General features: G+C 29.5%; 16 protein-coding genes and 1 pseudogene across 20 annotated transcripts; 7 read left to right on the forward strand and 10 right to left on the reverse strand.

Moving 5' to 3' along the window:
• The first annotated feature begins 4,073 nt into the window (after window positions 1-4,073).
• On the forward strand, window positions 4,074-5,034 carry LOC113859135 (protein E6-like). Its single transcript, XM_027491951.1, has one exon. It carries the CDS (start codon window positions 4,104-4,106, stop codon window positions 5,016-5,018), a length of 915 nt encoding a protein of 304 aa, XP_027347752.1. The 5' UTR covers window positions 4,074-4,103; the 3' UTR covers window positions 5,019-5,034.
• Window positions 5,035-16,207: 11,173 nt separating this feature from the next.
• Window positions 16,208-16,985, forward strand: LOC113859878. Its single transcript, XM_027492544.1, has 2 exons — window positions 16,208-16,402; window positions 16,740-16,985. The coding sequence occupies exons 1-2, from the start codon at window positions 16,208-16,210 to the stop codon at window positions 16,983-16,985; spliced, it is 441 nt and encodes a 146-aa protein (XP_027348345.1).
• An 11,892-nt stretch (window positions 16,986-28,877) lies between these two features.
• LOC113858547 (uncharacterized protein At4g28440-like) lies at window positions 28,878-30,983 on the reverse strand. The gene is made up of 2 exons (XM_027491239.1): window positions 30,623-30,983; window positions 28,878-29,292 (listed from the first exon to the last, which is right to left on the reverse strand). Exons 1-2 carry the CDS (start codon window positions 30,876-30,878, stop codon window positions 29,102-29,104), a joined length of 447 nt encoding a protein of 148 aa, XP_027347040.1. The 5' UTR covers window positions 30,879-30,983; the 3' UTR covers window positions 28,878-29,101.
• A 13,390-nt stretch (window positions 30,984-44,373) lies between these two features.
• LOC113857734 (protein DEHYDRATION-INDUCED 19-like) lies at window positions 44,374-48,077 on the forward strand. 2 transcript variants are annotated; one of them, XM_027489898.1, is made up of 5 exons: window positions 44,374-44,814; window positions 44,922-45,061; window positions 46,533-46,610; window positions 46,725-47,011; window positions 47,502-48,077. In XM_027489898.1, exons 1-5 carry the CDS (start codon window positions 44,730-44,732, stop codon window positions 47,608-47,610), a joined length of 699 nt encoding a protein of 232 aa, XP_027345699.1. In that variant the 5' UTR covers window positions 44,374-44,729; the 3' UTR covers window positions 47,611-48,077. The 2 variants fall into 2 exon arrangements, with proteins under 2 accessions (XP_027345699.1, XP_027345700.1); XM_027489899.1 differs by lacking the exon at window positions 46,533-46,610 and having other exon boundaries at window positions 44,410-44,814; window positions 46,731-47,011; window positions 47,502-47,993.
• Window positions 48,078-51,005: 2,928 nt separating this feature from the next.
• On the reverse strand, window positions 51,006-51,640 carry LOC113859879 (18.1 kDa class I heat shock protein-like). Its single transcript, XM_027492545.1, has one exon. The coding sequence runs from the start codon at window positions 51,405-51,407 to the stop codon at window positions 51,006-51,008; it is 402 nt and encodes a 133-aa protein (XP_027348346.1). The 5' UTR covers window positions 51,408-51,640.
• A 1,134-nt stretch (window positions 51,641-52,774) lies between these two features.
• On the reverse strand, window positions 52,775-53,393 carry LOC113857860 (18.5 kDa class I heat shock protein-like). The gene has a single exon (XM_027490104.1). The coding sequence runs from the start codon at window positions 53,291-53,293 to the stop codon at window positions 52,823-52,825; it is 471 nt and encodes a 156-aa protein (XP_027345905.1). The 5' UTR covers window positions 53,294-53,393; the 3' UTR covers window positions 52,775-52,822.
• Window positions 53,394-61,361: 7,968 nt separating this feature from the next.
• On the reverse strand, window positions 61,362-61,895 carry LOC113857834 (annotated as a pseudogene).
• Window positions 61,896-64,863: 2,968 nt separating this feature from the next.
• LOC113857847 (18.5 kDa class I heat shock protein) lies at window positions 64,864-65,334 on the reverse strand. Its single transcript, XM_027490085.1, has one exon. It carries the CDS (start codon window positions 65,332-65,334, stop codon window positions 64,864-64,866), a length of 471 nt encoding a protein of 156 aa, XP_027345886.1.
• A 4,306-nt stretch (window positions 65,335-69,640) lies between these two features.
• On the forward strand, window positions 69,641-70,111 carry LOC113857801 (18.5 kDa class I heat shock protein-like). Its single transcript, XM_027490008.1, has one exon. The coding sequence runs from the start codon at window positions 69,641-69,643 to the stop codon at window positions 70,109-70,111; it is 471 nt and encodes a 156-aa protein (XP_027345809.1).
• Window positions 70,112-76,871: 6,760 nt separating this feature from the next.
• LOC113860183 (18.5 kDa class I heat shock protein-like) lies at window positions 76,872-79,264 on the forward strand. Its single transcript, XM_027492861.1, has one exon. The coding sequence runs from the start codon at window positions 77,606-77,608 to the stop codon at window positions 78,080-78,082; it is 477 nt and encodes a 158-aa protein (XP_027348662.1). The 5' UTR covers window positions 76,872-77,605; the 3' UTR covers window positions 78,083-79,264.
• On the reverse strand, window positions 79,263-81,412 carry LOC113860181 (polyubiquitin). Of its 3 annotated transcripts, none has more exons than XM_027492860.1 (2): window positions 81,349-81,412; window positions 79,263-80,423 (listed from the first exon to the last, which is right to left on the reverse strand). In XM_027492860.1, exon 2 carries the CDS (start codon window positions 80,421-80,423, stop codon window positions 79,506-79,508), a length of 918 nt encoding a protein of 305 aa, XP_027348661.1. In that variant the 5' UTR covers window positions 81,349-81,412; the 3' UTR covers window positions 79,263-79,505. The 3 variants fall into 3 exon arrangements, with proteins under 3 accessions (XP_027348661.1, XP_027348660.1, XP_027348659.1); XM_027492859.1 differs by having other exon boundaries at window positions 79,263-80,651; window positions 81,349-81,407; XM_027492858.1 differs by having other exon boundaries at window positions 79,263-81,407.
• A 4,001-nt stretch (window positions 81,413-85,413) lies between these two features.
• LOC113859107 (MACPF domain-containing protein NSL1) lies at window positions 85,414-91,166 on the reverse strand. Its single transcript, XM_027491923.1, has 7 exons — window positions 90,766-91,166; window positions 89,721-89,959; window positions 88,661-88,865; window positions 87,723-87,812; window positions 87,423-87,606; window positions 86,539-86,711; window positions 85,414-86,349 (listed from the first exon to the last, which is right to left on the reverse strand). The coding sequence occupies exons 1-7, from the start codon at window positions 91,027-91,029 to the stop codon at window positions 85,663-85,665; spliced, it is 1,842 nt and encodes a 613-aa protein (XP_027347724.1). The 5' UTR covers window positions 91,030-91,166; the 3' UTR covers window positions 85,414-85,662.
• Window positions 91,167-100,045: 8,879 nt separating this feature from the next.
• Window positions 100,046-107,564, forward strand: LOC113859880 (MACPF domain-containing protein NSL1-like). Its single transcript, XM_027492546.1, has 7 exons — window positions 100,046-100,306; window positions 100,447-100,688; window positions 103,348-103,549; window positions 104,052-104,135; window positions 104,238-104,424; window positions 105,121-105,290; window positions 106,848-107,564. Exons 1-7 carry the CDS (start codon window positions 100,046-100,048, stop codon window positions 107,562-107,564), a joined length of 1,863 nt encoding a protein of 620 aa, XP_027348347.1.
• Window positions 107,565-110,484: 2,920 nt separating this feature from the next.
• Window positions 110,485-115,642, forward strand: LOC113858481 (protein yippee-like At5g53940). The gene is made up of 5 exons (XM_027491159.1): window positions 110,485-110,666; window positions 112,954-112,997; window positions 113,363-113,471; window positions 115,048-115,103; window positions 115,182-115,642. The coding sequence occupies exons 1-5, from the start codon at window positions 110,571-110,573 to the stop codon at window positions 115,273-115,275; spliced, it is 399 nt and encodes a 132-aa protein (XP_027346960.1). The 5' UTR covers window positions 110,485-110,570; the 3' UTR covers window positions 115,276-115,642.
• Window positions 115,643-116,773: 1,131 nt separating this feature from the next.
• On the reverse strand, window positions 116,774-123,666 carry LOC113859196 (receptor-like protein 4). Its single transcript, XM_027492011.1, has 9 exons — window positions 123,580-123,666; window positions 122,056-123,108; window positions 120,258-120,405; window positions 119,355-119,426; window positions 119,014-119,085; window positions 118,565-118,636; window positions 118,409-118,486; window positions 118,096-118,274; window positions 116,774-117,158 (listed from the first exon to the last, which is right to left on the reverse strand). The coding sequence occupies exons 1-9, from the start codon at window positions 123,650-123,652 to the stop codon at window positions 117,034-117,036; spliced, it is 1,872 nt and encodes a 623-aa protein (XP_027347812.1). The 5' UTR covers window positions 123,653-123,666; the 3' UTR covers window positions 116,774-117,033.
• A 5,459-nt stretch (window positions 123,667-129,125) lies between these two features.
• On the reverse strand, window positions 129,126-130,033 carry LOC113859881. The gene has a single exon (XM_027492547.1). The coding sequence runs from the start codon at window positions 129,960-129,962 to the stop codon at window positions 129,126-129,128; it is 837 nt and encodes a 278-aa protein (XP_027348348.1). The 5' UTR covers window positions 129,963-130,033.
• A 4,378-nt stretch (window positions 130,034-134,411) lies between these two features.
• LOC113858832 (putative E3 ubiquitin-protein ligase RING1a) lies at window positions 134,412-139,450 on the reverse strand. Of its 2 annotated transcripts, none has more exons than XM_027491601.1 (10): window positions 139,238-139,450; window positions 139,057-139,099; window positions 137,775-137,833; window positions 136,325-136,406; window positions 136,000-136,120; window positions 135,880-135,921; window positions 135,265-135,762; window positions 134,911-135,018; window positions 134,650-134,835; window positions 134,412-134,577 (listed from the first exon to the last, which is right to left on the reverse strand). In XM_027491601.1, exons 1-10 carry the CDS (start codon window positions 139,317-139,319, stop codon window positions 134,554-134,556), a joined length of 1,245 nt encoding a protein of 414 aa, XP_027347402.1. In that variant the 5' UTR covers window positions 139,320-139,450; the 3' UTR covers window positions 134,412-134,553. The 2 variants fall into 2 exon arrangements, with proteins under 2 accessions (XP_027347402.1, XP_027347401.1); XM_027491600.1 differs by having other exon boundaries at window positions 135,265-135,765.
• Window positions 139,451-142,990: the final 3,540 nt, after the last annotated feature.

Here is a 142,990-nt window from a genome sequence, read left to right on the forward strand (position 1 = left end):
ATGTGATGTGAATTTCTCCACATCAAACATTACATATCTCATTTTATTGATTTCATATTTTTTTAGAAGAAAATTTTTACTTGACCCGTTAATATTTTTCCCCTTAATCTTCGAATCACTTCTTTGGGATATGAAAAAAAATTGGATAGTTGAATTTTTATCTGTCATTTGAAAGAATAGTAATTAGTATAAACTGATATGTTACATGTTTTATAAAATAAAAAATTAAAATAAATAGTTAGATAATTATAATTTATATGTAAATATCATGTATGACTCTATTTATTTGAAAAATGTTTTATTTTTTTAAAATAAAAAAATCTAGTGACTAATTCAAACTAATTTTTGCACTAGTTCTTCTCGATTTTATCAATTTTTATTAGCTTTTTGCTCCACCTATTTTTTAATTGATTGAAATTTACCTAGCCTATTTTTTCGTCTAGTCGATTTGTTTAATATGATTTTAATAACTATCTCTCTTTTTATAATATTTTACAGTTTGAATATGCTAAACTTATTTAATACCTATAAAGAGATAAATAAAAACGTATTACATAAATATAAAAATAAAATATAAGAAAAATCCATTCCTAATTTACTAATATGTGAGTGATCATATTATTTTATTTCATTCTTTTATTTATTTTTAATATCAAATAGAGCATGCATTGTTTAAATATTTGTGACCAACTTGTAATTAATCAATTTTAGTTTCTCTAATTTATAATTTATTTCATTTTTATTCTTCCAACTTTTAATTGTAAAAAATTTAGTTTTTGTAATTTTTAAATTTTTCTTTTATTAACCTACCATTTAAATTTTTTTGAGAGTGATAAGTTGATTGTTAATATATTGAATATCATGCTTATTTTTTGTTAATTATATTGATGAGTTTATGGGTCTTTGTCGAAAGAAAAAAAATTGAGAGAAATTCATTGGAAAGACTAAGAACAATAAAAAGAAATAAAAAGCATTTGCACATGAAAATCAGGTAACAAAATATCAACCCTACATTGGTGCATGTTATTATGACATGATATTTTACGCTTGGCGAGTTAAATGAACATAGACATATAATCATAATTAGTATTTATTTTATCATTTTGTTAAAGTTGAATGAAGAATTAATTAATGTAATTTTTTTAAAACAGAGATTAAAATCATACAATTAAAAATAGGAGAATCAAAATTGCACAAGAATCAAACTAGTGGGACTAAAATTGTGTAATTAGCAATTAGGAGAATCAAACAAATACAAAATTAAGGGAACCAATATCACGTAATTACATGTTGGGAGACCAAAATTAAACAAATTACAAACCAAGAGCCCAAAATTGTAATTAAGTTAATATTTATAAAAAAGGTAAAATATAAATTAATATAATAAAATTTATCAAAGTAAAGTTACTTTAATTGACAGAAGATTATTTTATTAATATTAAATAAACATAAATTACATTACATGAAATACATGTTGAAATTTTCAATTTTGAAAAATCTTCAAAATTGGTTTAGGGGGAAGGGAGGTGTGTGGAAGGGTTTATAGAAAGTATATAAAAATAGTTCATAAGCTTCATAAGTTTTTGACAATTTATTTTATATAGTTTAATTTTTTTTTTAACTTATGCAAATGAGTTTGATTAAATAAAGATAATAAAAATGTTTTAATTTAAAATAGAAAATTGAAAGATGTGTCCATGTTGGCTCCTTTAACAGCTGACAGTATTTTGATAAGATTAATTTCTCATTTATGGGTGGTATAATACTATGGTAAAGATAACATTTTTATTGACTAACATCAAGCATTGTACAATGATTACGAAATTCCAAATAATAGGAAGGGTGCATATTAGCTAAGTTTTTTCTTTTTAATTTCTTTCTTCAGCTCTTACAGGATTTAACATTGTAACCAATTTACTCTTTTCTTTTTTGGTGGAGGGCTTTAGACTAGTCAAGTAGTTGAACTTTATTCCTTTCTTTTGGATGAATAGAACTTTAAACTTTTGCTTTTATAAAATCAGCAACCATGATTATAGGTGCACCTTCTTCTCCCTCTCTTGCTTACTGCACAAAAATGAGACATGGAAGCTTCTTTACCTTCAATTTCACCTTTTCATATTGTTCATCCCTCTAGCTTTTGATAGCTATCCTAATTTCTTTTATTATCTAACTATAAACAACAAGTGTAATATCTTAACATAAGGAAAAAGTCAGAAGAAAAATATAAGATTTCTCCCATTAAAGAACAAATAAATTCATATTTGGATTTTATTTTCTTATGTTGAAATTTGCAAACAGAACATGCATGATCGTTGAGGTAACCTGCTCTGATTTTTCTTTTTCCTTTTTGGCTATTGCAACTAAATGAGTTTGAAGCTGATCCCCAACTTACATACTCTTTGTATGACATGAATGTGGTAACATCATATACTCATATTCACCCTCCCTCATTAGTTAACATGGCTGACCTAAAGGAGTTGACATCAAGGAAGCGTGGACCCTTCAAAACAGTGACTGTCCAACACTATCTGTTTCACTTTTACAATTTTTTTTCTATTTTTAAAAAATAATTCATATTTTCTTATTCACTTCTTAAATGTATTTTTTTAATCAAAGATAATCTTTTTTAAGTTTGATAATTATTTTAAAAATATTGATTTTTTCTTTTAATTTAAACTTAAATTTTAAAAAGCTATGGTATTTTCAAATTCATATCATGTTGTATCCGTATCCACGTTGTCTCTGCATAGGTCGAGCATGCATAGTGCGTGTCACACAATTGTACATTCTCTTGGAGGCATACACTTGAAAATCTTTAGTCTTCAGTTGTTGGTCCTGTTTGTTATGCTAATGAGTTTACCAAAGTTTATTTTTTCACTAGTTGAAATCTTGAAGTTTAAGGAACAGTAAGGTTGTTTAATTAAAAACAAAAAGAAACCAAAGTCAAGTAATGTGGCCGAAACGAAAAGAAAGATAGACAAGTGAAATTGAGTAGCAACCCTGCACTGATTTCATGTGCAAAGGAACTGAGAGGGCCTAAGGGACGCATGCACTTTAAGAAAAGCCCACTGAATAACCGCGTTCTTCAGTCATCAACCTCAATGTGGTAAAAGGGTAGGTGCAGTCCATGATCTAGACAAAGCATTGAGGGGAGGGCACATGGTGTGTGCACCAAATGCCATTATTTTCAATTTTTCATGTCCCACCCACTCCACAATTCACGCATAATTACTCCACCAGGCCTTCATTCTCTTCCTCTTGTTTCCATTCTACTACCCCTTGTGCCTTAATCATCGTCCAAGCTTCAACTTTTTGTGAACACCATCATCTGCCCCACCATTTAATAAGAGCCTTACTTAATCTCAATTAACAATAATCTACATCGGGATTTTCTTTAACAGGGTTGGGGTATGAATATGATTACTTTTTTTTTTCCCCAAAATGCTAACATTTTGAAGTTAATTTTGGGACATATGGCCAAGTTTATGGTGCAATTAGCACTACGGTTGCAATCATTGCGACAGTTTTTGGATCACTGGAATGAGTAATTTGTTTGTATATTTCCTAGTACCTAAAAAATAGTCTAATATGACGCTATTTGCATTCTTGCAATGGTTAGCACATTAGATGATCATGCTACTACTAAATACTAATCAATCATGTCATGGGTTTGCTTAGAAGTAACGAAACATAAGTTAATTAAATGTTAAGCTCAATTTGGATAAGGTGAACGAGAATGCTAGCAAAATTAACAAGGATTTTTTGCAGAACAAGATTTGCAAATTTATGATGATGTTGCTTTGCATAAAGAAAATAATCACAGTTCTCAGTCCTGCCATGAGTAATATATTATAATATGACTAACGAAAAAAAAAAAAAAAAACTTAAGGGGGCCCATTTCAATCAGCTAAAGTTTCCCTTATGTAGGGACCACAATCATCACAAAATCCTCCTCCTATTTGCATTAGATGAGTGGAAAAATTGAGAGGGGAAAAAAAGGAGAAAAAGGGCTTAAGGTCTTCTATATAAAGAAACTTGGACAATCACAGCTTCTCGTCAGTACACACACTCCATACCATCCTTCTCTCTTTCCTCATTCATCTATGGCTCCCATCTCAAAACTCATTCCTTTCCTGTTCTTAGCAACCCTTTTATTGTCCTTCCAAGTTAATGCCAGAGACAGCCAGTTCTTCAGCAAAGTCTCGCCTAGCAACACCAACACCAATAACCTCAGAGAGACAGAGGCTACCAACAATGAAGGACCATTAAACAAGCCAGAACAACAACAACAACCAGCCTTCATCCCAGAGACTGAAAACAGTTATGGCCTGTATGGTCATGAATCTGGTTTGAACCCTCCCACCACCACCACCAATTACCAACCATATAAAACTATGTCTGCGGAGGACACTAGCAAGTACTCCAACAACAACAACTACAACTCCAAGAAGGATGCTTATACCACCAACCAACACGAAATGAGTGAAACAAGGCTCACAGGATCTTACAGCAGCAACAACAACTACTACTACAAAAACAAGGATGCTTTTGGTGGCAAGCAAAATGAATTGAGTGACACTAAGTACACAGAAGGAGGATACAACGAAAATCAGAACAACAACGACAACAAGTATTTCTACAACAACAACAACGACAATGCTGCCAAAGACAAATACTTCTACAATAACAACAATGCCAATGACAGATACTTTTATAACAACAACAACAATGCTGCCAACGAAAAGTACTCTTACAAAAATTACGCTGTGGATAACAGTTACAATGGTGAGAGGCAGGGTTTGAGTGACACAAGGTTTGTGGAGGGTGGAAAATACTTTTATGACGTTCAATCTGAGAAGTACAACCATCCAACACTGCATGATGGCTCGTCCAGAGGAGTGAACTCTGAAAATTGGTACAACAACAGGGGTTACTTTGGCAACAACAATGTGAATTCCATGCAAGGTTACCAGAACCAGGAGGAGTTTGAAGATGACCAAGAGAACTTTGAGCCTTGAGCTTGAATCACTGTCATAGTGAAAAAGAGTTTATTTTCCTTTTGATTTTGAGTATTCACAGTGGGTGTTCCATGTTTTACTGTGCTTTACATTAAAAATAACAAAAAGAAATGTTAAAGGGTAGATAATTTATTGAAGAGTATTATAGTGGTAATCTTATTAAATCTTGCTTTTGGAATTGCACAGTTTATGTCATGATTTGGAAATATGGCATGGAGTATGAAAGCATGAAGTTGCTTTTGAAGTATTATCATTAAGTTGTATAATGTGAACCAAGCTTGTTTCTCTCTTTATTCACACTTTTATCCAAAGTAAAGAAACTCCGGTTCTTGTTTTTCTCTTTGAAACCGGCGCAATATAAGGATTAAAGTAGAGAGAAGCAGAGACAAAAATCAATCATAAGATACCATTTTGAAACAGTACGAGGGAGCACCACACAATTGAAGTTGAGTGGTAAACGTCATTTTGTTATGCCTTCCTTTTGCACCATAGTGGACAAAATGAAATTAATGATTAGCATGGACATAACATATAATAATTCACACTGCTAACTTACTCTCTATTAGCTTGCTGATATGACCATCAGCTAAATGACATAGGGCAATTCATCGAAATGTTTATTTATGATCTATAGTTTAGAGCATTAAAAATCTTCAGGTCAATGGAGCAATATCTACATATGTCTCATCACTTGTTGGTTGCCAAGATTAGAGCTTCCTCATTAGAAATTATACACTGAACAGTGTTTCTTCCTCGAAAAGTAGATAGTTACTCTTGTCCTTGTGCTCAGTCCAGTGGATGGCATCTATATCTTCTATGCTTCTTCATAAACTGTCCCATGACAAAAATTTACTGATATACTCTTTTTAACATATTTTCATACCATTATTAAAAATAAAATAAAAATTAACTATGTTAAGTGGTGTATTAGAAAAAGTGCATTGTTAGTGTTTTTCAAATTTACTAGGTTAAGATGGTTCATTTCGGCCTAACGCTTTGCTAGTCATGTTTCACCAGAACTAATTTAACAGGACAAAACTCTAATGGTTAATTTTCATTTCACAAGACTAAAACCGAAACTTACTCAAAGTGAACCAACCTCTTTGTACATAGACCAATGGACATTGGTGATGTTGGTTGTGATTGGTTAAAATATACAAGTAAATATCAATGAAAAAAAAGAGGAAGTTTTGCCCGTTTCTTTAGCCATAAATAAATGTAGGACAATTTCTGTTTGAAGGTGTACGTGTGTCATGTTGTTGTCAATTTGGCTTTCTGGATGTGCCCACAGTCCATATCAAGAGAAGGACCGATCTACCACATTATTTAAGCATTGGTTCGGTATGCAGAGGCATAATAAATAGATAAATGGTTCAAGCATGTCAATTACGCTTTCTTTCCTCCGTGATTGACGCTCTAGCATAAAAGCAAAAAACAAAAAAAGTACTTGTGTTAGTTTGCACTTTATTTGCATTAAATTAAAGGTAGTATGATTAAATATTTAAAACATGGCCGCAGAAAAAGTACTGCATTTTTTTTATTTTTTTTTAGTTTGGCTCTTGCATAGACTCGATTATTAATTGATGAGAGAACTAAATAGTGCATAACCCTTAGAGCACAGTAGGATGCATGTAAAAATGTCTAAGCTATATGTCTAAACAGTGTAGAACTTTACAAGTCAAACAATTTAATGTTAACAAATGTGCAAATAGGGTGCGTTTACTTGCTGGAATATGGCATCTCTAGGCATAGCAACAGATGACAGTGTCAATTTGTCTTTATTTGGATACTTTTTTTTTTTAGTATGTTGCTAAGAAGAAGCGATGAGACAGGAAGAGAAAGAGAAGGACAGTTGAAATTGTGAATTGTTAGGTTTGAGATTAATTGACCGGTAACCTAAAATACCTAACTCACTCGGCAGTTAAATTTGAGACGCAAGAGGGGGCACCGAATGCCTGGGAATAGCCATAGATGCCACATAGGGAGCAGTTAAACCAAAAAAAAATGATTTTATAATAAGTTTTTAAAGACTTTTTTAGCAGTTATTATTTATAATTTCTCATAAAAACACTAAAAATATCTAATTTAAGGAGTTGTTTTATAAGTATGGGGACCCTATTTGAAATGTACCATAATTTTGAGGTTGGATGGTGAAAGTGAGGGAGTGACATGTTGACTAATCATCACCCTAGCTCTCTTGGTCTTCCCTCTCTCAAAATTCAACTCATTTTAGTTTACACTCGTCTACGTTAACCAACTAGATTTGTTAATTCAACGACTTCTCGTAACAGTGAAAGAATGGCTACCTCTATTATCATTGTCCATTATATTTTTTATTAAAATACCTTTTTCCTATAGTTTTATTAATAATATGAGTATTTTTATATAAAAAATTTAAATTGATGTTACAAAAAACAATTTCTGTGAAAAAACACGTAATTCCAAAAAAAATAATGTTTGGGTGACTAATATCTTAAGGATACTAATAAAAAAAGGCATTTTAACGCTAAAAGTATATGGATATGATAATTAGAGTGGATTAATAATATTCTTTAATAGTTTTCTATTATGGATTTCTTAATTAATTCTTAAAAAAAATAGTTAACGTTTGCTAAAAATAATAAGGAGAAACTTCCATTGATATCCAAACTTTGAACTGAACTGAACCTATTCTTGTTGCTTTGAAAATTTGAGTTTTTTTTTTTTGTTTTGATTTATTATTTTGTAGTAAAAATTTGGAAATAGATTGAGAAATACTATCTCAATTCTAGGGAACATCATATGATTTTTATTTTTCTTAAAATTCAAACCTAGACACTTGTTAATTGAATTTTATTTGACAAGTATACCGAGTTATACCAAATAATAGTGTAAATACAAATATCATGGTTACGAAAATTGTACTCAACTACTAATTCAGAAGTTTATAACTATTTGAATTTAATCTTGAAGTGATAGCGATAATGTATAATGTTTGATAAAGAATAAAGTAAGAGAATAGAATATAGTAAAATAAAATAAAAATTAAATGTATAAAACAGGTAGAGTATAATCTTCTCAACTTTTATTTCAAATAATCAAATCACATTTAAACTCAGTTTTGACATCTAACTAAAAATTACGTTTTTTGAATTGGACTAATTTCAATTTTTCAATAAATAAATCTTTTTTTCTTAATTAAGAATCTTAATTTTTTAGATTATTTTTTAATTGAAACAAGTATTAAGTTTAAAATAGTACAAGATCACGTAATCATCATTTATATCTCTATAATATCAACAACTATCGTGCACTACTTTAAGATCTAATTCACTAATAATTTTTTTAATTATGAAAGTGAATTTAAAATCAATCGATGATTGATTAACTCCATAAAAGCATTAAGAAGTAAAGGAAACACTTAATTGAAAGAAAGAAATTTGAATTCAAATGCAATAATTTAATTTACTATAAATTTGAATTGTGATTCATCATTCTCTAACCACAAAATCTAGTTAAATATAATGAAAAAGAAAAACAAGAGAAAGAGAGAAAAAAAGAAGAAGAAGAAAATTCTATTAGAATTAATAATGGTTGGACTTAATTTCTTAATCTGAAGTGTTTCTCAAACCTTAAAACATAGAACTTTCAAAAGTGAAATATGAACAAAAAAAAACATGATTTATGTAACTTTAAATATTCATACTGAATTTTTTAACAACTAGTGTAGCCACAAACTATTAACTCATTCCAGTAGACTTGTGTAGGCACGTAACCAAGTTTTATGCCCACACAGGAACTGGTAAGTTAGCATTTCTTCATCAATTCTTTATGGAGTTATATACAGAGCTCTTGTGTGCACAACTAAGTAGATTATACTTTTTTACTATGACCACAAACCTCTTCACGTGCTCACACAACTTATAATTTTCTAAGTTTTAAGTAATTGTCTTTCTAGTTACTCTTGCACCCCAAAAGTAAAAAAGTAAAAAAAAAATAGATTAAATATTTTTACAACTTAAAAAAAAAACAATTAACTTAAACCACTACAAACTTTTACACACTCAAACAATTAAAATATATTAATAAAACTTCACAAAATCACTACAAAGCATAGTCTAATACAATCAAATTAACACTAATGACTCTTTAATCCTAAATAATAATAAAAAACTAAACATAAAACTTATCACTTATATTCACTTAATAACATTTCATAACATGCAAAATTGACTAATCATTTAATGGTTGGGGCTGGGTGTTTAATGCTACCCATTAACTAGCGAAAGCCACTTGGTCTGACCAGGTTGTTTTTTAAGGTGAAGGCCCATTTTTGTTGCAATAACTGTCATGTATCAAGCCCGTTATAATGGACCAAAGTTAAAATATATTACACGGCCACATGACACCGGGTTCACACATTACAACAAAAATTAAAATTAGCTTAGTTAATGATAGATGTGTTGTATTTTAATTAATAGTTATGTTAATTTTGTCCTTAAATTTGTACGTTGCTCTTGAAAAAAGTTTTAGGTTCTAGCAAAAAAAAAAAGTTTTAGGTCTTTATGATTTTATCATATTTTTAATAAATTTTTATAATTTTAAATTTTTTAATTAAATTTTTATAATGAAAGCCCATTTTTGTTGCAATTACTGTCATGTATCCCATATAAGTTAACACCGTTATAGTTTTGTTAACTATTAATAACATTATAATTTTTTATATGACAACTTCTTACTTTCTTTCCTCTCTCCTTTTTCCCTCTTAATTTTTTTATAAGTTTAGTAAATTTTGTAATATCTCATATTTATGAAACAAAAACAATTCCTCTCTTTTTAAATTTTAATTTGAATAAACATTTTTATTTAAAAATAGTAAAAGATAACCCATTTATATAAAAATCTATGTCTTCAGCAAAATCTTTTGTGCATCAACGCAATAATTGTCAAATAATTAAATAACGGATGACAAAAAGAAATTATGTGTTTAAGTTGTATATAAGTTTTTTTTTTCTAGAAATATTATTTTAGCAATACAAGTTGTAACATATTCTTTCAAATATATATTTTGTTTTTGACAAAAATTTATTTAAAATTATAAAAATCATGTAACTCTCACTCGTAATTTAATAATTTATAGTTATATTTTTATAGTTTTGAATACATTTTATCCAAAATTAATGTTAAAAAGTACGTAGAGAATGTGTTTTATATAAGCGTTACTCAGTTAGAGAAATTCCAAGGAATTATAAGGTGAAAGCATTTGACTTGAGATTGAACTTGTAATGGAAGAATATCAGCAACATCATTAGGGAGATGAACTCAGAGGTTCTGAGGGAGAATTGGAGTGTTTGCAAGTTTGATCACATATAAGAAGGATGGAGATAGGCCCATAACGGAGGTGGAGAACATGGTTTATTCAGAGACACCATTGAACTCATGTTTGAAAATCATGTTACCAAGAGAGTCGTGGAGATTGAGTTTTTTATGCAAAATTCATATGATAAATTATGCTATAAAACTTAGTGATATAAAAAAGACTCATTTTAATAAACTATATAAAAAATATTAGATAAACTTAAAATAACTTATAAAAGTTATAATTATTCTTATAATTTTCTCGTTCACACCTTAAATGAATTAGAATGAGTTTGGTTAATCCATGTTTAAAATAACAATAACCCATGTTGTTCCATTATTAGAGAAGGCACCACACGCACGCACAACATTACATGATTAATTATATATGCTAGTGTCGGAGAAATAGTTACAAGACTTTGATCCCTCATGCACTAAATATTAACAAACTATTAATTGATAGATCTAACTTAGAAAAACTCGTGCTTATGCATCAAGTATTTAATGTCTATTGAATGAGACTTAAGTTTTCTGTTCAGTTTAAGTTTATACAAACAAAAATGTTATAGAGACACACGTTGATAAACATCAAACATCTTTTACTAAACTATTTTCATTTTACATTTTACTATGATAAATATTTCATCAGTAAATATTTTCCTTTTTTGGGAGTAAAAATCTCTTTTGGTCTGAAATTAAATTTAATAATTTTATTAACTACGTTCTTAGTGACAAAATAAGGCGAAAAGAGAGGTCTTTACTCTTTATGTTTGTGACAATTAAAAAAGAAGAAACAAAAATAATAAAAATGAAAAAAAAAAAAAAAACTATTATAACGTGACGTTGAATTGAATAAAGATAGATAGATTTACAGTTGAAAGGGAAGGAACCCACATCCAAATTTCACAATGGATTGTGATTGCTTCTACTCAACCATCGATTATCATAATAATTAAGATTAGTGCCACATACCAACCATCCTTAACCCTAATCAAAACAAAGAGACAAGTCCACGTGGAAGCATTTGAGTGGTGCACAAGTGTTGGACTCAAATTGAAGGGAAGTGGTAAGAACTGTGTCACACACACACTATGTACGGATACCGACGCTCCTTTGCATCCCTACCATGCAGATGCAGTAACCAAATCAAACGCTTTCAATTTTAGTTTTAAAAGAAACTTCTGTTCTTGCTTTAAAATTTTAAGATAATACTAATTATTATTTTTTAAGTATATTTTTCTCTACCTCAAGAGAAAACAGAAACTCATTTAAATTCAAATTGATCGTAATAGGAAAAGAACATCTTATTACTTGTTAGAGCAGGAAAAGGAGGATGATAATATGGTCATACAGAAGCTGACAATGGGTTTATGTCGATATCTGTTATTCCCTTTCATCATAATAGTTATTAACTGTCGGCTATAAGAATGATAATTAATTGGGTATTTTATATATTCATGATCCATCCCCAAATTACAAGACACATAAACTTTCTGTAGCCATGTGCATCATTCATCAAATCTGCAGATAACTATAATACAATATGGTATTGACGTTCAAAAGAAGAAAATATTTGGTATTATCTAGTCCATACTCATATAAATTACTAAGAATAAAATAATAGGAACTAGAAGTATCCTTAAACTCTATAATTACTAATGATTTCAATTTTTTATATAAAAATAACTAAAATGAATATTTTATGCTAATGACCAAACATAATTAGGATAACTCATCCAAATGCTTTTAAAAAACTTTCATGATTGAGATTTATATTTTTTTCTCTCTACTAACAATAAGAATTGAACATAATAATCAGTGTTACTATTCAAGCAAATAATAATAATAATACAAATTTTAAGGGACATGGTGAAGAAAAAACGATTTCTTTATGGGTAGCCAACATAGTTTGGTAAACGGATTTCGTTCTTCAAAAATTAGGGAATACATTTTAAAAGATAAAATTTAAATATAATTATTGATTAAAAATAATTAATTAAAATTTAGTAAGTTTATAAATTATTATATACTTACATAATTTAACTATTTTAATTATATATATATATTCATTATTTAAATGAACTAAATCCAAACCAAAAATACACAAATGACGAATGCTGCCAACTGCTTTGAATTCTACATTGCTATCCCACCGATCGAACACAAAGGCTAAGTGGCAAAAAACAGTAAAAGCACTTTTCTTATACCGTTCATAAATTATCATTTTAAAATGATCAATCGGTCCATTTCAGTCTTGAAATTATTCTATATATTAAAAATGTAACTTTTGTACAGTATTATTTTATATATTAATAAGAATTATTAATTTTTATAATAATTTATTTAAAATTATATCTATTGAATAATTTAATTATTTAAAATATACAAATTTTTATATAACAATGCATTAAAATAAATTTCTAATTTAAATCTTAACATTTATGTATATAAGTCAATTAAATCTCTATTGTTAAATTAAAATAAAATTTTAGGAAGTCAAATTTAGATGCATTTTTAGCGAAGTTAGAAAAATAAAATGAGTATATACAAAGAATATAATTTTTTATTATTTAAAAACAACTTATACTTTTTATTTTTTTAAACTTTAAGAATCTATCTTATTTAATTTTTCTAAATTTTAAAAAGATATGTTATTTTTAACTTATAAAAAAATTAATCATTTTTTATACTGATTATTTTTTTCTTCTGCAAAGAGATTTTTAAATAGTCCATTTAAATTGAGCCTTAATCAATTACTCTTCGTATTTTCCCCTCCTATTATTAGATGTTGTAGCATTGTTTTCTATTAACTAATGTATATTTTTTTAATTAAAAATTATATAATATTTATACAAATTAATCAATTCATACTAATTAATTTTTATTTTAAAAAATAAAAATATTTATCGCATATGCTTCTTTTTGTCAAAATTACACTCCCTAACATATGGTTAGCTCAGTTTTTTTACTCTAAAATCTTCTTATCATTTTAGATAAATTATAAATAATTAAATAGACAAAGTTTGTGTGTTTTGATTAATTAAAAATAATTTATTATATTTTAAAGGTATAAAATAATTAATTTTTCTAAAAAATTATAAAAAGGGTATAAAGTTGCAAAAAATAGTTGATTTTGTATTAAAAACAATCAATTATAAAAAGTAAAATATGAAAATAAAAGTTGACTAAAAAAATAAGCTGAACTTTTAATTATAAGCTTAAAAAAATTATCATGAATAAATTATTTTTTATAAAAATTAATTAAAAATATAAATTGATTAATATGCATTGCTAATTAGTTGCTGAAATATCATGAATTGGTGCTAAAAATTTGGTGTGCAAAATTCATTTCCAACTGAAGCAATGCCCAACAGGCCAAGTGGGACCCGGAGTCTTAAATGTCTAACGTTTAAGAAAGAATACTATTACGCTAGTTTGGAGACACGTAAACTCTTCTTCGTTTTCTCTCCAATACAACATTTCAGTTTCCTCTGTGATCATCATTTTCCTATTCAATTCTCGGTAGACGCAGAGACACCATGGTTTCAGAGGTAATATCAATAATAATTCATTGCTCTTTTGCTATTCTTATGCACAATAAGAACTAAGACATTCAAAATATGCCTTCTTTCTCCATTTTCTTTTGTCATTCTGTATTTCTATTCCCATTCCCATTTTTTCTTAGCTTGTTTTCATTTATATCACTGTTGGGACTACAAAAGTTCAAGACTTTTTTTCTGGGTATGTTATTGCTGGTGATGAATGCATGTTAATAATATGCTTGAGCTGTGAAATGTTTTAATTTTAAATTGGAACTGAAACTGAACTTTTGTGCCTCTGGTTTTTCTCTCTATGCGTGGTTAATGTATGCAGTCTTGTTTCTTCTCTTGATTCCCTGAATTAGATAGTGAGGAACAGATTTTATGTTGTTCTTTATTGTTAATCTTGCATGTGCTTTTTAATGGAACTGAGAAATGAATTCCTGGTCCTATGTGAGTTTCTTGCTATTTTATTAGCCGAAAGTGATCTTCACCATACTGCTGTTAGTAAAATTTGCTTTTCCAGATGAACTGGCATGATGAAAAGAAAACCATGTCTATGATCAATGTGTGTACTGTAAAATTTGTACTTTCCAGATGGACTGACATGAAGAAAAGACCCCATTAGTGTCTCTAGTTAGGACCATAATGTAAGTAGTTGTAAAATTGGTGGGCATACGAATTAACATTTCATTAAAACCCATCAATGTTTGTTGTCCGAACTTAATTGTAAGAATGTGGTTTGAACTGAAAGAACAGTTCTGATTATGTCAACATGTCATCTACTAGAAGCAGAAGTTAGTACAGAAGATGGGGTAGCAAATGCTGGTCCCCTGTCAGGGAGATTACTATTTTATAATTTTGGAAACTTAAGAGTTAAAGCCATGAAAGTGGCAGATTCAATTTTGAATTTTTAGCATAACATGTCAAATTAGATGGTGTAGGAGCACAGTTTCACTTAAATGTCTTTCTCACTGAAACAATTATCTGTTAAACCATCCATGTATCATTGCCTTACTATTCTTTGCATTTGATATAGCATGTAACAAGATATGGAAATCTAGCAGAGGCACATGATGTGGGCCAAATCCAAAATTGAATGGAGCAAAATGTTTAAGAAAAATAAAATATGTACAATAAAATAAGGGGGAGTAATAGATCTGAGAAATATCTGGAGAAATGAGCCCATAAAAACCACTGAATCATGAGCATGTATTTTTACTTTAAAATTGTAGGGGACACCAGTTAAATATGAATTATATGAACAGTTTAATCACCATTGATTTGTCTCAGGTCCACTTCCTTTAATAAGTTAGTATATTTTTTCTTTTGTAGTTAGCCATAACGCTAGTAGAAGAGTTTGTACAATCAGCAAACCAGAAATAGAACCTAGTTGCAGAAATAATAAGCTCTGTAAATATGACATGAAGATTCATAGATGATGGGTGACAGTGTTTACTGTCTGACATAGATACCAAAAGGTGGTCAGAACAAATTTTCTGCGTTTTAGAATCTAAAGACACAATATCTTGTTAACCTCACCCATGTTATATGATAAAGAATTTTATGATCCTCCCGAATACCAGGTTTGTAGATAATTTTTTTAATCCTTTCTTTACATCTATTAAAGGGAAGAATTGCATCTTCATATCAGCAAGACTGAAGGAGCAAAGAATTAGCACCACAAGGAGGATAGTATGGACAATAAATAATGTTAGAATGTGTCAGGTTTGCATGACCCATACACCTGAACTTTGGCAGCAATTGTACCTTACATATTGCTCAACCTTTCTGTTTTTCTAGCGTAGTATTCGTTCTACATAACATAACTGATCCAATTCAGCACAACTTTTCCCTTTATAACTTTTATTTTGCAAGTTGAATTTGGCACTCCAGTATCCACCGACAACTTTCCAGTAGCCCTGTGAATATAATTTCTCCTTTAGGCTAAGCCACTGAACTTTTGTATGCATCCATCATGAGAAGACCTCTACTAACTAGACCCATTTTGATGCAGAAGCTTAGTCAGCCAAATCACAAGTTTAAAGTAGCTCGTAGTTTAAAAGAGCAGGCTCACCTTTACATTTAATCCACATTCTTGAACTCATTATGTATATACGACATAATAGGTGTAATGGAATATGCATTGTATGATTTCAAGTACTTTTACTAGAGGAAATACCAGTTTATTGATCATAAATTTTCGACTCCACCTGAACCCTTTTGACTAATCTGTTTATAAATGCATATACGTTTTCTAAAATTATATTTTGTAACTTTTTCATTAGGCAATAGGCACCAATTTTAAACTAAATGTTGCTATTTTTTTTTGCCATTTATTCTCAGAATGATGAGGTGCCTATTGGATGGCCATTTGGTCTTGGCATTTTGAATATTATGAGACTTAGAGTTGCGGAATCACCCCCTTCTGCTCCAGCAGAGTCATACTCACTCCACATTCCATCCACCAGTTTTTCCTCCTTCTCATCCTCCAACCTTGATACAGAGGTAATCTCCTCTCTCACTATTGATTAGATACAATGCTTTTGCTCATTCCATTAAGTGAAAAGCACTTTGAAACAAAGAGAAAGGTATATAGTTAGTAGTAACTCCACTTTGTAGCTCACTATACTTAAGGTCAAGCGTGCACAAATGAACATAATAACAAATTAATTTCTAGGCTTTAACAGAACCTCTGTTAATATGGAAAGGAATTCTGTGCAAACCACATGCCTATGAAATTGTGCACTAGTCATTGACTGTAGTTGCTATATAGTGGTTTAAACTGTTTAGCACTGAATTGATGTAGATTTTTCTAATTGCTTTCTTCTGTTGGAACAACTAGTCCACGGCATCTTTCTTTCAAGACAACAGTGTATCCCTCGGCCATTTACTTGGAATAAGATCAGGTGAGAGGGAACGCTTGTATTCGTTAAGATTAGAAGAAAAGGAGAAGAAAACATTAGCAAAAGGATCATGTTCTGACGCCTCTAAAGTACAACAAGTGGATATGTCTCGTGGCATTTGCATACCTGTACTACTTGATGCCCTATTTAAGATTAGCAAAAGTAAGAAAAGTTCAAGGAACTAGCTTAAGATGTTGTGAGTGTGACACATCAAAAAGATACAAACGATTTTTTTTTAATTTCAGCCATTTTTTAACTTTCACGAGTTTGTTGTAACTTTGTTTTATTTCGAACTAAAAAATATATAAAAAATAGAATTGATTGTATTTTTATATATTTTGATCTTTTTCACGAGACTACATTATTTGATGAACTACTTCATACGACAAGTAATGTTGCTGTCATAACCGGGTGGCTGCGACAGAAAAAAAATATTTTTAAGAAAAATCAGTAGAATTGCTACTAAAGTTTATCAAAGAAAACTTCGAAAAAACTTAAAATTTTGATATTTGAAAACAAAAATAGATTTGAGAGTCATTTAGATGTAGTGAAAGTGTTAGCACCTTACCATGTCCGTTTAAATGACGGTTACCGTAATTTAATTATATAAATTTATTATAATTTTGAAAAGTATTTATTTAACCATTAAAAAATAAATGTTGCTATTTTTATTTTTAAAGAAAGAAGATTTATTTATTAAAAATATTAAGTTATATCTTAGAAAAGAAAAAAATATATTTATAAAAATTGTTTTGACTTGACGGATATGATTCTGCTCCTACATATCTCCAGGTGCGAACTCAACACCTCAAAGTCACGTAATTCTATATAAAAAATTTTGAGATTTATGAGACTTTAAAAGAGCTTGTTTTAAAATTAATTATTTTATATATTTATTTTAAGAGAAAAGAAATAAGAATCGTTTATATATTTTAGGATACAAGATAGTGCAGTTATACATGTTACTCTAAGATAAACAATATGGGGAAGAAAAATCACACATCCATACTGTAAGTCATTATAAAAAGTGTGATAATTAAGATCGAATGTTTTAATTTATGAAAAAGTATTTTTAATATATTATTTAATTCAAAAATTTTAATATTGAAGACATTTAAGATAGCGTAAACTATACATAAATATCTCATGACTTATTTGTTGACCAAAGGCAATGTAAATTACACATATGTCACAAAACATTATATAACTAAAATTTATTAAAAATATTTTATTAAAGTTGGAAACAGAGTTTACAAATTTTTAATATGAAATTAATTTTAAAGAGAACAAATATATATATATATATATATATATATATATATATATATAAATTGATTAGTAAAGATAGATGTTTAATTAAGAGAAGTTAAAATATATTTTTAACAAGTTTGTATTGCGTGATACCAAGCTAACGTTGATATACAAATGTCTTAACGATTTAAAACGTATAAGGGTAGAGACGCTACATAATGACGTTACAAACTGCTGAATTAAATTAGTTAATAAATTAATTTTTTAATTATTTATTGATTAAGAGCAGAAATTTTTAAAAGAAGATATTTAGATTAATCAATTCATAAAATAATGTATCAACGAGATTATTATTATCGTTAATTTAATCAATAAATTAATCATTGCTGATTAAAATAAAAACATTTGAAAGGATACAATTTATAAAGGCAAAATAATTAGTAAAATATCATTCAATTTTTAAAAAAAATTATATTGCATGAAGTTAATAATAACGTAGGTACATATTAACTTTAAGATTTATAATGCATGAAGGTAGATATGTTACATGTTAAGATCATAAATCGTTGTATGAAAAATATTTTGATCTAAATTGATTGATTAGTAAAATAGTAATTAGAGTGAGAATACATCTTGATTGATTATTAAGAAAAAAAATTATTATTTAAAAAAATATAATAAATTAATATTGCCTAAAATCTCAGTAACGTAAGTACACGTAAACTTTATCAATTTATGATACTTGACGATAAAAAAAACTATACATTAATATCATACATTTATATAACTATTTTATTTATATATTTGTTTATAATTTTTTTAAATGTAATTTACTAATCAAATCATATCAACTTTATATCAAAATAAAACAATGTTAAAGATAACAATATCAATACACAAATAAATTATAACAATAATAATAATAATAATATAAAAATGGTAATAATAAGAATAAAAGAAAATATTTGTAACATTATCAACATCTTAAAATTTTCAAATAAATATTAAACATGACTAACCCAATAATTTTTTCATTATTTAAACACACACACACACACACACACATATATATATATATATATATATATATATATATATATATATATATATATATATATATATATATACACGTGATTATGAACAAAACACTAATATAGTATTATATCACATGTTCACGGTAGAATATGCACCAGGAGATATTAAAAAGAAAGCAAAATCAAATGGATAAGATACTTATCACATGCTCACAGCAAAACAAATACTAAAAGATATAAAAAAGGAAGAAAAATCAAATAAAAAAGGCGCAATTTTTTTTAAAAAAAAATACAGAAATAGACTCATCTACATTTTATTTATCCAAATAGACCTGAATACTGTAGCAGCAAAATGACAAGTGGCTTGGTATCACTTAAGTAAGGTCTCAAGTTCGAGCCCTTGTGTATGTAAAAAATCTCTAGTAGTAGACTCACTTACCACATCCAGGTGTGCGACCCAGGTCGAATACGGATTAAATCGAATGGGAAACCGAAAAATAAATAAATATTTATAATATATTATTCTAATAAATATTTATAAATATTTTGTTAATTATATATAATAAAATAAGTTTTATTATTTGCATTATGTTTATATTTTTATACTATTTGAAAATAATAATAAAATTTATTTTACATATTTAAGATAATAAATAATATTTTTTTTCTTATTATATTATTTTACAAAATTATATTAAATAATATAATAAGAAAAACAAAAATATTATCTTTTACTAATAAGAATAACATTGATGGGTCGACTCTTTATTGTTCTCTAATGTACATTAGAGAACAGAGATGTACATTAAAGAACAATAAAGGGTCGACCCAGTGTCGTCCGTTGTCCCATGTCAGTGTCTATTTTTCCCTTGAAATGTTGTCCTACCATTGTGCAGCTTTAGGATTATTATCTTTTACTATGTTGTAATAGTATAAGAATCTCGGTTCGGCCATCCCATATGCTGGAAACAAGATTATAAATTAAATTAATATAACTAACTAAGCAATTGTATAAAATATTACTGATAACATAGAGTACGTAATGAACATAAATATGACTATTTATAATAGTAACATTGGATTCTCGGTCATTCAATGCTTCACCACGTTTTACAAATGATGGGGACCTCTTCATTCACATAGACTAAGAGATAGTGACTTCTCAGTCATGCATAGCATTGGATTCTCTTCTTATTCAAGCCATCCCATATACTTCCAAACAAGCTTTCTCTAGATGCCTTCTGACATTCACTTAGACCAGGTGACTTCTCAGTCACACCTAATATTAGATTCTCTTCTCATTCAAGTCATCCCAAAGTGTATCATAAATATATTCATCCAAGGCCACATGTTTTCATTCAAACCTGCATCCATTTTTGTTCTTTGTTTCTCTCTGTCTTTGCTCCCATTACTAAAAATGTTGTTGTGGAAGCAAAACGAACAAAGGTTCGCCTTCATTGGAAGAACGGTAAGTTTTACACATTACCATTATTAATTGAATATGTAAATCAATATTCTACATACAATGTGACTAATTTACTAATAATTGCAGGAAACTGCTTTCTGTCATTTAATGTCAGAACCCAGTCCTCTAATTGTTCATATACTTGAACAACATAGTTTTGCTAGGGTAGCAAAACTAAGACATCTTAAGGTGGATCACGCATTGATAACAGTTTTGGTCAAGAGGTAGGGACCTGAAACTCACACATTCTATTCTCCAATAGGGAAGTGCACCATAACCCTGGAGGATGTTGCACTTCAACTTGGACTAAGAATTGATGATTTACCAGTCATTGCTCCAATAATGTTTGACTGAGAGGAAATGTGTGACACATATCTCGATATCATGTCAGTCAAGGGAGAGTCACTTATTGGCTCTATGCTGAAACTGAAGTGGCTGAGAGACAACATGTTGCAATTACCAGAAGAACCATCTGAAGAAGTTCAAGCCCATTGTAGAGCTTATATACTAGGTTTAATTTGAGGTATTTTGATGCTTGACAAAACAGGCAACAAAGTACATCTTATGTATTTAGGTTTATTAACTAATCTTAGAAGAATAAGACGATATAGTTGGGGTTCTGCTTGTTTAACTATGCTGTACAGGGAAATATGCAGAGTCACAGAAGTTGGTAGCAAAACAATGGGTGGTTGCTCATCACTGTTAATGTTTTGAGCATAGTATCGCATGTTATATATTGTGCCAATTTCTAGTAATTCACCTACATAATAATATTGTGGAATACAGATCAATGTTTGATCACATTCAAGCTAATAAGATAACTCTTCATATTTATTTTCTTATCTTTTACACATCATCTTAAGTAACAAAGTTAAATTTATTTATAGTTTTTATGGGCGTCATATCAAGACTTGCAAACATCAATACCCATAGAAGCATATAGAGATGTCCAACTGTAGACTTCATGTACTGTCATCCTTTGTTTTGCAATTGTTGAATGACACCAAACAGATAGAGTCAAATTATAGTTTCGTCTCTTCCAAGAAGTTTCTTCTCCACTGAATAATTTGAATGACCTCCACAAAATTGACATGAGAGGAAGACGGGATGAAAATTGGGTTACAAGACATGCTCAATGTGAGCTGCTAATAACGGGTCATCCAATGCAAGGCTCATTATGTCACACAGAAGAATACATGAAATGGTACATTGTCAATTTCATCTATTTCTTATATATGTCACTACTACTACAAGATCAAAGGAGGAGCGACCAACAACTAAGGACTACCAACACATTTAAAATCAATATGACTTTCATATCGTTGTCCCATGAAATTACATCAATTCTTCCGAACATTACGCCAGAAGCAAACATAATTAATACAAAACATTCATTTACAACAACATCGGAGAATCTTTTTACAAACTTATTTGGAGTTGATTTGATTTTACAACTCTATCTTTAGCACAAACTTACATGCAGTTTTTTTACTAACTAGATTTTGTTAATGAACCTGGTAATTCATCAAATGCATTCCAACAACTAGATCTTCATGATAATACAAATCCTCCACAAGTTCATCATGAAATCCTATAGCAACAACCACAACGAAAAAACCAACCACATCATAGACGTTGCCATCGTTGTGGAACTAACCACCATTATGAAGATAGTTAATTATTATTGTTATAAATTTATTATCATCTTTATTAATACACTTTGTCTTCATCAATGTTACCTTAGTAATATAAAAACGTTAATTTTAAAATATTTGTCTCAAGTATAAATAATTAACTTATAATTTAATATTTTATTTACTTTTTAAAAATAAATTTTTTATTCTAAAAGAATTTATTAAAAATTATAATGGTAAAGTTTTAGGGTTTAGAGTATTAAAAATTATAATATTAAATAATGTAATTTTTAAAAAAACTAATTTAATTAAAATAAAATTTTTATTCAAAATATCATTTTATCATACTAATATTTAAAAATATTAACTCAAAATAACATATTTAAATAAATAAATAAACAGAATAATATTTAATATTTTTATTTAATTTTTAAAAATATAATTATTATTCTTTAAGTATAAAAAATTTAAGCATTAACATTATTATCTAAAATAATTTACTTATTATTTAAATATTTTAATTAGTTTTTAAAAATATAATTATTATTATTTTCTAAAAATATTATTTATTATCTTAAATATGTAAAATAAATATTATTATTATTTTTATTCATTTTGAAGTAATATAAAAATATAAACATAACTAAAATAATAAAACTTATTTTATTACATATAATTAACAAAATATTTATTAGAATAATATATTATAAATATTTATTTTAAAAAATATAAATTATATAAATATAATTTAAATAATAATATTTATTTTATTATATAAAATATAAAATTAAATTTGAAAATGAAAAAAAAAGGCCAAGTCAAAATTCAGTTTTCTGGGAACCGAATTCTGAGTTGCAAAATTTCGCTACAATATTTATGTCTATTTGGGTAAATAAAATGTGGATGAGTCTATTTGTGTATTTTTTTTTTAATAATTTTTCTGTAAAAATTTCAAAAAGCGAAAACTAATATATTAAAATATATGAATACTGTAAGATGAACCTGAGATCCAAACAGCAAGAGTTATTGAAGAAAGATTCATACCTCTGAAGGTGAGGGACACTGTTTATAATATAAAAGCCTAGAAGAATTGATTTTAAAAAAAGTCTCCCAAGAAGGTCCTCTCTCACAAAGTACCATATGCCGCTTTTCTCCTTCGACTATCTTTTCTTTTTCTCGCTTCTCTCGCTGCTCTAGAGCAAGAAAAAAAATACTTCCTTTCCTCTCTATTCGATAGTTTCCTAATATTTGTCTCTCGTTCCTTTTTTTTTCTTTTTTTTTTTACCAATTTGTTCTAGTGTTCCTCTCTATTTTCTGGTTCCTCCTCTCTCTTAAATGCTCTCTCTCTTCTTTTTTTGGTTTCCTCCTTCTTCTTTTTTTTGGTTTCCCACATTTTGGTATATCCTCCTCTTTTATACCCGAGCCTTCCCCTCTTTCTCATTCTTCTTTTTTCTTTATGTTATTTTCTTCCTAAGATGCATCCCTTTCTTTTCTTACTCAGACACTTCATTTTATTTTTTTCAATTTCACACTTAATTGGATGCTTCTTGCAGGCGGAATGGAGCAGTTTGCTTGCTCCTAATTTCACAGACTCACTTCCCTCTTTGTTCGTTTTGTATTATCTAATTAAAAATAAGAAAGAAAAAAATGTATATTCACATTTGCCAACTTTAATTTCAAGTTAGGTGTAAAAATTTGAACTCCAATTCCAAACGTGGGTATGGTATATACATTTATTTGTATTATTAATGACAAATTATTTCCATATACAATAAAAAACAACAATAATAAATAATCAACTTACAAGAAATATTATAAATATAATTATAAAATTATCATTAAATAGGAGTTAATTGCATTTGATTAGTAGTTAATTTACTTCTTAAATATAAATCATTGTCAGAGTTCATTTACAATTATTTTTTATGTCATCAATAATAAATACTACCTCTATTCCTATTTATAAGAAACAAACAACTAATTCATCAAACCAATAAAAATAGTTACATACAATAAATATTAATGTTATTTCAAAAATTGTCTATCATATTAAATGACTAAGTTAGTGGCTAATGGGAAATAAGTGGATACTTATTAATATAATTTTATAATAAATTAAGGATATTAAAATAATATAATAATTAATACATTTAAAAATAAGTATTTGTTTGTTATAATTAGGATAAAAAAATTTAAAATTATTTTCTTATAAATAAAATGGAGGTAGGAGTATACTTTGTTATGATTCTAACACCTAATATCTAAAATAGAAAATAATATTACATCCCTTACGAACAGTTAATGATAAAACTTCGATATAATTCTAGTGTTGTTGGTTTTGTTTATCAATTAATTTTAAATTCTATTTGAATAATATATAATAACATTAAATATAAATATTTAATTAAAATAAAAATCTAATTTCAATTGATAAACAACACTAATAAATAATTTTTAAGTTTTATTTTTAATTTTTTTCTTTTTTAATATATTTTAAAAAATCATATTGCATTTTATAATTTGTTTAAATTAATGAATTGTTGACAACAACAAATTTTGTCTTATTAATTTATCACTTTACAGTACTACATATATAAATATTCTTAAATAAAGGTTCCATCCAATTATAAATTGAATCCCTCGACATGAAAATCAGAATATGTGTACATCTACTTAAAAAGATTTTGGCTAGATATCATTTTCCATAGACAAAAGAAAAGAAAAGTGGGAGCTAGATAATTAATATTAGAATAATTAAATACTTGGTGAGAGTTGAGTTAGAGCTTAAAGAATTTTTTATTTATTTACTTTTTCTAATAAAAATATATACCTTAATAAGATTTCTTTGTTAGAGAACGTAGACGTAAAGTTGCTCTTACATAAATAAAATAAGGCTAAAGAGTCAATGCAAGAAAATTTTAAGAGATCACATTGTTTCAAAATAGCCTATTCTATATTTATTTAAGGTTTACTTCACCACACTTCATCTATTAATTTATTCCTTTTTAGTTTTTTTTATTACGTGTACTCATTTCATAACATATTTTATTAAATAATTTTATGATCAACTGGACACTTACTAGAACACATATATTATAATTAACAAAATAATTATTCTTTCATTTTTTATGTTACTTTAAAAAGCAGGAATTAAAGAAATAAATTTATTTTATTTTATTAAAATATTTATTTTATTATTATATTCTTCATTTTTATAAATTAATTAGTTTTTCTTTGAGTTAAAATTTAGTAAAAAATTATTAATATTTTATCAAATTTTAAAAATAATAAATAAATAAAAATAATTTAAAGAAAGAGTAATAAATAAAAAAGAATCAAGGGAATAATATCAGAAAGCAAGACTCATAAGCAGCAAAAGAAATTTTGGGAGCTGACCATTACACTAAATTAATACAACTTGCCATGATTTGGCAATGCCTATTAGCCTATATATGCTTGAGGGTTTTTCAAATTTTTTCAGTAATATAATAACACATGTCTATTCATAACTCATGTAAAAAATAAATTAGGTAATATCTTGATGCTCAAGCATTTGAAGGGACAGTGGACCAACACTTGGCATCACGAGTAATGACATTTAATATGTCCATTTATATTTGAGAATTTTATATTACATGGTCAGAGTTACAAGAAAATTTCTAGGGAGACATCTTTATTTTGAAAAATTGAACCATTCCATTAAAAACTCATTGATTAAAATATTAAACTATAACTTAAAAATTCTTCTATTTATTATTAAAAAATATTAAAATTAATTTTAAATATATAATTTAACTGAAAAATTACTTTAAAATTTAATAAATAACTTTATTATATGAATTTCAACAAACGAATTAAAATAATTAAACATGTTACTAATGTTCGTCACTTTCTATATATTAGACTTTATTTAGTGCAATATCAAAGAGTTCTTTATTTATAATTAAAAAACATATTATAAAATTTACTATAATAAACTTTTGCATTATAATAAAGTCAATAGTATCTAAAAATTTATTATAATTAATTTCTGCATTAAATTAAAATCTACTATAATTTAGAACACAGTCAATTGTAATAGTTTTTCTGTTTTAGGATGAAGTGAATTATAATTGACGTGATGTATGTGAGGGGTACATCAATATAAAAGTGGATGATATCAACTTCTTTGTCAATGAATTGAATGGATTTGGTTTAACTCGACGTCCATTAAATTCAAAATAAGACATATACAAAATATGTTATTTATATAACAAATAATAAAATGCTCTTCACATGTATTCCGAGACAACAAACGTGGCTGCAGGTTATTCATCCATGTAAGAAAGGAACCAGTACCTTTAAAACGCAGAGAAAACACCTTGCAACAATTGCACTCGTAGGCAGGTACAATCCTGTGTCTTGATACCATCCAACGTCATGGATTGAGCTAATCTCCTCTCACAATCAACCTTGCCAATTGCCACCTTCTTCTTTCTCTTCCTTCTTGCGTCGCTACTGATGGAGTGGGTCGATTGTTGTGTCTGATGCGGTGGCGTTTTTGAGATGGGCGAGAAAAGGAAATGAAAAAGACAGTGAAGGAGTTAGATGGGTATGTAGGAGTGAATGGAAGAGTGCATAGTGGGTGGATATCATGTCCCTTCTGGCACACGTCTTTTGACTAACCTCATTCAAAGCTTCAACGAGATCCCTTACTGTACTCTCATCCTTTAGAGTTTTGGCCCTGAGAGACTCCTCGCTACCCACATGGATGTTGAGGTGATTTGGTGCTGGTAGAAGAATGTGTCCTTGACTATCATTCGCTCTTCAAATAACACTTGCCACTCTATTGCATGGATTTCAGATTCAGACTTTTGATGCCAAACAAGTTGACATGGCTGAGCAGATTGGAATAACCAACATCAAAGCCTCTTCGCTCCATATCATTCTGACACCATGTTTATCTACCATCTATTTGAAGCAACTCCTAACTCACAGCCCAAAATAAACAAGTCCAAACCCGCAACTCCTTACTACGACCAGAAAGATATATCCGGAACTCCTTTTGTAAAATAACGGGAAAACAAGTTAAATTTTTTTAAAATAATTATTATATTTAAAATTGTATAATTAAGTTCATAAATTTTAACAATATTTTTAATTTATTTTTCTTCATTAAATATGAAGACCTGACTAAAAAATTAAATAACTAAAGGATTATATTACTAGTTTAATTATGAAAAATGTTAAGGAATAGTTTTTAAGAATATGAAAGTAATATAATTTTATTGAAAATAAGAGTTTATTATATTAAAATAAAAAATTTTCCGTGACATGTAGTAATTATTTTAGAAATAATTATTATATTTAATTCTAAAAAATAAATTTTCTTGAGTCGCACAAACAAACAACAAAAGCACTAAAACAATAATAAGATTTGATATTATTATAATATAAATATAAAATTTTCTTAATTGTGTCCAAAACACTTCATAAAAATTTATATATAATATTTTTTTATTAAGAAACACAATCTAAAATTTTTTCGTTTAGATCACAAGCATGTTTCATAAAAGGCAATTATTTTCAACTTGAATAAAATTATTATGAACAACAAAATTTCCCTTCTAAACATTTAATACAACTGCATTTATCAAGACTAGAACTTAAAACCATATACTAAATTAGAATAAGATTTAGTCAATCCACATTCTCAATAGTAATTACAATCTAATATATTGATAAGACTAAATATAATAATTAAAAAACATTCATTAAGAAAAAGTTGATAAATTTATGGATATAAAGGTCATAAAAACAGTGATCGCGACTTCGTATGATAAGCAATTTAAAGTTTAAACAGAGAATTTAAAAAAAAAAAATTAAAAATAAAAGTTAATGAAAGTGGAGTGGAAGAGTTAAAGGCCTTGATGGCGTTTCGTTTGGATAGTGTAAGGCAAGAAGGGTCTACGCTCCATAACTGATGACCCTACAACACCTTTCAAGAAACAAATGATGAATTGGCGTATCATTCAAGCCAGCCTAGCCAAGTCTTTCCCTACTGCGAAAGGTGTGGTCCAATCACCAAACTTTCATTGCCAATTTGATATTGACTAACTCAATTAATATTTTATCTCCCTATAACCAGAGGAGAAAATTAGTACAGTAGAGAAAAGTGCCAAATTATACAAATATCTGTGATCATAGTTGTTATACACAAAAGTTTAGTCACTTTCCGTCGTCATCTTGTCTTTCAATTAATGAACCTCTTTGGCTTGTCAAAGATTATCGATACTAATAATTCAACACAAAAATATAGCTTATCAATATTATAATCAAGGTTTAGGGTTTACTAAGAGGATAGTTGGAACTTGGAAGAAATTATTTCAGCTTATTAAAACATTACTTTCTTAATTTTTTTAAACATATTTTAATTATTATGGCTTTGATAAACATGCAATGTATAACCACAAGATAGCTGGTTCATCTTATGGCTTGCTGTTTGCTTTACTCTCTGCATCCGCACGGGTAACATTATAATAGTTATTTTTCATTTATTAATCTAACAACACCTACACAGTCAGAAGCTTGATGCTGTGACTTTGGAAATCTAATTTGCAACTTAACACATTATAACATTAACTTCAGAAGGTGAAGGATATACACATTGCAAGTTGCTATTAACAAAATATCATACTCTTTTCAAGTCCACCGGATACACTTGCTGACATAGATAATAGCAAATCTTGATTGTTGACACAACATCGTTCAAGTGACATCAACTTAACTCTAAAAGATGTCAAACATGTTAAAGGAAAATACTGGCTAACAGAAGTAAGAATGTATACCAACCCCTCCATCAACAGTTAACTTTTACCTTAACATTATCCATTGTACCGCAAACAAATCACAAAGCCATATATGCACTCTTCTTTGAATCATTCCTCAACCACGTTAACCAATTCATATTCAACCAGGGATAGGTTGTTATCCTCTTTAACTACAAATTTTGCAGGTTCAGTTACCTCGATGCGGCCCCATTTGTCAACAGCTAGCCTCATTGATCCCTTAAACATGTCAATCTTTGCATTACGAAGAATCACCGTATTCTCAGGCTTCATCAAGTCAACTGCACACAGAGGGGAGAAAAGGTCATCCCTTACACAATAGAACATAAACCAATGTTGTCTCTCCACACTCCACCCCTACACATATACCATGTATCAATACATGTGTCATCAATCAATAAACACACACAAGGAAACTTTGTTAAATGAAATCACCTTTTAACTTCTTGCATAATTTGACGGGTGGCATTCCGTAACATAAAAATGTTTGCAAACAAAAAATAAGTAATTATCACATGACCATTTTATCTATATTGCGCATCAGATTTTTGCCGTTTTGATCGCCTTTCCTTTCTTCACATGATTATCTAACAAAGCCTAATCTACTCTATTTACCTTTTATTTCCATTCCTCCTATCTTCTTTCCTCTTATTTCTTTCCTCCCTATTTCATTCCTCATCCAAGGTTAACAGTTGACATAACTTTCTAGAAGTTGCCAACTACTACTAGGGAATAAATTGCAGACTCTGAGATAAACAAAACACTTATCTTAAACAGTCAATAACCAGTTTATGAGTATGTCAATATTTTCAAGGAAATTTTTTTTGAAAAAGTTTAATCAAAACAAAATTGTTTGTCTACAGTGTACATACAGGATGATAACAAATACATCAACACCCAAGAGTTTCAAAGAAGCAACGGTTAATATGTGAATACAAAGCTGGTGATATGCAAATGATATGAACAAATATGACTGAAAAACTCAATGAAATGCAATATCATGGTCACTCCAAATGAAAGTAAAACGAGCATGAAATAACTGACTTGGACTTAAAATTTTCAAGGCATCGAGACTAACTCACTGGTATGGATTTTAAAAGAAAATGAAGGAAGCCCAAATTCATTCGAAACACATTCAAAGCAGTAAAACCTTCCATCACAAAAGACACAAAATGGAGATTCATGTAATTCACAGCCTTGACAAAGAAAACCTTGAGAAGGCATACAAAATCCATCCTTTATCAGCCTGAGCCAACAACAACCACATATCTAAAGAACCCACTATGCCTATTCAATCTCATAACTTTTAATTCTATCAAATATCACGAGAGGAAATTCCTAAAGCAGAACACATCAAAGCATAAAAGGGATAATGATTACAATCAATCACGATTCCGATTTCAAGCAACCCAACCATTTGCGAGAAAGGCATTCCGATCTCCATTTTCATTTCTCAAGCACGCATTATCAGATCCATCGAAGAAAACCCCAAGTGAATAAGAGACAAAAATAGAAAGACAATCTTTAAAGCAATAAAAGCGTGCCCAAATGGAAAGTTTGAATTTTGAGGAAACAAAAAAAAAAAAAGGGCTATGGGGAGAGTAAAAGGACCTTGATCGTTGCGAGCGGTGAAAATGATGGTGCCGGTGTCATCACCGATGAGACACTCGGCGATGAGAGTGGGTCGAAGGTTTTGGGAAGAAGAGGGTCGTGCCTTGTGTAAAACGGTGCTGGAGGATAACACCTTTGCGATCAAAGTGTGACCGTTGGTTCCCGGTTTCAGTTGATCCACTTTGGTGAAAACGGGCTTTCTCTTAGCCGGTTTGTCGGTGGCACTTGCTTCTTGTTGCTTATTCGCGGAAGCCATTGCTTCTGAGTCTGATGCTTCACAATTGGCTTTCCTTTTCCTCTCTCTCTGACGAATGGATTTTGCAGAGATTGGAATAATAAAAAGCCTTCAAATGGCATTTCATCGTCACTTTTTCTGTTGGAAATGATGCGACACGTCGTTTCAGATCGAATCGCCAAATGTCACGTGACATCCCACCAAGCCTTTACACGCTTCCCTTGCTTCGTTCTCGGCCCACACAGCCCACAAAAATAAATATATAACTTTTTCAATGTTTATAAGGAGGTACACAAATCATAAATAATTTATTTCAAACTATATATAATTTTATAAATTTAATAAAAAAGAATAATTTTTTATTTTATATATTTTAAATTTTTGTTTAATCAATATAATATGAAAAGTCTATCTTATAAACATGTTTTATTTTTTTAGTATAAAATTTATCAGGTAAAATATTAAAATTATAAATAAATATAATGCGATAACATAATATATATAATTTATTTAATTTGTTCAAATATAACATTCATTGCAATTTTATAAATAATATAATATGTATTAAAATATATTACATTACTTATCACCTCTAAATTCGTTGACATGTTATAATTAGATTTATATCACATTGTTTAAATATGACATGTTACAATCAGATTTAAAAAATTAATAAAAATGAATTTAATAATATTTATAAAATTTAAAATATATTTTATCCAGACTATTTTCGATTTGCTGATCATTATAAGTTTTTTGAAGACTTTACAAAACTAAAATTTACAAACTAAATTTAAACGATTTCATTTATCCTTTGAAATTACTAGTTTTGATTTGATTTGATTTTTTATGGCACAACCTATTTCCATAAGTGAGGAAGTAAAAGTTATTTTTTGTTAAAAAATTGGACAATTTTTTTAAAAAACACTTACAAGAATTCCAAGATAAATGAGAATATCTTTCAAAACATACATAAAATTTGTTGTTAATTAAATATAAATTATCATAATCTTGATAATTTTAAATTTGCAGAGAATATCGTGGGAGTCTCAAATTATTAGTTCAAGATTTTAAATAAAAGGTATTTTCTTACTTTATTGAATGTTAATTTAACTCATAAAGCATTAACACTTAGTAGAAAACTCTCTTTGTTGAGAAAATGTTGTTTCACATACTTTTCATTAGTGAGATATTGTTAATTCTTTTGCTCTCAAGACTCATGTTACTTGTATCAAGTTTATACACTTTTTTGGGTCATTCTTTACAGACATTTCTAACTATTCTTGTGGGGACTAAGGGATTGGGCTTCTACATAAATTAACACCCATTGTTGGACTGAGTTGGGGTACAATGGGTTGTTTCTAAGTTTCTCTCTCTGAAAGATTTATTTGCAATGAATATCCACTAGTCCTTGACTAGAAAGAAGTATGCTCTGCACTTGCCATTTTAATGGATCCTGTGCATCAGAAAATTTATAGGTAAAAGATCCTGTTGCTACGGTCCTCTTTATTATGATTCAGGAAGGATGATCAGCATGAGTATAAGAAAAATGCATATGGGTTTGCTCAAAGTATTAGAAAGTGCTGATAGTTTCTTTCTGGGTTATGATATAAGAGGCTCCCGGCCAGTGATGGTATCAGAGCCTTCAAATTATTTGATGCTCATATCCTCAAGGTTTATCGGCTGGACAACTGACAGGCACTTACCGGAGAAACTGTTTTTACAGTTGCCCCTGTCTGTAACAAAGCCACAAACTCCTGTATTTATTCAGAGCCTAAAGTCTCTGTTGAAAGAAGGGATAAGTGTGATAGTCATTGCAAATAAAGTCAGTAAGAGTTACCACAACACCATGTTACAAGTAGTGGAGAGATTTCAGAAGAAGTGTCTGTGGTTGTATTCATGGTGTTGTGGTAACTCTTACTGACTTTATTTGCAATGACTATCACACTTATCCCTTCTTTCAACAGAGACTTTAGGCTCTGAATAAATACAGGAGTTCGTGGCTTTGTTACAGACAGGGGCAACTGTAAAAACAGTTTCTCCGGTAAGTGCCTGTCAGCTGTCCAGCCGATAAACCCTGAGGATATGAGCATCAAATAATTTGAAGGCTCTGATACCATCACTGGCCGGGAGCCTCTTATATCATAACCCAGAAAGAAACTATCAGCACTTTCTAATACTTTGAGCAAACCCATATGCATTTTTTTTATACTCATGCTGATCATCCTTCTTGAATCATAATAAAGAGGACCGTAGCAACAGGATCTTTTACCTAGAAATTTTCTGATGCACAGGATCCATTAAAATGGCAAGTGCAGAGCATACTTCTTTCTAGTCAGGGACTAGTGGATATTCATTGCAAATAAAGCTTTCAGAGAGAGAAACTTAGAAACAACTCATGATAGGAATGAAACACAAATTTTATTTCGGGTTGATCTCCTCTGCCTTCAAATAGCAAGAGCTCCTCCTTATATAGAGGATGGACAACAAACATAATAATTATACACGACAAGGTTGGATAAGATTCCCAAACCTTTTACAAAGTGGCTTTTTTAAAGCATATAAAAGCTTAAACTTTAAGTACATCTGATTCACACAAAAACAAAATGCCTAAAGATACTTTATTACATAAAGGTTCTTTATCAGAGATTCTTCAGTCCTTAAAGATTGGCTCGTGACTTGGTGACAAGTTGGGATCAGGACTTGAGGTGTAGCTTATGGAATCATCCGGATCTTGTGAATCCATGTATGTATCATTATGTGAAGACCCTTCATCTTTGATTATTATATGGCTTGTCGTTTCCCAATTTCCAAATGTGACACTGGAACAAGTTACTGGTGGACTTATCTGTTGAACTTTATTCCAGATAGATGGATCATCACTATCAGAAGGGCAAATTATGTCCATTGCTTTTAATTTAGAGCATGTAGATTTTACTTTAATCATTTCTTCAAGAGCTCCATTTTCCACATGAAGGTGAATATTTAAATCTGCCTGATTAAAAGGTGGTCTGTCTGGTTGAGATATTTCTTTGAGATTGAAATAAGTATTCCAAACTCTGACCTGATTTTGAGAATAAAGTAATTTCGTAACAGCATGTTCAAAATAAGGTCTGTGAATGATTACCACCGTCACATGCTTGGGGGTTTCTGCTGGAGGCAGATCAATTTCTTTCCAGATACTAAGTCTTTCCATTTCAGTCTGAACATCTTTTATCCAATTTGGAATAGGTTGGAACCAGGATAAAAATTTCCATACCAATGTTGACTGATTTCGTGGGTCACTGAGGAACTCAAACAGATTGAATGTAGGAAAAACTATAGGGTAATGGTACAAAAGGGTGGCACACCAAAGATACCATACATCTTCTTCAATTAAAGGAAAATCCATTAATAATGCAAAGATGTTTAGGTATGGTGCATCAGGTTGAAACCAGGTAGGTTTAGGTTTAACATTACGATGGTAGAGTGAAAGAGACAAATAATGGAACATGTGATTTTTTGCAAAATCTTTGATGTATTCTATAGTGATAACGTCATGTCTCATATCTGGTGGAAACAATGGAAGAGGAGTTGATCCAGAGCTGGTACTGGTTTCAGCAATATTGAGAGGGAAAATTAATGGATATGTGTTTAAGGTGGTAACAAGGGTAACTGGTTTTTTTGGTCTGGACAAAAGATCAGGAACAACATTTTTTTCTCCTTTGATGTGTTTAACAGTAAAATCATACCTGGAGAACCAATTTTTTAGTCTGAGAACTTGAGGATCAGGTGGCATCTTATTTTTGAAATCAAGCAGTGCAGGAAAAGCAGAATTATCTATATGGACTTCAAAATTATAACCTCTGAGATAGAAGTCAAATTTTTTAATACCATTTTTGACTGCAAGGGCCTCTTTGAATGTTGTATGATAATGCTTTTCAGATTCTTTAAATTGTCCACTGGCGTGTCCACAATAAGCCTTTTTTCCATTAATTTCTTCAAGTAGAACAGCACCCCAATAATGATCACTAGCATCTGTTTGCAAAATTCTTTTTCCATCACCAGGAATTTTCAATGGGGGAGGATTTTGAGCTATCTTCTTCAAATGTTGAACAGCTTCAGTTTGTTCATTGCTCCAGGATAGAGGATTTTTCCTTAGTAATTTTGACAAAGGACTTGTGTACTTGGCAGCATTAGGGATGAAATCCCTAATATAATTCAGCACTCCAAGAAATTGTTGAATCTGTTTGACTGTAAAATTTTCATCAGGAAAATTTAGGAGTTTTTCTGCAATGTGAGGCTGTGGTTGATAATTTCCCTGAGAAAAGTGCATTCCCAGAAAATCTATCTGGGTTTGGGCTAACTGAATCTTTTTTTCTGATAACATAATCCCATAATCATTTGCAAGCTCAAAAAATTTATTCAAGAGAATTTTATGGGATTCAGTATCTTTTGAGAATAATAATACATCATCTATGTAGATGAGTGTACTATCTAGAATGGGTTCAAAGATTCTGGTCATGGCTTTCTGAAAAAGGGAAGGTGCTACCTTTAAACCGAATGGAAGGACTTTCCATTGATATTGAGCATTTGGTATGCAGAAAGCAGTTTTGTATCGATCAGAAGGATCAACACCAAGTTGCCAAAATCCTGACTTTAAATCAAACTTTGAAAAGATTATGGCATCTTTGATTAGTGTATTTAGAGAAGAGGTTTTAGGAATAGGAAATTTATCATCTTTGAGAAAATGATTAAGAGGTTTGTAATCAATGACTAACCTCTTTTTTCCTCTGATCTTCTCAGATCTTTTTTCAACATAGAAAGCTTGGCATGCCCATTCAGATTTAGTTGGTTCTATCAATCCTTGACGAAGAAGTTCAGTACATTCTTGTCGAGCCATCTGGAGGTCAGTCGGACTCATTCCAGGATGTGTGGCTTTGGTGGAATTGATGTCTTCATTGAGCTTGAAAGGGAGTTTTATAAAAAACTCTGGATTGTTCCAAATGGGTCTGGGATGAGAGAACTTTTCATGTCCATCTGCACACAAAGTTTTTAATTTTTCTTTAATCTCAGAGTATTCTGTGGGGCTTTCTTCAAGGGAATAAAGCTTCAATATATCTGTATAAGGCTTGAAGGTTCTTTTGAATTTTATTCCTCTGGGAAGAATGTGGAGTTTGTCAGTGAGACAGTAAGCATCCATTCCAAGCAAAATGTCTTTGTTAGGGAGATGAGTCCCTATGGGCTTGATCCAGATAATGCAATCTGGAAACAGTTTAATCCCAATAGGCATTTTTGAGATTAGGTGAGTATTGAAGACTTTTCCATCAGCTGCAATAAAGCTGGTTGTATATTGAGTCCAGCATTCTTTTGGAAGAATATCTGGATTCATCATAGTTCTCTGTGCTCCAGTGTCCATGTAGGCTATGGCCTTGATGGGAGTAGCATATTTGTTGATGAGAACTTGGACTTCCACGCAAGGTTGTGATGGAGTTTGAAGAACACTATTTACTTCTTGAGTAAAATAAAGGGGAATGTATTCATCTTCTTTGTTTGATGATTCTGAAGATTCATCAGATGATTCTTGAATAGCAAAGACAGTATCTTGATCAGCTTCCTCTTGTTCTGAGAATTCGGATTCAATGTCTCCTTCAATGGGATCTAAAGAATTTACCAGATTTTGAGCTTTTGCATCTTTGTTGGGGCATCTTTTTGCAAAGTGTCCTTTTTTCCCACAAATGAAACATCTAGTTCCTTTGTTTTTTCCTTTTTTGGTCTTTTTTTTAAAATACTTCATCTTCTTCTTCTTCTTTTTTGAGAATTTTTTCACTATACCTTTTTTCTTGGATGGACAAACACATTTCTTTTCTTTGCATCCAATTTCAAGGTATTTCTTTTTGCAGGCCTTAGTAAATTTTGATCTCTCATTCATTACGTCAGAGATGAAAAGATGTGTCCTGCACAATTTATCAAGAGATTCCAGTGTTTTCTGGTGGATCTGGCCAAGGCTTAGACTAGTTAAGTCTTGTCCTTGAGCAACAATGAGTTTGTGGATCTCTGGTTGTAATTCTTGAGGGAGAGAGGCAACATAAGTATTTTTTAAACTGACATCATTGTATCCATTGAGAAGATAGAAAATTTCTACCATTCTTTTATGATGTCTCTCTAAGTCATTTTTCTTCAAAGAACAGCATCTCATCTCAAAATAATCTTGCCTGATTTTCTTGTCATAAAGATCCATGTCTCCTACAAATTCTTGATGTATGGCTCCAAGAACTTGGCGAGTATTTCCCAGTTGATGAAACTGGTCTTGTTTGACACTACCAAGATTATGATACCATTCTTTTAGAGTGCCAGTCATTCTGCAACAAAATTCTTCAATGACTTTATATGGATCTGCATCTAATTTCATGAACTGAGTATCTAACCAGGCTCCAAAATCAAGTAATCTCTTTCTCCAGTACTTTGGAGAAACATCATCGAGAGTAAAGTAAGGACCTCCATTGATTTTTTATCCTTTTTTCTCTCGTCTGTTAGTATCTTCTTCCTCATAAGGTGAATCATAAAAATATCCTCTTTGATTACTGGATTGTGTTGTGTTGACCATCAGCATCTCAGTGATGTTTGTAAATTCTTCATCAGAGGACTTATCTTCTGGTACTTCTGATTCACTCTGGGATTCTTCAGCTGTTGAAGATTCATAAGATTCTCCATATTCAGCTGATTCAGTATCTGAAGGATTAAGTTCATCTTCTTCAAGAATTACTCCTATAAAAGGAGTTCTTTCTTGGCTTCCTTTTGAAGATTTCTTTGGGGGAGATCTTTCTTCTTCAGAGGAATCTAAGCTCTTTGTCTTAATGGTTTCTGAAGAGAAAATACTCATTTTTCCTTTACCCTTAGAGTCATGAGTGGATGGCCTGGGCTTAGGTTTATAAGCAGAGGGTAAGGAATATGATGGTGCTGTGAAAGTTCCTTGGTAAAAAGGAGATGGGCTAAAAGGAGAATAATAACTTGAAGGAGCAGGAGGTGGAACTAGAAAGGGATTTATTTCAGATTCCCTATTCTGTTGTTTAGCAGCAATCAATTCATCCATTTCTTTGATTTGCTCTTTAAGTCTCCTGATTTCTCTATCTTTCTTGTGATATTCTCCGGTGAAGACAGTTTTTTCTTCTGTCAATTTTGAGATATCTAGCTCCAGTTTTGCAATCTGCTTTTGAGACTCTTTGTAGTATCTTCTGAGCTTGTCAGACAGATATTGGAGCTTCTCATCATTCTTATGGACAGTATCAACAATCTGGTCCATCTTCCCATTCATCTTTTTTAAAAGTTGGTTTTGAGCCAAAGAATTCTCAGTTTGCCAGTTGAGAACTTCTTCAGCTTGAGATGGAGCCTTAAGAGTTCCATCTGGTTGTATTTCTGAAGGTATTACTAAAGGCCGAGTATTGACCTTAGTGACAGGGTCTACTTTTCTTTCCAAAGAAGGGAAATTCTCCTCATATTTGGTAAACATCATACAGGGAATAGGAGTTGCATCCTCTTTAAGAGGTGAACTAAAGGAATTGCACAATCCTGGTGGAGGAGGCCATGTGATCAGATCTGGATCACAAGGAGGTTTGGACAATAGTCCTTCTTTTCTCAGGATCTCCAAAGCCTCATCATAGATAGGCAGAGGTTTTCTTTCATTTCTGATTCCTACCCATGGAGTAAATCCAGGATCTCTTCTCCTAGGCTTAGGAGGAGGTTTGCAAGGTTTCTTTTTCTTCCTTCTTTGAATTTCTTCATCATCTTCATCTGATTCTTCATCAGAAGTATCACCAGTATGCATCCAGCAATCACAATCAGGATCACACATAGAAGGATCAACATCCCACATGAAGTGTCCATCGAATTTATCAGAATAGATGGAGGATCCATCAGGTTTGAAGCTGTATACTGGGATTCTATGTTCTTTCCCAACAGGGATGACCATGAGTGATTGGAAACAGTCAGTGGAAGGTCTAGGTTCTTCTTCAGGCTTTTTAAATATTGTTCTAACTCCACCATCAATAGATCTTCTGAACGTGGCTTCAAAAGATTGAATGGGTTTGTTGTTTTGCCTGATCTTCTCATAGTTAGTCGTCCATTCGAGTGAAATTAGTTTGAGAAGTTCTTCCCTGGGGATCTGTCTAGGAACTTGGATGATAGAAGGAACATCATCCTCACTCCTATTGGCTATGACAAACAGACTATCATTTGCTGTTCCTGAAAGGGGTAGATCATGAGCATGATTTTGTAGTCTGTAGATCATTTGATGATGAAGGGTTGCTGAAATAGCTTCTTCAATCTGTTCAGCTCCAGTAAGCTGAATCTGGACTTTAAGTCGGGTTGGGAGAGTTTTATCTCTCAAAGAGACATTATAGTTTGGAAAAATAGTGAGGACCACACTTCCAGCATGGAGGGTGGTTATTAGTGTTGCAATGACGGCATGTTCATAATGGATATAGGTGGAATCAAGGAGAGTGATTCTGGCAGTAACTGGAAGATTCTTCCTACCATGGAGTGATAGGACTAATCTTATTGCACCAAAATGTAGAGCAGAGTATCCCTCAGTCTTCCAATGATCTACGAAGGTTTTAGGGATTTCCAGGTTAATATACCTTTCCTCCTTTGTAGCAGGTATCTCACATTGGTCCATTCTGGTAGATTGAACATACTCTTTGATGGGAGATTGCTTTCTAAGGATCAAAGCATTGACTTTATTGGTCCAGGATTTATGTCTCCTGAAAACATTATAAGGGCTTAAAAGTGGAGCTATGGATTCCTGAATTTGAGCACCCTCAGGAACATAGGTGTATTCTATCAGGTTTTCTATTTTATCAGAAGCAGTTCTGATACAGTCTTTAGGTAATGAAATGGGAGAGTTTACAAGTAGTGGAGAGATTTCAGAAGAAGTGTCTGTGGTTGTATTCATGGTGTTGTGGTAACTCTTACTGACTTTATTTGCAATGACTATCACACTTATCCCTTCTTTCAACAGAGACTTTAGGCTCTGAATAAATACAGGAGTTCGTGGCTTTGTTACAGATAGGAGCAACTGTAAAAACAGTTTCTCCGGTAAGTGTCTGTCAGCTGTCCAGCCGATAAACCCTGAGGATATGAGTATCAAATAATTTGAAGGCTCTGATACCATCACTGGCTGGGAGCCTCTTATATCATAACCCAGAAAGAAACTATCAGCACTTTCTAATACTTTGAGCAAACCCATATGCATTTTTCTTATACTCATGCTGATCATCCTTCCTGAATCATAATAACATGGTTTACAAACATATGTTATTTTTATCTAATATAATTTTTTTCGTTCATATTTACTACTTAAATATAAAAGAATAAATATTTATGAGACACGCTTTGTAAAGTAGTAGTAATGTTAATAATAAGAAGGAACTGACCGAAATGACATAAATTGAAAATAGCAACAAAAGATAACATCCGAGATTGCAAGGATGCTCATAAGTTTGTGTTTGAATCAAAACAATTGATTTTTTTGAACATTTAGTTACATGACTTAATTGAATATTTATATAATAAACACTCACTAAATGAAAACTTATTAAGAAAAGTAAAAAAAAAAACAAAAAAAAACTTATTTTGAGTTAGATGAATTGAATATACACACACGTTTTCTTATTATGTTCAGTTTCATGATGGCATGTTTTACACGTGAATTTGCAACATTGAATATGCGTATATGTCACCATTTTTAAGTTATTTGATTTTACGTTTAAACCGGATTGAGAATTTTATAATGAAATCAAAAACAGAAGTTTTAAAATATAAATAATTTCATTTTACATTTAGTTTTAACTTAAATATATAAATCATTTTATTTTACATTTAGTTTTAACTAAAATTAATTTTATAAGATTACATTAGTTAATCTAAAATCAAGTTTATAATTATTCATCTAGTGGAGAAGAGAAGAGGAAAAGGCATTTTCGCTGCATCAGAATGGGAAGGCTACAAGGTATATATAGTTATAATCGATAATTTTAATGCAATAATTATGAAAAAAAAAAAAAGTTTGCTTAATGAGATAGAAACCGCGGTTACACCAACACTAAATACACGTATATAGTTTGGTTAATTTAAAATTGAGATGGTATATTTATAAATTTTAACACTATAAAAATAAATTCTAATGTTTTAAAATAATAAACTTAAAAAGTAAAATTTTTAATGTATAAATGATAACATCACAATGCATTTGTATTGTATATAGTTGATATGATGCTAATTATACCTAACTAATAATATCAATAATATACCATTATCACTTATTAGTAAGAGATAAAAGATAAGTTATTTTATTAGTCGAATGGCATTTAAATTCACAAAATTGCATATGTTTTAACTTTGTATAAGTGTGTTTTTTATTTTTATTTTTTTAAGTAAGTATTAGTTTTTTTTTTGTGTATATAAATTTTGAGTTCCTCTTAAACTCTATCGAATAATATATGTTTTACTTATAAAAAATAATATACATTAATTTTATACATAAAAAGAGTAACCATGGTAGTTTAAAGTTAAATATTTTTAATAATTATTTTGTAGACCTAATAGCTGTCTAATTATTTTTAAGAATAAAAAGGGGAGAAGGTTTATGAGTTTTAGGCTTTACAATATGACAAACATCAAGTTAATATGAAAATTTATAGCAATACATTTTTTTAACATATTTTTTAATTTTTAATATAATTAATTTATTTTAAAAAATTAAAACAAATTTAAAAATTAATTAATTTATAGAATAATTACTTTAACTTTTTTATTGACACTGAATCTTACAAAAATCTCTATATATTGCTTAAGAATATAATTTTTTTTAATAATTTGAAAATTACACACTGTGATATATATATATATATATATATATATATATATATATAATATTACCATTTTAGCATTTAGTTTGTATCCATCATGTAAATTAATAATTTTATCTAAGTCTCTTTTTAAAAAATATAATTTAAAAATAAAAGTAATAATTAAATTTAATAGAAAATTAAGATAATTGATAAAAAAAAATTTAAAATTTAAAATAAGTAATAATTAGTGAATAAAAACTAAAAAATTTAAAAAATAGTCAAAGTAGTCTTAAATATTTAGGAGAGTAGACGTGAAGAAAAAATTAACTTTTAGTTATCAAGAAGTAAGAGATTGTAGAAAGTTAAAAACTTTTATTAAAAGAAAAAATATATTGAACAAGATTTAAGGAGCGTGAATTATAAACAACAAATGTATTTTCAAAGAAAATAATTTGTTGAGAGAGAATAAAAAAAAAATCCATTTTTTTAGAGTACATGAAACAGAGGAAAAAAAAAGAAAAAAATTAAAGAAAAATAAATATTCTAAGAAATATCTAACCAAGAATTCTAAATCATTACAAAAGGTCCACAAAAATAAATAAAAAATTAATTTTTTTCACTTGCTAGATCAAGTAAGAGTTATTCTTCTTATCATTTTTTTTGTTTGCTTGTGTTCTTCTTCATTTTTTTTCTTGTATTTTTTTTATTATTCTCTATTTGTTTATATAAAAATCAAACATTTTTTAACCTTAAAAACCTTCTTCTTTTGTAAATTCTAAAAACTAAACATTTTCTAACCTTAAAAATCTTTTTTTTTTTTTTTGCAAAACTACAATTTTTTTTTTACAAATCTTAAAAATTCTAACATTTTCTAACCCTAAACATTTTTCATTTTTGTAAATTCTAAAAACTTAACCTTTCCTAACTCTAAAAATATTTTCTTGTTTTTTTTTTTGCAAACCTTAAAAATCTAACCATTTCTAACCCTAAAAATTATTTCTTTTACTTTTTTACATCAAGTTATATACATTTTTTTGTTTTCCCTTTTTTTTTAAAAAAAAAATCTACATAATAATCAAACTATATTGATAAAGTGGTAAATTCATATTCAATATTATTTATATTGTAAAGATTTAGCAAGTAACTATATACTAAAATTAATTCATGTGTAATGACGAATTTACTTTTAAAATAAAAAATTTTAATATTTTAAAAATAATTTTGAATCTTACGTGATGGATCCAAAAAAAAATAAATCTTTCTACAAAAATATTTAAAATATATCCAAACTGGATTTTAAAAAAATAACTGCTTAATTAACAAGAACATGATTTATAAAGTTCAAAATATTTTTATTTTTTTATTTTAAAACTTTAAAAGATTTTTTTTATATTTTTATCTAATTTTGAATTTAAAAAACTAAAAATAATTTCAAAATTTACTTCTTTTAAAATTTAAAAGATAGTAATAAATTCAAAAATAGTAAAAAAAATGAATTTTTTAAAGTAAAATAAGTATTTTTAAAGGTAAAATAATTTTATATAATTAATTAAATAGTAATTATTTTATTTAACAAATGTCTAATACTTTTGTAAACGATTCTTAAATTCAAATATAATTTCAAAAAAAAATTTAATTAATTTTTTAATATTTCTTTTGATAAATTTTTGTAGCGACAATAAAATATGAATTTAAATATTTGTATGTGTTATTATAATTTAATATTTAAAAAATTGGAAATAAGATAATATAAAATTAAATAGTTAAATACATTGAATCAAATCTACCAAGCTGGAATACCTTTTAATATAGATATCGATAATGATCGACAAACAAACGGAGAATAATCTTACGATAAGCTATTTTTTAATGTAATTAATTAATTAATCTAAAAATGTTAATATATGACAATTAAATTCTTCAAGCCCTTATCATGTGGTCACATTTTCAGCAATTACTGGAAGACCGATTGTTATCAACAACAGCACACTTTTACATATTATTTTGAAAATTTTTCTTATTTATTAAATTTTATAAAACAATATAAATTTTCCTCTATTTAATAAATTCAATACGTAATTTATAATTTTTTAATAAAAACTTTAAATAATACAAAAAATATTTTAAAAAATTATATAATGATAAAACTATTAAAATATCTTGCCTTGCACCGATTTTTTTTAATTTTATAGTATTTATTTCAGATAATAAAAAAAGTATACATGGTATTTATATATTATAATCTGAATTAATAAAATTATAGTTGAGATAAGGATAACAGATTTTTTTTTTTATAATTGGTTAACATGTTTTGATAAAAAAAATAAAAAATAATAATGATTATTTAAAAATAAAAATAAAATATACATATATGAATAAAAAAAGGAAGAATAAAGTATATAAAAATAACGCTAAATAAAAAATATTTTTAAAAAATGAAGTTATAAAAATAACCTTAATTGAGAAAAAAATAATCGAAACAACCTTATTATTTTGAAGTATAAAGATTTGCCTGGTGGAACCTATGGCGGTTGGGCTAATTAAATATTGGATTAAAGTAAGCAGAGAATTTAATTGAAAAACCTGAGTCGCAAAAAATAAAAGAAGAGAAAAGAGGCGGCAAAATTGTTATAACCACATAATAATTAATGAATAATAATAAGAGGAAAGAAAACAATACCAAACAAACCAAACGTATGTGGTATATCCTATCCTAAGGCAAAGTCCGACATTTCCTCACATTTGTTTAAGCTCAACTTTTATACTAACCACAAAGCACAACTCTCTCCATTTCAGTCGGCAATTCTCAAACCTTTGGAAAAAGTCAAATCATTTAGGAAAAAATATATTCAAGACTTATTATTGTTATTTTAATTTTTCTCTAGACTTAGGACCTGATTTGAATCTCAAAAAATATTAGTTTTTTTCATTTGAGGAAAAAAAAAATTAGAAAGTGTTGATTGAATTTGTTGAAGGTGGGTGATTTGATTTGATTTGTTTCAGTTACATAACTCCATTTTTATCAAATCATTTCTTTGATCCTTCAATGGATTCTGACTTCTGGACCTCGCGTCTTGCCGCCGCCAAACGCCAATACACGCTTCAGCATCACCATCCCAGTTCCCATTTAGGTTGGTGTTAATCTTGGCATTTCCCATTTTTCTTTGATGAGGAAAAATTTTTCTGGGTTCAATCAAAATCTGATTTTTTTTAATTTTTAAATATCTGGTTGTGTCAGATCGGCTGGGAATCGATGATTTTGATGTGGAAGAAGAGGTGCGACCCGATTTCCCGTGTCCGTATTGTTACGAAGACTTTGACCTTGCGTCCTTGTGTTCTCATCTTGAAGACGAGCATTCGTGTGAATCAAGAGTCACTGTAGGACCCTACTCTTATCTCTGATGTCATTTATTTTCCTATTTTGTAATCTAGATCTATGTTTTGTTTGTTACAGTTTTTTTTTTTTTTTAATATATAAACATAAATCTAAAGCTAGATCCACTTTGGCTTTTTTCTTCATTTGGAGAAATTGGTCGCCTTTAATCTTGATTGCAAGGTTGTTGGAAGCTTCCTGTTAGTTTCCTCAAATGATTGAAAGCACCAAGGGTTATTGCTATTTTAGCTTATTGTACAGAGGAAACCTTTAAATAAATGAATTTACTTGATATTTCAATCTCAGAAGAATTATAAGATTGCCCGGTGCTGGTATGATAAGATTACAAGTGAGCCATATTTTTTAAGTAATTGATATTAAGGATCCAGGAAAAGTAACCTGCTTTAGGTTCTTGACACGTTCTTCCTTTTTGATTGACCTGAACATAAGGCATGAGAATTGTAGTTTATTGGTTCATACTGGCATATAAACATGTTACCTTTTGTCTTTTGCCCACCTTCCATACTTTATCTATTAGATATTTTTCAATTTGGTTGTTAATCTAGAAGTGATGGGATGAATTAGCTCGAGTATTAATTTAAACTTTGTAGAGGAGGAAAGTCTGTGTGTCAAAGAGGACTGATATGGTTTAGTTGTAAGCTTGTAATCATAATAAGTTAGACAATCAGAGGCAATTCATAGGAAGAAAAAGGCTCAAGGGCATAAAATCAAGCACACTAACCTTCTTTCTAAGTAGATTTTTAAGGGTATATAGCTCCAATGAGGATTGTTTCTCTGTCCATTTCTTTTTAGTTGCCTTATACATTGTATAGCTGTGCTCAAGTGGTATTTACGATATATCCAAGATTATTCAAGAGGTATGTTCTTTGCTACCACTTATTGAGATGGGAAATGATCCTAAATTCCTAATATCATTTGTTAAAAAGGTGGTCTATGATCTTCTGAACCATAAATCGTAAATATTAATTGTCATTATAAATTTTGCGATGATTGATATGGACTGCTGCTGAATTAGGATACAGTTCATTGTGCATGTATGTGCCATGTTTGAAGAGTGTGTATGAATAAACTATAGGGTTTTGCTAACCAATGCCTGCACTGGTTAAGGAATTAAACGTAGAAAGTTTTCATTGAAAATTACACTGGGATGCATTGGAAATCATGAGAGGTAGTGCATCAATAATATTTTCTAATAAAAACTTTTCATTTTTTATTCCTTAACTGGTGTCTTGGCTAGCATTTGCCTAAACTATATATGAAGTAAAAAGATCAAGAAGCTGAAGTGCAGTGTTTGAAGAATTTGTACCAATAAACTTCTATAAAGTGAAAAAGGAAAAAACTGAAGATCAATGATTAGTTTATGTCTTTTTAGGGGTTGTTAGTTTACATCTATGCCTCAAGGATTGAATTAAGTTTGGTTATGATAGTCTCATTCTTTGTTTTTCTGTTATGCAGATTTGTCCCATATGCTCAGTTAAAGTTGCACGCGACATGTTGAGTCACATAATGCTGCAACATGGGCACTTATTTAAGATATCCTTTATACTCTTGTTTTGATTGAATATAGTTAACCTGTTCAGATAACGGGTTGTTTTTCTAAGTGAAAAATGAAAAACTTTATTGTTGCTTCCCTTAACTGAGGATTACTTACAGAGAAGGCGAAGATTAAGGAGAGTTGCTATTCCGAACAGTCAGACATTATCTCTTTTGGGTCGAGATCTTCGTGAGGCGCATTTACAGGTGCTTCTTGGTGGTGGTGGTGGATATCGGTCAAACAGTGCCACTGTATCAAATGCAGCCACTGATCCATTCCTATCCTCTTTTATTTTGAATTTCCCTGCCTGTGAAGCAGAAGAAATTTCTAAATCTGTGGTGACAAGCGTTGAAGATTCTTCTACAAAAAACACGGCACCTGCACATATCTGGAAATCAAGGTGCTTTTTTGCTCCCTACTCAGTAATTAATAAAAAGATATTTGGAAGTTCCTTTAAATTTTTCAATCCCTTGTGGTGTCAATATTTATCAGTTGAAGCCCTTGTGGTAAATCATTATCCTCCTTATATTCATCATTTCCAGCCTGCACATTATTTATGGTACCAAAATTCTTAAAACATTGTTTCAAATATTGGCCCTGCTACAGAACATGTTTTGCATGTTTTCTATCAGAAGTGTTTTTCCCACAATCAAATCATGTGATTGTAATATCAAGGGTGGGCAGAAGCAGGATTTGTGACCTTTCGACACCAATACTATTATTTACTAGTTATCTATTTTCTCTATTCATTAGGAACAGATGATAGCTTGATATAATTGTGTAACTAAAACTAGACCGTTATTTGTGCTTAACAAGTTTGCTTAATGTGTGCTTCATCCATATTAAAGAATGCGCTATGAATCGCACCTCTGATCTGTCTCTCTTTGCAGTTTTGATCCTTCACTGAGCATTGAAGAGCGGGAGAAAAGGATAAGACAAGCTGCTGGGAGATCTGGTTTTGTGCAGGATTTGTTTCTCTCAACTTTGTTAGGCGACTAATGGAAGCTGCAAGCTGCTTTGAGAAGAATAATCAACTTGAGATTCATCCGTAAGTATCTTGAAGGAAGGAAGGATACCTCCAGTGGGATTCAGTGGTTATTTGACAATCCATATTAGCTAAATTGGGATATTGTCACGGTGGCACCTTGGGCATAGTGCTGAATCTGATGATAGTTTTCCATTTATCCCACCCTTGTAAGTTGTAAGCATCTTTACTAGAGATGTATTACTTTCTGAGTAAAAAAAAGGTTTTTTAGCTTATGCAAAGACTTGTTTTGTTATATTGGTTGGCATTATGATCCCCTTGAGTCATAATAACATACCTTACCTTTATGGTTCCTTTCAAATGATATCTGATGAAGAAATTTGAAATGTTCTTTTTAATAAGTAGGAAATTTAATTCAATTAATGTATCAATAACTACTTCTATACACACCATCTAGTTGCTTGTTTGGATTATTTCGTTTCAAGAAAATAATTATTTTTCTTATAGTTCCTTGAAACAACTGATATCTGAGGGGAAGTGAATTTTTGTTAGTTTTGGCTTTAGTGAACTTAGTTTTTTTTAGTATGAATTAACTAATGTTTTTTAGCCTTATATTGTGGAACACAATTGTGTTGTATTCTTATTTTTAATATAAAAACGAAATTATCACCATTCAAATGTTTAATAGTTATAGATATTAAATCCTACAAAATCGGAAGGACTTTGAATCCCTTATGATTGCTGCTGAGTCTCTAATTGGCCCTGATACCTTCTTCCTTCTAGAACAACCAATCTTTGAACGAATCACGACAAATAAAAGCCGAATTTAGATAAGACCAGAACTTGTAGTTTAACTTGAATAGGATTGTTTCTGAACGGTCTAAACAAAATGAGTTTGTGATTATAACATTGATTTGTCTACCAAAAATATTTAATTTATCTCCATAGCTAAAAGAGCCTTTGAGGTTGACCAAATGGCAAAATTTGCTTGGGTAACGTTGAACTGGTTAGTGTACATTCAATGGAACACACGGTTGTCGGCATTAGAAAAAGTTCCAAATATGTTTATGATTTGCTCAGTTGAATTTTCGCAGAACCGTGTTATTAAATCCCAATGACGGTCATCATATTATGACTTTTAGGTGGTAATGAATATTCAATGATTAGTGATTACTACTATTATTCATCATCTTCTGATTGTTATTAAATTTACTTTTCTTAGTATACTTTGTTATTATATCTGTGTCCAATACTCTGTATTCAAAATTTAGACACCATTGAAGTTTTTCACTCTTCTTCGCAGCAAGGGTATATAGCAGGATTAAAGTTATATTTTAAAATATAAAAATAAGAACCTTTAACTATTTTTATTGTTGTTCAATATTTTAAACTTTTAATATAAATAATTTATACTTATAATTTAATTATTAAATCTATAAAGTTACATTTTATATAAAATAAAATTTGATTGCTCTTCACACATATATACGCTTATAATATCTTAAATAAAATAAATAATAATATTAGAAATAGAAGAAAAAAATGAATTCCAATGACCTACTAACGTACAAACACAAGAATTTTCAGAAAATATTTTTTTATTCAAAAGGTTTATAACTCACACTAACGTACAATTATTTTTAAATTGTACAAAATTAATAAATCGATGTTTCGAATATTATCAATCCCTCAAAGAATTTATAAATAAAATAAATCTTTGTTATTATTCCTTATAATAAGTTAATTTGAGATGGACTAAAGATTCAAACATTTAGGTTATGAACTTTAGAATTTCACTCAAAATCATTATTTCATTTTTAAAACGCCCAAATTAACAATCAAATTTCAAAAAAATTATTGTTGGTAATGTTAAGAATTAGAATAAAGAAAAATTTCTTGAAAAATCATTTAGATTATAATAGATTAAAATATAGACATTCATTACTCAAAAAAGAAGGAAATATAGTGTTTTTTTAAAATGATAATATAAGGTAAGTATCTTCTAAAAAGTAAGAAGCATAATTTATTCTAAAAATATTTATAATTATTTTGTGTTATTTTATTATCACTTCCTTTTGTAACTTTTTGACGTATTTAAAATTTATTTATTATATAACATTTATTTTTTAAAACGAAAATAATTGGCAACAATAGTAATAAATTAATAAATATCAAACTGTTAACAATATCAACAAATTAACATATAAATAAACAACAGCAATTAAACTTTTTTAAATAATGGTGAGCTACATAAATTATAAGATATCATAAAGCTATCTTCCACTTGAATGATGAACTCACTTTATTAGTTCTTCTAACATAATTTAAGATGAGACTCAACCATAGACTTATCCTAACTTTTTTCTCTGGTAATTGTATTTGTACTCTTGTCTTATATAATTTCTTATCGAATATTCTCATCTATATAACATTAAACTTAGTAACTTACTTTCTTATTAACTCTTAACTGTCTAACACTCAATTATGTACAAACTAATCTTTAGAGGAAACACAAATGATGCAATTATTTAATACAGTAGCAATAATTTCATACCCATTTTTATTTTATTTATACTCAAATTTTCCTTTTATTTCTTTCTTCTTTTTTTCCCACATTATCATCCACCGTATCTCTATTTTTTCTTTCTCCCCCCCCCCCCTCCCCTTCTTTTTTTTTTTTAATACTTTCTATTTTTTTTCTTCCACACATCTATTTCACACCCCATGATCGGCTTTAAAAATATGGTTACTCAATCTAATAATATAAAGAAAAAAAAATCAAAATTAGTACCTTTATATGGGTATAATTAATAAAAGTGATTTCATTTTTACTAGAATATATAAGTAATTTCCAAAAATGCTGACAAGAAAGAAGTTACTCGACCATATATCTAATAATCTCGTACTAAATACCCAAACACCTCTCCTTTAAAAGATTAAATTTAAATACACGTTTATATTAATTTATTTTAAAAGATAAAAAATATTTCTGTGAAATAATTGGTAGATAAACATGCATCAAACTTCTCTTCGGGGTGGAGAATTTTATTATCCATAATTATATCACCCAACTCGAATAACTTGACCCAAAAGGAAAAGCAGAGAAAATTTTACAAGGCAAACAACGAATAAAACAAACTTGAATTAGTTGAATTCAAATCTAGCGAGATGAGAAAATATCATTCCAGTAACCAGTAACCAGCAATCTCTTATTTTTTTTAATACAAATTAACCTTAAGTGGTGCTTATAAATCAGAAATGGTGTCTCAAATACAACTAATTATTCATCACACAAACACATTTCTTATTATCCTTACTGCTAATTCTACTTTACAAAACAAACAGCAAAGAAGAAACACTAGGATGCAAACCCAACCGAGCAAGAGAAGTGTGAATATTCTTCTCAATTTTAATTCTCAATAGGCTTAGCATCAACATCCTTGGGGACAGTAACAGTGAGAACCCCATTTTCCATGGAGGCCTTAACCTGATCCATTTTGACATTCGATGGAAGCGTGAAACTCCTCTGGAACTTGCCACTGCTATACTCAACACGACGCCATGCATCGTTCTTGTCTTCTTTCTCTACCTTCCTTTCACCACTTATCTGAAGCACTCTACCATCTTCAACCTCAACCTTCACTTCCTCTTTATTTAACCCCGTGATATCAGCCTTGAACACATGAGCTTCTGGGGTCTCGTTCCAACCAATTTGGCTGTTGACAAACGCAGCATTCTCTGGCAATGAATTGGAAATGATAGCGGAGAAAGGAGTATCCTCAAAAGGGTTGTTGTTTGGGATTATGGACATTTTCTTGATGTTGATGTTGCGAGGACAAGTTGGGTTTTGAGAGTGTCGTTTGTATTATATATTTAAGAACTCTTCCGAAGGTCAAGAGAATTCTTCGCAAACATTTACGGATGAGAGTGCAGGGCTCCATTCTTGGGTTGGGTTTCATCTGTGGACATCATTTTACCTAAGAGAGATATGTGTGGAAATTGTGCCAAATTTATTTATTTATTTTTTTCATTTTACCTTTGCGACAAAATGGAAACGCTATGTTCATATTTGTAATGTAATGATGGTGAATATATAGAGCATCATTTAAAACGTAGTGTACAAAATAACACTTGATTGCTAAACCTTCGTTTGCAGGAAACACTACTATATAATACTACATAAAACCCTTTTAAAGCTGATTTGAGTCACGGCGGAAAATGAGTCAACTATAGAGATGGATGGTGACTCATCTGAAATTGGCCACGTGTAACAATCGGGCAGCACTGACCCAATTGGAATCCTCACACTCTCCATCTCTCAAGGCACAAGAGAAGATTAAACTGAATTTTATTCATGAATGACTCATCATGTACACAAAATGTATATTTATATCCTAAGGAAATAACCCTGCTAGCTAAGATACAAATACGACTTATTACATCACGTCAGAGGCAATGGCATGAAAAATTGCTGATAGAAGGACACGTGGCAAAAGGAGCTGAACTCATTGAAGTAGAGATGAGAAGAAGAACCACGGGTCAAGAGGCCTAACGCCATATTTGAAGAATTAGTGCCGTGTGAAGAGAAAAAAAATGAAGATGATAACTGAGTTGAATTTGAATTGTGTTCTCTCTATTAGTATTCTTCTCCTCTTCTCCCTATGATTCTGTAAACTTCTCTCACATCAATGTTCATTTTAGTTTTAGTTATCCTTCTTCAATTTTATAAAATCCATCTCGGAGATTGTGGAGAACTGCTATTGCTCCATTAATCTGAGTTTAGTGCAGGAGGTTGCTGTTAGTTATTACTGTTTATGCTTAAATTCTCACGATTTCATTGTTCATGGGTGGGCCAGTGTTAGGCAATGCAAGATTGAATGATTCTATGCTGCTGAAGATTCACTCATTTCACATCCTCACTTACTGGTAAGTTACTAACTTGATTATGGTCTTGTATAGCAAGATAAGACTTTAAGAAATCTTACTCATAAATTATATATACAGAAGTGGATTAAATAATGATTTTCCAAGTGTAGTTACGAAAACATTTTAAGATATTATTACATACTAGAGTTGGTTAACATGAATTTCTCAACGAGAAAAAGTGAAGTGATTACTTATTAATACAATTACAATGCACACACACTACATCTTTCTTGCACAAACGACAAATAAGATCCTTAGAACAGAACAAAGCACACGATTTTCAACAAAGGAATAGATAGTTTAACCAGAGATTTGCACGGCCTTAACATCAGGTTTCTTGACCTCTTCTTTGGGAACAGTGACAGTAAGAACCCCATTTTCCATAGCAGCTTTCACTTGATCAACTTTGGCATTCTCTGGCAATCTGAACCTTTTAAGGAACTTGCCACTGCTACGCTCCACGCGATGCCACGTGTCATTCCTATCTTCTTTCTCCACATTACTCTCACCGCTTATCTGAAGAACCCTATCATCTTCAATCTCAACCTTCACTTGCTCCTTCTTAAGGCCAGGTATATCAGCCTTGAACACGTGCGCTTCTGGGGTCTCCTTCCAATCCACTCGGGTGCTGACAAATGCAGAATTTTCCCGAGAAAATTCAGAAACAGAATTGGGAAAAGGAAAATCCTTGAAGGGGTCCCACACGTCGAGGGAGAAAGGGTCGAAGACGTTGCTCCTTCGGCCACCGAAGATACTCGGAATCAGCGACATTTTCTGCTCTCTGGAATGCTGTTTGGAACTCTGCAAAGTTGAAGTTGCAATGTGATTTCACACACAAAACTGCTTGAACTGTCTTCAGTTGGTTCTGATATTAGCAAAGGGGACACATCGGGTATTTAAAAGAAGAGGAGGGGGAATCTAGTATTTTCGAGGAAGTGCTATTAATATTCGGCAGCATTCTAGATCTTCCAAAAAAGTTCAGAATCAGAACTCTCTAGATTAGGATCATCTTGGCCCAATTATTCGTGGGCTGTATGTCATATAAATCAAGGGCTTTATTGAAACGGGTCTCATAAAGCGTTGTACTTATTTGGACGGTTTATTTTACACTTCTATTTTGTTATTTAAAAATTGAATTTTGGAAGGTAATAAATATATTTTTCAACAAAATTCAATTTTAAATATAATTCATAAATTATTTTTAAAATATATTTAAAATTTCTGTAAAATTAAATTTATGAAATGATTTGTAAATCACTTCTTGAATCTATTTTCTTATAATTAATTAAAAAAAAGTTCAAAGAAGGAGTAAATGGGGAAAAATGGCTGCAAAAATATTTTTTTTTGTTACATAAAATTTTAATTTAGGTTTAGATGTAAACTATATATAAGAAAAATTTTGTTTCGTCGGGCAGCGTTATGGTATTGTTATTTAAAAAAAAGCTAAAAAAATATATTGCTTTAAGAATAAAAATTTAAATATTTTAGAAATTTTATTTTTAAAAAATTGAAACATTTTAATAACATAAAAAATCTTATCTATATTATTATTATTATTATTAAAAGGTAAATATCTCTACAATGTTCCATCTCGTTTCCATCTTTTATTTGCACTATTTATGCGTGTGTGATAATATTGCAACACTACAATTACAAAATATTTATTAAAATATCATATAAATCAGTAAAAATTCCTGAAAAAATTTATTGTTATCAACAAAAATCATTATCTCATGATATTTATTAATAATAATTAGTGTAAAATTAAAAAGAAAAATATAATTTGAATAAAATCTTTAACAAAGATAGATAAATATAATTTATTTTTAAAATTAAATATTCAATAATTATTATGTGGTTATAACAAAATAAGAATGTACTATAAGAACAAAAAATTATAAAAATAATTATACTAACCTTCCTTGAGATTGATGGTAAATATGTTTTATTCATGTGGTTGATTCAAAACTTACCCTAACTTCGTAATAAATGTTACACCTTTTTAACATGCTAATTAGACATTAGTCATTTAAATGTCACGTCCTAATCAAGTAAAACATTTGAATTTATTAGTATATTTTAGTAGTAACCCTTATATAAGTTAATCAAATTTTCAAACCCAATCACAACATAGATCAATATCTCTATTCTTTATACCTACTCTAGCTTCAATAACCATTTTTTAGCCATATTTTGCCACCATGACTTGCAACTACACGAACTTAGCGGCCCCAACTAGATTAACCCACCACCCCCATAATCCACGGAATGATGGACACAATCAAATGAGCTACCCATTTAGCTCTATCAACTTCAATGAATAACAAATACGTTGTCACAATAAGATTCGATCCTTTTATCTGAGGTTTCACATGAGAAGGGTGCATGGTTTAATATTGGTCTTCTATTTTATTAAAATATATTATTTCATAAAATTTTATATTATAATAACATATATTTGATGGTTAAGATTGTGTGCAGTATTACGTGATATGAGAAGATTCATTTGCTACTAAATTCAATGCAAAATGTCACACAAGACCTCTATTCATCAAACTTTCAAACACAATGAGTCGAAGTCACTAACCTAATATGCCATCATAAAGCCCTAACATGTTACCTCCACACACTACCCGCTTTTGACACCATCATATTTGAAGCCTTTGTGGTGGTGGAGACTGGAGAGGGAGTCTTTGTTTCTTGCTTTGTAAAGAACAACAAACTCATAATTGAGGCTTTAGCAAAGGTACGTAGAGAGAATAATTTTTACTTTCCACACCAGCTTCAAGTTTGAAATTTTTTTTTCCAATTTTAGAAAACCAAGAGAAAGAGGAAAGATAGAATTGAAATTCAAGGATGTTAATTAATGATGCTGAGTAAAGAATAATTATTAATGAATTGTAAACGAGCTTTGATATATTCTGTTAATAATTTTCTTACTACTTTATAAAGTAAGTATTAAAAGAAAATATAAATCATATAAACATTCTCTTATTGAATAATTAGGAGGGTTTGTAAGAATAAATCGTAAGGAGATTTAGAATTATTGATTGTAAATAGAAGCAATTAATTTGTTGGGTGGTACAAAATTAAAAAACTAAAATGAAATAAACAAAATAAACTTGGCTCGATTAATGACTCCGTAAAATTACTAGATCATGGGTTAAAAGATGATAATTTTTTGCATTTAGACCTAACACAAATAGCGCACGCTTAAAAGAAGAAGCAGATTGGTTCTGTTGCTGAGAGTTTTTTTAATTGTTTCTTTATTATACTTTAATGTTTGTTTTCGTTGGTTAATCAAGTTCTATTATTGTGTTAGTGGAATCCTATTTTACGTTAGTGTAACAGTCATTTAGCCAAGTACTGTTAGTGGCATAATTTTAGGAAGCAGTTAATTTTAAATTAAAATATATAAATGAGGAAACTACTGTACAATATTATTCATTCAGTTTTCAATAAAGTACAAGCAGTTTGCTCAACAAGACTGCACAATAGTTTGCTGTTGTCTTTTGTTTTATGGTATCAGAGCTAGGTTCACAACTCTTTGGTATTCCAGTCATCTAGTGCAGAGGACTGAAGGAAAACCGAGGTACACTCATGGATGTGCAAACTAATGGTAATGGAACCAACACCTAATATGGGATGGAGAAGTTAGTTGGAACTAACTATAAATATTGACGTTTGTGTATGGAGGCATTCCTACAAGGACAAGACTTATGGGAAATAGTAGCAGGAAATGATAGCACTATTCTTGCAGACACTCCAGACAATGTAAAAGCCAGGTGGAAGTGAAAAATTAAGTGTGAGAAGGCTTTGTTTGCTCTCAGAACATCCATTAATAAAGAGCTGATAGATCACATACGAGACTTTGAGTCGTCAAATAAGGTGTTGGAGACATTTAAACAATTATTTTCTAAAAATAATGTAGCTTGTCTTCAGCTGCTGGAAAATAAACTTGCTATTACTATGCAAGGTACTCTTTCTATCTCTTAATACTTTTTTGAAAATCAAGAACTTGTGTGTTGAAATTTCAGAGTTGGATCCGGATGAAAAAATTAATGCTGCAAGAGTAAAACATTTTGCTATTCGTGGCTTGAGGAAGAAATTTCTGCCATTTGTCACTTCCATACAAGAATGGACAACCTTCTCTGGAGGAGCTAGAGAATCTTCTATCAAACTAAGAAGCGTTATCCAAACAAATGTTGGGGTCTGATAGTTTTGAATCAGAATCTATGTTGTTCTCAAAAGGAAAAGCTACAATAGAACATGGTGATGTTGATAAGAAGAAAACTTTTATATTATTCTCATAATTCTAGTAGAATAATAAAGTGTAATAGGTGTGGGAAGTTAGGTCATATTAGAAGAAATTACAAGACTAAACTCACCAAAGTTAATACAACACATGAGGAGGAGGAAGAGCTGAACTGGGAGCAATGCTTCACAATTGAAGACAAAGGTCCTGTCCTAGTCAATTTCATTGATTATCACACTATATCTCTGGAAATGAAAAAGTGTTTGCTGAGACACATTCACACAGTGATGATCGTGTTGTGATCACTGCAAACAATTCATCCCATCCAGTAGAAAAAGAAGGAGAAGTAAGCTTCAATACTGGTAGTAGTGAGGTTAAGTTAAGAAATGTCTATCATGTTCCTAGTTTAAAGAAAAATATTGTTTCTGTCTCTCAAATTACAAAATCTGGAAAGTTTGTGCTATTTGGCCCAGATGATGTTAAGGTGTTGGATCATGTAAAACTTATTGATGCGGAAGTGGTCTTAGAAGAAAAAAGAAAAAATTCTCTTTTTGTATTAATAGCTAGTGAAGCATATGTGAAGAAAACTAGCCAAAATGACAATCCTTCTATTTGACATGCAAGATTGCGCCATGTGGGATATTAACTACTGCAACAAATCTCTTCGAAACAATTGGTGGATGGCATACTATTCATGAAAAATGTTAAAGAAGAGGTTGTATGCAAAGGGTGTCAATTCGGTAAGTTACATAAACTTCCTTTTTCTGTTTCATTAAGTCTAAAAACTAAGCCCTTTGAGCTAATACATGGTGATTTAATGGGACTAACCAAGACACCTAGTTTTAGTGGCTTCTATTATGTTTAAGTTATTGTGGATGACTTTTCTCGGCATACATGGGTCTATTTTCTTAAAGACAAAGGGACAACAATGGAGAAATTTATGAAATTTAACAAGTTGGTGAGTAAGGAGTTTGAGGGTAAGATTGGCTGCTTGAGAATAGATAATGGGAAAGAGTTTACTTATGATGCCTTCTCTGAATACTGAGAAACCAGTGGCATTGAGAGATAATTCACTTGCCCTAGCACACCTCAACAGAATGCGATGACAGAGAGGAAACTAACAATTTTGATGACTGTTAGCCTTTGCTGGATTCATGATAAAGCTCTTCCTCATGAACTTTGGGCTGAGGCAGTCCAATGCGCCTGTCATGTGATCAACAAGCTTCCTTCATGGCTAGGTAAAGATAAATCACCTTTTGAATTATTGTTTGGAGAAAAGCCTTGTGTGGATTATTTTAGAGTCTTTGGTTCTACGTGTTATGTGCATATTCCGAAATTAGCAAGAACAAAGTTAGACCCTAAGGTTAAGAAATGTATATTTGTTGAGTATGATTCACAAAGGAAGGGTTGGAGATGCATGGATTTTGAAACTAAGAAATATGTAACATCTATAAATGTTGTATTTGATGAGGCTTCTTCATGGAATTCAGTCTCTAAAATAGTTCTGATTGATGAACTAGTGCAACAAGAAGTACAGGAGAATAATGATGTTAATGCTGATTTAGAGCCAAAATAGTATGTGCCTACAGATGAAGAAGTTGAGGAAAGTTTGAGAAGGTCAACCAGGACAATGACACAATATATGAGGCTGAAAGATTATCAAGTTGATATGGCTCAATATTCTATCACTCACGCATTTTTTGCAGGAAATAAAACAGAGAAAGAGTCCATGTGTTTTTGAAGAAGTTGACAATGCGGTGGAGTGGCAAGAAGCTATGAAGATAGAGATTGAGGCTTTAAACAAGAATGAAACATGGGAATTGGTGCCTAAACCAGAGAATTGTCATCCAGTAACGTGCAAATGGGTGTATAAATTGAAAAGGAAAAAGGATGGCTCAGTTGACCGATTCAAGGCAAGGCTAGTTGTAGAAACTTTCAGTCCTATGATTAAAATGATCACTGTCAGAACTTTGCTTTCATTTGCTGCTTGTAAAGGATGGAAGTTGTGGCAATTGGATGTGAAAATGCCTTTTTGTATGGGGAGTTAGATAGGAAAATCTTTATGGAGCAACCAAAAAGTTTTGTATTACAAGAGTATCCAAGTTATGTTTGTAGGCTGAAGAAAGCTTTATACGGCCTTAAACAGACCCCTAGAGCTTAGTATGGTAAGATAGCTCAATATTTTTTATTTTGTGGGTTTAATGTTTCTAATTCTGATTCTAGTCTGTTTGTGAAGTTTGGAACTGGGTTACATGTGACAATTTTGTTATATGTTGATGACATGCTTATCACTGGAAATAATGAAATAGAGATTGGGAGGATTAGAGATGAGCCATCCTTGAGGTTTGAAATGAAAGATTTGGGAGAGGTCAGCTGCTTCCTTGGCCTAGAAATAAAAAAGATTGTTGTAAGATATTTTGTCTCTCAAAAAAGGTATGCTATGAATTTGTTGTCATCATTTTGTATGGATAAAGCAAATAGAATGACCACTTCCATGGAGTTGCATTCCAAGTTAGAGAAGGATGAAGGCAATTTGGTACCAGATTCTACTCACTTTAGAAGATTGGTTGGTAGCTTAATATATTTGATAGTTACTAAGCCTGATTTAGCATTCTCTATGAGTGTAATCTCTCAATTTATGCAAATTCTTAGGTACCCTTATTTAGTTGCTGTCAAAAGGGTTCTTAGATATGTGAAGGAAACCTTGAGTTTTGGTCTGCTATATTTGAAGGAAGAAGGACCCAAGTTGTAGGGGGTTTATTGACTCAGATTGGGCAGGGAATGTATAGACATTCAACTTCTAGGTATTATTTTTGTTTTGGGTCTGCAACAGTCTCTTAGTGTAGTAGGAAGCAGAGTACAGTGACCTTATCAAGTACTGAGGCAAAGTATATGGCAGCCACACTAGCAACTCAAGAGTGTATTTGGTTGAAGGTATTAATAGGTGATATATGTAATAAGACTGTCAAAAAAGTTGAAATATTTTGTGATAATAAAAGTGCCATTAAACTCGCTTCAAATCTTGTGTTTCATAGAAGGACCAAGCACATCAATGTGCAATATCACTTTGTTAGGGAAAAGATCTTGGATAAAGAAATTGTTCTAAAGAATGTTAATACAAAAGACTAGTTGACTGATATTTTTACTAAGAGTCTTTCCAGACCTCAATTTGAACGGCTTAGGAGTTTGCTAGGCTTGGCGGAGTATGAGCGTGCACTAAAGGGAGGTAACACAAATAGCGCACTTAGAAGAAGATGCAAATCAATTCAATTCCGTGATTGAGAGTTTTTTTTAATTGTTTCTTTACTCTATTTTAATGTTTGTTTTCGCCGGTTAGTCAAGTTCTATTATTGTGTTAATGGAGTCTATTTTACGTTAGTGTAACAGTCATTTAACCAAGTACTGTTAGTGACATAATTTTAGAAAACCGTTAATTTTAAATTGAAGTGTATAGATAAAAAAATTACTGTACAATATTATTCATTCAATTTTTAATAAAGTACAAACATTTTGCTCAAGAAGACTCCATAGTAGTTTACTATCATCTTTTGTTTTAAGACCTTTGTTTAAATCTCATTAACAACAGTTTTAGCATATTATATAATATATGTGCAAATATGCTATATGCATATTATTTATATTAGCACAAAAGCTAGTGAGACAAGTAGTAAGGTGTGTGAAGCAAATACCTAGGTTTTAACCTCTTTTTCGCAAAATTAAATTTTTTTAATTTAGTATACATATTATATTGAAATATGTAAATAAAGTTTCACGTCTACTAAAATTCAGTGACATATAAATATAATAGATATCTCGATTAATATAAATTATTTTGATAGAATGTCCATAAACAAAACCAAATCATAAGAGCTTGAATTAAAATAGACAATCTAAGTCACCGATTTCAATAATTTGGACATCAATAAAAAGAAAATGACTTAATCACTAAATCAGTAAAATGATTGGTTGACAATTTATGTCGATTTTGGTTAAAATCGTGAACGGTGATTAAAAATATATTGTATTATGCAGTAGACACAACTTTTTGTTGTACCTTTTTCTTTTACAAGGAAATCACACTGCTACTGTTAAATTCGTTACTTCATTAGAAAGAAAATAAAAAACAGAAATGTGTTTTCCTGTTTGTATGTGGGACCATGAAACCCTGATATATGCTTAAATTCTCATTTTTGTTGGTGGGTGGTAAGTATCCCAAAATTTTGTGTGATTGATGCTGCTAATGAAACAAAAAATTTTCTACACCTTGAGTCGCTGGTAAATCGCTTGTGCTGATGAAATTTTTGCACAGAAAAAACATTTATAACCTCCTAGCAAGGCCTCATAAATTTTCAGTTTGTATTGGGGAATATGCTCAGATTTGTGCAAATACAATATAACGAAATTGCAAGGTTTTATTCCAATTTAGATTTTATTAACACCAATTTCTCAACAAGAACAAGAACAACTAATACTTGTTTTAGCAATTACAACATACAGCACCTTACATCTTTTCTGCGCAATCACACATGAGATCATTAGAACAAACAAAACACGATTTTAAACAAAAGAACAGAGTAACATGGTTTAACCAGAGATTTGTATGGGCTTAACATCAGGCTTCTTGACCTCTTGCTTTGGAACAGTAACAGTGAGAACCCCATTTTCCATAGAAGCCTTCACTGCATCCACTTTGGCATTTTCTGGCAATCTGAACTTTCTCAAGAATTTGCCACTGCTACGCTCCACACGGTGCCACGTGTCGTTATTGTCTTCTTTCTCAACTTTCCTCTCACCGCTTATCTGAAGAACCCTGTCATCTTCAATCTCAACCTTCACTTCCTCCTTCTTAAGGCCGGGTACATCAGCCTTGAACACGTGCGCTTCTGGGGTCTCCTTCCAATCCACTCGGGTGCTGACAAATGCAGAATTTTCCCGAGAAAATTCAGAAAGAGAATTGGAGAAAGGAAAATCCTTGAAGGGGTCTCACACGTCGAGGGAGAAAGGGTCGAAGACATTGCTCCTTCGGGCACCGAAGAAACTCGGAATCAGCGACATTTTGTGTCCTCTGAGAGTAGAAACTGTGCAAAGGTGAAGTTGTAATGGGAACTGGGAACACGAAACTGTTTTGAGTTGAATGTCTGATAAAAGGGACACGCTGGGTATTTAAAAGAAGTAGAGGAGTAATGTAGCATTTTCGTGAATATTCTATTTATCCATGCTTACAAAGTAGAGAAGGGTCTAGATATCCTACTATACAATTTCTATAGCTTGCTCCCACTAGTTATGGTTTTTCCATAAAGCCCAAATCGCTATTGCCTATAATGCTCTTTCTATAATTATTTAGCTTTTTTCTTTTTACGTTATCCTTTTTTTTTAACCACACTACTCTTTTTTTTTTAAAATTAAATTTTTAAATATTTTAATCATTTTCAAAATTAAATTCTTTACTCACTTCTATAGTTTTATTTCCATCCAAATTTTCATATTTTTTTAAAGAGCGATGCAAAAAGAAACCACCAATAATGTATTATTTTGCATAAATTAGTTTTAAAATTATTTTGCTTAATTTATCCAAATTTTTATAAATTAAGTTCAAATTAATCTAATCTATTTATGACATATAAATTTAAATTGATATTTAATTTTAATTTATAATCTAAATAAAAAGAAACATTTTTTTAGTACGATTTAATAAGATTTAACGTTGGTCACTTAGAATTTGTTTAGGAAGGACTTTTGGAGGAGGACAAAATTTATATTTTAAAATTAATATTTTTAAAAATAAAAAATATAAATTAATATGTTAATAAAAATTTAATATATTAATAATATATAATTTTTTAATTTAAAATTAAAAATATGTTCTTCCTTTTTTTTTCTCTTAATTTTTTTTAAAAATATCTTTAGTGCATGTACATGTATTAATATTGAGAACTTTTTAAATAAATAATTACTTCTATAAAAATGAATTTTTATGTCACCGATGAATATTTATTATTTAAAAAATGAAATATTTATTAAAATTATTTTTATTTGTAATTTACTATGCATATATTGTATAATTAAAATTATTTAAAAATAATGTGTAAATTATATTTTCTTTTATAATAATATTTTTACTTTTAACACACTTTTTTTTATTGATTTTATTCTAAATTTTAAAGATTGAAATTGTTATTTATTTTTTCTTATTACTATATATAAACTTTTATATTTATAATTTTTATTATTTTATATGAACTTATTTAAAAATAATGTGTAAATTATATTTTCTTTTATAATAATATTTTAACACACTTTTTTTACTGATTTCATTCTACATTTTAAAGATTGAAATTATTTATTTTTCTTATTACTATATATAAATTTTTATATTTATAATTTTTATTATTTTATATAAAATTTAATTTTTTTTATATATCTAGATATATTTTCATATTTTATATTTGTAAAAAAAATTTAATTATGAAATTATATATAATTATTTTAAAATAAAATACACGTATATTAGATATATTGCTAAACTAGTTATCATTAAATTTTTAAATTAATTATTTTGACTATAAAATGAATTAATTGTTATTTTAAAATTAAAAATAATTATTTTTTTATATAAATGATTTATTATCGGAAATTCCAAATGTATTGCTTTAGATATAAAAAAAATTAGTTAAATTTTATTCTAAAAAATATTCAACGTTAATGTATCTCTTTCAATTGGATTATAATGAATAATATAATTTAATATTAGATTAATTATTAACAAAATTTTGAAGATAAAATATGATAGAAATTATTAAAATAAATATTTCTCACCTTTGATCATATTTGAAATTAAATAATGCAAAAATATTAAAATATAAAATTCCATGTAAATACATATTTTGATATTATATTAAGATATATCACATTTATATATATGGCGGTTGATTTACGCTCGCCGACGAGTTACTGAGTACCGAGTTTCCGGCAGAGCTGCCCGGATCGGCTGGAAGTATGCCACACAGGAAATGAAGTAGAATGATATATAAAAATAAAAAATAAAAAATGGGTAATTTGTAACTAACGTATTTTGATTTATAAAATTAAAATAATTTTTCCTCAGAATATTACAATTATTTAAGATAATTGCAATAAAATGTTAATAATTAAGATAACTATAATATCAAAAATATTGATTTATTATTTGAAATTATAAATAAACTAATGAATAGTTATTAATCTCTCTCTATATATATATAATTGATTGGATATTAGTTTTATTTCTTATTTCATATATTTTTAAATAAATATATTATAATAAACATTATTATAAGATACCTGTGGAGATACAATGTCAATGAAATTAAGTTATTTTTAAAAAATAAAAACTTTACAAAAGATACATATTATAATATAAGAAGTTTGAGTGAAAATTAAATTTGAAATTTATATTATACTTTGTCTTTTTTTCTCTTCTTCCTCTGTCTTTGTATTACTTTCCTCTGTTAAATTGTTCTCGTATGTTCATTGTTAATTATACTTGTATTGAATTATTCTCGCTTATTGATTAACACAAACATCATTTAAGTTTAGCATTCGATCCGGCAAGTGGTCACATGTTATCATTGCATTATGAAAGAACAAAGTTGAACACTTGCAACAAAGAAATCGCTTATATTTGACCTGAACATTTATCATAGAACTAAAAAATTTCAGTTTATAAAATAACATTTTTCTTCCACTCATTTTTTTTATGATTTCTTTTCCTGAATTTTCTCAATTTACAATCTGCACAAATTTATCCTGTAAACCTGTTGAGACTTTTAAAATAAGACAACGTTTAAGACATTAGTTCTAGAAATGTAAACGCTTTAATTTTTATGTTAAAGCTGAAAAATCAGAACATAATATTTTTCTGCAAGCTGGAGTTTATTCACATTAACGTCACAACATGCTATTACCATTCACATTACACGGCACCTTCCCCTACAAATCACAGCAAATTATAACCTTTTTGACGAACATCACACCAAAAACCAAGCAATGTAACAAAGAAAACACACGATTCTAATCCAAGAGAAAGAGTAACATAGTTTGTTTTAGCTTAACCAGAGATTTGTACGGCTTTAACATCAGGTTTCTTGACCTCTTCCTTGGGAACAGTGACAGTGAGAACCCCATTTTCCATAGCAGCTTTCACTTGATCAACTTTGGCATTCTCTGGCAATCTGAACCTTCTAAGGAACCTGCCACTGCTACGCTCCACGCGATGCCACGTGTTGTTCTTGTCTTCTTTCTCGACGTTCCTCTCACCGCTTATCTGAAGAACCCTGTCATCTTCAATCTCGACCTTCACTTCCTCCTTCTTAAGACCAGGTATATCAGCCTTGAACACGTGAGCTTCTGGGGTCTCCTTCCAATCCACTCGGGTGCTCACAAATGCAGAATTTTCCCGAGAAAATTCAGAAACAGAATTGGGAAAAGGAAAGTCCTTGAAGGGATCCCACACGTCGAGGGAGAAAGGGTCGAAGACATTGCTCCTTCGGTCACCGAAGAAACTTGGAATCAGCGACATTTTCTCTTAATCTTTTAGATGGTAACTTGGAACTTTGCGAAATGAGATTGCTTATCAACAAATGGGAAACAATAGAATTCAGAATTCACTCTGTTGCTGATGTTCTCAAAGGGGACAGAAGAGGTATTTAAAAGACGTGGAAGGGTAATCCCGTACATTCGAGAACATCCTAGTTACTGATTGGTGTTCTAAGTTTCAGAAAGTCCCATTATGTTCTGGATATTTCTGCACGACCCAGAAGGTTCTGCAAGATGTACCTATAAATTTCTTTCGACCAAAATAAATAAATAAATTCTTTCACCAAAAATAATTTATAAAAATTTTAAGTAAAAAATAAAAACTTTATTGATTATAGGTTGTTTAATGGAAGATCAGATTTACTTAATTTTAAGATTAGAGAAACTTAATTGATTAAAAAAATCGAGTATAAAATTATTTATTCTAAATTAGTGGGACTTAAGTCTATAAAATAACATATTGATACATGAAAAAAATTAATCACGGTTATTCTTCAAATAATTTATTTGTGTCATTTGTTTTACTAAGTAATTAATCAAATTGTTGGCAAACCTCTTAAATCAAAATATTTAGATACGAGATTGAGTTACATGCTTTTATATGTGGAATAGTTTATAATTAAAAAAAAACTTACTAATGGAGCTTTCATTAAAAATATTTCTCATGCAAAAGAATATATAAAATTAAGCCTGTTGTAAATATCCAAACACTATAAAATAATATAGACCTATAACTATATAAGTAATAAATGAAGTATTAATTTGTTAATAAAATTAAACTTATCATTTGTATTAGTTATTTTTTAATATATTGTTATAATAAATGAGCTTTGATATATACTTCCTTTTTCTGAGCACTGAAAGATATACCCAGTAGATTGTTAAAGAATGTTTTTTAAAAAACGTAAAAATCACTCTAGTAAATTTTATCTCTTTCAATAAAATCTTTTCATTATATATGAACAGATTATTATTAATTAATTTTTTTGTTGCAATAAAAATATAAAATTATAACTTGCATTCATTTTTTGTCTAACTATTTTTGTTACATGTTTAAAAAATAACATTTTTTTATTATAATAAAAGCAGTTTAACTGTAATACATTTATAAAATATTAGAGAAATTGTGTAAGATTTTGAAATAATAGAGTTGGGAGTAATATCGAAAAAGCTAAATTTATTAAAGTTGAATTTGTTTAATTTAATTTTGTTTAAAAATAATAAGTGCTTACTTAATTGGCTTCTTGAGGAATCTTTTGAAAAAAAAATAGCGATTACTTCTTAAAAAATAGTTAGATGTAAAGATCAACCTATTTTTGTTGAAGTTTAAAAATTTGATAATTGATTAACAATTTAGTAAAGTAAATAATAAAAAAAATAGACTTAAGTATGGTGTATTAATAAAATGAGATATTTTGCGTAAGTTTAAAAAATAAATGATTTTTTATATAATAAACCCAAAATGAAAGAAAAGTACTAAAGTGAGTTGGCTTGAGTAAAATCAAATAAATTAATCTATTATAAAACACCTATTGAAAATATCATTGTTTTAATTGTTGACTCAAACGAAAATCTTAAAATTATTCTATATTTTAAATTCAGCTAGATTTTCTAGTACTTGATGTGATATTGTGAAATTTTAAATTTTGTTAAGGATGGAACTTTTTGGAATATAAGAAAAAAATAGATAATTTTTGGAACGATATTTGAATTTTTGAGATTGGTAGATTTATTGACTATTCTGCTTAAGTTCTATTCTTTATGATTAAAATTATTTCATGGGGCCCCTCATCAAGAATGAGAATTGGGACTGATGCAAGTTTTAGAACTTTCCTTGCATTTATATATGTCAGAAACTTGCTATTGTTTTTCCCATTTGAATGAAAGCTGAAAAGGATTCAAGTATCTAAAGATAGAACCAATTTGGACAATTGTCCTTAAATTTAGCTTGTGAAACCATATATAATTATTCTTTTAAATATGATTGAACTTTTTTAAAGAAAAATTGGAAGTGTAATGGTCCTCAAAGAAAGAATGAAGTCTTTTATTTAACAATTGCTTATGACTTGTTGCTAACTAAAGAAGAAATATGTCTGGTTCAGATATGTGTATCTATTATAATGATGTCTTTATTCTATAATTCATGTTCAAATATGGTCTTCTCATATTTCATGTTCAAATAAGGTCTTTATTTAACAATTGCTTAGGAATGTCTGAAATTCAAAATACAAGCTTTCAACTCTTTGGTCCAAAAGAAGTGTTACATTGCTTGTCTTTCCCTTTATCATGATATGGTTAAATTTAACATTAAGATTCTATTCTTCCAAGGTATAGCCATGCATCTTGTAAAGGCATTATCATAAATTACAAGAGAGAGAATTTATTATAGATTTTACTTATAATTAGGTAGCTAATTTCTCTTAAGATTGAAATGTGGGGTCTTCTCATGAAATTAGACTGTTGATCCACCTTAAAGTGGAAAAATTTATTATAGGGATAGATTCTCAATTTAACGATTCTATGGTCAAGCAATTGTTTCCTTCCTAATCGCCATTGTTATTCTTTAATTAACAACATTAGGAGATTGTGGAATTAGCATTGGACTATCGTTTTGACTGTGTGTTTAGATAAGCTAATAAAGCAACAAATCTCTTGACTAATTTGGGTCACCTTGTTGATCATCTTGGATGAATCTCCCCTTCTCATCCCCATCTCAAGGGAGGATGTATATAAGGATTATTTTCTTAAACTAATTGTGTAGCTTTTAGGCATTTGGCCATGTTTAGGTATAAAAAAAATCATTCTATGTTAATTAAAAAACACTTGTTAAAAATATTTTTCCTATTTTTTTAAATATAATTTAGAAAGGTAATGCAACTATATCTTACTACAAAAAATTTAAATAATTTTAGACGGGTCATTTAAATCAAATAGTTACTCCAATTTACATTTTATGGAAAAAAATTAACATAAATAATAATTGCACAAATTATATCAAGTTTAAAACCTTAATTTTTATTCCCACTTCTTTTAGAAGGAATTTTTTTTCTTTGAAAAATAATCTTTTGATATTTTATGATGTGTATGTATGAATTTTTAATATTTTGTTTTCTACTATACATTACCTTCGCAATGAAATAAAAAAAATAGACAAAATATCTCAATGAGTGTTATTATTTTAATTTTTGAAGTAATATTTGATTTTGGATTGAGCTAAATACAATTATGTTATTTATGCACTTGATTTATCTAATAAAATAAGCTTAGTATTGTTGTACAAATGTAAAAAAAACTAATGAATCTTATTAATTTATTATTTGAAAAGAATGAATTTCTTTTGAATGAAATAATAGAAAAACTCAATAAACAGATTAAATATTTGTTTGGTTTCATGTCCATATTTTAAGTACATGCATTTTTATAACACAACATAATGCAACACTAAAATGATTAATGTGCATTTATTAAATTTTGATAAATAGTCAAACACGCACTAATTGATTGAACCATTTAAAAATTATAACACTAAAACAATAACATAAAATACAAAATGATTAAAGATGTTAAAAAGAGTTCTCACTTTTTTCACATGTATAGCTTAAATTCATGCGACATTTCGCGCCAACATAGATTAGCACAAAATGGCTAAAGTCTCACTTTTTTGGGGGTCAAAATTCTCACTTAGTTGACATAATTCCTCAAAAGAAAATAGTCAGCCTAGTTGAGTAGTCTGTTAAATTACTTGCAATTTAAGTATTTATAATAATTTATCAAATTATACTTTTAATTATTTTTCTAACACGTGATGATTGCTTTTTATATATTAAAAAAAATTAAATTTTGAACTTCCATAATTTTTTTTATATATGATGAAGCCCAGGGTAGTTGGGTTCCTCTTATAAACACTTGTTGTTTTCAGCCCAATTGAAAAGAAATTGTTGGGCTTCGAAACCGAAGGTGAAACGGAGATGAATGTATCCAATTGACCAAAAACAACAATGAAATAAAAAACCTCATATCTAAATTCCATAAATAATAATAAAAAAAAAGGGCAATGATGATATCTAGAGAACAGTAGATATCCTTATTCATGAAGAGAACTCGAGAAGTTTCTGGAATTAGCTGTAGCAGAAGTCAAGAGGATTTTCTGGAACATACATGTTATCCCTTCACTTTCTTTAAATACCTCTTGTATCCCCTCTGATATCATCAATCGGTAATCCAGTTACTTGTTTACTATCTCGTTCCACTCTCCAAAGTTTCAAATCTCGGTTAAGAAACATCCCAAGATGTCGCTGATTCCAAGTTTCTTCGGTGGCCGAAGGAGCAATGTCTTCGACCCTTTCTCCCTCGATGTGCGGGACCCCTTCAAGGATTTTCCTTTCCCCAATTCTCTTTCTGAATTTTCTCGGGAAAATTCTGCATTTGTGAGCACCCGAGTGGATTGGAAGGAGACCCCGGAAGCGCACGTGTTCAAGGCTGATGTACCTGGCCTTAAGAAGGAGGAAGTGAAGGTTGAGATTGAAGATGACAGGGTTCTTCAGATAAGCGGTGAGAGGAACGTTGAGAAAGAAGATAAGAATGACTCGTGGCATCGCATGGAGCGTAGCTGTGGAAAGTTCTTGAGGAAGTTCAGATTGCCGGAGAATGCCAGAGTGGATCAAGTGAAGGCTTCCATGGAGAATGGGGTTCTCACTGTTACTGTTCCCAAAACAGAGGTTAAGAAACCTGATGTTAAGGCTGTAGAAATATCTGGTTAAACTAAATTATGGCTAAAGATATGCGTTTTGCTTTGTTGTAATGTATGTTTTGATATGTGTGGTCTGTCAGTAACATCTACTGTGAATGATTTCACAATGTGTGTTGTAACTGCTCAAATAAGTGATAATGGTTTACATTTGATTTTGAAACATTCATCACGTTACTAAACTTCCCCTCCTAGCAAATTATTGTAATATTATTTCATCTTCATGCTAAAGGTGAAAAAATTAATGTCTTCTCAGAATTAAGATTACAGGATTAATCTGTACTACTTAGGTGACGTCGAAAATTTTGATCACTTGAACAATAATCATATATGATTATCTAGATAGAGACCCACTGCAATGAAGCATCTGGGAGCTACTGTGTTGACTAAATAATGTGATAATAGGTGAAGAAAAATAAGAATGAAAAATTAGTAAAGGAATTTGCTCATAAATGAGAAAGAGTGTTATTAAGATTAACTTGCTGATTATTATATTGTAGAAGGGTACGAACAATTTTTAATATATTTACTTTTTTACAATTAAAAAAGAAAAATAAATGTTTTTTTCCCTCTATTTGTATGAACATACTTAATGTCAAATTACAACTAGTCGTTTTTGTTTTTTCCTTCTCATTAGGTCTAAATGGGATCTAGCTGCTGCATAATAGTTATCATAATGGAGTAACTGTTATAATAATAATAATAATAATAATAATAATAATAATAGCATTATAACTTTGTTATATTAATACAGTTTGTAATAATAATAATAGCATTGTAACTTTGTTATATTAATATAGTTTGTAAATAGGTAAGAAATATTATATTATTGCACTAATATGTTTTACAGAAATAATTATAAGGAGGAGGTTAGGACCGCTTCCTGCCCCTTAAATCCATCATGGAAGTTATTTTTATGTACGAGGGGACGAATATATGATATTATAATTAATGTCTAATGGAGGGTTACATTTGAATCTTCAATACCGTTGTTATAATCAAGTCCTAAAATTATAATCGGTGACAATAAAATGTTTTAAGTTTGATTATATTTTTAGATTTTAATTTATTAAAATTAATTAAGTCTCTCTCTCTCTCTCTTTTAATTTAGTAAATTGATCTTTCATAATTAAATTTTTAAACTTTTACAAATAAATCAATTATTTAAAATACATTAACAATATCTTTTGCCTCGTGTCTTTTTCTCACTTTACGTTTTCGACTCTTTTTAAAAAAAATAGAATTAATTTGAAAATAATTTTTCGAAACAAGTTCATAATTCAATTTTCTTTATGAAATTAATTTTGTTATATCACTTTAACTATTATACTTGTAGAATGCAATACTTAATTTTTTAAATACTTAAACAAATAATAATTAAGTATCACACCTTAAAAGTATGATTCTTAAGATGACAAGATAAAAATAACCACAAATAAAAAATTATATTTATAAACTACCTTATTTTGATTAAATTATTTTTAAATTTAATAAAATGAGATTTAAGATGAAATTCTAATGTATTGATTCAGAGAAATATTACACGCGTATACAGGAAGAAGTATTATCTTTAAGCACCTTTTAAACATAGCTACCTAAAAGTATGCCTTAATTTACAACAAATTACATCTTTATAGCTAAGCATAATATTCTCCATAATATTAAAAGATATGACATATTATTTTAGCAGGATATTTGCCAACTTAATTTGAGAAATATTTACCTAATATCTCTCTCAAGTTGGGGGTATAGATTTTAAATACCTAACTTGCAAAGAAAGTATTCAAATTACTTCTTGCCCAACACTGTGATAAAGATATCCATCGGTTGAGCATGAGGGGGCACATATTTGGTAGTGATATTGCCTGTGAGAATTTCATTTCGTATAAAATAACAATTAACTTTGATATGTTTTATGCGTTGATGAAAAATTGGATTAACAACAATGTGAAAGGGTGTTTAACTATCAAAGTAGAGTTTTATGGTATGTGAATGATCAACTCCAAGAGACATGTAACTATGGATCAATACTTAACATCAGCTGAAGAGTAAAGACAATTTGTTGTTTCTTGGTTTTCAAAAGATAGGTAAATTACTAAGAAGCACAAACCAACCTCTAAGCAAACGTCTAGTTAAAGGGCCTAGTTAGAGTCACACCATGTGTAGAGTTGGAGATCACAATCAACACAGAGCATTTAAATTACCTTTCAAATATTGGACAACACAAAGAGTTGCTAACCAGTGTTCTTAACATGGATGTTGCATGAATTGTGCAAGCATGTGCACACAATAGGAAAGCTCTAGTCTTGTAACAGATTAATAAATCAAGCGTGCCATTAGTTAATAATAGTGTTATGAGTCTAAAAAAGGTGGTCCATCAGTTAATGGAAGGTGATGATTTTGATTTAAAGGGAAAACAATAGGTTTAACTCATAATATACCAACCTCAGAAATGATGTCAAGAGCATATTTTCTTTGACAAAGAAAAATACCCGTGGAGTTGTGAGCTACTTCAATGCCAAAAAATATTTAAAAAATTCAAGATTCTTCATATGGAAGCATGTGCTTAAGTATTGGTTGAAGGTATGGATGACAACACTATCATTTCCTAAAATAATCATCTCATCAACATAGACTAGGACATTAAATAGTAGTGTACCTTTGTGTAGAGTAAACAAGGAATAATTTGAATGTGATTGCTTGAACCCATATTGTTTCAAGCACTAGCCAATTTAGCAAACCAACATCCAAGGGTTTGTTTCAAACCGTATAAGGACTTTTCAAGATGAAACACTTGTTTGAAAAGCTAGGGGGGGGTAACTTTATGTACACTTGTTCATCAAGATCACCATGCAAGACAGCATTGTGAACATTCATTCCTAGCTTTTGGTAGCAGCAACAACAAGAAAGGTACAAATAGTGATCATTTTTGCTATAGAAGCGTGTTTCATTCTAGTCGAACCATCAACTTGATGATTTCCTAAGATCATGATACTGGCTTTGAATCTCTCAATAGATTCATTTGAATTTTATTTAATTCAATAAACTCATTTGCACCATATAACTTCCTTACCTGCGGGAAGAGATTCCATAGTCCAAGTGCCATTATTTTCTAAGGCTTGTATCTCATGTTTCATGGCTTGTCTCCGTCATTCATCTTTCATGGCCTCAACAAATTTTGAGGTTCAGCTCCTACATGCTGCCAAGAAATGTCTATATTTTGCAGAAAAGTTATTACAGTTCATATGATGAGCTATAGGGCAAGGTGTACCCAAGAATAGTGATGAGCAAGATGAACTCTTCGAGGGGCTTAATTTGCATATAGTGTTTGTTACAAAATCTTTTAGACAAGTGGAAGGTATCTTGGTGCGTTGGCCCTGACCCAAAGATTCCTTATTTACAACAGCACATGGCTACTGTCATGTACTATTTCTATGTCAGAAGGAAGGACAAGTGAGGCTCAAGTGTTGATTCATTACCTTCCAAATTATCATTTGTACCCCGTGCCATACTAGTCTCATTCCAACATGAGTAACATGATTTTCATGCATGTTACTATATTGAGCATTGTTTTGTTCCTCATTGTCATCTATACCATCCCAATTTGTCATAAAACCTATTGTTCGATTAGTGTGCACATAAAATGAACTTTGCTAATCATTAGTTAGGTAAGAAAAATTTTCCTTATAGAACACAACATCTCTTGAAATTAAGGATACTCGAGATTGAAGGGTATAAAGTCAACACCCTTTCTTGCCATAAGGATATCCCTGTAAAACACATTTGCATTTGCGACTTGCAAATTTATCTCCTTTATGTACTTAGTTATGCACGTGGCATAAACATCCGAATACATGCAGATGTCTAAGTTGAGGCATCATACCATATAATATTTCATATGGTGTCTTCCCATGTAAAATAAGTCATAGAATCCAATTTATCAAATATCCAATAGTCAAAATGCATTCCTCCTAAAATTTGATAAGATTTGCTTGGAACTGCAAAGCACATGCCATATTGAGTATAAGTCTATGTTTGCATTCCATAAGTCCATTTTGTTGTGGCGTTCTTACACAAGATGTTTCATGCATAATACCATGCTTATGAAAATAATTTCTAAGCCAGATGAATTAAATACTATTGTCACTTCACATTATTTTCACTTGTTTATTAAATTAACATTCCACCATAGCTATAAAATTGCATAAATTCATTGTGACTTATTTCTTATCAATCAATAAGTATATTCATGTTGTTCTTGAATAATCATTAAGAATAGTTAAAAAATATCTTACACCACAAAATGTAGTTGTTCAATAGGGGTCCCTCACAATGAATTAAATGAAAAATTATCCAAAGTTTTATCATCACTAGCAGGAAATTTATCCTGTGTTTGCTTTGCTCTAAGACAAACATCACAAACTCGATTACATAAGCTACTATTTTTACTAACATTAACTGATGAGTCATTGACTCATATAGAAAATTAAAAGGCTTATGATTCATTTCATTGAATTAAATCTATAAGTGGGTGCAATTAATTGGAATATTCAATGGAATGTGTGATTGCTAGAAATTTGATGAATTATTCAAATATTGATGGTTGACATTTGATTTTTGAAGGGATTAAGAAGCTAAATTCATTTTAGAACCAATTAACTAAGGAATTAGGATTGAATATTTTAGAAAACCTAATCACTAGATTGAGCTAAATAAATTTGTCCATGCTCCCGTATTCACTCATAATGAATATTAAATTCACTCATAAGTACATTATATTATCTTAAATACGGAAATCAGGTTAATTACCCATATAAACAACAAATTTATGCAAGCTAGGAGCCTTAAATCTTTGCAAGAAATTTGCAACAGCATGCCTGATACAATATATGTGGAATACTCTTCGAGATTCCCACTAGCCATTGCTTCTTCTTATTGCTACTATAAGTGACTCGTGATAATCAGAAATCAAGCCAATACCATCTTTGGTAACAACATATTTTCGTAAATTTTCAAGGAAAAAATTCCACACATTTGTTGTCTCACCCTCAACAACAGCAAATACAAACGTCAGTATATTCTGATTTTCATCTTGTGCAACAGCTACTAGTAGAACTATCTTGTATTTGTCATATAAATGAGTCCCATCAACTTGCACAAGTGGCTTGCAATGTCAAAATGCTCTAATGCAAGAACCAAAACTCCAAAACACGCATCGTAGTATTTGAACATTGGAAACCATTTTATCATTGCGATAAGCCTTTGCAACATCTAATTTCACAACAGATCCTCAAACAACATCACACATTACTATGCACTATTGCGGCAAAGCATCTAATGAGGCTTCCCATTGACCAAATAATTTTATGATTGCCTTTTATTTTGTCAACCACGTTTTTCAATAACTTATCGTGTACTTAAATCAAGATTGAATTTCCTTAATTACTACTTTGATTTTAAAAGAAAGATCAGATTCTACTATTGGTCTTATACATTCTGCAATTGTGTTTATATCCAACTTTCTATGATCTTGAAAATGATTCCAATAGTACAAGTGTGTATACCATTATATTTTTGAATTTCTCAAAAATACTTGTTTTTCCTAAAACTAGCTCAAAAAAGCCACTTGCAACCTAAGTCATATCTTACACATTTGCAATAAAAGTATTTGGTTCAGACTCTAACACTTTGTAGTCCACTATTTTGATATACTGTAATGCTTTACTGTTTTTATAATAACTTCTTTGTCACTAAATTACCTTCCAACATACAATTCACCATCTATCTTTGTGTTACCTACCAATAGTGAACATAAAACTAAAATCAATCTCATTGATATAATTACAAATTTCACATACCTAAGTTTGCATACTCTAGGAACTAGAAACATTCATAGCATTAAGATCTAATTCACGCATGAAGGGTAGCTCCCCAAAAGGATATTGACTACCCATATGGGGCTCCTCTTCATCAGCATCATCATCATGATCCTCATCACTTTGATATTCTCCTTCAAAGTCGTAGTCATTACTTTCACTGCTATTATGTTACCAATCTATCTCTGTCTCATGGCAAATTCTTCTTGAACCTCATTACTTTTGAAAATAACATATAATTCAATCGTACCACTTATGATGATGCTACTAATGTATTTGAAACATTTGTTGAACATCATCATCATTGGTTAATGGAATTGAATGATATTGCATAAAACTACCAAATATCGACACTAGACATCGATACATAATATTTTTTACTATTTTTAGAAACGGAATTTCATGAATGTATTGAGAAAGCTAACACTTTAAATCTTCAAATGATACATTATATGAAATATACACACATGTTGACTTCTCGCATGCAAATGTCACATCTTCACTTGTATTTGGTATAATTTCACCATTAAAATAAATTACAATAGACATACTCATTTTTTTTCTTTTCATAAACACATAAGATTTACATACACTCTCTAAGAAGTGGTTCAAATGGTTATAGTTGCGAGTTGTTATAAACAAAAATTTTATTAAAAATTGCCAATGACGTTTTATAATCTTTTTAAAAATTTACGTTGTTCAAAGGCCGTCATTGACAAATTTTAAAAAGTTATAAAATTTTTTTAGAATAAAAGATCACTAATAATAATTTTTATCAGTCATATTTATTTTTTTTCTTCTAAACTAGTCAATAGCGATTTTACTTTATAAAATTTATTTATTTTTGCTATAAAATTGCCAATGTCAAATTTATTTTATAATTTTTTTGTGCCTTAAAATTGCCATTGATATTTTTTAAATATATCATATTCAAATAATTTTATAAAAAATTGTCATATTTTAATAATTTTATTAAAAAAATCCATAATAAAAAAATGACCTAAGTGTTAAGTACAGGTGCGATATGATATTTTTTAGAAAAAGTATCACCTCTTGTAGATTGATATTTATTGCGCGGTGCAGTACTTAAAAAAATGAAGAATTAATTTATAAGAGACATACTTATTTAAAAAATATTGAAAAAAATTATATCACAGCTGTAGGTGCCATGCTTAGGACCTTGCGCGTTAAAAAAGCAAAGTCTAAAGAGAGAATTAGTTGAATCTACTATTACTCTAAGAATTAGTTTTTCTTTTTTAGTAAATAAAAAAACCGCATCTTCTGACATTTTCATCGCCCACAGTAAGAAAACCATGGCACCAGAGGTGTGATTTTTCTTTTAGGGGATCCATCTAATTTATTTCGGTTAAATTATTTTTTTCTGATTAATTTTTCTACTAAAGCACTACTAATTTTTTAGAGTGGAGCAAACAAGAGCATTTTCGTTCTCCGCAGAAAAATCTAGAATGTTTCAGAATTTTCAGAGATAATATAATAAGTAATTACTAAATAGAATTTTCTGGAAAATACGAGATTATTCTTCCACTTCATTTAAATATCTCGGTCGTGTCTTCGCAGTGTCAAAAAATAAAATAAAATCTTGAATTGCAGAGATCCTAAGCTACGAGAAGATGTCACTGATTCCAAATTTCTTCGGCTGCCGACGGAACAACGATTTCGATCCTTTCTCCGTCGATGTCTTGGAGCCCTTGGAAATTTTTCCTTTCCCCAATCGTCTCTTTTCTTCCGGATTTTCTCGTGAAAATTCAGCGTTTTTGAGCACCCGAGTGGATTGGAAGGAGACTTCAGAAGCACACGTGTTCAAGGCTGATATGCCAGGACTGAAGAAGGAGGAAGTGAAGGTTGAGATTGAAGATGATAGGGTTCTTCAGATAAGGGGAGAGAGGAACGTTGAGAAAGAAGATAAGAATGATACGTGGCATCGGGTGGAGCGTAGCAGTGGCAGTTTCCTTAGAAGGTTCAGATTGCCAGAGAATGCAAAGGTCGATCAAGTGAAAGCTGCTATGGAAAATGGGGTCCTCACTGTTACTGTTCCCAAGGAACAGGTCAAGAAGCCTGATGTTAAGACCATACAAATCTCCGGTTAATTTTAAACTAATTGTTTGGTTTTAAATGGTGTGTTTTTCTTTCTTGTAATGTGAGTGATATCTCGTGGTGGGAGTTGCTATTGTATAAACAAGTAGTCAAAATAGTTGTTGATCTTGGGATGTTCATGTTAATAAGTTGTGTTGCAAGTGGGTGTTACTCTAATGTAGATGATAAGGTTTCGATATGGGTGTACTAGTCTTTTGTTACTTCTGCCTTTTCTCCCGTTTTAAAGATTTTGCAATTTTATGCTCGCAAAGACAACAAATATTAGAAAAGAATATGGAATATTATGAGAATTCAAAATTTTAAACGCTAATAATTCCTTCGAAGGTTAGTCACAGATTTTGCAGTGACCCCCAGCAAATTTCAATAAATATACTGTCAATTTGTCTAAGACGGATCTTAAAACTTGAAATCAACCAAAACTTCCCTGTAAGGGTTCAGGTGTTCCTTTCTCAGCATTAGGGAATTATGACATAAATTCATAACAAAGTGAGGGTTTATCCCGTTAATTATAATGGGTGTGAAACAGCATTATGTGCACAAGTAACAGGAGGAAAACGAATATTATCCGCAATATGAGAGCTACTTACACACCCAGCTTATGATATCGTGTGAATATTGTAATATATTTCGTCAAATCAATCAAACAATTTATCTAGCTTAAAGAGTGACTCTGCGTATGTTAGCTAGATTATATCTACCGTTAGAGTCTGAAAATATCGTGTCCCAATGAACTTCTAATGGAAGGAACTTTGCTCTCAATTCTTTAAAACGGCTGCCTTGCCAGCAGGAGAAGCTACTTGCATCACTCCCTGCTCGGCACGGTCACCCAAGGATAACATGGAACTTAAGTTTCATATCATAAATAAAAAGGTTGGCTGAATAACATGAAATTTTCATGCCTGTCCCATCAACATAAAAATAAAACATCAAACTAGGGATATTACATTTGTTAGTTTCAGAGTTTGGGCTGATCATATGATGGTCCTGGCATTGATTGACTATAGAGGTTAAGATAAAATTTAGAATACCAAATTCAATGTCTCCCGATCCAGAATAATATGGAAAACCGGAACTTCCTCAAGCTTATTTTTTTATCCAATTTCAACCACAAGTAATGAACGAAAATGAAGGTTCAATATCCTTTAATTGCTAAACATGTAGAGATTAAGAAGATAAAACCGAAGATAACTAGAAATTTTAAAGCACTAAATTCATTCAACATGATAGCAAACTGTCCATATTCATGATTGAAATTTGAACTAGGAACAGAATTATAAAAGCGACCATAGCCAAGCATGATTTTTCGAGGGCCATTACAGACTCAAGATCAACACAAGAGGAAAATAAAATACCATAGATCTGCTGGACTTTCACATACCAGATCCAACAAGAGACCCCTACAGAATATCCCCAAACTTAAAAGCCACCACGGAGACGCAACACAAGGTGAAGAGTAGACTCCTTCTGAATGTTGTAGTCAGCAAGAGTCCTTCCATCTTCCAATTGCTTCCCAGCAAAGATTAACCTCTGCTGGTCTGGTGGGATTCCCTCCTTGTCCTGGATTTTTGCCTTAACATTATCAATAGTGTCTGAACTTTCAACCTCCAAGGTAATGGTCTTTCCTGTCAAAGTCTTCACAAAGATCTGCATACCTCCCCTCAAACGAAGGACGAGGTGAAGGGTGGACTCCTTCTGAATGTTGTAGTCTGCAAGTGTTCGTCCATCTTCAAGCTGTTTCCCAGCAAAAATCAATCTTTGCTGGTCAGGGGGAATACCCTCCTTGTCTTGGATCTTAGCCTTTACATTATCAATTGTGTCTGAGCTCTCTACCTCCAATGTAATTGTCTTTCCAGTAAGGGTCTTCACAAAAATCTGCATACCACCACGGAGTCGCAAGACAAGGTGGAGAGTTGACTCTTTCTGGATGTTGTAATCAGCCAATGTTCGTCCATCTTCAAGCTGTTTCCCAGCAAAAATCAATCTTTGCTGGTCAGGGGGAATACCCTCCTTGTCTTGGATCTTAGCCTTTACATTATCAATTGTGTCTGAGCTCTCTACCTCCAATGTAATTGTCTTTCCAGTAAGGGTCTTCACAAAAATCTGCATACCACCACGGAGTCGCAAGACAAGGTGGAGAGTTGACTCTTTCTGGATGTTGTAATCAGCCAATGTTCGACCATCTTCAAGCTGTTTTCCAGCAAAGATGAGCCTCTGTTGGTCTGGTGGGATACCCTCCTTGTCTTGAATCTTGGCCTTGACATTGTCTATAGTGTCAGAGCTCTCCACCTCAAGGGTGATGGTCTTTCCAGTTAGGGTCTTAACAAAGATTTGCATACCACCACGAAGACGAAGCACCAAGTGGAGAGTGGACTCCTTTTGAATGTTGTAATCAGCAAGGGTGCGTCCATCCTCAAGTTGCTTGCCAGCAAAAATCAGACGTTGCTGGTCTGGTGGGATGCCCTCTTTGTCCTGAATCTTAGCCTTGACATTGTCAATGGTGTCAGAACTCTCCACTTCAAGGGTGATAGTCTTACCAGTGAGGGTCTTAACAAAAATTTGCATCTGCATTATACCATACACACACAAATATATTAATCAATCACCAATTCTTCATCATGAACTTTACAATGAGGAAAAACAGTGTATAGAAAGAGTACACAAAACAAATGACTAAAAGCACAAGAATAGCCAATTTTATATAAATTTTTTCACAGCAAAAAAATTAAAAAAACTTAATATCAAAATCAAACAATCAATAATATGGGGGAACAAATCGTAGATGCAAAAGTTACATATATATTTGCATACAAAATAGACAGAGTTGAAGCACAGACGAGGGAAAAAAATAGAGAAAATCGAGGCCTTGATAAGTCGGGTGCAATCAACAAATCAATCATGTCGATATCCAGAACAGACGAGAAAAACACCCCACGCTCATCTAAATTACAAGACTTGTTACAATTATACAATGCATAGCCCAGATCTGGCAAATATATAAACATTTAAAACAGATCTCAAGATCACTTTCAATCAACAAATAGTTTGAAACAAGCATGCTAGTTCTTCAAGAAAAGGGTTCAAAAACATCTCGGCTTGCGTTATAATTGAGACGATAAAACCATATACGAAGACCATATTCAAAAGAAATTTTAAGACTTGAGAAGAACAAGATAAAAATTAAAGGGCAGACAAATAAGATGATCGGTTATAAAAGAAGAAAAACCCGATGAATCTAGGTCTTAATCGGAGCAGAAGATACCTTGAAAGGGTGCGCTGGTTATCTTTCTCTGCTGCGAAACGAGGTGCTTGTTAGGTTGGTGTTTGGGAATATCGCTTTGTGGGGCTTTGCTTTTATAGCAAAACGATGAGTTGCTTCGTCACGACAACCACAGTTTTGCCATATACGTCGCGACACGTGGACGAATTAGAAGCCGTCGACTTTGTTGAAACGGCAATTGATTTGGTTTATGAGTTGCTGTCGGCAATTGACATGTTCAACGTTCCAACTACTTTTGGAATCTGTTGGCCAAGCCTGTAAAACAAAATAATATATTTCTTTTTGGTAAAAAAATAAAATAATTTTTTGACTTTGAGTTTTTTTCTTAAATGAATGATATTTGAAGATTTGTTTTAATAAAATACATACTTTTATTTCAAATGTTTTATAATTTATACCGTTTATTTTTAAAGTAAGAGCTACGTTGTGTATAACATTTTTAAATAAAAAAAGGTAAACGAGACTAGTTAAATTGAACATAATTTAGGATAAATTTATTTAAAATTTTACTTAAAATTTATTAATTTATTTAAATAATACAAATTAAAAGCTTGAATTTAATCTGATAAGAGGATGATAAAATAAATTTTTGTATTTACAAATACGAGTTAAACTTAAAGTGAAAATTTTTATGATAAAATGGTGGATTTCTAAAAAAAAATTTAGATTATTTATTTAAAATGTAACCTTTAAAAATTAAAATTTAATAAATAATGAATGAAATTGATAATAAACAAAATTATAATTTTTAACTGAATATTCACCCTTATATGATAAAAATGTGTTTTCTAAAATAAAAATATTTTAAGAGTTATTTTTGTTAAGTTACGAAACTTTTATAACACTGAGTATTTTATTTTATTTTTTATTTCAAATATTATTTCTTAAGTTTAAATTTAATTTAAGTTTTATAACATAACACATTATGTCAAATTAAAGATATAATACTTTCTAGATAGATTAAAATTTAAAACTATTAAAATTCTAATTCATCTAAATTTGAATTTAATTTTTAAAATTCTTGTTCTGGCATATTGCTCAATAAATATTAACTGTGTAGATTTTGATGATTTATTTCAATAATGTTTTACTCAATTGTAAAAGTATTGTGTCTATAATTTAGTTTTTTTGAATACATACAATCAATTAAGAAACACATACTATTCTAATTTTTGTTTCTAAATTTATTTTCTAAATATATTCTTAATTCTTATATTTTTGCAATTTTTTAATATTAAGTCTTTTTCAATTTTTATTTTATTTTTATATTTTTGTATATATTTTTTTTAGTCGCCCTCATTGACACAAGTCTTTTTTAGTTAGCCATGTTATGAGTTAAGACTCACCACGTCCAAAATACCAAATTTTTAAAATATGGCTTAAAATAAAAAAGTACAAATATATAATCAAAACACATATTTAAGTCAATTTTATTTAAGTTTAACATATTAACGTAACATATAAAAAACTTAATAATAATAATAATAAATTATATTCATTTAATTGATACAAACTCTTATAAGAATTTGACTCGTTTAAATGAAACTTAATTTTAAATTTAAATTATTATATATATTTTTTTATAAACAGGGTTTATAGGCCAAAAGACACAACAACCCCTAGACTATATGTTTAGGTAAGGAAGAATTAAGAAAATCTAATCTTAACAAGGTTCTAAAGAGGAGGGAGGTATATTAAAACCACAAAAAAATTTCTCTATCTTAGATCTACACTTAGCTAACTAATCCGTATATTAGTTGGCTTCACGTAAAATATAATTAAATTTAATAAACTTAATTTCTCTAAGTAATAATTTAATTTGATTGATTATAGAATACAAACAAATTTACATAAACATTTAATAAATTAAACTTAACAAATTATACTTATTTAATTCAACTCATTAACACTTCAAACCTAATCAACTTAATTCATATCAGCCAAATGTCCAACGTTATATTTAAATATTTGTGATTTTCGACAAAAACAGTAATGTCTAAACTTAATCCATGAGTTTATATTTAATTTTGACATATCATATTAAAATAATAAATATAAAGATATTGTGTTTTGATTTGATAATTTATTTTATTATTTTCTCCCTAATTGTAAAAATATTGTCTTTTTAATTAATTTTTATTTAATCAAATAAATTCTTTATTCTTAACAAAAAAAAATAGTTTTAATATATTTTTATTGTTTACTAATGAATATATTTTTATCTTTTATATATATATATATATATATATATATATATTAAAATAACCATATAGCATACGAAAATAATTTTTTTATTTTTACCTTCATTTATTTAAATTTCAAGGAATTATTACTTTTTAAACTAAAAGAGAAAAAAATGATATTATTAATCGAATTCAGATTAAATTGGATGAGAAATAAAAATAATAATATTACTTAAAGAGACAAAAATTATGTAGCAATCTTTATGTCAAAAAAAAAAAATTCACATAGAGAAATTCTTAATAGATATGTATAAAAGGATATATTCTTTGTTTTGTCTGTGCTAATGAGTTGTTTAGTTTGTAATCTGTGTACTAATAAATTATTCTTTCAATAGATGCCTAAGAAATTGTTTTTGGTCAACGAAAACAGAAAAAAACTACATCTCGTCTTTTCAAAACGAATTAGCGTGGGATGATCGGAGGTTATTCAAAGATTATTGTATAGATTAGTCTTCTAGTTCTTGTAATTTACTCAACTTCTTGTTCAGTAATTCTTTTTATTAAGTACAAATTTGTGATCAAAATAGATTTTTAATCATTATTTAGTCAAGCTTAATGATATTATGTAACCAATGTTATAAGACTTAACTATTATGTATTGTATTTGTATTTTGTTCATCTTAATTTAAAAAATGCAAATCGAAGGCTTTGCAATGCCAATCAAAATGTTATATAAGTAGAACCCTCCAACTCTATTTTTAAGGTCTCTTTGAATAAATAGTTAATTAATTAATTATTTAATAAATTTTATTACATAAATGTTTATAGTATATATAATCATAAAACATATTTAAAAGTATTTTAATATACTAAAACAAACATTTATTTAATTAAATTAAAGAATTATTAAAAAATTAATTTTCAATGACATGTTATTATTGATAGTCTTGCACTGTTAAAAAGTTACATAAATGTATGTTACATTCAAGATTTTTTTTATACCCTTCCAGTCTTTTTTATAAGAAACAAAATAAAATATTTTTTTAATCTTTATTATAAGAAACAAATGATAAATTTAAGATGCATTAATTGTTAAAAAAATTTTATATTTTTATTTTATTAATATCATTAAATATACAAATTACTAATTATATCATTTAATATCATAGATATTTTTAGAATAAGATTTATATTTATGAAAAACATAACATACTTAATTATTTTTTTTAGTTTCTGTGATTTCATCTTTTGTTTCTTATAAAAAAGACTGAACGAAATATTTCTTTTGAAAAAAGTTTATTTTAGAACTCTTTTACAGTAAAAAAAAAAATTTCATGCACAAACTTCCACCCGTCTCCCTTCCAAACAAAAAATTACTTTAATAGATGTCTTACACATTTCTTTTTTATTGTATTTATCTCTGGTCAACACCAGAAAATTGTTCTTTTAAGGTAATTACCATAATAATAAGAATAATCAGCAACTTTAATATTGCAATCGTTAACGGTTTGAATGAGAAATCCGATCAATAGTGAAAAGTCATGGAAAGAATTGTCTGTGTTCTTGCTGAATTAGGTTATGACTTGGACCCTTTGTTTATGGGAGAATCAGACATTGCTGCAATTCACAATCCATAGCCACCTTCTAGAATATATTTACTCGTTATATTTTCCATGAGCGTTGGGAACTCGATAGCCAACAGGTCTAAGTTATCACGTTAACAAGCTTCGGATAAAGTGTTCGACTTTTAACGAAGCTCACAAAAATGAATGATCATTTCTCCAAAATAAATTAAACAAACACTTGATTGGAGTAGCATGTAAGCACCCATGTTTTATTGAGGATATAATGCTGATATCTATCAAATGAATGCCTCTGTTGGAGTAGTTGTAATTCCAAATTCCAAATAATATTATTCATTATTGAAGGCAGTTATGCCTAAACAAAATTAGAAAACTAAAAGCTACTAATAACCAACTGAAAATTGCCATATTGAGGCCACTTTGAGCCAGATGACACTCCCTATATCTGATTTTTCTTTTGACAAAATAAATGATACAAGATATTTACAGAAGACCAATAACTGTATTAACTAAATGCCTACACACACTCACTACAGAAGAGATTCTTCTGACAATATAGTCAACAAGGAATACTTTGCCTTGATTGAGATTCTGCCACCCTCTACACAGAGCTTAGCTCCAGTGACCACCCAATAACCAGGTGGATCCTCAGGACCCCTGACCATTTCCTTAGTGTCCACAAAACTGAGCATTTTTTGAGACCTTGTTGGCACAGGTGGACCACCATGATAAATTGCTGAGTTTATATCAACTTTAGTTGGCTTCTTAGGTGGATGCAATTCTTTGCTAAGCCTTGTACTCACCAATGCTGAGAAGAATCCTGACTTTCGAGACGTTGTTGAAGGCCCATCCCATTCTGATCTGCGAATTCTAGCAGATGCCACTGTTGAAAATCCAAGCCTTAGGAAAAGAACTTTCTTCATTCCCACCAGCTTAACCTCCAACCAGGCTTTTGTCACAATGGCTGTGGACTCATCCATTCTAGAGCTATTGTACTGTAAAGGTGCTGTGTAGACATGAGAAAACATGCTCCATTTCACAGGTTCATAGTAGCCTCGCTCATCTGGTTCATCAATAGGATCATAACTATGATCTTCTGAAATTTCTAGGACACCAGGAACCTCTGAAAGATGCTGGAGATGGATTGCTAGGTGGTCACATTTTTTGCCTTCCAAGTACAAGCGAATGCCTGTCACAGGCCGGTTTCCAGAGTCAACCTGCTTATTCAAAATACATTGCTTGAATTTATTTTTTTCAACTAAATCAATGGTTATAGAATTAGTGCTGAAACTTTGGAAGAAACAAGTTCATAAATGTAGGTAACTTATTCATGTTATGTGTTCTTCCAGCTATAATATTCTAGAGTATGCAATGTTAAATGGATATAAGTAATCAGAGCACATTACCTTCACAGTATTAACATAAAGCTTGGGTCCCATAAGAGTGAACTGAAGTGATGGAGACAAGTTCTTTTTATACTTTTGGCCAAATCCAAGAGGCAGATCACCATACATTGGGGCCCATTGTCGAGGCAGCTGAAATTCTAGAAATTGATGGAGTTCTTCTATTGCTGGTTTATCTGTTTGAAACAGAAAATTTTTAAACACATGTACCAGTAATGGTGCATTATAGAATTCCATAAATATTAAATATTCATATAATATTTATTATTTTCTGTGTACAGAACATACGGACATGCATGGATTAGTATCTAGTGAATATACAAGAGAGGTGAGAGGAATTAACTTTGACTATTCATTTGTGGTTGTATGGTATACATTAGTTCTTTACATGAGAGCAAGCTCTCACCTGACATGCTCCTTGTGTGTAGGATCATATGTGTGTTTACACCAATCCCAGAATAAACATGCCATAAAATTACTATAATTGGACAGATGATACATGCTATACGGGAACCACATGTACCAAAATGCATTAAATTTCATGTAGAATAGAATAGAATAGATAGATTGATCACAAAATTTAGAAATTAATTCTCTAGACATAACATTTCATATCAAATTCATGATCAATATAAAAGGTGAAGACAAAGTTTGTATAAATTGTAGAGAGAATTTTTTTTTAGTGTTGTTTTTCTTTTAAAAAGTTTTCAAGGGAATGTAAATTGATTTTAAATGATAGCATATACAAATATTGATTTTAACAAAACTTTGCTCAAAAGAGGTGAGTGTCAACCAAAATTCCAACAAAATATAGAATTCCAAAAGAAAAAAAAAAATTTAAGATGATAATGGGCTGGAAAGAAACCAAAGTTGTAGGTGTCACTCACATCTAAGATACAAATTCACTGCATGGCTTAAAAATCCATTGCCTGGAACAGAGTTCAATAGGGAAGTAATAGGCACAAAAGACATTGATATGACATTAGGAGACTGTGATATGGTTGAAAGCCACTGGTTATGAGATTGACCAACATCAATACCCCCTCTTCGTACAGAAATGCTAACAATATCCTGCAAAGAAATTTATATAATGAAGTCCAATTTTGTCAGATGCTGCGTGTCTATGAGGTGCTACAGCTGAAATAATGAGAATTGCAACTTTCTTGTAACAAAATAATGATACTAACATCATTCTTGGAGTGACTTCTTACAACAGGCCTACCAGCAGCAGGATTAGGTCTGTGATTGCGCAGCCCCCACACCAGAGCTTGATTATCCTGTTAACATGATTACAGATATATTTAGACAACTCGAACTTCTTAGATGTATTTATTTTGCATTGTAAATCAGCTTTCTTTCTTCTTAACAATCTGTTTTGGATATAAATGTTTTGTTAATTCATTTAGATATATAAAACCATTATTGGCCTCCATCTTATAACTTAAAACTGTTTAGAGAGTTACGTACTCATAGTGTTACTGTTTGGTTGGAGGGAAATCGAGGGGAGGAGAGGGGGAGCACTTTTTAAAATTTTCATGCTTGGAACAAAATTTTGAGAGGAGGGGAGGGACTTAAATCCCTAAAATTGAATTAGGAGGAATTTGGAGGGGAGAGAAATTTAGCCTAATTGGACAATTATCTTTAATTTAATAGTCTATAACAGTTCGTTTTAAAAGACTTTTGTAAAAACCAAAGAAGCTAAAAACTTAGGTCTGCACTGTAAGCAGCCGTTGGTTGCACCTGGTTGAAGCAGAATGCTACCATCTTTGAGGGTATTTTTATTCCATAAATTTGTTATGGAATATAAAATTTTCTTTTTCTCTTTGGCATTCTTTCTGCCTATGCTTCTAGGGACATGCTAGTTCAGATATGAAGAGAGCCTAGGGCGCGGTGTTGCAATCTTGAGTTTCTTCTTCTTTTTCTTTTCTTATGCTCCCTGTCATTGTTTCTACATTTTGGAGAATATCTCATCCTCTCTTGTAGTTTCCTGTTTTCTCTCAAACAAATTTTCTTTATCAATCAAATTAAAAAACTCGGTAAAACCATAACTTGTACTTCCTTGAGCCTTTCAATTTAAAAGCAAGCATGGTGTCCTTTAACAGAAAATATACTGCTTAATCTTTACCTTTAATTTTCTTGATTTTTCAGCAGGATTGACATTGGAACTTTGATTTGAATCCTCAGAAAACCTCTCATCAGCTAATTGCTTCAGCAATTTCTGCAGTTCAGTCGGTTGAAGATCTGAATTTTTTGACTGTTTGATATGAACCACATCCTTACCTCCCATCTGCACACCAACTACTGTATGGGTACCATATTTTTCAATGAACCTGAAGAACCACATTTTGTTTAGAGAACTACTCAAATCCAAGAAACATAAAGATGAGTTTTATTTTATCAAAGAAAGAATTAAATAAGGCTGTTTAAACAGGAAAAAAAATGCTCTACGAGCTTTGAGTAGAATGTTAAACTGTACACGTAGTAGTATATCCAATATATAAATACAATGGGAGAATCAAGTGAAAATTTAGAACATTTTCTAGGATAAAGTTTCTTTAAGGATAAATGTTGTTTATAACTTAGGAGTCTCTTCCAGACCAGCATAGGAATCTACACAAGGACCCAAAACACATGCATCCATTTAAATACATCACGGTCTAACACACAAAAATCCTATTCCTATGTTCAATAACTCATTAACATAAACTGCTTAAATCATCTCTGTAAAGTCAAAATTTGGGTATAGCATTGAAGTCTTAGTTGGTATATTGACATAACCAAGTCAATTGTTCCTCTAGAAAACTGTCCATTACAATGTAACTTATGATCGATATTATCCACTGGTGAAATTGATGAAAAATGTGATCAAGTTTAACCTCCTTAATGATCTGTATAGACTTCTCATATTCAGAACTCTTCTAACTTATCGTAAAAAACCTGTAGTGAATATATCAGGTTTGGGGGAAAATCTAGCATACTCTTTAGAACCATATCAATGCTATTATGGTTTTAGTTATTATGGAGCGTTTGGTAACAAACTGATACTATGTGTATGCAACTTTTCATTATTGTTCAGAGGTAAGAAAATAAATTGCATGTTCATAACCAAAAAAGATCGAAGGACTGTAATATTTAATACTATTACCAACAAGAAATCGAAGAATAACACTAAAGATAATACTTACTCAGCAAGAGCTGCAGGGTTCCATGAAGAGGGCACTTCATTTTTCACATTTTCAGAAAGGGTTAAGTTGGTTTTATCTAATTGGACGTTATATAATGTTATGAAACATCCATCATAGGCAAGGTTTTTAGTGGAAGCTGCATCTATGGGCCAACATTTTCTCATCTCAAACATGTTATTGAATAGGCCAGATGGAATCTTTCCTGACAAGGATAGCTGTTGGTTGAAGTGCTCAGACATCTGCAAAGGTCCAAATTTAGTGAATTTCAAACTTTCTTATTTTACAGTATCCAACCATATGAACCCAAATGAAAGGAAAAATAAAAATAAAAAGAAACAAGAGAAGAGAACTGGGAAAAATTCAAGAGTCAAGTATTTTATGGGAGGAATGTTTCAGCTTCCAGACGCACAGTTGACTGTGGCAAACCAAAATAAAGTTTGCTCCTAAAATTACACTAAATTTGAAGTGAAAAAAATATGGCTTTCCAAATAGGTTAAGAATTCCATACAAAATTTTCTTACAAACTTCATTTTGACATAAAAGTTTCCAAATATTAAATACTAATCACTTCTCTAGTTCTCTTCAAACTCTTCTTTTTTTAATCTAGAACGTCGGAAATCCAAGTTCACAAATCACACAAACACATCACTAACAAATATTTCGTTCTCAAAAGTCAAAACAACACCGATAAACTCGGCAGGTACACCCTTAGAAAGATATTCCAGTAAGTTAGTAACCGTAATTTAAATGTCCGCAAACATTCACTCAAACCTGTACGAGGCAAGAATTGAAAACAACAATTATCAATCGGCATCCCGTAATCAAAATTCAATTCTGAAAACCCCATAATTAAAACACACACACACACACAAAAAGATCATCATCATCATAAGAAAACAGAAAGTCAACCCAGAGACATAAGAACAGTATAACTACCAACCACAGCACAAAACTTAGATACAATAGCGTTGTTCTCCAATGAAAATCGACATTGAATTTTGGTTCACATAAAAAAGAAACGCTACGTTGAGTTTGGTGGACGGACCTGATTAAAAGGGACGACATCAGAGCGAAACCTGATGAGTTCACCTTTGTCACACTTGATAGAGTTAGGAACATTATGGAGAACAACCCCAGAAGGAAAAAGAAGGTCTTTGGTATGAGTGTGGTCTATATGAACCAAGGTGGACTTGCATGCAGAGAATCTTATATCGCTGCAAAGATCATAGCCATGACCAATTACACTCACAGCTTTCTCCGCTGCCGATTTGGCATCCAACCCTGCAATGCTATTCATATTGATACCCATTCCCCAGGAAGCGTAGGAGTGATGCGAGAGTCTCTTACCCTTTCAGGAGTTTCTTTACATAATAATAAGAAGAAGTGATGATAGTGCAATTAGTGATGGTTGACTGGGCTGTTTCTGTTGTTGCACTGTGAAACGTTTCAAAGGGTTTTCTTCTACGCGGGTCATATTTTTTTTTTTTGGTGGGGTGGTACTGAGAGGGTTAAAGGGACAACGTTGTATTCAAAGATTGGACCTTAGAAGATGGAGACAATGTAGTGGGAACGAGGAAGAACAGAAAGCACAAAAAAGGCGGCTGGGCGTGTCCACATCCTCCACGTGGCACCGTATATAACAATGAGACTCAACTTGCTTATTTTAAAGGGAAGAACTAGTCCTACCTTATGCGTTTACTTAGACCAATTTTTTAAGGCCCAGGGTCCGTGCCTTAATCAAAATGTTAACTTAAGGCTCAAGTTAAATAATTGAAAATCAAAACATTTACTAAATTATAAATATTATATTTTTAATAAAATGTATTAATTTTAGAGAATTCAAATCAAACCTATAAATTATAGTTAATAAATTTAAATAAAAACACACTAATTGTTTTTCCCCTTAAATTTGGGATTCTTGTTGATTTTAACATTTTGTAATTGTTGTTATTGTTGTAAAACTTTGTCTGGATTGTTGTGAAATATAGATTGGCAAGACTTTCATTTCTGTGCTTTTCGGTCAATCAAAATATATTATAGATATAATTTTTATATTAATAATTATATAAATCAATATTTTTGCTAAAATGTAATTAGGAGACAGTGTAAAATATATTTAAATTAAATTTATATATATATATATATATATATAATTTAACCTAAATTTGACATAAATTATTGAAAAGATGGAATTTAAACTTTAGTTTTTTAATCAAAACGATTTTTGGGGCTTGCAGACGTCATAGTCAAACCAAGTACCAGTAAACCACCCGTTTATTCGTTTTTTATTGGAACTTGGATTCTTTTACAACTATATTTGTTAAAAGGAGTGAGAACATAAAATTTTTCCTCTTCTTCATTTTTAAATTAAAAAATATGTATTATATATAATAATAAATATATAATTAATACATTAAATTTATATTAATATATTAATTTATATTTTTTATTTAAAAAAATTATTAAAATATTAAAATATTTATTATATTAAATAATATATAATTATTTTAATTTAAAATTAAAAAAATATAAATTCCTTCTAAACGTAACTTTACCGCTCACGTGTAGCATGTACAAAATTTCCCCTTATTCACTAAAAACATCTGAACACTCCAAATCAATCTTAAAATATAGAACATGTCAGCCTTATTGAAATAGAAAGAATTATAGAATATTTTCAATGAAGCCCAATTAAAACATAGGTTCAATATACTTACATAATTGCCCTTTTGGAATTGCATTTCCCTACGTAAATGAAGACCTAAACACATTCTGACTATCCTACGGGTGTAAGATTTTGATTATGGATATCCACGGTTTAATGACTTTGAGTCATGAGTTTCCTTAGATAATTTGTTATTAATTTGCTAATATGAGATTTCATTATTTTAAATATTTTAAGTTGATCATTTGTTTTCAAATTCACTGTGACTTGTATTTTTAATTAACTTTTTTAGTTTAGACTTGTATTTTAAGTTTAGGTCCCTATCTCAAGTTTTATTTTTCTTTTTATTGCTTAGACTTGCATTTTTTATTATTATTATTGCCACAAATAGGAGTGTGAATGACTTTAGCCTAACCAAGTATTTAAAGACCAAGTTTAACTGCGATCAAACTTAACTATTTTTAAACGAGTTATATTTAACTTAAATAACAGTTTTAAAACTTGAGTTTGACTCATTAGCATGTTTATAATTTTTTATTAATTTAATATTTTATAAATATTTTTATATTAAAGCTTGATTATAATATTTTTAAATTTTTAACATACATTGTTAGATGATAAAGAGAATAGTATCAGGTTGGATATGATAATTTATTTCAATTTAATCGTGATTATTTTTTGAATAATTTTTGAAGAGGTTAAAAATCAATAGTAATATAATTCTGCACGATGGAAAATTAATAAAAAATAAATTATATTAAAAATATAAAGATATCAATTAAAATAAATGAGTAAATTATAAACAATGTATAAAGTTATTATATTTTATACTTAATATATCTTGCTTTATGGGTACCGGCAAACGTGCAAAGGAGAAAATTCCCCGGAAACAAGAAAATGGTAGTGTGTGGACAGTGTACTGTAACAACTCTTCACTATCAACTATTTCTTTGATCGTTGACCAATGCCACACTATGATACGCGTCTTTAACAACTTCCTTGTCAATCTGTTGGGTTGTTAATCACACTCATTTCTACGAAAAACTTTTGGGTGCCCCCAACACGTTCAAATTTTTTGATTCACCAAAAAACATTTAAGAGACAATTTTATAACTCCAAACATTTTACTATAAATATTTTTTTAATTTGTGTAACATTGCACATAATGAAAAAACATATAGTAATTTTTATTGAAAATATAATGCGATAATATTATTAAATACTACAATTTTTAATAATATTTTATTATGATATACAATGCAAAAAAAAGTTTTAAAAATCTATTATAAATAAGAAAAAGTACTGGTGTTATATTAGTAATATGCGCCAGTCTTTGCTTGGTGCATGCTAAAATCTACCCTATTATTAATATTTTATATATAGTTAACATAATTATTGTATCTAATTGATAACTTGTAATTAGTTTTTACATATATGAAGTAATTAGCACCCTAAAACATATTTTAATATAAAATAAAATATCCAATATTAATTTAAACACATATCTTAATTACATTTAATAATTTAAAATTAATTTCACTTTAAAATAAAATGAGCCGGATCGAATAATCCACCTACCAACACGCGGTTTCAAACATCAGGATCTTGTTCTTCGGCTCCCGTTTTGGGTAGGGTACTACAGTACCCATCCCCATACCCGCGTTTTAAAAAAATACATGTACCCGGTCTCATACCCGTATGGGTATAAACATTAATCCCCGTACCCGTACCCTTTGGGTATCCGCATATCCGTCTTATATCCATTACCCGCGCTTGTTTGAGAAAAAAATATTTATAAAGAAAAATATGTTTATATAATTTCACATAAGTAGCATAATAATACAAAAATCTAATATGTAGTTGTCGAACAAGATACAAATATAGATAAAAAATAAATATTCAAAGATCATAAATGTTAAATGTATCTTAATATAATAATTTTCTAAACTAAAATTCTTAGAAACAATAAGCAAAACTAAACACACAAGTTATTTGTCAGTGATAATCCTATCTTGTGTGAGATTTGATTGATTGGTAATGTCAGAACGATAACGAAATAGATCTGTACAATGATTGTCCCTTCGTGTGGGATCACTTAGTAACCTCTTGTGACGGCATTAACAACTAACTCTAATGAATAACATTTCATAGTTATTAAGTTTTAGTAAGACAGACATTGAGAATGAGAATAGAGTTAGGGTAGAGAGGTTCAATACTAACAATAGAAAGTTGATACATAAAATATTTTTTTTAACTTTTGAATTTGAAATTGTAAGAAAAATAATAGATTTAATTAAAATAATATAATATAATATAATTAATATATATATATATATATATATATATATATTAATACTAGTATTTTTTAACTCATATACTATACGAAAGTATTTTATCAAAAATATAAATTTTTAAAAAATTATTTTAGTGAATTAAATATTTATAATGTATATAAATTTAAAAAAAAGAATTTGAATAAAAGATAAATAGTTACAATAAAATTTTATAATAAAGAAATATACGTGTATATTAAAAAAATTATACTTTTTTATCTTAAAAAAATTAATAAATAAAAATTAACAATAATTTTTTATATTTATATCTTTTCAAAAACTTCTTTGAATGTGAATAAATAGTAAAAATAATATTATTTAGATTCAATAGATTATAGTTGTGTTTGTAATATATATATTGCATAGAAAAATATTATTTTAAATTAAAATATAAAAATAAAATTTAAATATTATTAATAAATAATAAGTTTACGGTAATAGTAGGTGATTGTAAAATTTATAAAATATTTATAATATATTTATTATTTATCATTCACTTTATGATTTAAACATCAATATGATTTTATTAACAAAAATATTTGTGTAAAAAATATTTTATGTGTGTCATATATAAATAATATTTTAAAAAAAGTCAATCTCATATTAACAATGTAATAATTAAATTGTGTTAGCCTAATTAAATGATATAAAATAGTAAATAAATTTTTCTATTAAAAATATAAACCAAAATAAATTTTTTGGTTTACTTTATTATTAAATATATTTTTATATTAATTTTATATAACTTCACATAAGTAATATAATAATACAAAAATTCAATTCATAATTGTAGAATAAAATTCAAGCATATATATATATATATGCGGGTATGGGGCGGGGTGGATACTTAGATACCCATACCCGCACCCATCCCCATTAAAATTTGCGAGTTTTTACCCACACCCATACCCGTACCCGTATAGCGGGTAAATACCCTACCCATTGTGGGTAAATTTTGCGGGTGCCCATCGGGTATTTTACCCATTGTCATCCCTAGTTTTAGAGTTAAGTTGACTGTCTTTCAAGTAAAAAGAGAAATGCAGTAATAACTTATCAAATGAATCTTAGTCAACCATTGAATTATGTAAATTGTATTATTATACGTTTTTTTATTTATTTCTCATCCTATTTAATTTTGATTTAATCCAAGTCGCACACTTAAATGTAATAAGTGGGTCTACTACTGAAATTTTTTTACATATACAAAAATTTGAACCCGAAACTTTATATCATATATTTTAATTACTATTAATTATTTAGTTAAATACACATTTTTATTTGTATATGACTAAGTTCACTGTTGAAGTTCACCAAAAAAGTTATTTTGTGAAGGAGAAAAAAACATATAAAAAGGTGATAACATAGTACTTTTGAAAATAGATAAAATTATTATTTTTATATAAGTAAAGATAAAGATTATTAGTTATGTTGGAAGTGTTTGGATGAAATAAAAAACATAAATTATGTAGTAATAGAGAGAATATGATATAAAATAGGTGGAAAAACTTTAGATAGAAGTTTAAAAAAATTCATTAATGATAAAAGTGCTTTAAAAATGGCAAGAGTAGAAAAATGCTTATGAAGTATTAAAATGTATATAGAGCATCCTATATTATAACCATATTTATTAAATAGTTCTTAATTAAATGAAAATGAGAAAATATGCAATATAAACGTGGGTAATAATAACATATTGAAAACTGTGTATTAGAGAATGATTTTCATGATGGCACTAGATGGATTTGGAATATTAGTTGGCGAAGAGGACTCTTTCAACATGAGATATCGAGCTTTAATCTTTTGTTGGAGCTTGTGGATGGAGTTTCTATTAAGTTACTACAAGAAGATAAATGGGTATGGAGGACAGATTCTTCAGGTTGTTATTCAGTGCAATCTGCGTATTCATGACTATTTAAACTTTTTGGTGGTCCTAATAGTGTAGATCAGTGTACGGCAGATGCCTTGCAAAGGCTATGGAGAGGGAAGGTCCCTCTTAAGTGTCTGGTTTTTTCTTGGCAATTGTTGTTGAATGCACTTCCTTGTAAAGGTTTACTGATTGATCGTGGTGTTCAAATTGATGATATAACTTGTTGCTTCTGTCATGGTTTGGAGGAACTTCCAACTCATTTATTTTTAACGTGCTCAGTTTTATCTCAAATTTGGTACTTTACTGCGCGTTGGCTTAGATTCTCACTGGTTTTGCCTTCAGATTTATTAACTCACTTGCTTTCTTGGGTTGGTGTTGGTTGTAGTAAAAGAGAAGGAATATGCTTATTAATACAACGTGGTCTTTGTGGTTGCATAGAAATAGAATTATATTTTCCAATGGTGTTTTGGATGAGAGGGAGGTCCTAGATTCTATTATTCTGAGATCCTGAAAATGGTTATCACTTGTTAGTAAGGGAAAAGCTATTATGTTAGCTGATTGGTATTTGAACTCACGAAATTGCATAAGTATATTTTTGCTTTTTATTTCTCTGAATAAGTAATTTTTTGTGTATATGGATTTTGAGTTTCCCTTAAACTCTTTTTAATAATATTTGTTTTGCCTATAAAAAAAAATAACATATTGAAAACTGATAATAGATGTTAGTATGGAAGAGGTTGGTAAGGAAAAAGAAGATGTATGTGGTGATGATAATACAACAAATATACAATTTAGATACTTAGATTAGGACTATTCCAAAGGGCTACAAATACAAATAGCTAGTTAGAAAGGTATAACTAATTTATTTATTTGTTTCTAACACTATGCTAGAAATGAGTTTTTGGAGCGCTAACTTAGACAACGATTAGTAAAAATCGATTTGTAACTACATATTTAGAGAGCGGTTCTCTATTAACCGCTCTCAGATCTATACTTTTGAGAGCGGTTAATAGAGAACCGCTCTCAGATCTATACTTTTGAAAGCGGTTCTTTGTTAACCGCTCTCAGATTTATAGTCACACATTGGAGAGGTTAATAAAGAACCGCTTTCTAAAGTCTTTAAAATTGTTTATAAATGAAACATGCTCAATGCATTTCTTCCTTTTAGCTAACAAAGTTAGTTTCTTTTACTGTAAGTTATGTTCGTCTTCTCTCATCTCTTATGTTTTTTTTTCATCTTTTTCTATTAGCATGCTCTCTTCGTCTTCTCTCACTAACAAATTAATTTTTTTCGCATCTGTAGGTACCTCTTCATTCTCTGTTAGCTTGTTCTCTTTATCTTCTCTACGCTAACAATTTGTTTTTCTTTCATATCTGTAGTGTTTACATTTATACTTTAGAGAGCGGTTCCGCGTGGAACCGCTCTCCAATATTAACTTTTGAGAGCGGTTGTTTAACCGCTCTCTTAAATATAACACATCAGATAGCGCAAGATTTTAGAGCAGTTCTAAACGCTCTCTAATTTAAAACAGAACTGCTCTCAGATCTCCATTCTGGCGTAGTGTAAATGATTTTATTACTTTTCAATGTGTTTTATACCAATAACTCTTGTTTAGGTTTACTTACATAGATTGGCTGAAGACCAAAATTTTTAAGTTAGACATATAAATTATTTGAAAAATAGATTCATCTTGGTCTTTTATTTATTAATGTAGTTTTAATATGATTTTTTTTTACTTGTTATGGTTATTTACATAGTTTGGCTAAGATCAAAATTTTTTAGGTCAAACATAAATTATTTAAAAAAATATTATGAAATTAAATGATCATGAGTGCTTCTAGAGGAGTTAAATACTCATAAAGATACTATATTACATTATCATGCAATTACAGCACAAATCATATGAATCTCAGTATAAAAAGTTTTATTTTCTCATATTATAAAAAAGAGGCTTATAAAATAGTGTATGGACATGTTTTGTATCCAATAAATGTCTCAAATTTATGTGTTGAAACTTCAATACAGTGTACTCTCTTCTCCATTCAGAAAATAACTTGGAAGACCTAAAAGGACAAGAAATAAGGAACTCTGAGAAAGGATGCAACAAAATTGAGTAAAAAGGAATTTTTCTATTAAATGCAGAAATTATAGAGTAACAAGTAATAATAATAATAAAAAAAGCACATGCAAAGTTGCTCTACCATTTAAGCTTGTAACACTCAATCATTTCACGCACCAACTAAATCATCTATTTAAACACCCTTTCAATAATTAGTTCAATCAAGAAGTCAAACACTATTTCAAATACCAAAAAAACAGGAAAACTTCTAATGAGAAAGACATTGAAAAGAGTAACATAAATAAAAGGAATAAATTTTTTTATTGCAGAGAAAGATGAAAAATATATAAAAATATATAGTATATAAAAAAGTATTTTATGATTATTTAATATAATATAATTTTATATCATATTTTTATATCTAAATTATATTTTTTATTTATTTAAAATAAAATAATTTAATAAAATATATAAATAAAGTCGTGCAAGAATATATATATATTTATCAGTGTACGTGTAATTCTTTCAACATATATATCAAGGTGGATATTCATTCAAAGCTTTTACATATATTTATGTTAAAAATAATAGCATAATAATTTGTCATAATTAGTCCGTTCTGCAATTACCACCACTACTACTTTTTCCCCTTCTCATCCATTGATTTTTTTCCTTAGATCGATCTGTACAGTCTATTCTATTTTTTCAGAAGAAATGTTCATTTTTCAGAAGAAATAAATAGTCTTCGTTTTGATTTCTGCATAATTAAATGGCATCAACGCATGCACGCAACTGTAATCAAGCTAAACGAGTTAATAAAGTAATTTCATAGTTAACTCTAAACAAATATATTTCTCATAGTTAATTAGATCGCTCTTAAAATACAAAAGCGAGCCATAAGGTAATTTCATATCTATACACTCTAACCTTATATATATAAAATATTCTGACCTTATATAGTTAGCATGCATTCAGCTAGTAGCCTAGTAGTTTCCTTCCCGCGTATTTGGTCTTCTTCAGACTTAGTCGGCATTGTGGAGAGTGACAGTGACCCAGCAGAAAGCTCGAAGTAATTGCTAGAAGAAAATTATTTATCTATCGTTGAGAAATTATAATTATATAATAAATTTGTATATTTTCCGACAAATCTTTTAAGAAAAATGTAAGAGGAGAGAAAACATAAGATAAGAATGTGATAGAAAAACAAAATAAATAAGAAGTATTATAAAAATATTATAGGAATATTAGAATTCTTCAGCATTTCTTAAAAAATAAACGAAAAATAGAAGTTGTGTTGAAATTGCAGCAGAAGCAGCAACGAAGACTTAGAGTAGACGTGGAGGTGATGATGTTGGTATTATAGTATTGGATTTTAGGAAAGGTTTTAGGGGTAAATGAGAATGGATATGATAAGAAATGGAGGGTACGAGTTGGAGCCGCAATCAGCGGCGGAGAAAGCGGTGTCGGTGATTGGGTTGGGATACGACGTTTGCAAAGACATTCGTTTGGGGGTATGCAAATGCAGAGTGTTGGAGCTTGACATCAATCACACTAAGAACCTCGAATTTCCCGGCGGGGTTGTCGTTCCCAACGTTCCCTCTTCCGTCAAGTGTCACCCGGGAGAACGCTTAAGGCTTTCCCACATCCTTCCCTTTGATGAGGTATTTTCCATCTTTTTCACACACACACACACCTTTTTTTTTGCAAATTATTAAGATAAAATTTAAATTTTGATAAAAAGTAATGCTAAAAATACTTATATGTTAATTAATATGATTTGAGTGAATTTGTGTTGTTGCAGATGTCTAAGCTATTTAATCAAAAACTCTCTTTATCAGGGAATATCCCATCTGGCATGTTCAATGCGATGTTTGACCTGAGAAGTTGCTGCTGGAAGAAAGATGCAACGTCCACGAAAATGCTGGGTTTTGATGGGTGGTTCATAACATTGTATGAAGTTGAGTTAGATGGATCACACAGGACCATTGCCAACGATGTTATCAGAGAAGTCCCATCTTCATGGAATCCTGCTGCTCTTGCCGAGTAAGTATTTCATTATTAATTATTTCATTTTAATACTTCAATTTATATGTAATTTAAGTTTTTTATTTTGATTATTTATATTTATTTTTTTAAATTTTTTTCATGGTTCAAATTAAGTTTCTCACTTCAATATTTTATCTAATAATTAATAAAAATTTAAAGAAAATATGTTTAAAATATTTAAATATAAATGCTAAATGAAATATATAAAATATAATAAGAATTTGATATTAATTATTGTATGTAGTTTTTTTATAAATTTATATAAATTAATAATATATTATATGTTTGTTATATTTTTATTAAATATCAAACAAATATTTGGTAACGAGGAATTTAATTTAAATAATTAAAAAAATTAAAAAAAACTATATGTAAGTAATTAAAATTAAAGAGACCAAAATTACACATAAACTAAAGTATAAAAATTAAGAATTTATTTGATAATAAGGATAAAATAATAAGATAAGATATCTTGCTGTTTCATGTAATATTTTTAATGTTTATTAAGTAACATGACATGATAATTTATTATATTAATCTATTATATCTTATTTTAATTGTATGGCAGTTCAAATAAGATAAGATGATAGAAAATTTTATTTTATCTTATGTTTGATGAATACTAAGAATGTGATAACTTATCTCGTTGAATTACTATATTATATATCAAATTCTTAATATCAAGAGACTTGATAGATTAGAAATAGGGATGACAAATTAGGTCAAGTATGATGGGTTAGCCTACTTAGCTCACTGAAAATAGTGAGTTAGGGAAAGATTTTGTATTTACTAGTCCTTTCAGTTCTGCTCTCATTTTAATCCGTTAAAATGTAGGTTAACAGTGAGTCAAAATGATTTATAAAATATATAACTATTTATTATTTAAATATTAATTTAGAATATAGAATTAATAGAAAATTTATTTAATCAAAATATTTTTAAAAAATATAAAAAATGTTAAAAAATATTTTTATAAATAATAAAAAAATATTTTAAACTTTTATAAAATATGATTTTTAATAATTTTTTGTTTTAATTATAATTTTTTACCTAAAATATTTTAATTGTAACAAAGTTGAAAACATCATAATATTTTACTTAAATATAATTTATATTTTTTTCATTATTTTTTGTTTATCTCATTTATTAAACAAGATAACATAATATTATCTATTTTATTGTCAAGATATACATTAAATAAAAAATAAGATAAGAGCTTATTTTTATTTTATTATATTTTATTTTTATTTAACTCTTACATCTTATCATTGTCATTGTCCTAAATTCTTACAACAATGACGATGAGTGAAGAATTATCATGATAATATAACTTCTTTTCCTTCTTACTCATACTTCATACTATTTTTAAATTTTAATATTTTAAAAATTAATTATAAAAATAAGGTAAGAGAATGATAAAATATATTTTTGTATTTACAAAGACTGAGTTAAATTTTAAAGTGGAAATTTTTATGATAAAATGGTGGACTTCTCTGAAGAAATTAACATTATTTATTTAAAATATAACTTTTAAAAATTAAATTAAATAAATAATTTATAAAAGTGATAATAAACAAAATTATAAATTTTAACTAAATATTTTTAACATAATATTATCTTCTTCCTCTTACTCTTTATTCATGCTTACACGATTTAATTTGCACGAAAATCAAAACACGTTAAATAGGAGGGATAATCTTCACTCCCAAACATTTTTCATAAATAAATTTGGCTTGCACATGTAGCTCTAGTATCATTATTGTTGTGGCTATTCAATCTAAGCACGTTAGGTTATATACCTTACAAAGATTGAGTTTTTTTTTCTCATTTTTAAAATTTACGTCTAATTTATTTATTTATTTAACATAAGTTAGTTTTTTTTTTAAATTGACTATATATATATATTTTTTAAAAAGTTTTTCTTGAACTAAAGGGATATTTAGTGTACAAAATATTGTTTAGTTTGTAGGAATTATGTTTATTGAGAATCATATTTTCTGAAAAATAATTTTTTAGAAATTTAAAAAAAATATTTGGTGTGTTCAAATTTTTTTTGATAATGTTATATAATGTTTCCGGTCAATGTTTTTATCTTATGTTTACTTTAAATATCACTTTAAATTTAATACTTGTTTTAAAAAAATCATTTTACTTTAAATGATAATTGATAAAATTTATTCCTATTACTGATTAAATTTATGCTTATTTAAAATATAAAAAATATAGTATAATTCAAAATAAAAGGCCAATACGAAAATTGTGTGCATGTATGTATGTGAAAACACAAAATAATATATAAAATATCATTTTCATCAATTATTATTTATAAGAGTTTGCTGGTGTATACCTACATATTTTTAAAAAAATAATTATTATCTCTACACAAAAATAAATAAATTAAGTACTTTTTAACATTTTTTTTGAAGTGTACATTAGCAATCATATAAATGCTAAGTATTAGAGAGAATTATAGATTTTATTAGTTGTCTCTACAAAGAGTTAATAACACTCATAAACCACGGATTTGATTGAAAATTTAACTTGTATTTGCTCTGACTAAATAGGAAGCATTAGTTTGCTAATGCTGCAATTCACCGACTAGAGTAGTACATATGTTGATTTGGACATGAATGGTGCACTAAGTGAAATTCTTCAGGTTTATCGAGAAATATGGCACCCATTCTGTTGTCGGCGTGAAAATGGGAGGAATGGATGTGGTTCATATAAAGCAGTTAACAAAGTCAAATCTTGAACCCGCTGAAGTGCAAAAATTGCTAAAGCAAGTAGCTGATGAGAGGTTTTCTAGGGATTTAAATACAAGTTATGGTGGCAATTCTGAAATATCACAAATGCTGAAGGTACTAACGATTGATCAAATGTGCCAACACATTTTTAACTTTCTCTATCAAGGGCTCCTTGTAATTTCGAAAAATATGTTTATAACTTTCATTTTATTTATTTATATTGCACTTGAAAATCAACATACGAAGATGTGGAAGTAGGGATTTAGTTTTTTCCTCTATAAATCCACTTGGAGATAAATTGACAAACATATTTGCTCTTTTGGTATTGGGGAAAAGAAAACATGTTGCTGATTTCTTCTTCAGTGGCTGTTGACTATGAAACTGCAGTTAACTAATTTACAAATATATATGCATCAAAGCTTCATGTAAATGATCATTGATATATATAAGTTATGATCATTAGAGGGACATAAAGTTAATTTGTTTTTAATAATCATTTAAACTTTTTGGTTAAAATAATAACGTGAGTGAACAATATCCCAATTTTACTACCTTACAGGAAATCTAATGTTTTCAAATTTTAATTATTGAAATATTTTTGTAATCATCTTTGCAGAATGATGAGGAGATTCCTTGGGAAGTCCATATAGCTCTTGCTGCTTCAGTTAATCCACATGTCAAAAGTCTTACAAAAAATCAAGTAAGTAGTCATGAGATTTGTCATTTCTTCATCTGCATGCGATGTAATCACCATAAATGTGACACTTCCATGCTTGTTTATTCAAAATTATTTTTCGTACAGGATATCATGAGCATTTCAGTTCGAAGGGGTGGTTATTTTGGTATTGACCAAAATCATGATAAGTGGATTTCTACCGTATCACAATCACCAAATGTCATATCAATGAATCTTGTGCCTATTACGTCACTAATGAATTCTGTTCCTGGCATTGGATTTTTAAACCATGCAATAAATTTGTATCTTAAATGTGTGTAAGCATTTCTCCACGCGATATATTACGACTTTAGATAGTCATTTCCAATTTGGTCTGACAATTTTGTTGTTTCAAATTTATGTAGTTTATTTATTATTAGCATTGCAATAAATAAGGCACTAGTGTTTGCTTAATAGGCGTGTTAATATGTACTCGGAGTTAGGAATATGGTTAGAATATTTTGCGCAAGACTTGAACAATCCTCTTCTTTTGATTTAGATTTTAGGTGTGAATTAGGCTCACTTTTTAATAATATAGTTTCAAAGTTTATCCAGCAAAGTTCATGAACTAAGTGTTTAGTTTTAATGTGAAGGAGTGTATTAAGATGTCTCATGTCTCACATACTCTAAGGCTTGAGCAAGTGTCATTTATCTTACCTATGGTGAACAATTGTGTCATGTGACTGATGTTATAGTTTTCTACCATATTCATTTGCATGACTTGAAACATTCACACGAAGGTTTTTCCAAAATACTTCATAAAGATGGATTATGTTGGGGGCTAGTGGTTTGTGGTAGACTTAAAAAGTTATTTTGGATACTAATATGCATCTCTTAATTTTAACGTATGTATCTATAGATGCAATCAAAATCAATATAGAAGATAATTATATTGTTATTTATGGATTGAAACATTATGGCTTATCTGGTCTTAACTGCCAAACTATCAAATAATTTATGTATCATGCAGATAAACCCCCAATAGAAGAACTTCATCAATTCCTAGAATTTCAGTTACGTCGTCACTGGGCTCCAGTGTATGATCAACCTCTTAGATTTGGTTCCAATCATAGAAGAAACAAGTCTCCAGCACTTCAGTTCACATTCATGGGGCCAAAGCTTTATATAAAAACGATGCAGGTAATATGAAGTGACAATCAATATGGTATATATACGCATGTTCTGTGATAGACTTTCCCGTCTTAGCTGGTTTGTGATTGCATGCATGGATTCCGATTACCTTTTGTCTATTGACATGAGGTAAATGAAGGGAAAAGATACATGGTAAGGAAAAATAAATAGAAAGGAAGGGTATGAGTATTATAAAAGCCTGCTTTCACTTTGTTTAGTATTACTAGAAAGGAATCCTTACTTTATTTGGCTTCAATAATGAAATGAAGGAAATAAATATGTACAGGGGGGTTCACTTGCACAAAAATAAGTCTAACCCTTTTCTTCTGTTGAGAGTAAACTGATCAAAATGAGAAGTGGTTGATGTCATTCATAAAACTGATACAGAAGGTAAGTCATTATACAATAGCATGTGTATTTATACACAATTGATGGAATAACAGGAAAGAAAAAAATAAGACAGCCAAATCAGTAAAGAAATAACTCTAACTAACTTTTACAAAACTATTGCACAAAAACTATTATTGTAGGAATTAGAAAATGCAATCCTTTGGTTAGATTCATATTCTTGATCCTAATCTAACAAAGTGTTGATATAGGAAGAACAATTTAAGGGTTTATATGGTAGTATTGGTAAAAAACGATGATAAAAATAAAATGGAGAATAAAATGGGAAGGGATTGAAAAGTTTTGATTTTCACTTGTTGCCTGTTAGACAATATCGAAAACCTTATGATAGAAAAATGTTTGATTATTCTCTTAATAGTATTGTATTTTCATCCATTTTCTTATCTCATGAATTAAATTAACAAAATTTATAAAGGATAAAATATGACCTACTTTTACATTTTCATTTTATTTTTATAATTTTTTAGGTACATGTATGATTTAATATTTTACTATTTTAGTTATCTTATTTTTCTAGCTAACCACACCCTAAATAATGTCTTTCTATTAAGATATCGTGTATCAATTACAAATATTGACAAAATACAATTTATAAAAACTTAAGAAATTATCATTTTTATAAGTTAAATTAAGCTAACTTTTGGGTGTGTGATAAATTTCTTAACATGCTATTAGAATTTATTTAATTTAAATATTATATTACCTGTAGATAAGTTCTTCAAATTTTACATGCTAAATATTCAGTTTTAGGTGTGAACAAAGTGTGTTAAGATGTTTCATATCTACTAAAAATATAGGTAAATATACCTTCTACAAATTGGACAATCTTTTTACTTTAAAAATAAATTATTAAATTTGCATGATATTTTACATTAAAAAATAATGAACATTGTCTTGATTTAAAAATGATTATATGTTTTCAATTTACAAGAAATTTTTTGAAGAAAACATTTTTACTTAGAAAGAAATAAAAAAGCTTTCTAGCAGATCTTCTCTTGAGAAATAGAACATGATGAATTCATGATGTTGTTAAAGCTCATATAAGTGATCCTTAACGTGACAATATGTGACACACATGTAATTCCCAACAACTCTGTTCTCAAGGGCTGCAAATGACATGGTACGTTTAGTCCAAAACTCATTTTAACCAATTTGCAGGTTGATTGTGGATATCGTCCTATAACTGGTCTTCGATTGTTTTTGGAAGGTAGAAAAAGTGACCACCTAGCAATCCATCTTCAGCACCTCTCCAATCTTCCCAGTACAATTAAAGTGTTGGACCATCATAATCATAATTGCATTGATGAACTAATTGAAAACAGAGCCGCTTACTTTGAACCTGTTAAGTGGAAAATGTTTTCACATATATGCACTGCCCCTATACAATGTAATGGTTCACTTATTGATGAGTCCTCATGTATTGTGACAAAGGCATGGTTTGAGGTAAAGCTTATTAAAATGAAGAAAGTTCTTTTCTTGAGGCTTGGATATTCAGCAGTAGCATCATCCAAAATTCGAAAATCAGAATGGGATGGTCCTTCATCCGCATCACGAAAATCTGGATTTTTCTCAGTAATGATGAGCACATTGCTTAGCCAAGAATTGCACCAACCTGGAATTGAGACTGAAAAGCCACCTAAGGAGGATATTGATTCAGCAGTGGCCACAGGAACTTACAATGTTGAGTCTACTACTGATGCACCTGTACCAACAAAGACTCCTAAGATGTTGAGGTTTGTAGACACAAATGAAGTTGTTAGGGGTCCAAATGACACTCCTGGATATTGGGTTGTCACTGGAGCCAAGCTCTCGGTAGAGGGTGGCAAAATCTCCATTAGAGTCAAGTATTCATTGTTAGATATAATAAATGGATGAACTTGATCAAAAGTTGAGGAGGCAACTTCAATATCTAGAGTTACAGGAAAAACAACCACCACCCTCTCCCGGAAGTGAATTTTCTAATTTTTTAACTTTCTTTTTCAGCAAAATTGAAAGCACCCTATAGGCATGAAGTTAACACTGATATATGCGAAAACTTATTCACAGTTGAATATGTAAGATAACTTTCTTGGCAGGGTAATATAACAATTCTTGATTGATTTCTTGTACAGTTATATGAATTATGAGATGTTAGAGTAATATAAAATAAGATAAGAGTACTGAATGAAATTTCGTTAATTCTTAAGAGATATAAATATACCTTGATAAATTAGGGGAAAGTTTTCGAAAACAAGTCCCAAACTAGTAAACAAGTATAATGGTAAACAAGCATGAAGGTTATGAACAAAAATTTGAAAGGCATTTTAAGATAAATAGGCCATCTGAAATAACAAATAACTTTTTCACACTCTTGGACATGACATCATATCCAAAATCTAAAGCCCAAAAAAAAATAATAATAAAGTAGCAAAAATAAAAAATAAAAAATGAATGGTCCTCCTAGAAACAATGGAAAGGTAGAAAATAAATGAAGGAAAAGCTAAATAAATAAAAGATGAACTTACAACTTCTAAAACTCAAAGAAAAGAATCACAAGCCTTGGAAATAAAATGACGAGAAATGTGGCATCCAAAGGAAAGTAATAAGAAAAGTAAACTTTCTTTGAAGTCTCAAGTATGTAACTATGTAAAATATTTGGAAAAACAAAGTTTTATTATTTTTTACATAACATTTATTAATTATATTTTTTAACAAATTGTTTTGTTTTAAAATTTTTAACTAGTATTATTAAAGCATTGGTTGGCATTTCACTATTATTTTTATTGGTTAAACGAGGAGTTTGTGGCTCGAGTTCGAAGTATTAATTAAATTCATATTATTTTATACCATTTTTACAAGTGAGTGCTTTTATTGTTTCTTCTCCTTTATCTTTATGAGCTAGATGAATTAAAAACAAAAATTTATAAAAATATAAATTATATTTTAATAAAGTAATATTAAATAATTATATATATGTATATGGACAAAATCTTCTTATATTAATATAAGTCTAAAAATTTTTATACTCAATCTGAATATTTTATTTAATTTAAATCTAACAGGTTATAATTTATTACTTCATTGATCGTTAGATTTAAGTTAAATGAAAGGTTCAAATTAGGTGTAAGAGTCTTTTAGACTTATCCTTCCTCATATATATATATATATATATATATATATATATATATATAATTTATATAATATATTAAATTAAAATTAATATAATAAATTAAAATTTTAAATTTATGTTAATTAATTTTATTACATGTTTACTAACAAACATAATATTTTTATCTTCATAAATTTATTTGAATATGCTTTACTATATGTTAAATATTTTGTTATATTAAATTAATTTTTTAATAATATTAAAACAAAATAATATAATATAAATTAAAATTTGTCTATTTTATATAATAAAAATGAGAGTGTAGTGGTTAAAAGCTTTATTTCTCAAGCTGTGGGTTTGAGACCTGTTGGATGAGATTTTCATACTCAGTATATCATACGATAGAATTTAACTTATGCTAAGCAATTCTATTTCTCTTTGTGTTGATACAAGATTCACCACTCTTGCATTCTTCAATGTGTTACAATGTTAACTCTTTTTTTAAGGAGAGTTAAAATATTAATAGTACTAATTTATCAATATGTTGTGTGTGTATATATATATATATATATATATATATTTAAAATATAAATTAAAATAATATCTATAATATATACTTTTTAAACTGATAATTATTCAAAACTTTGTCTATGTTTATTAAATGAGTGAAATATTTTTTATAAACAAAAAATAAAGAATGACTGGAATATTTCAACTTTAATTTAACCTTTTGAGGGATTTATAAAATTTTGCGAAAGTTATTTTAATTTATGATAACAGTTTATAATTTTTATAAGTTTGTTTTAATATTTTAATAACACTTATTAGAAGAAGGTTTATTAAATTTATTTTCATAACTTTTATAATTAAATTTATAAAAATAAATTGTTACATAACTAATAATCAAATTGTTTATTTAAATATATTTTTATTAGAACTTAATTTAAATAATCTGTCAATACAAAAATCTAATCATAAATTATCAAATCACAAAAAATTAATAATTTTTATAACACTTAATATAAAAATTGTATTTTTGAGGCATTTTAAACCCTTGTTTTTACTATATACAAGCTTAATAAATTAATTTTTATCTTTATAATAATTAAAGACCTTAACCGTTGTTCATGTTGATATGTAAATATTTGTAATGACTAAAAATTCAAGATATACATGTTTTTTTAATTACTAAATAAATATCAAAATAATTTTCTATTATAATTAAAAACATTATATATATTTCAGCAATTAATCAGGTAGTTTGGAATCAAAATCCGGGATAATGTAAGCTCTAACTGTCCAGCATATACGGCAAATTTCGCCTCAATTCAAATAATTTAATTGATATATTTAAAAAGTATGATTTTAATAAGTGCAAATCAAATTATTTTTAAAAAATCATTTAATAACTTTTGTCGATTTGTAAATTTTATTAATTTTATTATTGCATTCACAATTTATATCAATATTAATTTTTAAAAATTTATACAATTCATAAATTAATCAAACAATAATTTTACTTTAGTTCATTATATATTTATTAGAATATGTCTACAGATACATAATTTATTTTAATATATATATCTTATTTAATTAGCAGATTAATAAAATTTATCATTTATAAACAGTTATTTGATAAAATTATTCGTAAAATAATTTAATTCTCATATTTAATAAATTATTAAATGAAGAAGAAGAAGGAAGGACGGAATTTGTATAGGCGAGGGGAGTGGAGGATTGTGTGTGTGGTGTTGAGATTGGTGTTGCGTGGGTTATGTGAGAGTGAGATTCACATGGGAAGGGTTTTTCTTGTTGATTTGGATGGTAGATCCTACCGATGCAGATTCTGCCGTACCCCTCTTGCCCTCGCTGATCACGTTCTCTCTCGTGTACGCTTCTCTCTTTCAAACCCACTTTTTCTTTTTCCAATTTTTTTATATTTTTTAATGTTTGCCCAATATTAAAAATTCACTTTTTCTGTGTCTGAAGGTTAATTAAATGTGTGGAAAGTTACTGTTTTTGTTTTGGTTATTGATTGGCTGTAACTGGGTTGCAATCACTTTCTGGAAATACAGAATCCATTGAGTTTTTGCAGTGTCTGCATGCTATGTTCGGTGCAACTTTCTGATAAATTAGGGATTTAGAAGTTATCTGATTCCTTTTGTTTTTGAAAAGATGATGTATTGAATTTGATATCAATATTTGGAGAAGGATGGTTTGAGTCTGTAAATTGAAGCAGGCATTTGTTCCTGGTGCGGGTGTTTTCAGTTTGGAATTGCCTAAATGACGTGTGAGATGATGCTAGGATGGAAATTGTGGCAAATGTTTATTTCATGAGTCCAGTGAATTAATGATTTAGACATTGAAGTCATAAGTTTTTGGATGAAAATTAAGCAAGGGATGGTAACTGTATGAATTAATTTTAATCTGCGAAGAACCCTGTATGGAGCTAGCGTTGGATCATGCATAGCTATCAATAACGGAACAGAGCAGCCTTAGGCCACTATAAAATTTGAAGAGCGGTGCGGTTTTGAATAGCAGCCAAAATAGCGGCAGTAGTACTGCTATAGCGGCTAGAGCGAAACTTAAAAAAAAAAAAATCAATTTTGCCTAAAATGCACTGCTATGGGGGATTTATTTACTTCTATTGTTATTCTTGTTTGTTTTGCCTAAGAACTATGACTTATTTTTAATTATGAATATGTCATGGATTTTAAGTTTTTTTAGATTTTTTTACATTTATATATATAAATTATTTAATTTTTATATAAAATTTCTAAAAAGCAGTCATCCCACTATGCTATGCGCTATCTATCCCGTCATAGCATTTTTGGCGTTGATTGCTACACACTACTATCCGAGATTGCTAAGTATGGGATCATGTAGGTAACGATGAACTGAAACAGCTGACTTTTGTAGTAGGTTAATGAAGAAGTTGCTTTTTTGAAATTGGAATTAACTTTATTGAGAGAAGAATAAAAGTTTACTTTTGGGGAAAATTTAAATATGATTGTAGATCATGTTTCATTCCACAACTCCATAGGGAATTTTTATTGAATGAACAAGTGTACTGTGAACACTTTTCTGCAAGACACATCCCTTCTTTCCTAGCTTATGCCCTGTGGAAGAATGTACATGGAACCCGTGGAGGGATTTTTTCACTTGTTTCAATGCTAGAAAGTAGAAACCAAAGAAACGACTTGGAAGAATTTTTTTATTTTTTTAAATATTCAAACCACAATAAAAGTTGTTACTTGTTAGTGTGAAGTATAAGAGAGCTTTTGAGTCACTTGCCCCTTGGTTCCTTGCCATTTTGTTTCATCACACTTCTACTACCCACTTCCATTGTGGGTGTGAGACAGGGAGGTCTTATTTAAAATGAGGGCTCTCCTAATATCAACTTGGCTTTTAGGAGTGAAATAATTTTGGTTAGAATTTGCTTATTTTGCCACCATTTTATCGAGAAATGTTAACAATACACTCTTTAAGACACTATTTCAAACAAACTTTATTGTTGGATGAAATTTATTAGAAATTACAAAAATTGTGCAAGTCACACTCCTAATATAATAAATCTCACTCATGCTTTTGTAGTTTCTAATAAATTTTAGTTAATAATTAATAGTGTATTAAAGTGTGTGTTTCTAACACTCCTCCATTTTATTTGATGTTGCTATACATGGTACATAAATTAGAATTTTGCTAAAGTCCAAATGTTTTTAGGTGTGAATATAATTCTGTACGCAAAGATGCACAATGTTGTAAACTTACATTTTGGCATAAAGAGTAGACCAGGCCAATATATGTGATTGTCGTTACTTTGACAGCAAATTGAATTATTTCATTTCTTGACACTTTTGGCACTTTTAGTCTCTTTCCAAAAAAATTATTGTGTTATTATTTAACTGCTTAATGAAAATGCCAGTGACTGGTGAGCCTTTCACATTTCCAATGTAAGCTAACTTTATGCTTTTTCCATTCAAAATACTGCAAAACAGGTTATATAAATCCAAGAATGTAAAACAGGTTCAACAGTCAAATTTAATCTTGTCCTAGATAATTATTATAAATTGCTGTGACTTATTCCACTCTCAAAAATGTACCTAGTTCCTTGTGCACAAGTCTTTCCATATACTCTAGCAATTTGACTGTCGTTTGTTTCCCTGTGATGATCAGTCCTTCAACTGCAGTCAAGGGAGGGCATACCTTTTCAGCAATGTGTAAGTTATTTAAACTGTTCGTTTCTATTCCCTGCTCCCTGCTCCCTGTCCTGTCCCCTATTCCCTGATTTTTCAGGTTATCATCATACTTTCATATCAATCTACTTTGATATTTGTTTGGTATTTTGCTACAGACGAATTTAATAGTTCCACCCTGCCAGGGCCTCCCTGCCCTCACAGCACCCCCAACCCTAAAGCATTTATTCCTCTTATAGGTTTGGGAAAATGAATTGAAACATGATGGGTTTATTTATGATATAAAAAAGTTATGATTTTCTTCTGGCTTACAAAATCAACGCCTTACCTGCACCTTTGTGATTAACAATTTCCAATGTCCTTGTTTGTTAATCTTCGGCCTTTGATAGGGTGAATATAACACTTGGGGATCAGGTGGAGAGATTGATGTTATCTGGATTGCATACAGTTGAAGACATATTTTGTTGCTGCTGTGGGCAAATTCTTGGATGGAAATATGTGAGCTTTACCTTTTGCACCTGTAGTTTCCTTTCATGTCATGATTTTGATCACTTTAAGGAATAAGCATCATACAGCATGTAGTCAATATGGAATATTGTGAAGATTAATATACAAATAACATCTTTTGGGGAAGTTTTATGGGCTTGAGGAATTTATTTTGTTGAGTTTGTTAAGTGCTGCATGTCTTGTTTTAGAAATGACAGGTCTGAAGATACGAAACTTCTTTCTGAAAGAGTTTAAAAGTATGGGAAAAATCTAATGATTGCCCTGAGATCAATATGTAAAAAAATCCTGTTAGAAGTGCATTGGAAATTGTTGAAATTGTGATATTTTAGGTATATAGAGAAAAAGAGGGATAAACAGAATTGGTATTCACTGAGATGTATGAAAATGTGTTGAGATGTTTTGGATATGCTGATCATAATCCTATCTAATTATGAAGACAAATCATGATGAGATAAGGAAACACGGTTGCTAATCCCAAGAGATAATGATAAATTAAGGTAACTAATTCTAGAAGATAGTAAGATACTATATAATAGGATGATATTTTTAAATATTTTTATCTATCCTAAGACTCTCCCTTGAGTTAAAAGCTTGTTACAAATAAACCCTTTAAAGAAGTACAAACAGGATGACTTGAGACTCTCAAACGGAATAATTAAAATGATTCTTCAAGACTATTACGGGGTCAGATGATACTTCTAGATTTCAAAGCAGTGGGGCCAAGCTAATTTCTCTGGGGCAGCCAGAGTTAGACAAATCTCTGGGAAAGCTGCAAAGCAAAATTGATTTCTCTGGGAAAGGCACCTGGGCAGTTGGTACTTCTGGTGAAATTGTGAGGCCAGATTGATTTTTCTGGGAAAGTTGTATTGCCAAGTGAATCTCTAGGAAAGCTGTGGATCTAAGTATTGTCTTTAGGAAAGCTGCATTACCTTGCAAATTGTTGGCAAAGCCATGGGCTAGGTATTGTCTCTAGAAAAGTCACGGGGTGAGTTGATACTTCCGGTAAAGTCATGGGACTAAACTTATTTCCCTAATCTCAGTGCACAATTTAAAGTATGTACATTTGCCAGAAAGATGACACGACAGTGGGGAAAAAATGATGGTAGTTGGAGAAACAATAATAGAAAGGAGTTGGAGGGTCAATTTGATGGAAGAATCATAAAAATAAAATACAACTAATTTTATGGAGCTTGGGAGTGGAATAGTGGCAAAACAGGTCACGAAGGATGGTACCTCTCTAAGATACCATGTTAATACTGGTATTTTAGGTATATAGAGAAGAGAGACAAAGCAGAGAGAGAGAGATATAAAGTAGAATGGATATTTATTGAGTTGTACGACAATGTGTTGAGATGTTTTCGATGCATTTATCATAATCCTATCTAATAAGAAAACAAATCATGATAAGATAAGGAAACATGGTAACGTCATTGGTATGCAGGTGCTTGGTTAAGTCTTTCTCCATGTTCCCTCCTCTATCTAATTTGCACTTATCACCATATATTAGCATAACATTTTTTATTAGTTCGAAGTAGTTTCAAATTATAACAAATTTGGATTCATTCAGGTTGTCGCACACGACAAAAATGAAATATACAAAGAAGGGAAGTTTGTGCTTGAGAGGTATGGTGCAAAGCATGGTTTTGACTTTGATCATGTCAAGCTATGCTAAAATTTAATTATTCTGGATGCATCTAACAGGTGGAGGATAGTTGACGATGTTGCAGAGGAATTAAATTTGGATGCTCGTGCTGGCTCAAGTGACACAGGCTCAAGTGACACAGAAAATGCTTAGCAAGTTACTTCTTTTCATGAATTTCAAGTATTGTAGCTAGCAAGTATATATATTACGCGTTATTGTAGCTAGCCAGTAAATATATTATAACCTTGGTATTCATCAAGATACAATTTCACATATAAACTCCTTAGAACAACTCAAGGTTAGCCCATTTCAAGCATTTATAAATCTTGTCATAGTGCACTGAATCTTCTTGCTAGATATTTATGGAGGGCATATAATAGGCATATCCTTTATGATCGTGCAGATCCTGAGGCTTGAAAGAGTAATTCATCTTATTTTTATGAGTTGAAGTTAAGATACATTGCTTGATCTCAATTATTCAGATATGTGTGGAGAGTTAGATTACTGTTCTAGATGTAAGTTTGCAGCTACATTTTTAAAAAAGTTGGATTTGTTGTGTTATCATGTGCATCCCGGTCAAGTAGGGGTTAACTGGTAATCGTTTTCCTTTGGAACAATTAAATTATAGAACATGTGTGTCTGGACACTTGAAATGAATGGATTGACACGACAATCAATGAAGTATTAGTAACATTCGTGTGGAATTGCTTTTATGTCGATTTGCTGCATGTTAAATATCGAGTTGTAAATGCCGTAGGCTTTACATTGAAGAATTTGAAAGACAATTAAACAGAAAAGTAGAAATCGTAAGATATAATTAATGTGGTTAGTATGTTGGAAGTTATGACAAAAGTGGACAATGTCCAAGTTTATTTGCCAAATTCTTTGAGAAATGTATCATATGTGAACAAGCCATAATGTTGGTTCACTCTAAACAAAATGTAACATAACATTATTAGAGATAGGTAAAAATATGCTAAGTAATTCTTCATTGCATATTTTATCGCAGACTCATGCTTTTAAGACCATCAGGTAGTTGTTAAATAAGATTCTTAGTAATCCAATGTCAAAAGACTACTGAATTGTGGACTAGAAGGCAATGTAGTTTAAAACATTTCTATGTATAGGGGTGCCAAGTTGAAATTAAATTTTATAATGTAAAAGAAAACAAATAAATTTAACAATCAGCTGTTATTTCATTAGAAATCTAAAAATGTTAAGGGTTATAAACCTATTATCAAAACTATATCAACGATTATCGGTAATAGGAATGCTAGGCTCAGTAGGAATGAGAGCGAAGTTGGGGGGCAAAGTGTAAATTAAAAAATGTGTGCATGTCTCATTGATTCTTGTTTTTAATCAACAACCATGAAGAACTTGTAAATCATTTCATTACTCACAATCAGATTGAAGTGAATGAGTTTGTAGCGGAAGAATCACAAAAAATAGCATAAAGATATCTACACACTTGTATATCGAAACTAAAATATAAATAAAGATAATAATACACAATATTAAATACAATATTAATTATTTAATATTTAAATAGTGAAACTATTATATAAATTATGATTTATATACTTGTGTATAAAAACTTTTTCTTACATCTTAAAATCTCTACATGGCCTCTAAAAGGACAAAGGAAAAAAAATGTAAACACGATAATGAACAAAATTTTCTGAGTTGGGAATTCCAGGTGAGTTCTCAGCTTGAGAAGTTCAGTGGTCTCAAGAAATTCAGAATCTGGAGTGAACAAGGTATGGAGGAGAACTGTCAGAAGATGGATCAGATTACACTGCCATTGATCTACCAAATTAGTAATGCTATTCTCCAATGTGAAAGTGAGAAGCTCTTGATGGCATGAAACAGAACAATACTGAGGGACTCATAAGGTATTAGAATGATGGAATGTTATGATGAAAGCAAAATAGGCCCATTTTCAGCTGCAGTATATGTGTTGCCATTATGATGATGCCTTGTCATCTGAATGTCACGTGAAAAATGGGTCCTTGCTTTTGCATATGGAGCTGCCCTTCCTGCAAGAAGAGAAACGAACTATAATTTTCCATTCAATATGATTTCTTAATGCTTCAAAAGGTCACCTGTGGTAGTTAAGAATGTACTCGTAACAAAAGTTCGTAATTAATTTAAAATTCTATAAATTATTTTTTTCAATGAATTAATAGGACTAGATAGTTTATAATTTTTAAAAACTAGTTTAGAAAAATTTATTCTAAATAACATTTAACTTATTAATAGTCATCTTTCAATTTTTTTTTTTTTCACTTTTAACTTTTTAAATAATTTGCACTTACAAAATAATATTAACAACTTCCTTTTAAATCATTTAACGCATTTTAACTATTCATATAACTAATTTTATCAGACATTTGTAATTTAATTAATCAATTAAATTATATATTTTTAATTATTAAATTATAAACTTTCACTTATTTTATCAAAACTGAATTTAATTCAACAGCTTAAAGCTAGCGCCGGGGACCTTAACCAAATTAAGTTTAGCTTTATACATGGCAAAACAATCCGAACTTACACAATGAGTCCCTTCACAAATCAAGATTATTTTTAATTATAAAATGTCAGATTGTTTTTGTTGTTTCTTATTTTTAAAAATTTATAAGAAAATATAAAAGTATTTTTTTTCTGGTTTTACTTTTTCTTATATATATTTTTTAAGACAGAATAAAAATAAGGTAATAACTTTATAATTAAAAAAAAAATTTAAAACCAAACAACTCCTTTAATTGATAAATTCACCAACACAATAAATGAATGTTTGAATTTTATTTTAGAGTTATTTGTGTTGAGTGCGGAACAAACAGAAAAAGAATGATTATTTTCTTAAAAACAAGAATTGAACCAAACATAGGTTAGGTGGAAGTCGAACAAGCATACAATGTTTGGTTAGTGGCTTAGTGCAGTTATAATCTACACGTGATGAATATTCCTTACCTGCAATTTGCTTAGCTCGGAGGATATTCTGTCGCCTTTTCCACCAACAAACTGAACCGATAACGAGAAGGAGAAATGTAAAAGAAGCCCCTAATCCAATGCTAATTTTAGCACCGACAGAAAGATGTCCACATGTAGGTAATCCAGGTATACCACACAGACCTGCATTATCAGTAAAACTGCAGCATCCGCAAGTTATAAATTTTTTGTTACTTAGCAAAACAAAGTGAACAAACAAAATATACATTAAATATCCTGCTGTTGCATTTTTGTATTCTATAATTTGCCTAAAGCTTAATCTTTGACAACATACTTGAAGCTAGCTCTGTAGAGGAGTCTTCCTCCTAGAGTTGCTGGGACCCTTCCAGACAGGATGTTGCTGTTAAGATTCCTGCATGAAGACATTTTGATACAGATTTGTTGCCTTCATATTTGTTTTATGGGTTAGTAAAACACTGGAGAATCTTACAGTCTTTGTAATGACGTCAACTGTCCAAGGCTTTCTGGAATTGATCCATTGAAAACGTTGTAGGACAGGTCACTGCATGATTACATGGCATTCAGAAATGACAATAACATGATAAATTGATAACCAAAGCCAAGACAGATGGAACATACTAGCGTTATTACAGGCAATCTGTAAGCAATGTTATAATGGCAATTTATAACCATAATATCTGCATTAATATGTTGTAATTAGCTATTTGTAATTGACAATTTATAGCCACAATATCTGCTGTCATTACAGAATCAATGGCCTCTATCATGCACTGCACATGCCTATTTATATAAGTTGGTTTTTAATTAGTAAACACAGAATTGATCCTTTCACATTTTTATCAGAACATGTTTCTCACCTTTGACCAAAAAACAATGGAAACAATATCATTAGAAAAATAGAAAGAAGAGATCACTTACAGCACTTGTAGGCTAGTTATTGTACCAAGTGAGGATGGAATTGCTCCATGGATGTTGTTCCCACTCAAGTTTCTGCAATGCAAAAGCTAATAAGCACAAGGAATGGAAAAATGAAATTGCTGGTTGTTTTACAGAATAATGAGTTAATACAACAAATAATAAATTCAGACAAATTACTTAAATATTTGTTACTATTTATTCGAACGTAGTCTTCATAAGTAGGATATGATTAAATTATTATGAATCATCACGCATCATGCCCAGATCCACGCATTGACATAAAATATTTAGACATACAACATGTTTATCCAAAATACTTAAGGAACCGATTTGGAACTCACAGGATTTGTAGATTAGGCAATCTGGATATGTCATTTGGCAAGAAACCTTTCAGACCCTGATTGTCTAGAACACTGTTCATCAACAAATCAAGCATTAATTAACCAAGATCCTGAGATTGAATATTCAACATTATTAAATATTCAAAACAGTTTTCAACACAAACACAATGTCTTTGTACCCTAGTGGAACCAATCTCTTAAAGCAGAGAGATTTATTGTATTACTGGAAAGTAGAGCAACGGGCCAAATTGAAAGTAATTTTCTTATACATAACACTTATTTTCAATTTCGTCCATGTCCTTCAACGTGTTCACTGCGTTATAAATCCTAAACAACTAATGAGAATCAAATTGAAAACAATTGTACGTGGTGGGGATTAAATTGATAACTATTTTCATTAAGGGTCCAAACTAAAAGAAAAAAGTGTCAGACTCGTAGATAAGAACTAAAATTGTGTTTTAACCTTTTCTTAAAATAAAATTGGCCCAAAGCAATTTATGAATGGGGAGAGTCAATGCAAGGGTTACTTCCTGAAATTAGGAACAAAATAAAAAGGTTGTTATCATAAAGTAAAATTAAGTTAAACTTCCTAAACTGAGTTAAAAAGAAACATATATTAACCAGAGTTTACATGTAAGCTGTCATGTGCACACAGAAATGCATACATGCAGCCATATCACAAAATCTACCCCTTTTTATTTCCTAATAGAAGGTTATCCATCTCCTTCCTCTTGAAGCTCTGGTAACGAAGAATATTAACATGATTCTTGATTTTGGTATAACTAGAGAGAACAAATTGATAAAGTGAAAGGGCAAGAATAAATAAGACGAAAACAGCATTAAATGCTACCACACAATCAAATGTACAGAAAAAAACTATACATAAGGATAACAAGAAATTACAGTCCATCAATGACCCAGCTGCCACTGCTTTTGTTTAATTGGCAATTCACTCCACTCCATGGATGTTGCTGAGGAACACATGGATCACCATTCCACCCAAACCTGGGTGGAAGCCCCAATGCTTTCTTCAATGTTTGTAATGCCCCAACTAGAGTACAGAACAATAATAAACTTGCATAAGTTTACATGCATTTGGATTGCCGAAAACAGCATATGCTAAAATTAACAGTTCATGAATCAGAGAACAAGTAAATGAAACAAGTATCACAAAGCCACTGATCAATAAATATCATCCCTGACATTAAGGAAGAACTGCAAAAGCAGTCAATAAAGGAAAAGCACAAAGAGAAAGTATGATACTCCATCTAAAAGTAACCCAAAAATTGAAGTTTATTGAGCTGTGTTAATTGATTAGAAATAAAAAGAAGCCACAAATTGCACATATTCAACATCACCAATATAGTTTTGACGAACATATCATATGGAAATCTTATGTTTTGGTTTTTATTATGATTTTAAGTCAAATACATTTTATAGGTATGACTTTGTATTGATTGTTATAAATTAGGCATATGTGGGGTAGATTAACTTAAATCCAAATCAATGATCGACGGAATCTTAATCATTTAGAGTTGATTACTTGGTTTACACTAACACTTGGATTTTGTTCATTTGTGAAACTGTCGAGTTAATTGATTACACGTACTTTTTAATTAATTACAGTAATATTTTAATGAAACCATGTCTCTCTAATTTAATCGATTACTAGGATTTTGTAACCAATTATACACGTGAAAAATTCATTTGAATAAAATCCATACTCTCTAGAACAATTGATTAGCAATATTTCGTAATCAATTATACACATTAAAAATTCATTTAAAGAAAATCCATACTCTCTTAAACAATTAATTATAATAACATTTAATAAGTTGTGTGATTTTTTTGAGCAATATACAGGCTACATTAAACACTTTAGCTGGTTACAAAAGTTGGATAATCCATTAAAATAGACTTGTTTTGTTATTTTAAATAACTTATCTCTTCTAACTTTAGTGTACGATTTTCATTTTACTAAAATATTTACGAAACACACTTTAAGAGAGATTCAGAGTTATTGCTATTCTAAAGAATGTGATTGTTCATAACCAAGATTCAATAATCATCTAATTGGTTTTATAAAAAAAAAAATTGAAAGATTTTTGCACAAACATACAATATTCAATAATCATCAATATTTTGCACAAATTGTACGATGTTTGATTCTGGTTTTAATTTTTTTTATAGGATTCAGGAAATGATTAAGAAAATTGCATGTGCATAGTATTTAGTATTTGTTACATAAAATATTTTTTTATGAAAATAGTTTGACTAGTGTTATCAAACTAACACTGGATGTAGATTGAGGTGAGTCGAACCAGTATAAATTCTTGTGTTCCTTTCTCTTTTATCTTATCTTTTATTTTGACATCTAATTGATAAGGATAGAGTTTTTATTTAAAGAATGAAATTATTTTAAAACGCGTTTATAAGCTGAATACTTTAAGCAATAAGGTTTTAAAAGAAAATTTAAAGAAATTCATTCATACCCTCTGTATTTCTGACCATTTTTACAACACCAAAGAACATGCACATAATGTCATCACAAATCTTGATAAGGATATTTCAAATTTAATCAAGTTCTTTGCCAAATTCAATGCAGGTTTTCTTTAATAATACAATAAATTACTGTATACCATACTAGTATGAACATTCATGTTGAATAAACAGTAACAATAGTGGGGATAAGCACATGTACCTTCCTCTGGTAAAGTTTTTGACTCAGCCATTATAACCTCAAATATCTCAACGGCATTGATTATGGCGAGATTACCTTCCTTTGGGCTCAATGTTATCGACAGAATCCTCCCATTAACAGTAACAGTCGTATTAAGTACAAGGGCAGTATAGATATCACCACTCAATTTCACAATGTCAACATCTTTGAAAGCAAGATCGCCGTTTATCATAATATCAAAGAGCCTTTGCCCCGCAGCAGTCACTGAATTATCAATCTCCGCAAAATGTAACCAAATAGAATAGTTTCTATTGGGATCCACCTCCAATGTATATGTTAAGTCAGGCTGACTATTAGTACTAACAAGGGCTGACTGATAAAGATTTTCTGGATAGAAGTTTGGTGGATGCGAAGCCTGTTTGATTCTAGTTTCAACAGATCTAGGTTGATCAGAATCCTCCCCAAAATTTCTAATGCGTTGCCAAAATCTGTCCCCTCCCCTGGGATCCCCACCATAATCTACGTCAAACTTTGACTGCCCAAAGCCACAACTCAGTCTTTTCACTGTTCTAAGTATCATCCTTTGACTCCACTGGGGCGCAAAATAATAAGCCTGATCATCAATTTGAAGAACCTCGATAGAAAGGATTGCAGGATCTCCATGACCAGTGCTATGGAAACAGATTGAAACAGAGTCTGTAAGAAACACTAAGGCCTCTGCAAACACTTGATCATCGTTCTTAGTCCAACCTGATTTCAAAGAATAAATTTGCGTGCCTTCAATGGAAATGTCATACAGAGGTTCACTGGTATCTCTAGACTGATCAACAAGTCCAAAGAAGATCCTGATTGTGTAGTGACCCTTTGGCACTTTATTAATGTAGTAACAATTTTGAGGACCTTCAGACAAGGGGAAATAGCGAAGAGTGTTGAGTGGTGGGGTAATATAGCTCGGATGAGTTGCATTTGCTGCTACACCTCCTGTATACCCAAAATCTTTACGCCAAAGGGTACTGGTTGGTCTTGTTTGAACATTTTGACGAGCCCCACAGCTTAACCGCATAGCAAATGGTGCTGCAGCGATTTTAGCCAAATCAAAAAAGGCGAAAACTCTCAATACATTTTAAAACCATTTGCAAGCAATCAAGCTGGTTCATTGACCAAGAAAACAGCTACAAGTACAACCAACTAGAAACTGTCTCTTCAGTTGTAAATCTCAAAATGAATTCATTCATTGCCAACGGATTGCAAAAATGAAATTTGATCACTTATGTTAGACATTGTTGAATTATGTGCAATGGTACTGCTAGTTTTAAAAGCTTAGCAAATACATTATTATTGAGAATAACAGAAATTAGCTGGAAAAATTCTTACTGAAAAGTAAATTTGTGTTAAAATTAATTTGTTCCAAAGTTTGGACAAGCTAACAACTTTAATATAAGCTTCTGAAGATCAAAGTATAAATTCTACCGTCCAACTTCGATTAAGCAAGCTTTCAATGTACATAAACAAAAGGAGAGAGAAAAGAGAAGAACTGAAGCTGACCTTGCCGCGCTGCATACGATACACAAGCAAAGCAGAGCATCCATAGCTGAAGAAATCGAAGAAGCATTGTCATGGATTTTACCTTTGCTTCTCTCTCTCTCTCTCCAACTTCTCCTTCTTCGTCTTTCTTTCTTTTTCTCTCTCACTCATTCATAGCGTCCCCATTTGTGTTGAGTGCTTTTTCTAGAGAGAGAATGTGGGGTGTGCTGTGCACTTTTGCACATCACGCTTGCAAAATCTTCTTCGTTTAAGTTTACGCGCGAGCGCCAAGGACACGAGCGGAACATGCAGTGCTGCTGCTGAGCCTTATCATGACCCATGCAGGTTCAATCGGACGCTGTAGATTCGCTCTCAAAGTCCCAACTCATCACACCTTTATATACATTCATTTATGATTAAGTAAATTAGGTCAACAAGGTGGAAGTGACGTGGATATAATTATTCGTTATTAAATTAGAAGTCATGGAGTCGTTAAAGTTGGTATGATTTTGATGGAAGAAAAATATTTCCATTAAATATATAAATATAGTTACTATTTTTTATTCGTATTTTTTTGGGTAAGAAATTGCTACTTTTTAATGTCAAGTAGATGAGGGTAAAGTTCTAAGGCTGTTAAAATTACACAACATGATTAGCCTTTAGAAGTGAATAATATGATTGTAGATGATGATGGATCCGACGGTGCAGAATGGTCATGAGATGGGTTCGTTCAACATTTTGACTTTTGCCGAACACTGTGTAGTGGGCAGAGATTGGTGCGCAATCATCGGAGGGTAGGGTACGCCGAATTTCCTTTCTTGTTTTGTTCATTTTTCTTCCACTTGGGTACAGGCCAAGTCAGGGATCTCAAGAATATATCAAATTAATTAATTTAATTTTTTAAATTATATTTTTGGAGATCAGAATAGCTATCATTTAATAATCTCAAAAATAAAAGTATAATTAAACTTAATTGTGTTTATATAGTGATGGTGGATATATAGTGAGATAATTGAATAATTGATATAAAATTATAAGTGCTGCAGCAAATGGTATTTTAAAGGGTGCGTCTTTCCAAGGATTGAAGGCAAAACAAAAGAAGGTAGAAGAAGAGTTAATTTGCCTATGTTTAAATTTTAGTGTCGGTGATCCATTATACACACTTTTTAACCTGTAGCCCAGAAGCCTTCACCATTTTCCAGTATTTTGGTTTATTTAAACAAAAAGTTGATATTTTTTATCCATGGTTCCTTTTTCTTTTCTATTTATCTCTCTAATTATAAAACTTTTGATGCTTCTTTTTTTTGTAAAAGTATCATTACTCAAATGTTTATATCTAAACAAGTAAGGCACTATCAATGTAAAGTACTAAATATATTTTTCAAATGTGCATTCGAAAAAAATGAGATCTTGTACCAACGAAGAGAAATATGACAGTATAGCAAGTCTAAATATTGAACAAGTTAAATATGAAACATTTTACAGCTTTGGGCTGCCACTCACACAAATAAATTATTTAAGTATGATGTAGTTTCACAGTGAGATTTTACCTTATCGCTTAATCAATTAATCGTGTTGTTATATAGTTTAAAAAGTTAAATTGTCACAACATCTACCTTAGATCTTATACTCTTGCAATACATGATTGAATCATGACAGGATAACACTTCACATTCACATTACTTCGAAATTGAATTCATATAGAAAACAAATATTAATATCTAAGATATTGATACAGAAATGAAGATTGAAACGAAGAGTGTCACCTGCATGCGTCAAACACCACGCACAAGAAATGCAAAATTCCCCATAAATATTTGAAGTTTAACATAGAAGAATTGCATAAAGATAAGCTTTAATTATTTCAGTATATCTCTAACTTTTCTCGTGGAACATTAGCTTGTCCTTTAATAGGCCCTGGCTGAATGGCCTTGCATTTTCGGCATGGTGATAGAAAAGACCTGAACACTTTGTGGCCAAACCACGTTCTTGTCACGCTCCTTTCTTTGCTTTGATGGCTTCTTGCTTTGGCAAGTTGTTCCTGATATTTCCTGGTTTGCACCTTGCTATTGATATGATGATCAATTGCAAGTAATGACCTTAAGGAAATGGGGGGGTCTGTCATGAGACATTGATTTGGTTGAAATGCAATTGGGTTTGGTGTAACTTGTCCATTGGAAATTAGCACATCAGCGGGTGTGATTTTGAATGGATTGGGAGCAGAATTTAAGTCTGATTTTGTGGTGGAAAATTCAAAATCTGGGTCTTGTTTGCTTACTTGGTAATGCTTATCTTTGTTAGGATCAGGTTGCTCTGGTTGTAGGTCTTGCATTGAAACAAGGCCTGCAAAAGAGAGTGAATCAACTGAAATGCTATCTTCTGCAGCATGAGAGGCAAGTTTGTGTGTGCCCATTGATCATCACCAAATTGGTTATCTAGGTCCGAAACTTATATATAGGTGACAGCATGTTTTATGAGAAAAATTAATCCTAGTTATATGATTGTAAGTAATTATCAAGATTAAATCTAAATGGATAGTGAATGGATGGTAAGTGGCACAGAAAGTATTTGTCTAAACTTGAATGAAGCTACTTGTTGCAATTTTATTGGGAAATAATATTTATTATCTCTCTTAAGTAAGTGATTAGCATGTGAAATCTTATTTGCTGAATTTGAATGGCATGAATTATAAAATAAGTAGCCTATAAACAGTGGGGTCGTTTGGGTGATTGTAGGAGTCATCTGAAGGGTGATGGTGTTAGCAGGATATGTACTAATTGTTATTACTTTCTGTTTTACTTTGTGCTAATTGTTATTACTTTCTGTGAAATGTGAACGCAAAGGCAGGGCCTGCATTCATTCCCTTTGCATTTAACTCACTTTTTAAAGGTTTAATCATAATCAAGAGCTACGGCCCCAACTCGGTGACTCTTGGTATGCTTTGAAAAATATTCAATCCATTCACCAAAAAACAAAATATTCAATTTTCTAATTCGTAACTGTGCTTGTTTCAGTCACCCAATATAAGTAAATGAGCATTTTTTTTAAAGATAAATGTATATAGTTCTATTAGTATTTTCATTAATTAAAATTTAAGTTTAAATAGCTTTTAATCTCTAGTCATCGGCTTGTTTGTATACGGTTATTAAATATTAACAGAATTATGATACTATTAATAAATTTTTACTTTGCAAAAACCTGCGTTTTAAGTAAAATGACCCGTGTCCATAGGAACGATAAGATGAGCTACCCCGAACAAGTTAATCTAAATTCATTTATTTAATTAAACAAATCTAAAGTTAAAGTTAATTATTCAAATAAATTAAAATTAAATTTTATAAAATTGATATAATAATTCGTGAGTAATTCTCACACATACATATTTAAATAATTATAATTTTATTTATTATATTTATTAGACTTTATATTATTATTATTTGTGTGTATTATTTTATTTCCAGAGTTTTATTTTAAATAAATAATTATACTTTTTTTAAAAATATAGTATTTTTAGTATAAAAAATTAACCTTAAGTTATTTTTTATAGATAAAATTATATTTGATTAATGTTTTATTTATTTATTTACTTTTATTATAATAAAATAATAAAAATTTATTTAAATACATTTTACTATTTGAAAATATTGATATCATTTTATAAATATATTATTTTCTTTCTGTTTATTTTAATTTAATATTATTTTATTTTTAAAAATTTTATTAAATATATAGTTTATATAAAAGTTGCACAATATAAACTTATTTTTTATATTTAAAAATTGTTAAAATACAGTCCTTGTTTATAAACTATTATTTTTAAGAATCTTTAAGAGTTGTATGAGAAGGAATATTAAAGAAGAGGGAAAGAATATATTTTCCCTTCCTTCTCTTTCAAAACTTTCAAATAATACTCTTAACTAACTTGATCCATTGAAACATTATTAAACATCAAATTTTAATTACATCCGTAGAAAATACTAACAATAGTAGCTCGTAAAAAAAATAAAAACTTTATCCTAAAAAAAATATAGAACTAAGTGCAAATTGTATAAGTTTTGTAGAAATTAAACATTTAATTAAACTTATTTTTTAATAGAAGTTAGAACTTCGTTTGAGTATTTTATAACAACATCAAATATAAATCTTTTATCAAAATAAAGTTTAATTTTGTTTTAAAAAATAGTACACAAAAACTTTAAAAATTATATCTAGTTGTTATTTTTTATATATAATATACTTTAAAATTACCTTTATATGATTACATTTTCTTAAATTAAAATTTCTTTTTAAATGAAAATTATCAAATAAAAAAATTAAATGTAACAAAATAAATAATTAAATATTATAAAAATGTTGAAAAATTATTTCTCTTGTAAGTTATTAATGATCAAAATTGTATTAATCTCCTTCCATAAAAAATTATGTTGGATAGTGACAATCTCCTTTATCACCGACTTCGACACCTTAAAAAAGGATAACGAGTGTAATGGCATAGAATTAAGAACTGCATTAATCAAAGTCACCCTATCTCCAATTGTTAAATACCTATGCTTTCATGATGCTAACCTCTTTTTAAGGGCATCTAACACACTCTTTCATGCACTAGGCTATTAACTAATGTCAAATGGTTTGTTTCATCGCTGATTTCAATTCTGTATTGAAGTATCATGAAAAGTTTAATAGTTGATCCCAAAAAAATAAAAACTTTAATTAAGATTAACTTCTATTAAAAAAAGTTCAAAGTTTCATCAACCAGTTAATTGAAAGTTAACAAGAAATAAAAAAACTGCGTATTACAGAGAATGCAAAGCTTCATCATTCAAAGGTGCTTTGCATTGCATTTCGCAGGTAAAGGCCAAAATAGTGTTAGTTATGAAACTATTAACTATTTTTTCTAATCCCTTAAATTTTTCTTAAAAAATAATTCTTAACATATGGTATAAGGCATCTTTTATCGAGGAGTCAAGAATTCAATTCTTGCTTTCCCTATTTACTCGAAAAAGGGAAAAAAAATATATTGAGGACGAGCTTAAGCTTTTTAGCGAAGTTGAATCTTTACAAATAGTGCACAAAGTTTAGATAATAACTTATTACCCAAGAGCATAGAACAGGAAATTTGTGTATGGATAAGCTGTGTGATGCTGTTTGATTAACTTCTATCACTAATTGAGTCATGCGCATGCTATGGAATGGCAATATCTATATACCAATTAAGAGCACTAGCCACACTCTTTTTGATGCAACAAGTTCCTTGGTTTAATACGATTTCTTGAGTTAATAAACGTTAAATATATACACAAATGCAAATATCTACTTTGGATATGAAACCAAATGACAGAGTGTGAGTGGGGGGATTTGCTCTGACATGAAATGCCTAACACAATCAAAATTGCATTTTTACCATCCAATAGGGTCAGAAAAATGAAACGGGTAAAACGAATGAAATTCGGATCGAACTTGTGTCATTATTAGCCTTTTGTGAGGCATTACTTGCATTTGCATGGCTTCAAATAGAATAAAAGTTAATCCCTTAGTAGATCAGAAAGTTTAAGACTATGTTACTAACTCTAAACATATCTCCGGGGTTGCCAACTTCCAGGACCCCCAGCCATAGCTTCTAGAGCAACGGGTTTCATAATACAATACCCATTTTTAGAACAACAACTAGGCTTATTGAGTCTTCTAATGTCATGCAGCTCCATTGCTACTCTTCTTTCCAAGTCATGCCTCTCCATTGCTACTCTTCTCTCCAAGTCATGCCTCTCAAATCTTCTCCTTAGATTCTGCCTCCTAACAACAGTACTTAGTTTCTCTTTGTTGTCACATCTTTTGCTACTTATAGGCACTGGCATAGCTTCCAAACCCATCAACTTTGCCACAACCCCAGGTTTGCGCCACACCACACTCTCTCCAGCTAGTGTTGGTGGCAAACACATCATACCCTTTTCAATATCATTCTCTTCTATGAAACTTCTCTCACTGCAAACTGATCTTCTTCCTTCAATGTTCCCAAAAGAAGAACGGTACATAGCATCCCTACCATCAAGTGAAAACCGAGGGTATTGATTCAAGGCATTCCTTGCAGATCTCAATATATCAGAGTTGTTCACACATGACATCCTACCCTTTATGCCTTTATATTCATTAAGCTTAGCCTTTCTAGCCATTTCTTCCTCTAGTTCTAGTTGTAGTATCAAATCTTCTAGTGTTGGAGAGTTTTGCTTTGAAGGGGTGCTTACCTTGCTGGTGAAGTCACCATGGCTGTGGCTGTTGTTGCTGCCAACGGTGCTATTTTGTTGGTTGAGAGTGGAGGTTGAACCGTTGTTGTTGCAAAAAGTTTTGATGCCTTTCTTCATCTTGGCTCCTAAGGAGTTCTTGAGGAGAAAGAAGGGCATGTCCTTCATAAGGGTGTGAGTGCTGAGAAAAAGATGAGGATAAGTGCATGTGCAGATGCATTTGCATGATTCTCAAAATGGGGTTCTCAGTTTTCTTTAGTATAGTGGGAAGATTGCTAGACAAACGCATTGAAACGTGAATAGATTGAATGGGAGCGGTGTGGTGTGGTACTGAATGGAGCATTTTAGTCAAGTGAAATTAGATGAACTTTAATAGTAGTCACGTGATGGGTGAGGAAGCTCTCACAGGTGTTTCATTTCTTTGCTGCAAAGTTGTTTGGGTGTTTATAGCAGAGGATGTAAAAAGACACCTAAGTTGGCATTTTCACTTGGAATTGGTTGGGAGAAATGAAGGTCATTTATTAAAGTTGCGGTGGTAGAATGCATGAACAATGTTTCATCTTTCAATCTTTGCATAAATTAGGTAGTACTTAGTGGTTAGTACTTTGAAAATTCTTCAAGCCGTTGCCCTCATTCAACTTACCAAAAATTTAATTTTGTTCATGTTTGCAAGCTTGCAAGCTTGCCGGTTAAAGTTACTTTACACAACTTGTATTTGTGACTGCAAATCTGAAATTATCCCATGATATACATTAATGAGGAGTTATTTTATAACCATATTGGACATCAAGTCGGTAATAGAAAGCCATAAGATTACTTAAAAGTTGAAATTGCTTAAGTAAATAAAAGTGTATTTATAACAGAGCTAAATTAATGTTTAGAACACAAATTCAAAATAATATTACATCAACTTTTAAAATTAAAAAAATAATTTTTATTTGTAAAAGTAAAAAATTCAACACTCACATTTTTAAATAAAAAACAATAAATACTATCGTCATCATTGTTACTTTTTTCATTAATCTATTTCTACTATCACCACAATTATCATTTATCATTACTATTAATCAATAACTATTATCACAACTTTTATCCCAACAATTATAATTATTATTTACTATCATAACTAATAGTTATTAATAACTAGTCGTTATTATTGACACGGCAATTATCACTATTATTATTATTTTTATAATAATAATAATAATAATAGTAATAATAATAGTCATTACAACCATCATATATACATGGTATCACCACTATTATCACATTTCTATGTTAAAACTTAAACGGAGAAACAAGAAGGAATTTATGTGGTTTGAATTTAAGATATGGCCTTAAATTTTAAATATTAAAATTTACAAAAAAAAAATGAAACTAAAAGTTATAAAATTAAAAATTTAGTTTTAATATGTAAATTATTTAAAATTTAAAACTAATAATCATTCCAAGCATAACCTTAAAAATATGATTTAAGCTATATATAGCAAAAATGATTAACTTGTTTTGATTGGATTTTAATATTACATTCAAAGCAATCTAACATGTTATTTTTATGTTTGATTCAAACAACTTTAGTGTGAAAATCAAACCAAATCAAACAAAGAAAAGTCAAAAACTCCTATTATTTAACAAGAGAAAAGAAAAATAAGTAAAATATGATATTATATGCATAAATTAAACTTATACAATTTATATAACACGTTTTTGTTCATCATATCAGTCATCTTATCTAAAATTCAAATCTCACGGCAGATCTCTACAGCAAGATTGTAACCATTGGTTTTAATATTGAATGACTAAGATGGATAAATCACATACTAGTTTCCCCATTTTAATGTTTTATTAATCTATTCTTTTTTATTATTTATTGATCTAGTTTTTGTTAATTCATCTCGGTCATTTAATATAAATCAATTGCCAAAATTTTGCTAAACAGGACTAGAGAGAGATTCATTACAGAGAATTCAAATTCATCTTATCTCATATTTCTCTTTCTTCCTTTTTTTTATTTTTTTTTAGACTATAGGAATTTTCCACCGAAGGAAACCCTTCTTATTTGTCTTTTACTTGTATTAATTGTTTTATATTTTTATTGTATAACTATATTTTTTTAAAAAAATATATAATTTTGTGAAAAAATTTGAAGAGAAAAAATGTGTAATCTATTTAAAAGACAAATATATTCCTTTACAATATAAAAGAAATTTTTTGCCCCATAGATTGAAGATATCTTTGGAATTATGCTTTTTTTTTTTTATCTCTCTTATATACCCTATTCTCTTCCCAAAATAAAGAGACTTCAATTTTATGTTTTTCCTATATTATATTTTTCTACTTCGTTTCTCCCGTTCCAAACCGAGTGGGAAAAAAAAAAAAAAAAAAAAAACCTGCGTTCAGATTTCGTAGAATTTGATTGAGTCCAAATTTAATTTCAAAAGTATCAAAGATATTTAGAATAATTTATGAAAATTTTATTTCAACTTCTAAAAATAATTTATATGTTTCCTAATATTTTAACTTATTTTAATAAAATTTATAACTAAAGTTATCTTTAAATGCATATGGTACTGATCGAGGAATCAAGGAAAAAGGATAAATATAAATTTAAGCTATAAAGACAATTTTCAATCAAAGCATTTTTTCAAGAGTTATAGCAAAATTATATGTTTAACCAGTGTAAGTCTAAAACTTTTACATTCAATCTTAATCATTTATCTAACTTATATTTATCGACTATATTTTATAACACTATTTGATTTATACTTAATTTCTCTCTCTCATGGACCTTATTTAATGTGTTATAATTCATTACAACCTAACACCTTTGTAATAAACTTACACAAATAGTATGACTTATTAATTTATTAGTATTTTTATAAAAAAAATATACAAATAATTTAATAATCAAAAAATATAATTTTATATTCTATAAATAATTATATATAATAAAACTATTTTAAATAATAATTTAAAAATAATTTAATATAGTTTTGTAATTACAAATAGTATGTTTAAAATTATAAATATTTAATAAAATTAAATAAATTTAAAATATAAGTTATTTAAAATAATATTTTTATTATTTAGGGTAAAAAATATTTAATATATATTAATAATCATAAATTAAGAGATAAAACTCTTAATAAATATTTAAATTTAAAATAATTTTTATAAATATAAAAATAGATATTTATAAAAATAAGTAACATATTTTATTTTTAAAAATTGAAATATAATTAAATAAAAAAATAAAATTATAACAATAAAAGATAATATAGTTCAAGTTAGTTAATTTCAACATGTACAAAGTGTGGAAGAGTAATTTCAATAATATTTCTAATTTAAAATAAAATAAAATAATTTTTTATAAATATAAAATAAATATTTATAAAAATATATAAAATTATAAGAAAAAAATAAGTAACTTTTATATATTTTCTAAATATTTATTTAATGAATTTTAATTTATTACTTACCTTTGTAATCTTTTAGCAAGAATTAAGTTAAGATGAAAAGGATTTTAAGTTTAAATTAGAAATTGTTTAATACCATGGGTTTCTAAGTTTAACTATCTGAAATCAATTTTACAAAATAATAAAAAATCATTAATAAAGTTATACACAAAATATAAGTTAGGTTGTTATCACATGTATCATCCATAATGTGACAATCTTGAATTGAATAAGATTACTATAAGTTACAAAAATTTCTCTAAGAATTTTAACACATATCATATATTATTCATAATTACAAAGTAGTTTACTAAGTTAAAAAAATTATCAAACTACTGTATGATAAACTATTTTCTATCTCAGCATATGTTTGACTTTAAGAACCCAATGATTAGGATGGGATAAAAGAGTTGATAAATGCAGTATAAGATAAGAGTATGATATACTTCTATTATATATATAAAATGGAAAATATGTAAGATAATTTTAAGAGAGAGAGTGCTAGAGGAAAAAGAGAGAAATAATATAATAAATTAAGAGTAACTTTAGGGAAGACTATTGCTATTATTTTCTTTCCTTTTTGATCCAATCATATTTTTAAGATAAAAATCACAGTAATCTAATAGAATAAGATATACAACAAGATAAATTAATTTTATCCATATGACTCAAAAATCGCTTGATTAAGATTATATATAATATGCTATCATATTTTATTTACCTTTTCCCTGCCCACCAAACCAGTAAAATATATAAGGCAAAAGCAAAAATAATAATGTTAAGATAAATATGCAATAAAAAAAAAGATAAAAAAATAATAATATATAAAGAGATATTAAAAATAATGCTTATTTAAAAGGATAAAGAAAAATAAAGACTTTAAAAAAAAAGTAATCTAATAGAAGGATTTTTATCGAACCGAATAATGTATTAGATTCATTTAGTCAACTTCGTTTAATAGGATAAAACTTTTGTTGTCAGCTACCAGTTTCGTGACTGCCTTTTACGGTAACATTAAAAAGAAAATTGAACACAACTTCTTGAGATATATATATATGCTTGACTCAAAATATTTAAAAATATTTTAGTACCCCGGAAGTTTGTAAAATGTCCCTACTTCTGTGGTTCTCATTTCCTGTGTGCTAAAGAAATAAAATAAAAAAACTTCAATCCCCTTTTCTGTAACATGGGGAAGATATTAAAAAAATGATAAAACTGACTGCTCTGTATAATTATGCACTAAACAAAGAACGGTTCAGGTGGCTGCTCATTATTCAGCTCAATCCAACTGTGTCCGAGTTCCGCTACTTCAACTTATAAGCAAAGAGCTGTAAATAACAAAAAAGAGTTAGATAACGAGTGAATTTTAACACTTAACAAAGTTAACTTTGAGAATTTACCAGATGACCACAGCTGACATTATGATAAGTCCCAAGCTCAGCCAAAGTTTCTTGATCTCCAAGAACACGCAATTTATCTTTGTCTGGCTCAACGGTTCTTTTTCCTCTTATAATGCTGGCTTGTGGCTCTTCTACCAAGCATAATTCAACTTCATCAGCCAGCAGCATAGTTTTAATTGCAACAAACTGTAGATAGAAAACCAATTAGAATCAATACGAAATAAACTACAAAGAAATGTCTTAAGATGGACAGAGAATAACCTGGCACAGTTGCTTGACTGACAAGGTAGGCTTGCAGTAAAGGTATGGCTCGTGCAAACTTGGTATCCTTTGCTCATCCAAAGAGACAAGCATGAGGGGGATTTCCAACTGAAATAGCGTGAGGCCAAATCACCATTTGTATCATTGCGGAAAACCAATTGCTCAAGCAAAGAATAGTAATTGCAAAAGAATGCAAAATTATAAAAACTTGGAACTTAGCAACCTTTTAGACGAATCTAGGACCCTGATCTAAATGTTAGCACAGGATAACCAGGTCGAGCGACCTTGAAAGCCATAGCTTCTGATAGTTTTTAGTTCATTAGTATTTACAATCACTACTACAAACAAAATTACCTTGTCATCATTTACTTCTGAGTTTCGAAGATGATCAACTAATTTGGAGAGGCGACTGTTCCTGGCATTCTTGCCATTGGCTCGGGTGTGACTCCGGTGTCCATTCTTTCCCCATGCAAGTGTACCAGATGGACTTGTGATTTCTCTAGTCACTTCTGGAATATTTTCATCACCAGTTCCATCTCCATCAGCGGTAGCAAAGTGATGAGGAAATTGTGTTTCTCGTTCTCTACCTCTTCTGCCTCTTCTTGACCTGGTTTCTGTTGGCTCATCACCAGAAGATGAGTCCTTCCTCGCATCATTATCATTCACATACTCATTTTCATTGGATACCTGAAGTTCACCAGCATTTACGAAGCTTCTTCGTCTCCTCAGATGTGAAGTTCGATAGTTACCTTGTGATCTCCTCACAAAAGCTATAGTTGTTGCTTTGGCATTCCGTTTCTTACTCAATGCTTCTGTTTGACGTCGGAGAGTCTGGGCAATGGAAGCTTGGACCTTCTTAAAAGAGATAAACCTTTAATTATTCATTTTACAAGCCAAAGTGTGTCTTACAGATAAAAAATAACATTAATAAACATCCATATTTGAAAAATGTTTTGAGTGAAGTCACACCTGATTATTGTGAATCACCTCATCTGCATGCAAAGCCAATTCCTAGGCCAAAACCTTGATAATTAGTTTTTCATTCAGATAAATACATTTTCACTCCAAAATGGAATATATCCGTCTTACCTCCTCCTCGTACTTGTCAATATTTGGATAGAGAGCAGCAATCAAAGCATCATAGTTTGGGTCATCTCTGAGAGAGCGTCGGCTAGCACAATGCGTACGGCAAGCAGGGCATTCATTGTTACTGCAATAAAACCAGTCCAGACATGTTAGAAAATATAAATGTAATAATTTGCAGCACGGCAAGCAGGGCATTCATTGTTACTGCAATAAAACCAGTCCAGACATGTTAGAAAATATAAATGTAATAATTTGCAGCAAATAAACCAAGATTATGCCAGCTATAAATATGTGATATAATATTGTAGATGGCAGTTTGAGGACAAACCCAAGGCGCATGGATTTGTCTATACACTCTCTGCAAAAGCGATGCAGGCATTCCATAACAGTTCTTGTTTTTCGTATGATGCCTACACAAACGAAATCAATCATTTTTTACTATATGATCCAGTAATTAAGAAAGCAAATAAAAAATGTTTATGATGCTACATCTGACATATATTGCAGTATTGCACAATGTCACTAAAAGTTCATCCATTCAGCTATAATAACAACAAAAATTATCTAGACAATCCACACATTGGCAGCAGTAACTACAGACAACATAAAATCTGAAGTAGCCTATAGGTGATGGGTTTATTCTACATTTAGCTATCTCTTTTAATGTTTCATATTCAGGATGTCATTGATGTTATGAATTCATTCCCAATTAACACACAACACTGTTGGATATACACCATTAGGGAATTTTCCAAATGATACTCTACGCACCATGCATGTCAAAAGACAATAACAAGAGCCAATAAAGCACACATAACATACATGCAAGGGCTTGCAACAGATGAAATATATTCCTGTCACATTTCACAGTAAATCCAGAAAGAAATAAAAGTTTTGTTATCTGAATCTTACAATTGGTTTTTGCCAACATGGAAACTGTCCAGCACTTTCTTAATTTGATATTATGCAGGCAGACAGTCATATAGAATTGAATAGGCGATCACAACTTAACAAGTATTTTATTTTCTATTTTCTAGAATCAAAGAACTGTTTTATTTTTGTAAAACAATTAAATAACCATTTAGTCCAATTATACTACATGAATCATGCATTTTGAAAACATAATGTAAAATTATAAACAGGTTAGTGATCGGGTTCTTTTACATCATTACGTGCATAATACACCTTTTATGTTCATTTACAAGTGTGTAATTTATGCCAACAAGCTGGTTTACGACTGACACAGTTAATGAACCAATTCTAAGTAATGGACTTTTTACAGAAGTAGCCAATGAAATAACTACAACTATGATGGACGTTAGATTCATCATAATTTCTTCAGATAATGTAATGAGTAAATGGTAAGTTTTTATTTATGTCAAACAAATCTCACAGATTGTAAGTCCTTTCTAAAGCTTGTGGGATGCCTTCTTAACCTTAGAATAAGGCTACCTCCTCTTTTTGTAAACCTTATAGAATTATAGTACCAAAAAGAAAAGGAAAATTTCATAGACTTAAACAATGTGAGATACTCTCACCCAGAAATTATGTTAATAAGCAGATTAATGCCTTCAATCCTAATCAAGATGACACTATTCCCATTATCACCACAACATAACAGGTGTATTTGAACCCCCCATTTTCCTTTTATTTTTTTCCCTCAAGTTCAATCTTTACGAGCATCAAGCTTAAAGAGGTTACACACACTTCCGAATTTTCATGTGCATCATGGGGAAGGGGGAATACAAGAAATCTAGCATCAGTTGTAAATTACATACCTAGGCAGATAGGACACTGAACTTCCTTGCGTATGTCTGACAATTTTACAACCACAAATCTGTAAAAAATAACCAATACAGTGCTGATTGCAAATATTAATATCTAATATTTTATAGAAATGGATCATTGTGAAATGCCAAATTCTCTAGTCATTGCTCCAGATCAACATATTATGCTAAGAAAGTGGCAGTCTTTAGAACAGATAGTCAGATACAGTTCATCTTAATTTTATCTATTAAAATAATGGTAATCCTAGGATGGGGAAAAGATGATGCCAGAAAAGAAGGATCTGAAAATGACTTTCAGATGATTTTGCTGAATTCTGATATATACAAACCTCTCTACATAAATCATATGAAGGATAAGAGGAATTATAAGAGTTTCATCGTAAACTCAAGAGTTTTCATCCAGATCTGAGTTCAAAAAACATTACATTATGCATGCTTCCAAGTGTTTCACATTCTTAGCAAAGTAGCATGCCCATGAAAATGTCATTCAAGTCTAATGTGAATAAATAGGTAAACCAAAAAAATTCAGTATCAAAGTTGATGTAATTTATAGCCAAGATAAAATGCTTCTCGAAGAATAAGTTCACCCCAAGCGAAAACAACATTTACCTAAAAAAGGTTTCACATGAATTTAGTAAAAATACAGCATATTATATTGGATGGAAAAAGATGGTTGTCTTTTTCCCTCGTAACACCATGATGCAATCGCAATACACAAGATAAGAATGACTGAGAACGCTTCCAGATCGCAATTTTCTTAAGATGAAACAAAGTTGATCGATTGTGCTGTAGTTTCAGATCCCAAACTGTTATTAGAAATTTTTCATTTTATCTCTTTTAAAAATCATATACAATACAATCATTCCCCAGCAACCACAACCAAGTTTTTTTTCACGTAAACAAATGCATAAATGCAGCAACAAGCAATCCAGCAGCATGCACAAATAGAACACATGCTAAAGTCACCAAAAGTAACCATCCTTCGTCAAAGGATTCAACACCGAACTCCACCAACTATTCACAACCAGAAAAACAGAAGAAAGACAACGCTCCACTTATAAAAAAGCAAAAACCATAGCAACACTCTCGAATACCTCCGAAAGACATGAGAACCGTAGACACGAAAACAAAACATGTCAAGCAGAGTCGAAACCCGTTTTCAAAAATGAAATGTGAAAATTCCAGCAGCAGCATAATCGATTAAAATATAAACACGGAAAATCACAAGGTAAACGACTGAACAAATGCGGAACGACGAATCAGGTTGACGTACTCATCCTTGTCTTCGTCGCTCAAGGAACCGCTTCGATCGGATTCTGAAGAAAACAAATAAGCATTAAACGAAAAACAGTAATCACGAACGGCACACGTGAATCATTGAAATCAAAATGAAAAAACAGAAGCAGCAGTTAAGCAACTCCAAACGCAGAAATTCAGAGAAAAACGACACGTACCAACTTCATCTTCAGGTTGCTCATGGTCGTTTCGCAGAGCAACCACCTCTGAAGCGTCGTTTGAGCGCCTCTGCGCCGGCATTGTTTTTGGTCCAACCAAGCGAAAACGACGAAGTAAACCGCCAAAACGCTTGGCAGGTCGTTGTGGCAACGAACGGAAACGAAATGACGGTACGGTTGCGAAGTGTGACTTCAACGACGCCTTGACCTTAGAGAGAGGGACAGAACGGTGAAGTCCTTGATTTTTCAGACGGTGCTTTATTGATAGTGTGACTCGAAACGTAGTGTTAGTGTAGCGAATGGGAATATGACACGTAGCATGTTAAGGACAGATTCGTACTTTTAGGAGTGAAATATTTTCGATGATTTTAGCATCTGAGGAAGTTTAGGTGTCGCTCTCGCTGTACATGAGCGCACTTGATGATTGCTCTCTATTTTTTTATTATTTTCTTTGGCTTGGCTGGCGGGGTGAACATCGTGATACTTGGCTTCCGAGGGAAATAGGTTCAGTGCCATTTTCTGTCTTCGTCTCTAATTTTGCTTTTAAATGGTAATTTTCTTTTTTTTTCTTTCATAATATTTCTGATCGAGTATAGTTTCTCCATCCCAGTATTTTAACCGTTATATTTGTTAATACTTCAATTTGAAATTATAGATTAAATTAGTATCATTTTTATCAATTGATCTACGTATTTAAGTAAATGATAATTTAGAGGATATTTTCTTATTATTAATTATTTATAAAATTAATTTTATCTGATTTTTGTTTGCCCATGAAAAGTCATTTTAACTTCAAATAATGGAACTGCAATAAAAAAACAATGAAAATTTTAACCTTTATAGTTGCTTATTTAATTTAAATTATTGAAATGTTTAATATATCTGTCCTATATCAATCAATTTAGAGCTAATTTGGTGGTGATTTTTAGTTCTAATTTTTTTTAAAATTAAATCAAAATCAGTTTTCTGTTTTATAGTTTTGGCTTTAATTTTTTATATTAATTGTAATTTTTTTAACCTTACATGAGTGTTTATTAAATTATATCATATATATTTTAATTTTAAAAAATAATAAATATTAAATTGAAAATGCATAAGGTAGAGAAAATCACTTGACATAATAAAAAAATTCCAAAATTCTCATATTTAAAAATTAGTGCTCACAATTTATATAAAGATTAATTATTTTTAAATGTTATTATTAAATTTAAATCAAATATATACAAAAACACTTACTATTTGGGTTTATTTATTTTTAAATTAGTTTTCAGAGTAAGTTAAAAATTATGATTCAAATACATTTTAGTTTAAAGCATTTTATTTAAATTTATATTTAAAAATAAAAAAATAGAAGCTTATAAAAGATTTATAAAGCGTGTGTTTAATTAAAAATATTTCATAACGCATATTTTTGCTTCATGAGAAATAGGATTTAAAAATCTAATAAAATGATTTTTTTACTTTTGAAAGTATTAAACAAATAGATTTGATTCTTATAAAAAATAAATAAATTTAGTTTACCTCTGTCAAGTGTTATGTTATTTTATAATTATTCATAAGTATTTAATTTTATTAACCTAACCTTTAGATAAGTGCTGTATATTAATACACATCATGCATATTAAACTATAAATAAATTAGATATTTATATATATATGTCTAATTTTATAATGAAGCTTTATTTAATTTAAAGTATATATATATATATCAGACGTTAAAATTAAGCTATACGATAAATTATTAATTACTTTTTAATTTGTTTAAACTTTTTTCAAACTTGATTTTTTTCAAAAAGAACTTTAAATTTACCACTTGACTTGATAAAATTAAATCTTTTAATTATTACTATTTACAAAAAATATGGATTAACTATTTTAAATAAAAATATAATCATAATAATGATTTTAAATATTTTTTCTAATATACGATACATTTTGACAAAAGAATTATATTTATTATTTTCATTTGTTATAAATTTAATATTTATTGTGATCGTGAAAATATTAAAATGTTAATGTTTCTATAATTTTCTAAATTTTATTATCTAATTATGCTCTATTTGATTAAATATTACTTTATTTTATTTCTAAAAGTTTACAATTGTCTGATTTTTTGTTTTAAATTACTATAATACTATTTTATATTTTTATCATTTTAAAATACTTTTATATAAACTTTTTTAATTTTTTTAAATAGTATAGAGTATAAATATTCTTACTTGTTAAAAATTAAAAATAATTGCATGGGTATATATTATATTCATGTTTAAATCTAATTAGTACAAGTATTAAAAATATTAATGTTATCAAGTAAATGGGGACACCTTAGAATTTATCATAAAGGTTTGAAAACTATTTTAAATGTTTAATCATTAAAAAAAAGTAAATATTAATACAGTTTAATTTGAGTACGTTATTGTTAGTATATAAAGTTTCACACTCAATCAATTAAAAGTTAGCATAAATATAATTTTAAACTAATGTATAAAAATTAAAAATGGTCAATAATGTGACAATTCATTATTGTCTGATATCATACAATTTTTTTATAAATGTATTTTAATTAAATGATATAAATAACATATATATTCTCAAGCTTTAATATTTTTTTAAAATTGTAACTATCTATTTAGTAAATATTATGCAATAAAATAATAAAATATGAGAGTTGAATAAAAAATAACAATAATAATAAACGATAGACTCTTGTTATATCATATCTTTGATATATATTAAAATAGATAACAATACTACGTTATCCTATCCATTATTTATCATAGATAAAAAATTAAAATTAATAAATAAAATATATTTAAACAACAAAATTTGTTATCACATTAATATAATTATTAAAAAACAAAAACATTTTTATGTACAAATAATATTTAATTTTTATATTGAATTGTGATATTTTTCTTTAAAATGTTTTTACAATTAAAATTAAAAAATTTTGTCATAAATTATAATTAAAACAAAAATATGTTATTAAAAAATAAAATTATATTTTATAAAATGAGTATTTTATATGAAAAAATATGTTTTTTAAAATTTATTTTATGAAGAATATATTTTTTAAAATAATTATAATGATTACTTGAGTAATGAATATCCAAATTTATTTTTAATTAATTTAATTTAAATTTACTTAAATGAATAAATTAAAATTTAAAGCATTTATTAGCACGGTCAAGATAGATAGAAAATGATAATTATTATATCTATTTTTAATGAAATATTTGTTTAGTCAAAAATATGATTAATTATTTTGTTAGCTATCATGATCTATTAGACTAGTGTAACAGGATTGGATTAAAGAAAATAAAAAGTATTTGTCATCCTCAAATATCTTATTATATTTTGATATTTCTCTTTCTTTTATGTCTTCTCCTTCTCTCTTCTCTATTTTTATATATTTTCAAATTAAAAAACATTTTCAATTATTTATATATTTTAATAAATTAAAAATAAAAACTTATAAAATTTATATATTTAATAAATATAAATAAAAATATTCTCACTCATATCCTTTTTATCATACGTCATTTCAATCTCAATAGTCAATGTCTTTGACAAACACATGAAGGGTGCAATGGGAAAATCTCCTTTTTTATTCCTGGATCTCCTTGTTTCCTGTCTAACCTTGAGAATTGAGATTTACCAGCTCTCCTTCATGGCGTACATGCCAATTTCCAACCTTTTTTTCTATCTAAATTTAGTTGTTCATATCCATTTTCGGTTTAGCCTAATTTTTTCT

The sequence above is a fragment of the Abrus precatorius genome, unplaced genomic scaffold (assembly GCF_003935025.1).
Source record: "Abrus precatorius isolate BTA unplaced genomic scaffold, Abrus_2018 Scaffold2, whole genome shotgun sequence".
Lineage (NCBI taxonomy): Eukaryota > Viridiplantae > Streptophyta > Magnoliopsida > Fabales > Fabaceae > Abrus > Abrus precatorius.

Bases quoted from the DNA above. Each gene is read 5' to 3' on its own strand.
- LOC113859878 (XM_027492544.1), top strand. From the start codon at position 16,208: ATGTTGCTATTTTTTTTTGCCATTTATTCTCAGAATGATGAGGTGCCT. The intron at 16,403-16,739 runs GTAATCTCCTCT...TGGAACAACTAG, and splicing joins CCTCCAACCTTGATACAGAG to TCCACGGCATCTTTCTTTCA.
- LOC113857860 (XM_027490104.1), bottom strand. From the start codon at position 53,293: ATGTCGCTGATTCCGAGTATCTTCGGTGGCCGAAGGAGCAACGTCTTC.
- LOC113859879 (XM_027492545.1), bottom strand. From the start codon at position 51,407: ATGTCCATAATCCCAAACAACAACCCTTTTGAGGATACTCCTTTCTCC.
- LOC113859881 (XM_027492547.1), bottom strand. From the start codon at position 129,962: ATGAAGGACATGCCCTTCTTTCTCCTCAAGAACTCCTTAGGAGCCAAG.
- LOC113859135 (XM_027491951.1), top strand. From the start codon at position 4,104: ATGGCTCCCATCTCAAAACTCATTCCTTTCCTGTTCTTAGCAACCCTT.
- LOC113858547 (XM_027491239.1), bottom strand. From the start codon at position 30,878: ATGGCTTCCGCGAATAAGCAACAAGAAGCAAGTGCCACCGACAAACCG. The intron at 29,293-30,622 runs GTCCTTTTACTC...CTCTGTGTGCAG, and splicing joins CACCGCTCGCAACGATCAAG to TTGACTTGATGAAGCCTGAG.
- LOC113859880 (XM_027492546.1), top strand. From the start codon at position 100,046: ATGGATATGATAAGAAATGGAGGGTACGAGTTGGAGCCGCAATCAGCG. The intron at 100,307-100,446 runs GTATTTTCCATC...GTGTTGTTGCAG, and splicing joins ACATCCTTCCCTTTGATGAG to ATGTCTAAGCTATTTAATCA. The intron at 100,689-103,347 runs GTAAGTATTTCA...GAAATTCTTCAG, and splicing joins AATCCTGCTGCTCTTGCCGA to GTTTATCGAGAAATATGGCA.
- LOC113860183 (XM_027492861.1), top strand. From the start codon at position 77,606: ATGTCACTGATTCCAAATTTCTTCGGCTGCCGACGGAACAACGATTTC.
- LOC113858481 (XM_027491159.1), top strand. From the start codon at position 110,571: ATGGGAAGGGTTTTTCTTGTTGATTTGGATGGTAGATCCTACCGATGC. The intron at 110,667-112,953 runs GTACGCTTCTCT...TGTGATGATCAG, and splicing joins CTGATCACGTTCTCTCTCGT to TCCTTCAACTGCAGTCAAGG. The intron at 112,998-113,362 runs GTAAGTTATTTA...GGCCTTTGATAG, and splicing joins GCATACCTTTTCAGCAATGT to GGTGAATATAACACTTGGGG.
- LOC113860181 (XM_027492858.1), bottom strand. From the start codon at position 80,657: ATGCAGATGCAAATTTTTGTTAAGACCCTCACTGGTAAGACTATCACC.
- LOC113859107 (XM_027491923.1), bottom strand. From the start codon at position 91,029: ATGGGTATCAATATGAATAGCATTGCAGGGTTGGATGCCAAATCGGCA. The intron at 89,960-90,765 runs GTCCGTCCACCA...GGACCTTTGCAG, and splicing joins ATGTCGTCCCTTTTAATCAG to ATGTCTGAGCACTTCAACCA. The intron at 87,813-88,660 runs GTAAAGATTAAG...TCATGTTAACAG, and splicing joins AAAAATCAAGAAAATTAAAG to GATAATCAAGCTCTGGTGTG.
- LOC113857734 (XM_027489898.1), top strand. From the start codon at position 44,730: ATGGATTCTGACTTCTGGACCTCGCGTCTTGCCGCCGCCAAACGCCAA. The intron at 44,815-44,921 runs GTTGGTGTTAAT...TGGTTGTGTCAG, and splicing joins CCATCCCAGTTCCCATTTAG to ATCGGCTGGGAATCGATGAT. The intron at 46,611-46,724 runs ATATCCTTTATA...ACTGAGGATTAC, and splicing joins AACATGGGCACTTATTTAAG to TTACAGAGAAGGCGAAGATT.
- LOC113857801 (XM_027490008.1), top strand. From the start codon at position 69,641: ATGTCGCTGATTCCAAGTTTCTTCGGTGGCCGAAGGAGCAATGTCTTC.
- LOC113858832 (XM_027491600.1), bottom strand. From the start codon at position 139,319: ATGCCGGCGCAGAGGCGCTCAAACGACGCTTCAGAGGTGGTTGCTCTG. The intron at 136,407-137,774 runs GTATGTAATTTA...TCGTTTGTGTAG, and splicing joins TCAGTGTCCTATCTGCCTAG to GCATCATACGAAAAACAAGA. The intron at 134,836-134,910 runs GTTATTCTCTGT...TTCTATCTACAG, and splicing joins CAGTCAAGCAACTGTGCCAG to TTTGTTGCAATTAAAACTAT.
- LOC113857847 (XM_027490085.1), bottom strand. From the start codon at position 65,334: ATGTCGCTGATTCCAAGTTTCTTCGGTGACCGAAGGAGCAATGTCTTC.
- LOC113859196 (XM_027492011.1), bottom strand. From the start codon at position 123,652: ATGACAATGCTTCTTCGATTTCTTCAGCTATGGATGCTCTGCTTTGCT. The intron at 120,406-122,055 runs GTACATGTGCTT...TCTGTACTCTAG, and splicing joins AAAAACTTTACCAGAGGAAG to TTGGGGCATTACAAACATTG. The intron at 117,159-118,095 runs GTAAGGAATATT...CTCTTCTTGCAG, and splicing joins CCGAGCTAAGCAAATTGCAG to GAAGGGCAGCTCCATATGCA.